Here is a 138,412-nt window from a genome sequence, read left to right as displayed (position 1 = left end):
TTAGAGTCTAGATGACAGAACTACCTGCCTTCACCTGAACATACCACAGACTTGTTTCTGTGCCTTCGCCCATGCCAACCCCCTGTCCAGGATGCCCCCCGTCCCATTTCTTCCACTGCAAATGTTTTTTGATCATTTTGGACCCGTTTGCTCACTTCTCTGTGCCATGTGGCTCGAGGCAACTCCTGATGCTGGAACTATTGTACATGTGCCCCAGGGGTACCTTGGCACTCCACTGCTGGGCTATGAGCTCTAGGCTCGTCTTCAGAACTTCAACACCCAGCACCATGCCTGGCTTTTAGAAACATGTGGAGTGATTGAGATTGGAAAAACAGGGCCAGAGCATGGAGAGCCTTAACATCTACAGTAAGGAGTTGAGTGATGGGGAAACCACTGGAGATTTGGAGCCCAAGAAATGGCACCCTGAGGTGTGTTAGGAAGATGATCAAGGGCGAGGAGAGGGAAGATGGGGTGCACCCAGGATGGTGCAGCATCACCTGCAGAGAAGCAGAAGGCAGGAGGACAGTGACATCGGCTTCAAGAGTCAGGCAGCAGTGACGAGAGAGAAGGTGGGTGCTCAGCCACCCATTAGCAATGGCCTCCCCAGGGGATCTGCTCCTGTGTGCAAACCCAGAGCCACACCCTGAGCAGGGAGGGATGGGATAGACAAGAGTCTTCCTGTCACACCGAGGAGGACTGTGTCCAGTGTGCTCACCCAGGCTGCCTGAGGAGGACTGTGTGAGCTGTCTCCAGGTCCCACGGCTGCCCTGAAACAGAGCCCAGTGCCCAGCACCCTTAGGATGGGAAATGGAACGACAAGGGGCTTCACTGCTGGGTGTGGGGTAGGACAGAGTCCCTGTGTCCCCTGGGAGAGGTGCAGGAGGGGTGGTACAGCCTGCTGTCTCCTCCTCTAGTACCACATCCTTCACCCTGGGCCACTATTAGGATTTGAGGTCCTTACCTTTCAACTCCCTGCTTCCCTTCCAAAATGTCCCCTTCCTTTCCCCAGGCTTGCCAGTGGCAGGAAGCACACTCTGCTTGGGTTCACGCATTGTATCTGTTAAGAGTGATTTCAGCTACTGGTTACAAAGCTGAAGCCACACTGACTCAAACAACGGACAGAATTTAGAGGCATGTACAACCAAAAAGTCTATGGCAGAGGGGATGTCTGCAGGACTTAGATCCACAGGATCCTACTCTGTTTACCAGCATTTTTCTTGACAACATGTGGCAGCCCCTGCTACTCACATTTTGAATAGGAAAATTGAAAGGAAAAGACCCGGTCCCTATATTCCAGCACTGTATACATCTGTCTAATAGCATTAGCTAGAACCAGATCCATACATCCCTTTTGTATATACATCTATCCTTCTCCCTTTCCTGACTTTTGCCTGATTCTCAAACAAATCCATGACCCAAAAGAGGTGACAAACCATTGCCTACAAGAAAAGAAAATTAGTTCATAATAATTGTCCTTAATTCTAAATGTTGCGCAAATGCTCAAGTTTTGTTTGTAATCTTAAGAACACAGATAAGGCATGTGGTTCATTCTGACTCCCACAGAACCTAGAGAAAGTTTCAGAGCATAGAAGAGATAAAACAGAGGGGCCTGGGGCAGAAAGACAGAAAAGCTAGAGGCAAATGCATGAGCAGGTAGATTTATTTCTTTTTGGCCTCATCTGGTTTCACATGTGACTAAATGTTTTAAAAGGAAAGAGTGAAAGCAGTTATCAGAGCTCATTTATGACTTGTGCTACTCAGTTTACATAATTATTTTGAATTGTTTATTCTTAGGGCAATTGTATGGGCAGAATAATTCTCAACTCATCTTACTTGCTATGTTTATGAAACTCTAAATTAGAAGAACTCCACCTAAAATGCAAGTTAAAGTCACAATGAGATACTTATCTACACCTATTAAAATACCTAAAATTAAAGAGATAGACTATACCAAGTGCTGGTGAGGACCTGGAGCAACTGGAATTCTGGCATTGTTGGTAGAGATGTAAAATGAAATAGACACTTTGGAAACCAGCTTGGCAATTTCTTGGAAGTTAAACATACACCCACTATATGGCCCAGCCACTCCACTACAGGTAGCTATACCCAAGAGAAAGGAAAGCACATGTCCATACAAAGACTTGTACACAACTATTCATAGCAGCTTTATTTGTGATAGCTAAACACTGGAAATAACCCAAATGTTCATCACCAGATGAAGATACTATTCTGCAATGAAGAGGAATGAGCAACTGACACAGCCACATGAATGAATCACAGAATAAGTATGTTGAGCGAAGTAAGTCAGATGGAAAAAGAGCATATACTGTAGGATTCCATTTACATACAATTTTAGAAAATTCAAGCTTCTCTGTAGAGACAGAAAGCAGGTCCCTGATTGTCTAGGCATCAGGGGGAGGGAAAGGGAGAATTATGAAGGGACACAAGGAGTAATGGACATAATTAGTATTTTGGTAGTGGTGATAGTATCTTAAGTGCATCCGTATGTCAAAACACATCAAATTGTACACTTAAAATATGAAGTTTATGGAATACCAGTTACACCACAATAAAGTTGCTTAGAAAAGAGAACCCCCAAGGGTGGGCAAAATGGGTGAAGGAAGTCAAAAACTACAATCTTCCAGTAATAAAATAAAGAAGTCATGGGATGTAATGTACAGCATGGTGATTACAGTTAATAATACTGTATTGTATACTTGCAATCAGCTAAACAGAGTAGATCTTCAAAGTTCTCATCACAAAAAAAAATTTTTTTGTAACAATGAATGGTGAGGTTATTAACTAGATTTATTGTGGTGATCATTTTTATTAAGGTATCATTGATATATACAACTATATGAGTGACATTGTGTTTACTAGATTCCCCCCATTATCAAGTCCCACCACATACCCCATTACTGTCACTGTCCATCCGCATAGTAAGATGCTATAGAGTCACTACTTGTCTTCTCTGTGCTATCCTTCCTTCCCCGTGCCACCCCCCTACATTATGTGTGCTAATCATAATGCTTCATAAACCCCTTATCCCTCCTCAGTCCCTTTCCCTTTGGTAACTGTTAGTCCATTCTTGGGTTCTGTGAGACTTCTGCTGTTTTGTTCCTTCAGTTTTTGCTTTGTTGTTATACTCCACAGAAGAGTGAAATCATTTGGTACTTGTCTTTCTCCACCTGGCTTATATCACTGAGCATAATACCCTCTAGCTCCATCTATGTTGTTGCAAATGGTAGGATCTGTTTTCTTCTTATGGCTGAATAATATCCCATTGTGTATATGTACCATATCTTCTTTATCCATTCATCTACTGATGGACACTTAGGTTGCTTCCATTTCTTGGCTATTGTAAATAGTGCTGCGATAAACATAGGGGTGCATATGTCTTTTTCAAACTGGGCTGCTGCATTCTTTGGGTAAATTCCTGGAAGTGGAATTCCCAGGTCAAATGGTACTTCTATTTTGAGTTTTTTGAGGAACCTCCATACTGCTTTCCTGTTGTGGTGATCATTTTACAATACATACAAATATCAAATTATTATGTTGTACACCTGAAACTAACATAATATTTTGTCAGTTATATCTAAATTTTTAAAAAATTTTAAAAATTTAAAAAATTTAAAAAATAACCCCAAACATCCACTACACCTCTCCCTCTTTTACTCTTGGGAACTTCTGTTCTGGGCCTTGTTCTAAGTTTCTCCTTTTTCCGACCTGTCTCTCCCATCTCATAATCTGCTGAAATTAGGAAGGACTGGCCTCTCTGGGCTGGGCAGTAATGTCATTCTTTCACAGCAGTGTGATGAAAATGTCAGCACTCAACTAATCAGAGTCCACTCACAAGATTAATACACCCTGTGTCTCCTCTTATGGTGCCAGGCAGTACCCAGATAGTAACCTCCGTGGTCTGGCCCTGTGCCGAAGGTCCGATCTCTCTGCTGGTCTAGGCAGTTGAGGATCTCAGAGTTGCGTGGCTCTCCTGGGGACAGAGTAAACAGAGGAGCCTTTTCTGAAGAGCAGGGCCAGGCCCTGAGCAGCAGCCACATACCTGTTCCAAGGACACAAACTGTTACTTTGCCTTTTACTACTCTCCCTAGGGCAAAACCTGTGACACCTAACTGGGCCTTTCTTGCATCACTCACTGACAAAATGGGAAAATTTCCCTTATTCATGAAAAGAAAACTAAAAAGCAAACAAAGATGGTTTCCAAACAAGGATGGATTTAAAACAGGGAATTACAAGAATTTCCAATATAACTTTTACCGTATATACTACAAACAGAAACAATAATCCAGTCTGTTAATTCCACCAGCTTCTTATAAAGAGGAAAAGTTGCTTACATGGAGGAATCAGGGGACTGCAAGACAATGAGGGATTTTCCCAAGGTCTCCCAGATCCCCCTGCTGGCTGGTCTTTCGCGTCTACCCCCTCCGCTCTGCTTCCCGCCTTCCACTGCGCTGACAGGCTGGCACTTGCCGCCTTCCTCTGCTTTAGTCTCCTTCCCGGGCCCTTAATTCTCTCCGTCTGGCTGGGTCCCGCCCCTGCAGTGAGGCAGCTCTCTGAGGCCGCCAGCAGCCTCAGCGCTGCACTCGGGACCTCTTCTCGGGGCTGGCCCACCCACCTCTGCAGTCTTCGCTGTTCCTCTCTCCTCTGCCCTCTCCAAACCCCGCGCCACCTCTCAGATCACTCCTTCCCACTGGTTCCTTGTTTTACCCCATCGTCTTCAGTACCAGTAATTTCCTAAATTCTGTCCTTGGCTGGCTTTTCTTCTCCCTGTGTACAGGCTCTCTCTGAACATCTTCTACCTTCTCATGTTTAAGTTTTATTTTATTCAAATGACTCCCAAATCTACATGGCTAACCCTAAACTCTCTCTCCAAGCTTGAGATTCACAGATGGTGGACTATAAATAAGATACATGCCTAATAAATGAAAGAAAATACTTTTTTTAAATTTGCAACTCACAATTGTGAAGTGGCCCCTTGGTGGATCAGATGCTGGAGCATTCCTAAAGATGAAATGCTGATGAAATAATGATGGGATTGGATTGAAGAAACAAGAAGCACAGTTCAAAACATGGATGGGAGAGCACCATGCTGGAGGAAGAGTGACTGAGAGCTGGACACAACCCAGGTAATTCAAAGGGAGAGCTTCCCAGATGAGTCGGGCTTGGTCTCTGTAAACCAGCACCTGCCAACATAAACCCAAACAGCCAATCTGAAGTGCCTGGGTACGTCCCTCCAGGCAGTGTGGCATAGGTGGGCTTGGGCCAGAGAGATAAGACAGTGTCTGTGGAGACCAGAAACAGGAGCACCACCACCACCACCACCACTCTGCCAGAGCCGGTTCCCAGCCGCCCCTCCCCGCTCTCACTCGCACCCGTCTCCTTCCCTAAGCAAGTAGCACAAACAGATGTCTCTCAACTACAATGATGAGCACTGTCAGCAATCAGCAAACAGTTGAGTAAGGCCAACACCACGAAAGAAGTAGAACAGAAAATAAAGGAGAACTTACAGAGGCAAAGTTTAATCACAGTAAAACTTAAATACAATCCAAATCCACAGAGGACTAAGTGAGGGGCTGGCCTCCTAGAAACGAGAATAGGCAGGCTGTGATGAAAAAGAACCAATGAGAACTCCTGAAAATAAAAAATATAATAATGGAAATAAAAAATTGAGCAGATAAACTGATAAAATAATTACCACTTTTAAGAATTACTTACCTAGAAAATTGAGCTGAGGGATTCTTCTGGAATGCAGCACAAGAGAAGAAAATATGAATTAATATACCCAAGAGACACGAAAAATAAATTCTGAAGTTCCAGTATCTCTCTAATAGGTGTTTCAGAGGAAGAAAATAGTCTAGAAGGGGGAATTCTTAAAGAAATGTTAAAACTACAAAATGGAACAGAAAATAATAAAATACTATGTTCCCACCCATCAGTACAGAGAAGTTATAATATTTTACCAGATATGCTTCAAGTAATTTTTTCACAGAAATAAAACTACAGATAAAGCTGATGACCTTCCTGACCCAGTCCCCCTTCCCCTTTACTGTAGGGCAGCAGCCACCATCATGAATTTGTGTGTATCTTTCCCCACAATAATAACTAATATATGTATTAGTTATATGTGTGTATATATGTATATGTGTTATATACATATTGTATATATGATGTGTATTATACAATATATAGGATGCTTTTGTATGTGGCTTTAAATTTTACTTAATAAGAGTATATGTACATTGGGTTATGCAACTTAACTATTTTCACTCAGCAGTATGTTTAGTTCTCTCCACATTTACAGAGAACCAGTTAATTTCTCCAGACCACTGTAGAATATTTCCTTGTATTACTGACTGTGCCACATTTTTACTAGAGTACCTCCTTTAAAGATGGACTAACACAGTATTTAAACATTTTTACCATCAGGAAACAATGAAACAGTGTAACAACAGGTGCCTTATGCACAGGGCAAACATTTTTCTAAGTATATATCTAGAAGTAGAATTGCAGGCTATAAGATGTACACATTTCCAATGTACTAGATTCTGTCAAGTTGCTCTTTAGACTCCAACAGCAGTATATGGCTGTCCCCATTTTCCCTCAATGTCACCAAAATTTAATATTTTCAGACTTTTTAATTTTTCTAGTCTGATGGGTGTATTTTTTGTTTGCATGGCCCTGACTTCTAGTAATTTTGACCATCCTTTCATAGCCAAATGGCCATTTGAGATTCCTTTTCTGTGATTTGTCTCCTTGAATCTTTTTTATTGTTATTATTGAGGTATAATTGACATAAAATGTTATATTAGTTTCAGGTGTACAACATAATGATTTGGTATGTGTATACACTGTGAAGGGTTCGCCACAATAAGTAAAGTTAATATCCATCACCACCCATAGTATAATTTGCTTTTCTTGTGTTGAGAACTTTTAAGATCTAGCCATTTAGTATTTAGCCATTTCAAATATACAATAAAGTATTACTAACTATAGTCACCATGCTGTACATTTCATCCCCAGGAACTTATTTATCATATAACTGATGCCTGTACTTTTCAGTCACCTTCACCCATTTTGCCTTCCCCTCTCCAGCCTACTGAATCCTCTTTTCAATTGTGCTTATAATGTCTTTTTTCATACAGAAGTTTTTCACTTTTATATAGTCAAATTTATCAATCTGATGGAAGAGATATTTTTTAAAGAATGGATGAGTATTTCTCAAACCTAAAAACTCAAAACTGAGAGGATACACCAAATGCTAAGCAGGTTGAATATAATAAATGCCCATTTAGACACATTGTAGTAGAAAATCAGAATATGATTGTTGGAGGGTTTTAGGTGTTGGTGGGGTTGGAGGGCGCTTGTTGTTTGTGCTAGTGTTTGCAGTGAGGCCAGAAGAGACAGAGGGAGGGCCCTGGGTTCTGGGAGAAACTGGCAAGAACCTGAGAAGGTCTGCACCTTCACTGGTCTCCAGCCGTCAGTTGTAGCTCCTTTGCCAATCACCAGGGTCCTTGAGAAGTTTCCTCCAAACACAATTCGGGAGCTAATTAGGGAGCATGGATAGAAGGATTTTGTTTTGTTTAACACAATAATTCATGATTTAGAGTTCACAGAGCATTGTTTACATATTACGATGAACCATCTGAAATTGTCATTGATGTACGGTAAAGAAAGATTAAAGGTTGGCAGTTTATTAGGGTTCAACCTAAGACGTGACTTCATTTCATACTATTTACTCTGTGGGATACACATCATTCCCTTTTTTTAAATAAGAGCAACCAGTGGGGTAGGGAGCTTAAGTCAGATTAGCTGATGGGGGTCTTGTGATGGCCAAATGGCAGCAGTTAGCCTGCTCCACCCCATCTGAGAAATGGGAAAATCCCTTCACGTTCTTCTCCGCCCCAGAAGATTGTGCCTCGCATGGAGGTCATCTGTCTCTTAGGGAGATTAGGCTTGAGATCAAGATATTCAGTGGTAGGAAATGGCTTTTGCCAAAAGAACTTGGCCTTGACATTCAGACAACGTGCTTCAAGCTTAACATATGAGCTGGAGAAAGCGTGTCAGGGCAAGAGAGGACTGTGAACCAGAGACCTCAGGTGGGGCGGGCAGAGAAGGGTGATGGTTGGTTGTAGCCCAGCTGCTGACTGACCACCAAGCTCAGAGCCCTGAGGAGCTGTTTCCTTGCACCAGTGAGATTCTGGAGGGAGGAGACCCTCCCTGGCCTCAATAATAACTCTAGCAGGCCTGAGATTTTTCTGCTCATTCACCAAATAGGGCCCATGTTCATTCTGGGTGGCAAGCACAGCCTCCACTCAGAAATTGGAAAGCTCCTGCAAGGGCTCCATCCGAACTCTGAGCTTGTTTTTACCTTCCATCTTCTCTCTCCCCCAAGCCCCGGCCTGCCAGCTGGGAGCCCCCAGTGGGGACAGTGAGGAGGGCTTGGCTTCTCTCTCTGCCCACTCAGCCTCCCCAGCCAGTAGCCGTGGCTATGACTACTGCAGCTCTGTGGGTGCGGCGGGCGAGGGGCAGCCGCAGCTGTAAGCTGACCAGGCTTTCTCCGGGAAGACGTTCAGTCCTGCTTCTTCTCACAGTGCTTTTATGCCCTCTCCACAGCCTCCCCACTCAGCCTCTTTCTCCTGAAGTTCTCTCTAAGCTGTGGGTGCATCTCAAGTCCAATCTCATTTGGGGGGTGCCTGAGACCATTTGCTCAGCCCCTGGGCATTCAGCTCCAGCCTTTAGCTAGTGGAGCTTCTCCTCACAGAACCCAAGACATGGAGCTCTTGCAGGCTCTCTACTGTGAAGCCCACATCTGTCCAGCAGAAACTTGCATGGTCCCCATACCCCAGAAATCTCTGGGTAGTAAGCTGGTCCCAACATGGTAACAGGACCCCAGCCAAAGCAGCTAGTGAGGCTTCCAGATGTCACTGAAGCTTCCAGGGAAGGCTTCCAGATTCTCGCTTTCCAGATTTCCCAGGTGGGACCAGAGCCAGGCCGCCACCCCCAGCTATAGGGTCACAGTTTGGCTCTTTGAGGAGCCCCACCCCAGAGACGCTCGCCCTCACTATGTTTGAGGTATGGGAGCAGGAAATCGCCCTGTCCCCAAGATGGGACTCAGTACAGCTTCCTCCTCACAAAATCCTTCTGTCACCTCTATTTTTTTTTCAGTCTCAAAATGGGCAAGGGGTTTCAAAAGTCTTGGAACAGATTTTTTGCACTTTCTTAGAAAATCTCCAAAAGGTGACCTGGCATCTCACTTTGAATTTTCACATCTATGATACATATTGGTGCCTGGTGGAAAATTTAGTTTTAAGGCCCAGTTACATTTATATGCATTGACTATTTTTATGTTCATAAGTACAGATAACATTTTCCATTTTAAAGATGAGGAAAACTCATCCCTGAAGACTCAAAGAGATGATGAATGCCAAGGTCACCCAACCAGTCAGTGATGGAACTTGGGTTCCAACTAGGTCCGTCCAGCAGCCTCTGCAAGGTATGTGTTCACTGGCCCTGGGCCCAAGGGAAGAATCTGGAGACACAGAAAGATGTGCTTCCTTCATTTAGGGCCCTGGCCCCAGATCATGACAAGAGGCTCTGGGCCACTACAGAGCTGACATGGGTCAGCTCCTGTGGCTTGGCCCTGCCCACACCCTCACAGGACACATTCTCTAGTTTCAGAGGAAAGGCTGGGATGATTTAGGCTGTGGGAGAGACAATAATTCTACTGATCTGGCAACCACTGGTTTCAGTGCAACTTCTGACTTGAAGGAGAGATCCAGGAAGGCTGACTCACCTGGTCTAGCATCCAAGCCAAACACTGTGAGGAAAGGGCTCCGCTCAGCCGAGACTGTAACTGCAGGGGAGACAGGAGTCTGTGCGGGATCCCAGCCATGGCTGTTGCTCAGCGCTGCTCAGTGTGCTGGAGTCTCCTTTCCTCAATGCTTCTGTGAGCTTTGGAGCCAGGCATGCTGGGGCTTCAACAGGTGGTCCAGAACCACACTGAAAGGTGTTGAGAGGTAAGCAATGGAGGAACTGACCTTGTCAGTCCTCATAGGAGTGGGAGGATGTGGTGCTGGCCAGCTCTCAAGATGGGCTTAGTTTGGCCTCCAGTGAGGTCCAGCCAGGTGGGCGTTTCCAACCTAGGGGCTTAGTTAATGAGCCATGATCCATTCCCGGTGGAGTGGCCACTGAACACTATGATGTAGAACACTTAATGACATGGAAATGCATTTACAATATATTGTCAGGTGCAGGCTGCATAGAGCAGGATCCCAGATTTATAAAAGCAGTGCTCCTGTTTGAAGAAGCACTTCTGGAGGACAGGCTGAGAAGATGCAGTCTGGGGGCTTGGCTCTGTCCATCTCTGTGGCTCCTGGGGGCAGACCCCTTCAGAAAAGTCCCCTGGTTATCCTCAGCTGAAGCATAGGCTTCAGGAAGGGACAGAACCCAGCCCCTTCCACGTCCTAGGGGTGGAGGGTCTCGCCTCTATCTCTCCACACCCTCTGCATCCCCTCTACACCCTCTCTCAGGGATCTGTTGGCCAGTCCTCCCCTCCAAATACAAAGGGAGCCATCACACCCCACACCATCACCCCAGACATCCAGACCACTCACTGGGCACCCACCCGCTGAATGCTCCCTTCCGTGATTCCAGGAAGCCCTGCTCCATCCCACCCTGTTTCTGACAGGGCCCACATCCCTGAAGCCAGAGTGTGTTTTCACACTTCCTCAATGAAGAAGAGAGACACACATATACACACACCCACACACTCATTTTATCTAGGACAATCTACCTTGAAACAAAAACACAAACAAACATATAAATACTGTTTTGTTTTTGTTTTTACACGCAACTGGCTCATAATAGGTGTTTTACTCTGCCACAGGACTGAGCTAAATTCATACTTAGGTTTGAAACATTTCTCCAAGGGACGAGTCTGCAGAGATGCTCCTCTGCTGCCCCACTGCAAAGATGATCTTTCAATACATGCGCAAGCCAGCCTGGCTTATTCCAGTCACAAGGCCTCAGAGCCAGGCACTCCAGAAGAGGGTCTTTGCAGGACTCACATTACTAAAGACCTGTAGAAAGATTTCTCAGGACAAGGGAGAGAGGTCAAACAGCTATCTCCTATACACTGAGAACTGTTCTGCTTGTCGCTCCAAAATTACAGGGTTTGAATTCCTTTTGGTTGTTTGTCTCATTCTCACCATCAGAAGGAAGGACTGACTTCCCCTGATATGTATTTATGCCTGTATATGTGTGCTTAGAGAAAATCCGGGAAGGGAACACAAGATATTAAAAGTAGCTATGGCAAGGGCTTAGAATTCTTACTGTCTTTGTTACCTGTGTTTTCCACAATAAATGTGTACCTTCTCTACTTTGCCAAAGAAATCAAAACCATTGGCCTGAACTGCCTCAAAGTCCTGTTCTCCACTCCTCCCCTAAGTTCATACTCTGTGCCCACATTCGTCTCTCCCTCCCTCCAAAGTCAGAAACAAATGCTCCTTCTGTGTCCTTACTGCCTTTGGGTTCTTACTACAGTTAATATGTAAAACTGATTTATTATTACATTACAGACTTGTCAGCAGAAAAACTGATAAATAAAAATAGCTCAATAAATGGTAATGATGGTCATTGTTTTCCCTCTCAGTACTTCAGTTTCCTCATCTGCAGAATGGGGTAATTATAGTACCTAGCTCTTAGGACTACTGGGAGAATTAAATGAGTTAATTTACATTAAGCACTCAGAAGAGCACCCGGTGCAGAGCCGATGCTCTGTAACTGTTTGCCGGTGTTAGTATTACTAGTACTGATTAGTATGGCTGGTGTGAGTGCTTTCCTCCATTTCTGCCAAAACCTTGATTCATCAATTATCTCCCCCTTGCCCACATTTAAATCTCGCTCTTCAGCTTCTTTCCCTTAGCTTATTCAGAGCCATCTATGTCCCCTTAAATCCACCCTGTGATTTTACTGCCTTGTCTCTCCCCAACCTTCAAGCCTAGGCATCTGAATAAAAGTAGGTTCTGAGACTCACTCCTCTGCACGTGCTCACATTCAGCTACCATCGCTCACGACACAAAGCAGTCAGCTTCCACCTCATCCTCCAGTGAAACTCCTCCAGCAAGCACCACCAATGGCCTTCTTTGGCCAAATTCAAAGGACACTTCAGATTTTTATCTTTCTGGGTGTTTTTTCCTGATCTGACCCCACTCTCTTTCTTGAAATGTCTTTCCTCGCTTCTCCCGTTCTCCTTCTCCGGACTCTCATCTCAGTCTCCTTGCCCGGGTCCTGTCTCTCCACTCAGTCCTTAAATGATCAATGCTCCCACAGATCTGTTTGCAGCCACCTGCCCTCCTCATTCTGCTCGCTGTCCCTGGGGAAGCTTATGCTCCACCATGCTACTTGTCCTCTTTCTCCTGCACAACCAAATCGACCCTTCTAGCCCTGGCCTCAGTCCTAAGCTGTAGACACTTACATCCTAGCACAAGCTGGATATTTACATCCGGGGGTTTCACAACACTGTCTAAAACTCATCATCTTAAACCTATGTGTCCTTTGGGGTTCCCTACCTAAACAGGTGAAATGTCAGATGGTGGCTCCGCCATTACCATCCCCAAGTAAGAAGCTTAGGAAACATTCTAGACTTCTCACTCTAACCACAAGTCCAGCTGAGCTCATTGCCTTAGCTTCTCTGAAACCCATCTACTTCTTTCCATAGGAGCCCATGTCAGATGTAGGCAGTCAAAGCATTGTCTCAGTCTCTCTATCCATTCTCCTAACTTTCCTTTTGTATTCCCCTCTTTCTCCATTGACTCAGTCAGTCAGTCAATCAACAAACATTGGTTGAACATCTAAACTATCCTATGCCTAAGGAATATAGAAAGTAAAAAGACAATGTCCCTGAGGGAGCTCAGGATTTAGTGAGAGAGGGCCACCAAGAACCTCAGTGTCATGAAATATGCAAGAGGAACAGGGCAGTTGTTCTGTCTGAATTGACAGTTATGCAAATCATGATTATTATGATGTTACTGTAATATTTCAAACAGAGAAATAAAGACAGTAACACATCTTAAATCTATGCTCCCAACACCCAGCTTATGGAATTCTGATATTTATCTTTCCACTGTATGTTCATACTATATTATATATATGTATATGTATATATATGTGTAACTGTAATAACCCATGTTTTCAAATTTCATGTAATATGTACCACACTCTATGTCATTTACAAACTGATTTTCTCTCAACATTATGTTTTTGAGATTTTTCCATGTTTATACATGTAGCATTTTCACTGCTCTGTACTATTTCATTTATGTATTCATTATCCTGATGATGGATATATAGATGATTCCAGTTCTTCCCTAATATGAGCAGTGTTGTCATGAATTTTTTAATTTTAAATGGTAAAACTTATATTTAATGCTTTTAAAGAAAGAGTGCTTCCAAGACTCAAGGTAAACATTAAGACCAATGAAAACATATTCCCTGGCACATGCTCGCCATGCCGAGAGCAATCCCAAATACAGCGGCGGCCCCGCTACAGAGGCATTGGGCTCCCAGTCCCACCAGCAAAACCACCTCTGAGCTTCTGGCTTCTGTACCTGGTCCTTGTCCAGCTTCATCTTGGCTTCAAGACCTTGCCTAAGGGATCCTATGCTTTCATAGATGGCTGTAAATCCTTGAACAAGAGGTAAATTTCACACAGGTTAATATTTTTTTTAAATGCTGTGTCAAAGTCTACATAATATAGTAATAGTTGATTTGGACAGAAATTACCAGCAGATGCTGAAAGTACTGGAGTAAAAGTTTGATGGAAAACAGGATAGCTGCACAGTTTCGTAGTATCTCCCTATAGACTACTCTTTTGTAATGAATTCTAATCATGTCTTATACATGTCTCCTTGTACACATGTGAAGATTTCTCTGGAAGTCAACCACAGAGCTGAAGGACATGCACATCTGAAGTTTATTAGCCATTGCCAAATTGCTCTTCAAAGTGTACCAATTTATTCTCCAACCAGCAGCCTGTGAGAATTTCTGTCTATCTACATCTTTGTAAATATTTGGTAGAACTCCTATTTCACTGATGCCAATCTGATGGGTATGTAATGGTATCTCATGTAGCTTAAATTTTTATTTCCTTGATTATTTGTCAAGTCATCCATTCGATTTCTTTTCCTCTTAATTGCCCTTTCAGACACAATGATGACTTTCCTAGTGTATTATTGATCTCTTTCTTGTTTGATTTGTAGGATTTCTTTTTAAACTATAGATACTAATCTTATGTCAGTTCTCTGAGTGGCAAATACCTTCCCCTAGTCTGTGTCTTATATTTAATTTTCTCTTAGATGTCTTTTTCGAACAGAAGTTGTTCATTTAAAACAGGTAAAATGTCACTCATTCCTTTTATAATTTATTTTTGTGTCCTATTTAAGAAATCATTCACTGGCCAAAGGTCATAAAGATTTCTCCATGCTTCTTCTAAAAGTTTTAAAAGTTAGCTTTTAAAGATTAGCTTTCCAGTTATTTGTTTTGGAGTATGGAACAAGGAACCTAATTTGATGTTTTTCCATATGGAAAACCAATCTTTCAAGCATCACTTATTTTTAAAAGTAATTTCTTTCTTCTACTGATTTGAAATGCTAGCTAGTATTCCCATATGTGCGTGGGCCTCTTCCTGGGCTCTGTGCTCTGCATCACACCACCCCACTCTGTAATTATGATTCCTTTATAATACCACTAAGGCTTGTTACCTCGTAGGCTAAGTCTTCCTTCCATCCCACCTCCTTGTGTTCTTTTCCAAAATTACCAAGAACTGGCTCTTCCATATAAATTTTAAGATCAGTTTGTTAAGTTATACCAAAAAAAAACCCAAACAAATAAAATTTCAGTGGGATTTTTATTGAAATTTAGTTGAAATCATAGATTGAGAGAAATTGGAATATTTAGGATATTGAGTCGTCTGATCCATGAACATATGTCTCTTCATTTATTTTCAGGTCTTCTTTTGTATTCTTCCCACAATGCTTTATAATTTTCCCCAAAGAAGTTCTCCTATCTTCTATTATATTAATCAGTGGTTATCTCACACTTCATTGTGCTATTATGACTGAGATCTTTGTTTTTCCTATTACATTTTCAAACTGGTCATGACTGATAAGTAGGAAGACTAGCAGTTTTTTTATTTTGACATTGTACTCAGCAATACTGCTGAATTCATTTAATACTTCTAATAGTTTATCTGTAAATTCTTCTGAATTACCTATGTAGACAATGATAGCCTGCAAAAGAGAACACTTGCATTTCTTCCTTTCCAATTCTTATACCTCTCCTTTTTTTTTTTTTTTGATTGTTGCCTAAGTTAGGTTTTCCAATGTGAAAGAGAAGTGATGAGAGCAGGCATCCTGTCTTATTCCTGAATTTAAAAGAAATGCTTCTAAAACTGTGCCATATGAGTATGCTTGCCATTGGTTATTGGTGGAAAACCTTTACCATGTTCAAAGTTTCCTTCTATTTCCAGTTAGTAAGTTTTATCAAGAAAGGATGTAAAATTGTATCAGATTTTGAATTTTTCTGAATTTCTTTCTCTGAATCTGTTAAGATGATCATGTATTTTCCCCTTTAATTTTTAACATGTTGAATTACATTAATAAATGTTCCTAAGTTAAACATTCTTGAGCAAGTGTATCAGTTCTCTACTGCTGCATAACAATTATCCCAAACTAGCTAATAAAACAATAATTGTTATCTCTCGGTTTCTGTGGGTCAGGAATATGGGAGCAACTTAGCTGGTCAGTGCTGTCTTGGTGTCTCTCATGAGGATGAGCCAAGACCGTTGGCTGGTGCTGCAGTCATCTGAAGGCCTGAGTGTGGCTGGAGGATCCATGCCTGAGATGACTTACTCACAGGACTGGCAAATCAGTGTTGGCTGCTGGCAAAAGGCTCAGTTCCTCACCATGGTCCTCTCTAGAGGGAAGGTGGAGTGTGTTCATGACATGACACTTAGCTGTCTTCCTCCACAGTGAGCTACCCAGAAAAGGTGAGGCAGAGAAGCTGTAGTGACTTTTATAAACTAAACTCCAAAGTCTGACACTGTCAATGCTGCCATATCCTACTGGGCACACAGATTCAATGGGGAAGAGTACTACACAAGGATGTGAATATCAGGAGGTGAGGGCCATTGGGGGCCATCCTGGGGGCTGGATACCAGTGAGATTGCTGTATAATTTTCTTTTCTTGAACTGACCTTGTTTGATTAGTATTGAGAATATGCTGGCCTCAAAAATCAACTTCCCTGTTAGTTGATTTTTGGGTTTTGTGATTCTGCTGCTGTTTTGTTCCTTCAGTTTTTTCTTTGTTCTTATACTCCACATATGAGTGAAATCATTTGGTACTTGTCTTTCTCCACCTGGCTTATTTCACTGAGCATAATACCCTCTAGCTCCATCCATGTTGTTGCAAATGGTAGGATTTGTTTTCTTCTTATGGCTGGATAATATTCCATTGTGTATATGTACCACATCTTCTTTATCCATTCATCTACTGATAGACACTTAGGTTGCTTCCATTTCTTGGATATTGTAAATAGTGCTGCAATAAACATAGGGGTGCATCTGTCTTTTTCAAACTGGGCTTCCGCATTCTTGGGGTAAATTCCTAGGAGTGGAATTCCCAGGTCAAATGGTACTTCTATTTTGAGTTTTTTGAGGAACCTCCATACTGCATTCCACATGGTTGAACCAATTTACACTCCCACAGCAGTGTAGGAGGTTTCTTTCTCCACAACCTGCCAACATTTGTTGTTGTTTGTCTTTTGGATGTTGGCCATCCTAACTTGTGTGAGGTGATATCTCATTGCAGTTTTAATTTGCATTTCTCTGATGATTAGCGATGTAGAGCATCTTTTCATGTGCCTTTTGGCCATCTGAATTTCTTCTTTGGAGAAGTGTCTGTTCAGATCTTCTGCCCATTTTTTAATTGGCTTATTTGCTTTTTGTTTGTTGAAGTGCATGAGCTCTTTGTATATTTTGGATGTCAACCCCTTATCGGATATGTCATTTATGAATATATTCTCCCATACTGTAGGATGTCTTTTTGTTCTACTGATGGTGTCCTTTGCTGTACAGAAGCTTTTTAGTTTGATATAGTCCCACTTGCTCATTTTTGCTTTTGTTTCCCTTGCCTGTAGAGATATGTTCATGAATAAGTTGCTCATGTTTATATTCAAGAGAGTTTTGCCTCTATTTTCTTCTAAGAGTTTTATGGTTTCATGACTTTCATTCAGGTCTGTGATCCATTTTGAGTTTACTTTTGTGTATGGAGTTAGACAATAATCCAGTTTCATTCTCTTGCATGTAGCTGTCCAGTTTTGCCAACACCAGCTGTTGAAGAAGCTGTCATTTCCCCATTGTATATCCATGGCTCCTTTATCATATATTAATTCACCATATATGCTTGGGTCAATACCTGGACTCTCTATTCTGTTCCACTGGTCTATGGGTCTGTTCTTGTGCCAGTACCAAATTGTCTTGATTATTGTGGCTTTGTAGTAGAGCTTGAAGTTGGGAAGCGAGATCCCCCTGGCTTTATTCTTCCTTCTCGGGATTGCTTTGGCTATTTGGGGTGTTCTGTGGTTCCATATGAATTTTAGAACTATTTGTTCCAGTTCATTGAAGAATGTTTTTGGTATTTTTTCTTAAGAGTGTCTTATAGTTTTCAGGGTATAGGTCTTTCACTTCCTTGGTTAGGTTTGTTCCTAGGTATTTTATTCTTTTTGATGCAATTGTGAATGGAATTGTTTTCCTGATTTCTCTTTGTTAGTTCATTGTTAGTGTATAGGAAAGCCACAGATTTCTGTGTGTTAATTTTGTATCCTGCAACTTTGCTTAATTCCGATATCAGTTCTAGTAGTTTTGGAGTGGAGTCTTTAGGGTTTTTTGTGTACAATATCATGTCATCTGCAAATAGTGACAGCTTAACTTCTTCTTTACCAATTTGGATTGGTTGTATTTCTTTGTTTTGTCTAATTGCCATGGCTAGGACCTCCAGTACTATGTTGAATAACAGTGCGGAGAGTGGGCATCCCTGTCTTGTTCCAATCTCAGAGGAAAAGCTTTCAGCTTCTCGCTGTTCAGTATGATGTTGGCTGTGGGCTTGTCATATATGGCCTTTATTATGTTGAGGTACTTTCCCTGTATACCCATTTTGCTAAGAGTTTTTATCATGAATGGATGTTGAATTTTGTCAAATGCTTTTTCAGCATCTATGGAGATGATCATGTGGTTTTTGTCTTTCTTTTTGTTTGTGTGGTGGATGATGTTGATGGATTTTCAAATGTTGTACCATCCTTGCATCCCTGGGATGAATCCCATTTGATCATGGTGTATGGTCCTCGATGTATTTTTGAATTTGGTTTGCTAATATCTTGTTGAGTATTTTTGCATCTATGTTCATCAGGGATATTGGTCTGTAGTTTTCTTTTTTTTCTGGTGTCTTTGCCTGGTTTTGGTATTAGAGTGATGCTGGCTTCATAGAATGAGTTTGGAAGTATTCCCTCCTCTTCTATTTTTTGGAAAACTTTAAGGAGAATGGGTTTTATGTCTTCTCTAAATGTCTGATAAAATTCAGCAGTGAATCCATTTGGTCTGGGGATTTTGTTCTTCAGTAGTTTTTTTATTACTGATTCAATTTCATTGCTGGTAATTGATCTGTTTAGATTTTCTGTTTCTTACTGAATCAGTCTTGGAAGGTTGTATTTTTCTAGAAAGTTGTCCATTTCTTCTAGTATATCCAGTTTGTTAGCATATAGATTTTCATAGCATTCTCTAATAATTCTTTATATTTCTGTGGTGTCCGTCATGATTTTTCTTTTCTCATTTCTGATTCCATTTATGTGTGTAGATTCTCTTTTTTTCTTAATAAGTCTGGCTAGGGGTTTATCTATTTCATTTATTTCCTCAAAGAACCAGCTCTTGGTTTCATTAATTTTTCCTATTGTTTTATTCTTCCCAGTTTTATTTATTCTCTGATCTTTATTATGTCCCTCCTTCTGCTGACTTTTGGCTTCATTTGTTCTTCTTTTTCTAATTTCAATAATTGTGAATTTAGACTATTCATTTGGGATTGTTCTTCCTTCCTTAAGTAGGCCTGGATTGCTATATATACTTCCCCCTTAGAACTGCCTTTGCTGTGTCCCACAGAAGTTGGGGGCGTTGTGCTGTTGTTTTCATTTATCTCCGTATATTGCTTGATCTCTGTTTTAATTTGGTCATTGATCCATTGATTATTTAGGAGCATGTTGTTAAGCCTCCATGTATTTGTGGGCCTTTTTGTTTCTTTGTACAATTTATTTCTAGTTTTATACCCTTGTGATCTGAGAACATGGTTGGTACAATTTCAATCTTTTTTAATTTACTGAGGCTCTTTTTGTGGTCTAGTATGTGGTCTATTCTGGAAAATGTTCCATGTGCACTTGAAAAGAATGTGTATCCTGCTGCATTTGGGTGAAGAGTTCTGTAGATGTCTGTTAGGTCCACCTGTTCTAATGTGTTGTTCAATGCCTCTGTGTCCTTACTTATTTTCTGTCTGGTTGATCTCTCCTTTGGAGTAAGTGGAGTGTTGAAGTCTCCTAGAATGAATGCATTACATTCTATTTTCCCTTTCAATTCTGGTAGTATTTGTTTCACATATGTAGGTGCTCCTGGGTTGGGTACATAGATGGTTGTATCCTCTTGTGGGATTTTATCATTATGTAATGTCCTTCTTTGTCTGTTGTGATTTTCTTTGTTTTGAAGTCTATTTTGTCTGATACAAGTACTGCAACACCTGCTTTTTTCTCCATATTAGTTGCATGAAATATCTTTTTCCATCCCTTCACTTTTAGTCTGTGTATGTCTTTGGGTTTGAAGTGAGTCTCTTGTAGGCAGCATATAGTTGGGTCTTGCTTTTTTATCCATTCAGTGGTTCTATGTCTTTTTGATTGGTGCATTCAGACCATTTACATTTAGGGTGATTATTGATAGGTATGTACTTATTGCCATTGCATGTTTTAGATTCATGGTTACCAAAGGTTCAAGGGTAACTTCCTTACTATCTAAGAGTCTAACTTAACTCACTTAGTATGCTATTACAAACACAATCTGAAGGTTCTTTTTTTCCCCTCCTTTTCTTCCTCCTCCATTCTTTATATATTAGGTATCATATTCTGTACTCTTTGTCTATCCCTTTTTATTACCTCTGGTGACAGCTATTTAACCTTAGGAACACTTCCATCTATAGCAGTCCCTCCAAAATACACTGTAGAGATGGGTTGTGGGAAGTAAATTCTCTCAGCTTTTGCTTATCTGGAAATGGTTTAATCCCTCTTTCAAATTTAAATGATAATCTTGCCAGATAAAGTATTCTTGTTTCGAGGCCCTTCTGCTTTATTGCATTAAATACATCATGCCACTCCCTTCTGGCCTGTAAGGTTTCTATTGAGAAGTCTGATGATAGCCTGATGGGTTTTCCTTTATATATAATCTTATTTCTCTCTCTGGCTGCTTTTAATAGTCTGTCCTTATCCTTGATCTTTGCCATTTTAATTATTATACATCTTGGTGTTGAACTCCTTGGGTCCCTTGTGTTGGGAGATCTGTGTACCTCCATGGCCTGAAAGACTATCTCCTTCCCCAAATTGGGGAAGTTTTCAGCAATTACTTCCTCAAAGACACTTTCTATCTCTTTTTCTCTCTTCTTATTCTTCTTCTGGTACTCCTATAATATGAATATTGTCCCATTTGGATTGGTCACACAGTTCTCTCAGTATTCTTTCATTCTTAGAGATCCTTTTTTCTCTCTGTGCCTCAGCTTCTTTGTATTCCTCTTCCCTGATTTCTATTTTATTTATCCTCTCATCCACCATATCGAATCTGCTTTTAGTACCCTCCATTGTGTTCTTCAACTATTGGATCTCCATCCTAAATTTGTTCCTGAGTTCTTGAATATTTTTCTGTACCTCCATGAGCATGTTAATGATTTTTATTTTGAAATCTCTTTCAGAAAGATTCATGAGGTCAATTTCATTTGAGTCTCAGGTGTATTCATAATTTTGCTTTGAACCAGGTTCCTTTGACATTTCATAATTTGTCTGTGGTGCTCTCTAGTGCCCAGAAGCTTTACTCTCTGGAGCTGCTCAGCCCCTGGAGCCATGTTGGGGGTCACAGGGGAGCGGTATTGGTGCTTGGGGGGATGAAAGAACTGTTTCCTGCTTCCCAGCTGCTGTGCCTGTCTCCACTGCCAGAACCAATAGGCCAAACACACAGGTGTAAGCCTCTATGCTTTGTGTTTGTATCTCCGTAAGCGGGGCTTCCCTCTGGTTCACCTGACACTAGGGCAGGGGTTGCCAGTTTGCGAGCCTGAGCCAGGTGCAGACTAGCTGGGAGGAAGACACAGCAGGCTTTGTATCATGGTGGGGGCACTTGGAGCAGTGTAGCCAGCCAGGGGGATGGAGCGCCTGAAGATCATTTAAGCTCCCAACCTGCTGGCAGAGTGCACCCAGACAATTTTGTCTACCTGTCCTTTCTCCTGAGCAATAAGCTCTGTGCAATCCTTGCCCCTTTAGCAGTCCTCTCAAACTGCCCACCCAGATTGGCTGAATATGAATCCCTGTTTTCTGCAAGCAGCTGGAATCTCCATCTGTCCAGGTATTCCACCTGTCTTAGTTTTCCAACCACCCTAAATTACCAGAGTACCATGCAGTGTAGGTTTATGCTCCCAGAGCAAATCTCCAGGGCTAGGTGCTCAGCAGTCCCAGGCCTCCACTCCCTCCTCGCTCTGTTTCTCTTCCTTCCACCAGTGAGCTGGGGTGGGGGAAGGGCTTGGGCCCCACTGGGTCATGGCTTTGGTACGTTACCCTGTTCCATGAGGTCTGCTCTTTTCTCCAGGTGTGTGCAGTTTGGTGCAGCCTTCTTTCCTGTTTCTCTTTCAGGATTAGTTGTATTAAATTATATTTTCGTATTCTATGTGGTTTTAGGAGGAGGGCTCTGTCTCACCTCTCCTGTAATCAATATTTTTAAATACTATGAGGTATTTTACATTCTTTTGTTCATACTATATCTCAGAAATCCAATAAGTATTGCACTATAAGTGTAATACATCTCAGTTTTGACTAGCCACATTCCAATTGCTCAAATGCAGCTAATAACTGCCATACTGAACAGTGAAGATCTAAGGTTTTCATTTTACCTATTATTTAGCAAAAAAGCAAAACAGAGTTGCAGGTTTCCAGTTACCCCCAACTCCCCTTCCCAAATCTCTATTCTAGAACTGTCTAAAATGATTTTCTTTTACAGCATAGAACAAAACAAGAAGGGAGACAAAAGGACACCAACAAAATTTGGAATCTGAAAAGCAGATGGACAAGGACTAGCAGACCCTAAAGCAGACATCAATGCCAACCATATAGGAAATGTGGGAGCCAACCTTTACAAGGTCCACAGTCCTGAAAAGTCATGTCAACTGGGGACACCAGGTACCTATCAGAGCAGGGATGTGGATGGGACTATACACACAGGATAACTGATTTCAAATCTGTATGAGGATTGTGACAAGGGGCTCCCAGACCATGGCAGGCAGGCTGACACCTCACAGCCAGCAGATTCAAAGATTCCTTTCTGGGGTGGCGGACCAACCCTAGAAAAAAGACATATATATTGACCTTTGTGGGCCCATGGAGAAAAGGTTCAGTCAGACTACCCCACAGTGAAACCCACCCAGGACAAACACCACCTATGGACACAGAGCTTCTCAGTCAGCTTTTTAGTGCTTTATCATAAATATTAGCAAGGAGTACCACACATTTGAGCTTCTAGTGTGAAGAGACAAAAATAAACAAATAAATGAATAAATACATGTTTAAAAAGGAATTTTGAGGAAATAAAGACAATTGGAAACAGGACGAAAAAACTGCTTAAAATATCAATAATTAATATCTTCAGATAGATAAGCATAGATATGTGGGTAATAAAAATAAGAGAGAAGAACTGAAAAGTTTAGAAGGACATTTGGAAATAGAGCCAAGGTATCTTGCCTGAGGCCTTCAGCCCCAGGCAAGTTCACTATGGATATGGTGAGACCAAGAAATGACAAAGGAACATTCTTGGGGTAAAAGGGTTTATACCTGGCTTTATTCTCATGGCAAGAGATCGAGCACTAGAATCACATCTGCATCTAGCAGTCTGAAGGTCCATGCCTCCACCCAGAGCACTGGGTGGAGTTCTTTATATAGTGACTCAGTCAATAATAGCTCATTGCTAACAGATGTGGAAGCATTAGCCTAGCAGCAGACCAGTTACATCATCAATTAGTTTACGGTCAGGTGAGGATCCTGGCCATAGGAACTTCCACTTTCCCCACACAAGGAATCTCCCTGAAAGTAAAACAGAGAGATTCTTAAATAGAAGAGAACAAGTAAGTTCTTTAAGTGATCAATCCAATAGGTCCAACATCAAAATAATCAGAAATCTACAAAGAGAAAATGGAGAGAGAAAAGTATCAGAAATAATCCAAGAAAAACTTCTAAAAAGAAAGGATGTGGATGGAAAAAAGACAGCAGAGTAGGAAGTCAAGGCAGAAACCTCCTCCCATATACACACTAAGGAAGCAAATACAGCAGACACAACTAAACCTGAAAATGACCTGAAGGCTGCAGAACAGATCACCTACACCTGGGGAAGAAGAGAAGACCACACAGAAAAGGGTAAAGTAGCAGAGCCATGATTGATCATGACCCAATCTCTTCCCCTATCCCAGTCCACAGGCAGAAAGAAGAGGAACAGACTGGGGGGTGATTGGCACCCAGGAAGTCTGCACACCTGGCCCTGGAGATCTGCATTGAGTTCTGGTGATTATCAGGGCTGGAAACCAGGGGCACTTGGAGCACTCTGGGAAGCTGATACTCCAGCCGCCAAGACAGGCATGCTCTGCTGATCTCACTGAGACCCAACACAGAGGCAGCAGTTTGAAAGACTTTCTAGCAGTGGGAGGGGTGTCAGAGGGACAAGGCTTAGACAGAGCTCTCTCTGCAGTATAAAGGGCCAGTGGACAATACCTTCCCAGACCTCCCTTGGCCCAACAGGTGGGGCATCTTTGGGAGCCCCAGACACTCTATCCCCATTGCTGCTGGCTCTGCCTCCAAGCATTTCCCAGCATACTGCGGGCACACTGGCCCACTTGACCCAGCAGCATCAGACTTTGCTGCCTGGCAGGCAGAGGAAGATGTCCCCATCCTTCTTGGCCCTGTCTCAGCCCAACTGTGGAGGCACCTGCAGGACAGCTCCCTGAGCCCCTTCCTCCCTATGGGCAGCCAAGCTCAGTGCTGTGAAGCATTGTGAGGGGGCAGCCGCAACTCACTGCCACATGCCCTGCCTTGCCCCAGAGCCCTGCAACCTCCCTACCCTCACTACAGGATGGGTAGAGGGCAGTCCCACCCACATGATTCCAGCAGAAGCCACTACTCTGATCACAAAGGGCTGGCTGAGGCAAACTGCCAGTGCAATGGACTGAGACCACTGCTGGCAGACAGAAAGGCAGCCCCACCCATTGCCCACCAACAGCAACTGGGGCTCCACCACAAAGAAGACCCCGACACTGGACAGTAGAGAGTCTTGTGCCCCTGGGCATCACAGGATGACTTCTTCATAAAGTCATTACTCTCTAGACTAGGAAGCATAGCATATCCATCTAATATAAAGGAAGAAACACAGAAACCTTAACAAAATGAAGAGGCAGAGGAATTTGATCCAAACAAAACTACAGGGTAAGACACCAGAAAGAGAGCTAAATAAAATGGAGATTTACCCATCTTCTTGATAAAGATTACAAAGTAAAAGTCTATATATGCTCACTAATCTGCAGAAAAGTATTGAAGACTCAGGGAAGACTTCAACAAAGAGATACAAGGCTGAAAAAGAGCTACTCAGAGATACAAAATTCAGTAACTGAAATGAAGTATACAATGGAGGGAATAAATAATAGATTGCTGCAACAATCAATGAGATGGAAATTAGAGAACAAGAACAGAACAAAGGTGAGGAACAGAGAGAAAAAAAGTATTTCTAGGACTGAAAGAATGATAAGAGAGCTCTGTGACCAATCCAAATGAAACAATATTCACATAATAGAGGTACCAGAAGGAGAAGAGAGAGACAAAGTGATAGAAAGTCTCTCTGAGGAAATAACTGTTGAAAACTTCCCCAACCTGGGGAAGGAAATAGACCCTCACACAGGTCATGGAAACACAGAGAGCCCCTAACAAAAGGAACCCCAGGAAGAAAACACCAAGTCATATAGCAATTAAAATGACAGAGATTAAAGATATGGATAGTGTATTGAAAGCAGCCAGAGAAAGAAAAAAAGATTACTTATAAGAGAAACCCCATCAGGCTATCAGCAGACTTCTCAGCAGAAACTTCAGAGGCCACAAGGGAGTGGCATTAAATATTTAATGTATTGAAACAGAAGGACCTTCAACCAAGAATCCTCCACCCAGCAGGATTATCATTCAAATTTGAAGTAGAGATTAAACAATTCCAAGATAAACAAAGGCATAGGGAATTTATAACTGCTAAATCAGCGTTACAGTATACTAATTAAGGGACTGCTGTAGATGGAAATGTTCCTAAGGCTAAATAGTTTTCACTAGTGAAAGTAAGTCCACAGTAAATGTAAAAGAAAAATTAATTGCCAATAAAGTACAAAATTAAAAGAAAACAAAAGTAGTAAAACCAACTACACACAAAACAAGTCAAGGCATACCCAAAAAGTGCAGGTTATGACACCTAATATATAAAGTGTGGAGGAGGAAGAAGAAGAAAAATGAAATATTTTAGATTATGTTTGAAATAGAACAATCAGCAACTTAGTATAGACTGCTACATAGTCAGGAAGCTATCCTTGAACCTTCTGGTAACCACAAACCTAAAACCTATAATAGACACATGAAAAAATTATAAAAGAGGAATCTAACCACAACACTTAAGAAAACCATCAAATAAGAAGAGTATAAGAGAGGAAGAAAACAACAGAAAGGAACTATAAAAACAACCAGAAAACAATAAAATGGCAATAACTATATACCTACCAATAATTAAATGTAAATGGACTGAATGTATCAATCAAAAGACATAGAGGGGCAGAATGGATAAGGAAACAAGACCCATCTTTATGATGCCTACAAGAGACTCATTTTAAACCCATAGACATACACAGACTAAAAGTGAAGGGATGGAAGAAACAGAGTCATTGAACAATACATTAAATAAGATGGACTTAACAGATATCTGCAGAACATTCCATCCAAAGCAGCAGGATGCACATTTTTATCAACTGTTCATGGAATGTTCTCCAGAATAGGTCACATACTAGGCCAGAAAAAGAGCCTAAATAGATTCAGAAAGATAGAAATTTTGTCTAACAACTTCTCAGACCACCATGGTAGAAATAAATTACACAAGGAAAACAAAAAAAGCCTACAAACACATGGAGGCTAAGCAACATGCTTCTAAATAATCAATGTATCAATGAACAAATTAAAATAAATCAAGCAATACATCGGGACAAATGGAAACAAAAAATCAACAGTCCAAAATTTGAGGGACAGTGCAAAAGTAGTTCTATGAGGAAAGTACATAGCAAAATGAACCTACCTCAAGAAACAAGAACAATCCCAAATAAACAGTCTAAACTCACAATTAAAAGAACTAGAAAAAGAAGAATAAAGGAAACCCAAAGTTAGTAGAAGGAGGAACATAATAAAGATAAGAACAAAAATAAATAAAATAGAGAAGAATAAAACAATAGGAAAAAACACAATGAAACCAAGAGCTGGTTCTTTGAGAAAATAAACAAAATAGATAACCCCGAGCCAGACTTATCAAGAAAAAAAGAGAGTACACAAACAAACAAAATCAGAAACAAAGATGGAATAGTCACAATAGATGCCATAGAAATACAAAGAATTATTAGAAAATACAATGAGAAATTACATGCCAATAAATTTGACAACCTAGAAGAAATTGACAACTTCCTAGGAAAATACAACCTTCCAAGACTGCCTCAGAAAGAAACAGAAAATCTGAACAGACCAATTACCAGCAATGAAATTTAATTGATAAATAAAAACTCCCAGCAAATAAAATTCCGGGAACAGATGGCTTCACAGCTGAATTCTACCAAACATTTAAAGAAGAGCTAATACCCATTCTTCTTAAAGTATTCCAAAAAATAGAAGGGAATACTTCCAAACTCATTCTATGAAGCCAAAATCTCTCTAATACCAAAACCAGGCAAAGAACTACAAAAAAAGAGAAAATTATACTCTAATACCTCCAATGAACTTAGATGCAAAGTTCCTCAACAAAATATTAGCAAACAAAATCCAAAAATACATCACAAAGATCATCCATCATGACCAAGTGGAATTTATTCCAGGAATGCAAATATGGTATAATATTCATCAATCAATCAATATCATACACCATGTTAACAAAAAGAAGGATAAATAGATGCTGGAAAAGCATATGACAAAATTCAACAATTATTCATGATAAAAACTCTCAACAAAATGGGGATAGAGGGTACATACCTCAACATAATAAAGGCCATATATGACAAAACCACAACTAACATCATACACAGTGGTGAAAACTGAAAGCTTTTCCTCTAAGGACAGGAACAAGACAAGGATGTCCACTCTCACCACTCTTATTCAGCATAGTACTGGAGGTCCCAGTCATAACAATCAGACAAGACAAAGAGATAAAAGACATCCAAATTGGTGAGGTGGAAGTTAAACTGTTACAATTTGCAGATGATATGGTATTATACATAGACAACCCTAAAGACACTATCAAAAAAACTATTATAACTAATAACTGGATTCAGCAAAGTTGCAGGATACAAAATAAATATACAGAAATTTGTTAAGTTCCTGTATACTAACAATGAACTAGCAGAAAGAGAAATCAAGAAACCAATTCCATTTTCAATTGCATCAGAAATACCTCAGAATAAACCTAACCAGAAGGTGAAAGACCTGTACCTTAAAAACTATGAGACACTAATGAGAGAAATTAAAGAACACACCATATATGGAAATACATCCCGTGCTCATGGGTAGGAAGAATTAATCTTGTAAAAATGGCCATCCTGCCCAAAGCAGTTTACAGATTCAATGCAATCTCTATCAAAATACCAACAGCATTTTTCAATGAACTAGAACAAACAGTTCTAAAATTCATATTGAACCACAAAAGACTCCAAATAACCCAATCCTGAGAAAGAAGAACAAAGCTGGGGAGATTACACTTCCTGACTTCAAGCTATGCTACAAAGCTATAGTAATCAAAACAGTATGGTACAGGCACAAGAACAGACCCATAGATCAATGGAACAGAATAGAGAGCCCAGATATAAACCCACACATATGTGGTCAGTTAATATACAATAAAGAAGCCATAAATATACAATGGGGAAAAGACAGCCTGTTCAATAACTGGTGTTGGGAAAGTTGGACAGCTACATGTAAGAGAATGAAACTGGATTATTGTCTAACTCCATACACAAAAGTAAGCTCAAAATGGATTAAAGACCTGAATGTAAGACATGAAACCATAAAACTCTTAGAAGAAAACAAATGAAAATCTCTTGAACATACACATGAGCAATTTTTTTGTTGGACACATACCCTTGGACAAGGGAAACAAAATCCAAAATGAACAAGTGTAACTACATCAAAATAAAAAGCTTCTGTACAGCAAACGACACCATCATCAGAACAAAAAGACAACCTACAGTATAGGAGAATATATTTGTAAATGATTTATTCAGTAAGGGGTTAACATCCAAAATATATAAAGAACTCATATGACTCAACATCAAAAAAACAAATAACCTGATTTTAAAAATGGGCAGAGGACCTGAACAGACGTTTCTCCAAAGAAATACAGATGGCCAAGAGGCACATGAAAAGATGCTCACATCACTAATCATCAGGGAAGTGCAAATCAAACCACAATGAGATATCACCTCACACCAGTTAGGATGGCTACTATCCAAAAGACAAGAAATAATGAGTGTTGGTAAGTATGTGGAGAAACAGGAAGCCTCCTACACTGTTGATGGGAATGTAACTTGGTGCAGCTACTGTGGAAAGCAGTATGGATTTTCCTAAAGAAAAACTAAAAATAGAAATACTTTTCAAACCAGTCATTTCACTTCTAGGAATTTACCCAAAGAAAACAAAATCTCTGATTCAAAAAGATATATGCATCCCTATGTTTATTGCCACATTATACACAATAGCCAAGATATGGAAGCAACCTAAGTGTCCATCAATAGATAAATGGATAAAGAAGTGGTACACATACACAATGGAATATTATTCTGCCATAAAAAAGAAAGAAATCCTGCCATTTGCAATGACATGGATGGATCTAGAGGGTATTATGTAAGTGAAATAAGCCAGGCAGAGTAAGACAAATACCATATGATTTCACTTATTTGTGGAATATAAACACAAAGCAAAACAGAAGGAACAAAATAGTGGTAGACTTGTAGACACTGAGAAGTGACTAGTGATTACCATGGGTAGGGGTTCGGATGGGTGAGTGGGAAGGGTGAGGGGGATTAAAGGAGCACAAAATTCTCAGTCATAATATAAGTTGGTCACAGAGATAGTAATACAACATGGAGAATATAGCCAATGATTCCATAACATCTTCCTATGTTGACAGATAGTAGCCACACTAGTGGGGGTGAGGATTTAATAACATGGATAACTGCTGAACCACTGTGTTGTATATTTGAAGCCAATATAAGATTGTATATCAATGATACTTCAATAAAAGGAAAAAAAACCCTAAAAAATATTTCAAAAAAAATCATGCTCACAGGCGGTGGTAAGGATTAAAGATAATACATAAATACCAATACTCTCTGGGAAATAAATGGGTATCACTAAATGACAGTAAAAAAAATGGTAATCTGTAATCAGATGCCCCACATTTTCTGATAACTTCCACATGTTCTTTGTCTGTTCTAGCACCATAATCAGCCCTTTTATTATAGAGAGATTTTCCTTAGTCTAATCTCCTTTACCTTAACTTATGGAAAATTTCCAGGAGGACTGTCTCTTTTCTAGGCCTTTTTAGTTCCTTCTCACAATACGCATGTGACTAGACCCTTGTCCTGTGCTTATTCATGTGGATCAAATGTACTAGGAGTCCAGTAGATTACTCATTCCAGTACCATGTAATTTTGTCATGTGAAGTGAAGGAGATAAATTACCATTATGTCAGATAACCTCAAAAAAAAAAGAAAGAAAGAAAGGACATGAGTTTCTGGAGTAGGAGTCTCCACATTCTCAAGACAATTAATTGTAAAAAGACTCCACCAAAGCATATAATCATTAAATATCAGAACAATAGAGATAAAAGAGCCTAAAATTTTTCCAAGAGAAAAAAGTCCTATTGTAGGATCTGGAATCAAAATAGCAAAGGACTTTTAAACAGTAATACCTGAAGCTAAGAGATAATAGAGAAATGCCTTCAAATTCTGAGAGAAAATTACTTCCAACACAGAATTACATGGACAGCCTAACCATTACTTAAGTGCAATGGTGGAATAGACATTTTCAGAGATGAAAGCTGTTAAAAATGTGCCTACGTCTCATGCACCCTTGCTTAGGAAGCCACTGGAGAATATACTCCATCAAAATTAGGGATAAACCAACCAAGAAAAAGGAATTCATGAGACATTGGATATAGGCAAAGGGAAACCCTGAGTGAGAGAGGAAGGGTGTCCCAGGAAGACAGTGGTATAGTGTCCCTAGAGCACACAGCCAAGGGACACAGAAACAGGACGACTGAGGGTTCTAGGAAGAGATATCCCCAAGAAAAAGGTGGAATTAATAGATTACCTGACATGTTCAAACATATTGAGCGAATATGAGTCACTCATTAGAAATGTAAACAAAGACCATTATTATCACCAGAGAAAATAGAAAGTTATACAAGAAAGGAAATGCAATCGTATCACATACAAGGTTATCTCTGAATAGTATTGATGTGGTAATCCTCATATGAGCACTGAATAACTAGAAAATATGATGTAATTACCTTGAAAGGGAAGGGGTGAAGAATTTCAGAGGGAGAAAAATGATATCATCTTCCATAATAGGAAATCAATATATAACAATCTAAAATGGAAAAATAGGAAAAAATATAAACAAGGTATATAGAAACATAGAGGCAAATAACAATAACAACAAAATGCCAGCTGGAAGGAGTTGAAAGTGTTTGCCTTTGGGGTTGGGACCTGAGGAGGGGTAAAATGGTACAGGGAGCTGCATTTTTCGTTATAAGCTATATTAATTATCTTTTGTTGCACAAGAAGTCACCCAGAACTAATCAGCTTAAAATAACAATAAACACTTGTTATCTCACTTAGTTTCTGTGACTCAGAAATTCAGGAGTTTAGCTAGGTGGTTCTGCCTCAGAACCTTTCCTAAGATCACTGTCAAGAGTCAGATAAAGGCAGCAATACTCTGAAAACTTAACTGAGGATGGAGGACCCCCTTCCAAAATGGCTCACTAAAATACCTGGAAGTTAGTGCTGGTTGTTAGCATGAGGCTTCAGTTCCTCCCCACACAGATCTCTCCTTGAGATGACTTGAGTGTCCTTACCAAAGGACAGTTGCCTTCTCCCAGAGCAAGTAAGCCTAGAGAACACCAAGTGGAAGCTGCAATATCTTTCCTCACTTAGCCTCAGATATCACCCACCAATGTGTTCTGTAATACCTTATTGGTTACACAGGTTAGCCCTATTGAGTGTGGGAGGGTATGACACAAGACTGTCAGGAGGCAAGGTCACTGGTGGCCAACCTTAGTGTCTTGCAGAATTGACTTCTTAAAACATGTATATCTTTAACAAAAATGAGAAATTTGTAAAGGTTTGTTTATAGTCAATGCTCATTTAGGTTTATCAACAAACTTTTATCGATTTCTTCACTTAATATTGTTCATTATATCCTTCCCTTTCTCTCTGGGTTCATTTCTCATCTTGAAGTAAATCCTATAATAATTCTTTCAGTGGCAGTCTGTACTTCATATGTATGAAAATACCCACTTACACTTTTAATTTTAACTATAAGTTAGCTGGGTATAAAAGTCCAATTGGCACTTGGAAGTTACTACTACAATATCCCTGGCCTTGATTTTTGCTGAGGCCAGAAGTTCCTTTGTAAGTAGTCTGTCTTTTTCTCACATCTATTGTAAGGCCTTTTTCTCTTTTCCTTTGATGTTCTGCAATTTCCCCAAGGAGATTTCTCAGCTACTATTTCCTCATATATTTCTTCACTGTGGTCCCATTTGCTTTCTTCTTCCAAAACTCCCATTGGACATATATTGTCTTTCATACAAGCTTCATGTCTCATAACTGCTCTTACCTTTTCTAATCTTTGTCTCTTTGCACTGTGTATCAGTGTTTATTCCTAAGTAATGACTTCAAACTCACAAATTCTCTCTTTGTGTCTAGTCTACAACTTATTCTGTCTACTGTGTTTTTTTAATGATCAAAATTTTCATTTCCTAGATTTCTATTTGATTCCTTTTATATCTGCTTGTTCTGATTTCATTTCTGTTTGTTTCCATTCATTTCTAGTTCATTTACAATGTATGCTAAACTTTCCTTTGCCTTCTAAGGCATCCTAAACTTTATTTTTAATTCTTTGTAAGACTTTCACAAAATTAATTTAATCTGGAATGAATTCAAGTTCCTAATGTTGATTCTATTGACTACTTTTCTTACCATTAAGTATTTTTCATATATTTTGGTTTACAATCTCAGTGATTTGGGGGACTTTTAAATTTTGTTTTACATTGAATTTTCATGTTGTCTCTGTCCTGAGCTGGGACTCCAGTTGAAAACCACAGGTCTTATAATAGCATTTCAGGGCTCCCGCTCTATTGCAGTATGAGGACATTGCACATCCAGGCACATAGCCAGAGGGTGGCTTGGCTCAGCTCCTAGTCAAGAGTCTGTCTTCATCTTCCCACATTTCAAGCCCCAGTCTATACATGGACAGCTGGCTTTTTTTTTAACTTGCCTCTTTTCACAAGCAGAGGGAGCCTCACCCCACCTCTGGCTTCAAGGAGCCTAGCTGTTATTCCCTGCCTTGCAAAGGGCATTTTAGCTCGTTACCAGGAGCTGTATCTCTGGCAGCTATTGCTGCTTCCAGACCCCAAGGCCACCAGACCCTCTGCCCCACTCACCACTTTGCATTTCTAATCTGTTTCTTGTACACAGAGATATCCATTTTGGTTTGGGGCTCAACTATGTCCTTTGTTTATCATTTTTTTCTATTTTATTTTTTATTGCTGTGTGTTTGGAACAGATGGTGTAGGCCACAGCATGAACTCAATATGCCATCCTGGCTGAAAGTTGAGAAATAAATTGTGTGGTTGCCATACCTATAGAGAAGTCCCATGTTTCTTTTTATTAAATGTAAAAGAGGAGAAATCATTTTATAAAAATTCAATAGGCTTGTATACATGGACTTTGCTATGAATATTATCTGAGGGCCAGTGGTTCTGACAAAACATGTTTCTTCCTCAGGATAAAGGAGATGGAGTCCGTGTGTTCCCAAGTCACTCACACACACACACACACACACCCCACACACACTGCAAATTGTTCTTTGAAAGGGGAGGCAATGGGATAAATACAAGACCTTATGAGTATTCACTCCTCTCTCAGAGCAGAACTGGGGATAACAGCAGGGAGTGGCCCTGGGACCCAGGGTCACTGAAGGAAGATAGAGGTGCACCTACCCCGAGTGGCCACAAGAGGATGACACAGTGCCCAAAGCCAATGAAATGCCCACAGGAGTTAAGGTTTTCTACACACATCAATCCCAGCAGACCTGAGACCTGTGGAGACATCACAGGAAGCCCGAAGTTCTCACTTAACATAGCCGCAGGGTGGAATTTTCTTTCTTGTGTCCCCTGCTTGCCAGAATATAGCCCACCCAACTTGGGCCTGTTCCATGAAAACAGCTGCTTCCTACCTTCTGTAATAGAACTTTCTGAGCACCAACATGTTGACTCTAGGGGCCACTTGGTTCAGAGAGCTCTGGATTCAAATGTTCAGTCCCTCCCCTGACCACCATTGAGGTCACAGAGAGGACTGTGCAGTCTGTTCGAGGTTCCAAACATGAGTTTGGTGATTAGGTACACCTGGGCCTGAATCCCACCTCTGTCCATTCACCAGGTGTGTGTCTTTGGGCAAATTATTTAAGCATTCTGTGCCTCCGTTTCTTCATCTGTAGGTACAGTATATACTTATAATGAGTTGCTGTGCGAATAGAACCAGATAATCAGATAATGTCCTGACTCCCCTAAATGTGGCCCCTGTTTTAGAGGTTCCTAGACTCTTAAAGCCCCTTCCTATCCCATTACTGGGAACTGCAGGCTTTGATGAAACTCCCCTGAGCCTTGGGTGGCAGGGATGGGAGTACTTTTTGAGGCAAAGTCAGGCTCAGATGAAATCCACACTGTAGAGGCCCCATGTGAGGGCCAGAGTCCTTCAGGCTAAAGCTGTCCCTAAGAAACGCAAACTCACAAACATACCCTCTGGCTGCTGGTGTCTGGGTGTCTCCTGTTTAACTATTTCCCGCCCAGGGGCCTGCAGACCATAATCTCACAGAACACATTCAGAATTCTGGAGTTTCTGTCAGAGTCACAATTCAAGCACAGCCAAGCTGGTGTTCAGCTGGTCAGTCAGTAAAGTATTAGGCACCTCCTCTGTGCATGGTACTGGGGTTCTAAGAGAAAGGAAGTGATCTTTTCCCTCAGACAGAATAGGAAGACTGACAAGGAGACCCTCACAGCATGACTCTTTGATAGCTGCTTCAAAGAGGTCTGCAGTATACAGCAGGGGCCTAGACCAGGTCAGCCTGGGATAGTCCAGGATGGTTGCTAGGAGAGGCTCTTCTGGCTGGGCACTTAAATATGGAGTAAGAATTTGCTGAGGACACACTTCATTGATTTGTTCAACAGGTTTTTATCCAATACCTGCCGCCATTTCCTCCAGTTTCTTTTCTACGCACCAGAAAGTCAATGATGGTAAAGAGAAAAGCAGTCCCTGACATCCAGGTCTTGGCCTGGCACTCACAGCTAGGCTGTGGAGTTCTCCTGTTGAATATAAACAGTTTCACAGAACATCAGCATCAGACAAGGCCACTCTGTGACCATGATGGATCTAGACAAAAAGAAGCCAAACGCTGTAAGTCCTTCCTGACACCCCCACACCGAGAAGCTCTCATTCCCCATGGTGTGTGTTCTCCTTTGCTGCAAGAAGCAATAAACTCTAACTTGCTCCACTGCACGTGGATTCCCAGTAGGCTTTGGGTGGAGCTCGCTGACAATTGTGACCAGAGGTAAGATTTGAATGCAGACGATGAAATGAGGGGCAGGCCACAGGGAGATGTAGGAAAGAACATTCCAGGCTGATAGAGTAGCCAGAGTAAAGTCTCTGAGGTGACACTGCGACTGGCATGTTTAAAAAATACCTGGCTGGAGTAGAAAAGCCAGAGTAGGTATTTCACACAGAGAGAGCAGACTGTGTAAAATTCATATAAAAGCAAGTAGGCCATTGCCAGGCAAGTACGAGAAGTTCTATGTGGTGGAACTAGAAAGCCAATGTATTTGTTTTGGGGAAGAGAGACAAATAAAAAGGAAACACAAAATGAAAAACCTGCACTACCTTTTCTAAGAGATTCTTAGCAAAGTCACCATGGGTCCTAATGCTCCGCTGGATGGCATCATGATGGCATTTTTCTTTGATATGGTAAAAGAGTAAATAGATTGGTACAGTCTACCAAAGAGAACTCCACTTGTTCATGACAATTCCTTCATGCACCACAAAGGGAGAAGAGAAAATAGATGCAATCCCCCACATTTTGGGTGGTCCTGCCAACTCACCCTATGGGTGCATATCTACCTAATCCACCTGTCCCTTTGGTGTAAATCTAACAGAATTATCTAGACCAAGCATTTGTGTGGTCCAATGTGACTTGGTAGTGAGGGAGATAGAAGAAATGTTATCACCAGCTGCAGTTTATGCCCTGGAAAGAATACAAAAAAGTCTGCCTTCTCATTGCTGGCAACATACACTGGAAATTCCCTGCAGCAGCTCAGGGATGTGAGCCGCAGGTGTGAACACACACACACACACACCCCACACTACACCATCACTGAGCCCCAACCCCAGCCACCTCAGGGCTCAGGACCCGTCAGCAGTTAAAATTTCCCAGAGAAAAAGAGCTCAAAGCGATGCAGGTGACAGCCAGTACTGTTTCAGCACTGACATTTAATAGAAAACAAAAGTGAACTTCTCTTTCTGTCTCTAGGTGTCCTGAAATTTCTGTTTCATTAAAATTAATAGGATCAAATACAGTCTGGCACATGAGAGGTATCAAAGCTGATCTGGGGCAGAATCTAAAAAAAAATGTCATGCACAAGATTTCTTTTTATCCTGCTTTCAAAGCAGAACCATAGAAGAATTTTGAACAGAAGGGACATGTAATCAGATTTAAATGTTAGAAAGATTGCTGTGGTAGATTGGGCCTGTATTAATCTCAACTGCTTCCTAAAATCCCTTTTTTTTTTTAAGACTAAAACTCCATAAGAGAAAAGAGAACAGGAAAGGTGTCAATAGCAACATTCTGGAAGCTGTAAAGCAATTAGACAAGTGGTAATGAATGTAGCAGAACCAAGAAAGCTCAATCCTGAGCTGTGGGGCAAGTGAAGAAAAAAAATCTTATTTATACTCCAGCACTAACAAATGGTTCCAGAACTGGCAGCACCAGGTACCCCTGAAAGTGGAGACAGGGAAGGATGCTGGTGAAGATGGAGCGCAAAACAGGAGGACTGAGGATTGATTCCTGCCCCACCCTCATTCCTTCTCTCATTCCAACAGACACTGGAGGTGTTTTTCTTCTGAAAGGGTAAAATTGAGGGTCTCTGAACTGGCCTGCCAGGCAGAGTGAGCCACACTGGAAACTGGATCCAGTGCAAGGCTGCATGCTGCCTGCTCAGCCATGGCCATCCACAGCCTCTCACCCCTCTGCTCCCCAACACTGGCAGCTGGGGTCCTAACCCCTGGCCAGGATGCTGGAAGAGCCATTTGCAGGAATCTGACCAATCCAGGAAGAGAGCCCTGAAGATTCTGACACCACACTCCGGGTGACGCAGCCCCACCCAGTCCATCCTGCAGCACACTGGCTAGACCTGGGGGCCCCCGAGGACAGAAAGAGCCCAGACAGTGCCCTGGCTTCTGTTCACCTGTCCCAAAAGAGACTGACCCACATGCTTTTTCTCACCAATCTCTTCCTCCTGACCTGTGACCTTTTCCTCCCCCACTCCAGGTCCCTTATGCCAGTGCGCGTCTCTTGTGCTTCATGTTTACCCGGTACATGGGGCTGGGCAGGCACAAGGGCACAGAATACAGGCCTTGGGTCCCAGGAGAGGGCAGTGACCATGCCCTCAAGGCCTGGATGGATGGACTTGCCCACAGGGGTGAGAGGCAGGGTCTCACAAGTACTCCCAAGGCAGGACCCCTCCCACCCCCAAAGTACACAGGCCCCGGCAAATACTTTTTGTGGAATCCCCATCAAATAAACAGTTTGATTTTATAATGTATTATTACCAAAACTCATGGGCCCACATAATGGGTTGGAGAGATACTTATTACAGATTTGGGGATTGACCCATCAGAGCACATGAAGACTCTCCAAAAGGTACAGGCCCCCTCTCTTCCTGCCCAGTCCAGGAACCATCTCTTCACCTTGTTTAAGGTCAACATCATTGTTCCGGGCTCACTTCACAAATCTGATGGAGAGGAAAAGGCAGCAAGGCTGTCATCGCTCCAGATGCCGTGGCTCTCCCGAACCTGTGCGTCACCACACGATACAGACCTTCCCACCTCTGCTGTTCCCTGTGCCACTTATTAATGCCGGCTCCGCCACTACTCATGACCCCGCATCATCTGTAGTGCAGCCATGAGCACAGGCTTCCCACGACTCTCTTAAAGCTGTAATGGTGCTTCCTGCAGAATGATCACAAACGCATGTCTTACCCAGGGTATACAGAAAACATGGGTAATTATTTATTTTCAGACTCTATTAAATTTACCATTGAGGATTTTATTCACTTAGAACAGCATACCTTCCAACCATGACTCTTCTAGGACTCTCTAGGCCGTAATCCCTGAACTCCTAGAATGTGAGCTCTTTCCCTGTTGACCGCACCCCTGCCTGCCACACACCACAGGCAGGAAAGGCGAAGGGGCCCACAGCCAGAGGGGGAAGAACAGTCTCATTCACACCCGTCATGGCAAGCAAAGGCATCTCTCAGTGTGGAGCTAAGGCTGAAAGCCGTTGGAGGAGGTGGGTGACAGCCACAACACTGCCCGACGTGTGGTGTAGAAGCCACAGAGGCCTGGGGCAACCACCCTGGTGCCACTGGCAGGGTGGGGAGGCCAGACAGGGAGTGCTGGCTGCCACCCGCACCCCCGTGGGTGCGCAGACCCGAGGCAGCCCTGTGGAGCAGCTCTGGGCAGGGGCCAAAGCACACAGTCAAAGTCGCTCTTGACACACACAGTCAAGCCCAAGAGCTGACCATCAGTTACCCAGAGCCTCAAACTTGTCCTGTGCCCTGGGTGACTTGAACTCATCTGATCCCACAAAAAAACACTGCGCTGACAGCAGGAGCAATCCGGTCAGCAGGCTGCCCTCCCATGTGGGGCCCACGTGTCAGTATGAGTTCTAGAGCTCCTCGGGGCAACTGGTTCACCCACCCTCAGAGCAGAGGCCAGAGACACCCCAGAGGAGAGTAACAGGAGCCAGGGCTATGGGGGTCCTGGTCCTGGTCCCGGCATGGCAGCTCTGCCAGGAGGGAAGTCTGGATGGTCCTAGTCATTACAGGGGAAATGAGAAATTTTTGAGGAACAAGCTACTGGAAACCATGACCCCAGCAGGCCCAGTCCAGGCTCGGGGCACCCAGCCCAATCGGCGCTGCCAGTGCAGCCCAGCCCAGACATCCAAGACAGGGTGGGACATTCTGAGCAAGACACTTCAAAGCACTGGGCCCTCTGAGGCCCGGCCCGAGGCAGGACGTGCTCTCCCACATCTAAGGGCAGAGCTGACCCAAGGACATAGTTTGTTTACCTGCAAGCTGCCCTCTTAGCCCTGAGCCTTGGGGACCCTCAGTCCTTCTGGTGCAGATGTGGATGACATTCAAGGCCCTCTCCAGGCTGTCTAAGCTCATCCCACCACCTTGTCTTCCTTCTCCAACCCCATGGAACCCACACTTGTCCCTTTCAATTTCCCACCCCAGGGTCCTAAAGCCTCCTCGCCACTTGCCCTTCTAAAGCTTAGGGATCCTCCAAGGCTCAGCTCAAATATTCCGTCCTCTGTGAGTTCTCTGCAGCCCTGGCAGGGGGTCTGTCCCGGATCTTACTGGCCTCCTGTGTTGTCCTCATCACACCTGCTCAGTGCCATGAGGACTTTATGCGCCTGGCAGGTCCCCCTTCCTAGACAATAAGAATCCAGAAGTCTCCACTAGAAAGGGCCTTGGTTAAAGTGGAGGAGGGGGAGGGAAAGCCCAGGAAAGAAGCAAAAGGGTCTGGAGGAAGGAACAGGAAAAGGGGCTCAAAGTGAAGGACAGGTCCTGGAATCTGCAGGACAAGAGAAACTAAGCTACTGGGGACACCAATAACCCTGCTGTCTGCCCACAAACATGCCCACGTCCCAAGGAGATACCTCGAGGGTGCCTTCCTGGCTCACAGTGGTCCTCCTGTCTCTGAATTTCTCTGCCCATTTAACTTACCCACGCTCCCACAGAGATGGGCCTTGGGCAGCCACAATTTTCCTGTATGATTCCATTCTCTGGCCAAATTCCCTCTCCAGGGATTTGGGGCTCAAACACAGCCAGGGAGTCTCTGCGCATGGCTGGAACTGAGTAACTATAAATTCCTGGGCTGTTGGGTACACCCTCTGTGCTTGGAGAGGCAGCAAAGATCTGTGTCCAAAAGAGGGAACTATGCAGATGGGCCAAGATCATGGGTACTGGTCAGGCCTCGTTCAGAAACATGTGACAGAAACCCTGATCAAACCAGCGTGAGCAGAAAGGGACAGCTCTGGCTGGCCAGCTGCTGAGCCAAAGAGGGCTTTGCTTCAGGCCCAGCTGTGTCCATGTGGCAGAGCTTTGTCCCTCTCTCCACCTCTTGACTCTACTTGGCTCTAGTTCTTCCCCATCATAAGTGTAAAAGCCTTTGGAAGTGCCAGGGAAATGAGACCTCCTCCCCTTGTGTTCATGGATCTGTCCAGGAGACTAGCTGACACTGCTTGGACCACACCAGCCCTGAGAGAAAGGGTCCAAAGAAGACTAATGGACCCCCCACTCCAGCATGTCTGTGTGTCTAGGGGTGAAGGTGGGCTGGGAGAGGAGTCCCAAAAGCACTAGAAGAAGGGGTGAGGTCTAGGCCGGCATGGGGAGCAATCCAAAAGCCCACTGACCCTGTCCTGTTCAGGACAGAGAGAGAAACACCTGTCCTCACAGTCTCAGAGGCCAAGTAGCTGGTGTCCTGCAAATCCCCTCCATTCCCCAAATACATTTTTTCCCTTTTTGGTTAGCCAGCACCAAGGGTGAGGTGCAGGAGGAGCCAGGGAGAGGTGGTCAGAGGTGACTGGCAACAGCAGGGATGGGGGCCCAGAGCAGGGAGGTGGGAGACAGTGGATAGTAGAGCAGAGAGATGGTGAGAAAAGGGAGCCCAGGTTTCAGGGGGCTGCCCTAACTTAAATGAGACACCTCCTGCCTGTTCCCTGTCTCCATTTTCATCCTTGACCCTGGGTCACCTCGAGAAACACCATGAGGAGAAAGGCTTTGGCCCTGCCTTTTGACCTGGGATGGCCACAGACCCAGCACACTGGAGGGACAAGCCAGTAAGCTTACCCAGAGCTCACACGTGTAGGGGACTCAGGAGGCTTCTATGGGAGATCCCTGAGCCCTCTGGTACCACCTGGAGCACCCTTCTCATGGGCACAGATAATAGATTAGGACCATCACCATGACACAGGCTGTTGCACCCCTGCCTGGCACCACTCTGAGGGAGAGCCCTGCCCTGGGGCAGAGCCAGTCACGTCCCTGGCCATGCCTCTTACAGCTTACAGTTTTGTGAGCTGTAAACAACAGAAACCAGCTCTAGCACCAAAAGTGAAATATGAAGCTGTGTGGTAAGGAGGAGGCAGGGCGGCTCTCAAGAGCAGTAAGAGCGCGCGTCTCAGCACAGGACCGTCTGTCCACGTGCTCCTGCTGGTGACACAATGAAACTGACCTGCCGCCATCCTCAAACCTTGGGTCACATATTCTCAAGATTCAAAAGCCATGGGAGGGTGTCCAATTGGTTGAGCCCAACTCACCTGCCCACTCACAACTGCCCCAGAAAGAGGGACAAGTGCCTTTGGTTCACACAATGGACCATGGGCATGCCTCTTACCCAGTCCTCTCTGAGCAGAGAACTGAGAGATGGCAGGTAAGCCCTGATCTAGATGATCACCCAGGTGGTCTGGGAGGTAGTGGGGAGATTTTTTTGGCAGTCTAAAATTGACAAGTTTTCCCCCCACTTTCTTCTAAGATATAATTTTACATACAATAAAATTGACCCTTTTTACTATTCAGTTCAGAGTTTTTGACAAATGTGTACAGTCGTATAAATACCACCGCAATCAAGATATAGAATTGCTCCATCACGCAGTGATTCCCTTGTGCTCCTGTGTAGTCAACCTCTCTCCCAGCCCCTGTCCCTGAGAACCACTGATGTCTTTTTTGTCCAAACTTTTGCCTTTTCTAGAAAATCATATGAACAGACTCATGCAGTATGAACCTTTGGAGCTGGAGATGATGAAGCTAAGACTCATCCATGTGGTGGTGCATTAGCAGTTTGTTGCTTTTTATTGCTGAGCAGTGTTCTGTTCAGTGACGTGTAAGTTTGTTCACCTATTCTGCTGTCAAACACAGCTGGGTTGTTCCCAGTTGTTGACAGTTATTAGTAAAACCTCCATAAACATTCACATACAGGGCTTTGTGTGTGAACACAGTTTTCATTTCACTAGGTAAATACATAGGGATGATGTTATTCAATGGTGCAGTAAATATGTGTTTAATTTTATAAGAAACTACCAAACTGATTTCCAAAGTGGGGGTACAATTTCTCATTCCCACTAGCAATGTATGAGAGTTCCATTTGTCTCACACCCTCACCAGCATTTTGTCTAAAATATATTTTCTGTTCTTTCCTCACTTCATCCTTAGACCATCATCACTATAGACAAACATTCCCTGGGCATCAGCTCTGTACAAAGCTCAGAGACAGGTACGGGGCCCTCTTCTCCCACCCTCTACTTACCCATGCTGTTCAGAGTGCTGATCCCCCATGGCCCCACCTACTGAGCTACAGAAGCTCGGAGGGGCCAGAACTTCATCTCAAAGCCCTGAGCCAGGCCAGGTCCTCAGGGAAGCTTGGGTCAGGGAGGAGACACTGTCCCCAGGGAACCTAACATGGAGCACTGTAGCCACTGACAGTTACTCCCTGACCCTACTCCTTTCCAATGAATGCAGCTCCAAAAACTCTAGTGCTAATAAGCCCAGACACCTGGGTGGGTCATTATCAGAGTAGATTAATATTTAACAAGTGTAATTTTATGCCTCCTGATATGATCCAATGGTAAATACAGAGCATCCTTAAGAAATATTCCTGTGGAAAACTTGAACCAGAATCCCATCAAGACTCTAACTTTCAGATTACAGAAAATAGAGGGGATGGAGAAACAAATTAAGTGGCACTACAAGGAGGCAAGAAATGAATGTGGATCAGTCTGCAGAGACAAGCAATCCAGTTTCTCCAACAAATCAGTGGCATGAAATAAAGAGGGAGGGACTACAACGGAATGAAAGGATTTGAGAAACAAAATAAGAACAAAAGATGCATAACCGAAGGCACTTAAAGAGGAATTCCAAAGTTAAACATACAATTACCATATGACCCAGCAATTCCAGTTCTACGTATACATCCAAAGAATTGAAAGGGTTGCAGATACTTGTACCCCAATGTTCATAGCAGCATTATTCATAATAGCCAAACAACCCTAATATACACCAACAGATGAATGAACAAAATGTGGAATAGGCACACAGTGAAATATTATTCAGTCTTTAAAAGCAATGGAATTCTGACACATGCTGCTACATGGATGAACCTTAAAAACATTACACTAAGTGAAATAAGCCTGATGTAGAAAGCAAATATTATTAATGGTTCCCTTCTATAAGGTACCCAGAATAGGCAAATTCATAGAGACAAACAAAATAATTGTTTAATGGGTAAAAAATTTATTTGGGACAATGAAAAAGTTCTGGAAATGGTTAGTGGTGATGTTGTACAACATTATGAATGTACTTAATGTCAACTAAGTACCACAGGACACCTAAAAACAGTTAAAATGATAAATTTCATGTTATTTTTATATATATATTTACCCAAAAAAAGAATTCTTCTTTTTTTATTCCAATCATGAAAAGCATTAAGGGAAACCCATAAACAACAGCACACAGCAACATGTGAGAATCTCTGTGCTCTCATTTCCCCTTCCCTCTCACCCCACATATGCTGCTACCCACTTCTCCTGGCCATCCACCACCTCTAGTCCTACAGCCTTCACCCCTGCCCCTCTTCCCCACCTGGTTAGGTAGACTGGCTTAGCCTCACTTCCAGCAAGAATGAATGCCTCCTCTGCGGCTGCTCACCTCTGGAGCACTCCTTCACTCCCTCTCGAGTGTGTACTTTTGCCTTATCAGGTTACTGTCTGCTTGTACCTGCTCAGCCTGCGCATGAATTCTTTCTTGAGCAGAGTCAAGAACCCTGTCCCAGGTTGAGGTGTCAACCTAGCATGCAGGGAGATCTCCCCAGACTGGATTGCCCAACAACATGAGGGACCCAGGAAACATGGTGCCCCAATATCAACCTGCTGAGATGTTGAAGATGCTGAAGAGCTTTCTGAAGAACACCTCTTTTCTGTGATCTTCCTCAGCTGTGTTTCTCTTGTCTGTTGCCTGCATCAGGAGACCAGGATTGCATTTTCTATATGATCAACAATGTATTAAAAAGAAATGATTCCCTGGGGGAAAAAGAGGATGTTTCTGCTCTGGGCTGGAAGAGGGGAGTGAGCATTAGGCTGGCTATAGATTCTCTTTGACAGCAGAAAGGCTGTGGTCATGCCCATGCTTGTAATTTGTGTCTGTCACATAACAGAGACCTCAGTTCTGTTTCTACCCTAAATAACCTTACCCTTTGGTGTGCAAGCAGAGCACTTTGTATGTCCCTAATGATACTCAACTGTCAGATCCAATTACAGTGATGTCACTGAGTGCCAACTATATGTCAAGCACATCACATACCTTTTCTATAATCCTTATTAACAATCATGCATATAACCATTATTATCACCACTCTGCAGGAAACTGAGGCTCAGGTATGTCAAATGACTTGCCCAAGGTCACACAGCCAACATGCATCAGGCCTTGGATTCAAACCACTGTACTAAGCTGCTGCTAGTTCAAGACTTGTGATATTTCTGGGAAGTTTCCACAAGCAAGTAAACTGAGGTGATAGAGGCCAGGTGACCAAAAGGGTCATCAGCAAAGAAGGCCCTCCCCTGTCTCACTGCCTCCCTTCTCCTCACAAAATGTCATCTACTGAGTCCAGATCCACTCAGCTGAGTCTTCTTGGCAACCAAAATGAATACACACGTTGCAAACTATTAAGGTGACCACAGCTATGCGGAGAGAGCTGGTCCAGCTTTGGAGCAGCTTTTGACTGATCTCAAGGAGCAGCCCTCCTCCCCAGGCACTGCATCTCTGCCTGCCTCTGCCCGCCACTTCCCACCTCCCTCATGGCTCCCGGGGCTCCTGCTTGGGGCTCACCTTCCATTACCAAACTCCTTCCTTTCTCATCTGAGGTGCTGTCGCCAAATATCTGTGCTGCACATCCCACTGCACTGAGGGCGAGTTTATTCCATGAAGATGGCCCTCAGGCTGTGGGATTTCAGCTGGGCCCCCTGTGTCTGGCTTCACCCAGATGTGGAAAACCAGCATTGTCTGTCTTAAGACGCCGACAATCCATGAAAAAAGCTCACCAGTTTTGTGATAATGGAGCCAAGCAAAGAAAAGAAGGATGTAAAACTATAAACACAGGGTAAACTCAACAAAATACACATGAAGGAAGAAAATACTTCAAAAAACTTTGTTTTCTCGACAAAGAATTTTTCCCTGGTTTTTTCTTCAACCAAATGATGCTCTACTTCAAGCAAACAGCATTTTTATAATTAAAAAAGATGGTTCACTAGCAATGCCATCTGAAATGTTCAAATACATCATGGCATATTTAATGTTCAGAAAAAAGATTGGGGAAAAAACTCAAAGATAAATGAGGATTATTTCTGAATTGGTGTTAATTTTGACAAGCAATTAGCATTACATTTCCTTCATTTGTACTGTTCTGTTTGCCAAGTCTTTTTGAATGAAGGATCATTACATTTATGATCAGACAAAAATAAAACACTGCTTCTTTTATCCCTGTCAGGAAGTCCCCTCACTCATCTATCTCTGGAGGAGAAGAGAGAAAATTTTAAAAGCAATTTCTGAAGGTCTTCCCTGGTGCCATTTCCAGGGGTACCTCGGTTGAACCTGTGAGGGGAAAATTCCTTAATAATGACGTCAGGTTTGCTTAAAAAAAAAGCCTCTAAAACTCGTGAAAAACACAGTTGATGTGAATCATATGTCTGAGTGGCTGCATTCCCGCTCAGCTGGGAGAGGGCTCAGATGTACAGGAAAGAAATTCCTCCGCACACAACAACTCCTCCTCCGCGGAGCTCTTGAAGGTAAATAGCCCCTGCCCTTGTCAGGGGCCCTTCCTGGGAGATGGGCCGGAAGCCCCCATTTCCCACGTCCTCACCCTTCACTCTCCCATCCTCTCCCTTTTTTCTACCCCTCCCGTTGTCAAAAAGGAACAGTATCATTTTACATTTGTTGACTGGTAGATTATACTTTAGCCGATGACTTAATACCTTAACCAGTCGTTTGCATTTTTAAACTCCCATCTTTCAGTCCTGGGGAGAAAAAAGCTTCTCCTCAGGAATTTCAGGCAGCAGGGAGCAGGTGCAGTAATGTTTGTGTCAAGAGGAGAGGCAGATGAGTTCATGTCAATCTTAGACCTCTTGGGACCTGGTGGGGGGGGTGGGAAGGAGAGATGCTGGGCCTCTCCCCAGGTGGGCTCCCTGTTTCCCTGGGAGGACAAGTTGGGGCTGGGCTTGTTCCAGCTGCTGGAGCTGCTGGGGAAAAATGAGGCATCTTTTGTCCTCCAACATCTGGAGTTCACCTTTCCAGAATAAGTCCACCAGAATAAGTCCTCCCCCACCTCTTTCCTTTGCTCCCCCACTTCCATGTTAACCCCTTTTCTCAAGAGTGTCCAGGAGCCTATTTCTGTGGGCTGGCATGGTGCTTTTTTAGGTGGCATGCAGTGAGCCTTTCAAACTCCAGTCTGCCTTGTCTGCCAACCAGGAAATCTCTCTGTTTCGTGTGGCATTTGGCCCCTAACATTTCCAACCACAAAATATGACATTTTAACCTCTTGCTTGGTAGAGATTCTACTGCAAGTTTCCATCTCTATCATGAATAGAACCTCCTCCCCTCCTCCTTTTCCAGACTCACCAATGCCTGTGGGTTGTATCTGGTGAGCAAACTCATGCAGGCATAACAGACACCTTAATGTATGTGACCTAGTTGTGCCAGGTAGTAGTTATTTAACTCTGACTCTAGTCATATTTTGTCTCCTATTATAGTATAGAAGTCAAGTGTTAGAAGAAGAGATTTTATACAATTGAATCAAGACCCCATCCTCTATTCTGGTGGAGGTCCAGTCTCTCCGTGATATTCCAAGGGGCTCTTTTTCTCAGGATTGCCTCTCACTCTGAATTTAGATATCTACTGACATATTGATTTGACATGTATATCACATTTATAGCACATCTCATTCCTTCTCTCCTGATAAGAATCTTAACCCCACTCATAATTTTTTTTTAATTATTACATATTCTCATGGCTCATTCCCTCCCCTCCTTCAAGTATTCATTCAAATGTCACCTCATCAGGGCATTCTGTGACCATCCTTAATAAAACTGAACTCAGACCCTCCTCCCCCAGAGCTCCCAGTTCCCTTCTCCTGCTCTATTTTTTCCATAGCACCTTCTCCTAGCACACCTTACAATTGACATGTTTATTGTATTTATTGACTGTCTTCCCCCAGTAGATGATGAACTCCACACAGATGGTATTTTTTGTCAGGTTAACTCATATCTGAGTCCCCAGCTCCTAGAACAGTGCCTCACACACACACACACACACACACACACACACACACACACACACAATGCTCAATAAATATTAGTTGAGTGAAAAAACTTACACAAGACATTGGTGGCATGGCAGATTTGGTAAAAATGTGGAGTGATGAACTGTCTACATCCTTGGAGTGTGTTCCTGGCCCAGCAGCATCGGCATCTCCTGGGAGCATGACAGCAATGCAGAGTCTCAGGCCCCACCCCAGGCCCTCTGAATCAGAATTTGCATTTAAACAAGATCTCCCAGGTGATTCATAAGCACATTAAAGTTTGGAAAGCACTGGTCTGTATCGCAACAATGCAAATAACTTCAACTTGGATCTTACACACATCTGATCTTAAAAGACTTTCTTATCTGCAAGAAATAGGTAACAGTGGGTCTCTGGGGAGGGGACCTGGATGCCTGAGGGGTGGGAGTAGGAGGAGAAAACTATTCTCTAAGAATCATTTTGTGCTTTTTGCATACAATTTTAAAGTGATTAAATTGTTTTCTGGTAAGAGAAATAGTACATAATAATAGGCTCCTGTTACTTCCCCATGGGACCTCTCTCCCTGGCCTCCTTACCCTGCAGGCTCTTGTCTTGCTGTTTTCTAGCCCCCATCCCAGCTCTCCCTTCAGACTGATAGAAAGAATCCATCTCTACCACTACCCACTTAAAAGGCAGTAAGGACTACAGAAGGTTTGGGTTTTAAAGAGCAAGTTCATTGCTTTTTTAGTTTAATGGAAGGGAGAATGAAACAGAAATAAAGGAAATGGAGAGCTTCACATTCAAACAAATATGATGTAAATGACAAACGCAGTGTGGATGCTCCCCTCTCTCACAACACACTCCGGACATGCTTGTGAGTGTTCATGCACACATTCACATGTCAAAGCACCCAAAAAAGACACAAGCTTGCCCCTGCTTCCCTCTTATCTTCCTCCCCTCAGAGTGGTGGCATCAGGACCCCAGGCCTCCAGGGGAAGTCACGGTTCTCCGCAGTATTCTTGTCATGAGTGTAGAAAGTCATAGCTGTGCAACCTGCTCCAGTCTCATGAGTTGCTTCACCAGCTCTCCTGGCTCATGAGGTCCACCAGCTATTGGGCTGAGAGAGCCTGGCCTTAGCAGAGGTGTCTTCCTACTACCAGTGCCCAGACAGCAGCCTCCTTCCCCAGCACGGAGAGGGACTCGGCGGGACTCTTGTTGGCAGCCCCCTTCCACTAGCACCTGCTACCTTCACCTGTCTCCCCTCTTGTCCCACCACATAAATGGAGAGTGAGGAGTCTGTCCCCACAGAAGGACCGGGGACTCAGCTAGGCACGGGGGACTCCAAAAGAGAAGGAAGAAGCCTGGTGTCTCACAAGGAGGCTGTGTCTGAGCCAAGGAGCCAGCCTGGCCAAGTCAGGTGGCCAAGAAAAGACCATGAATGACTCCTCCCAAGGGATAGCTGGGGCCCTGGCCCACCAGAGGCAGCCCCACTGGCCAGCCTCTGCTGCCCACAGGAGGATGAGACAAGCTTCCGGCCTGCCAAGCACTCATTGGTGAGTTGCTGAGGCCCCACTGGGGGACTCCAGTCAATTTGCTGAAAATCAAATCACTGAATGCCAATTCGTCAAGTTCTCTGAATTGTTGAAGCATTTTTCAAAATTCCTGGGTTTTTTCCCTCCCCTGCCATTTTCATCATAAAGAGTCACATTCCCCTTAAATGTAATCACCTGCTTTCGCTATTGGTGCAGATTTACATGTGCTCCATCTCCAGAGGTTATCATACATCACAACCCCTTCACAAGCAGCCGCAGAGGTGCTGAGGGGCAGGAGTGGAGACAGAGATAGGGCTGCGGCTGGGCAACTTAGAAAACTAGCCAGTGATGTTTTAATAGCAGTTATCCAGGCATTGGAATTCTCTCTTTCTAACAAGTGTGTTTTTCTTTCTTTCTCACACATTTGTGCATTAACATAATTGTTCACAATGATATACTTCTATGATGAGCAAAAATAATTCTGGCAGCTCCCTTTGTTCATGTAAACATAAATAAAAGCCAAACAATGCTGTAAGGGATGGTGCCATTCTCAGAGAACTATAATCATTACACAGCCCCTAAGAATTCCTCCCCCTTTGTCATTTGCTTCTATTAAATTATAATTGACCTACAATGCTATCTTAGTTTCAGGTGCACAACCCTTTATCATCTTTAACAGTGTATGTCTGGTATTCCTACGTGTGCTCTGCTCTTTTCCCTTCACACACTGTGTCTGACTACCTAAAGGCTGGTGAGCTAAAATGTATCCCTTCCAGCATGCCTGGTGAACTCCCTCCTTGTCCCAGTTTTATTCCTTTATGACACCTCCTCCTTCTGTCACTTTTGTTGTGCCAGAAGTGTCACACTTTTGTTTGTCTCTTTTCCATTATTTTCTTGAAAGACTAAGGGTGTAATGCAATAAAACAGTTGTTTTGAAACGTTTCTGAAAGCAACCAACTCTTCTTTGGAATGCAGGCTTTCCAAGACGTGAAGCAGCCCACATGGCAGCGGAACGGGGGTACCCACTCCCAGCCAACGCCTGGGCTGCTCCACTCTCCCCAGCCCACGTCTTCCTCTGCCTGAAGGCACCTTCACACGCCTGGGCAGGGACTGGGTTTGAAAAACATGTTCTTAAGTCCTTGTTGTAAATTATTCAAACACTTGCACAAACACTGCTCTGGTAACTTGGCCCAAAAGGTGGCTGCTAGCAGTGTCACTATGCGGTGACTCCCTGTGGCTCTCATCACCTGACATGCCAAAATCTGGATGTGGCATGTACAAGATGGCAAAGGGGTGTCACCACAGAATGCCTAAAGTGGTTCACAAGTAGAGATCGACGAGGTGGAAGACAGTGTATGAAGCGTTTTCTCTCCAAAAGACAAATGTATCAGAACCACCCCCACTTCCCCTCCAGCCAAATAGAGTCCCACTGTCTTACTTTCCAACTTTCTGCTGGAGAAGCTCGGAGGCCCAATCAAACTATCCACAAAGTAAGAAGGCCTGCCTGACCCAGGACTAGAGATCAGATTTTAAATTCTCCTAGCCACTGTTCTGAGACACTAAAATACACTACCCAGGGAATGGGTTTCTCCTTGGGTTTTGTGACAGCAGTGGTGGCGGTTTTAGGGGTTTTCTTGTTTTGTTTTGTTTTGAAGAGAAAGGGCTCTCTGAGGTTGTGCGGTTGCCTGAAGGGTGATGGATGGGGTGCCCCCTTGAGGTCTCTGCTGGTCAGAGCTCCCAATTTGTCTGACCTGGATCTCTCACACACAGGGCAGGGCTGGACTTCCTTGGTCCTCATACCACCTCCAGGCGGCTGGGCAGGGGCTGGGGGCTGGCGTGCCTTGGTTGGAATGCAGGCTGTAATGGAAAAGGTGTGTCAAGGACTTTTGTCTAAGGAGAGCAACTCTGTGCATGGACCCAATAGCCATTCATTCGCTGGCTTAGCTGACATTCAGCCACGCTGCTCCGAAGCCCTGCTGGATGACTGGTCAGGATCCGTGGGTAATGCCCTGCTTCCCAGAGCCCACCGAGTCACACTGCGGACACTAACTGCCTCCATCCCTCCTCTTGTCTTATGAACATCAGTAGCAAACTCATGTTAAATCTAAGGATCCAAGCCCTTCCTCCCACTGAACTGCCTCACCAGGAGGGACAGTACTGTCAGCACATCCATTTCTGGACCAAATCCTCCATCACATGGCATCTGGCACTGTACCTGGTTCCCTGCATTTAGCCCCATGCCAATCCTGCAGCTTTTTCTTCCCTATCAGACCCTCACAATCCCTCTACTGACAACCAAGGCTCTGGGCCAAGTCTAGTTATCCCCATCCTTAGCATTCCAACCTGACCTCCCCACTCTCCCTTGCGTTTAGCAGAATATCCCATATTGAAACCCATTGCCACCCTCCTCTGCAGATCTCTCCCTGATTTTCATATCAAACCAACTCTGGGAACCCTACTTCAGCTACAGCGCCTTTCCAACTAATATGTGCCAGGCACCCTGCTGCATGATTCACATGTTCTCATCAAGTCCTCTGAGGGAGGAATCTGTTTTACAGAAAAGAAACCAGGACTTAGAGAGGTTAAATAACTCGGCTAGTTAACAGCAGAACTTGAACTCAGTGCTTCAGCTAATCATAATAATAACAGTAACATCTTACTGCACAGCAAACCTAACCCTAAGTCGGAAGGGAGTGATTTCCCTTTCTCACTACCCTCCTAGCTCATAAAATTCCATCCATTTTATTATTAACAATGCTTATACAGAGGTAGGTCTGCAGGTACAGGTATGTGACAGCCCTCCGTGCTTACACTCTCGCTTCTCTGGAGCCTGTGAAGTCTGTGGCACGCCCAATTGCTGATGACTGGAATGGAGAGAAAGGGATGAGGAGCTTATCTTTTACTGTACATCACTTGGTCCCAAGATAAGCTCAGCCAAGAACTGGACCAGGGCTGACTCCAATCCGCTCTGATCCAGATTTTCCCCAGAACTGGTCCAGAACACAATTAGCTTCCAGAAAAGAAAAATAACAGTATAGTGTTTGCCTCACTTTACACAAAGCAGGTAGAGGTTGGTGACACTTTGCTTTCCCTCTTTGGAGCAACTTCAAACACAGCATCCGCAAAATGCCAGCCATGGGGAGGCCAGTGGAAACTAAACTTGTGTCTAAATCCTATTTCAGGCTGCCCAAGTTCTTGAGGATCCAGTCATCTCAAAGTCAGTCCCAAGTCCCTCTGCCAATCCAGGGCACCGGCCACCACTACACCAACCTGCTCCCACTCCATGGCTCCTCCAGTTCATTCCTCCAGGCTCAAAGGAAAGTCCCTGTAGCCAGAGTGGCTCTCCCTCCCTTCCTCCTCTCAGACCCTCTCCACTGGGGCCCACACAGGTCCCTGGCCACAAAGAAACCACCTTTAGCCCAAAGACTGAAAAAAATGTTTTAATAAATACAAAAATCTCCAATAATGACTCTGCTCAGCTCAGGGGCAGCAGGAGAGAAGTGGGGGGGGACCCTTGGTGCTGAGTGAGGATAAATTAAAAATCCCAACGCGCTGGTGACATTATGTACAGAAAGAAAGGGGCTGGGCTTCCAAAGCAGAGGCCAGAGGGAACAGGTCAGGAGTTGTAGTGTTCATGGCCTTGGTCTGCCCTGACTGCCCCTTCCCCTTGTGGAGCTGTGGTTCCCAGAGGTAGTGGGGGGAGGGAGAAGAGGCAGCAGAGAGGAGCCAAAGGCACTGAGTTTCCCGTAGGCGAATGCAGGGTTCCTGGGCACCCACTTCTTCCCTCAGCCTGGCCCCCTCCTCTCAGCCATGCAGGCTTTGGGCAGCTCCCTAGGAGCCTCCAGCTTCTTTCTCCAGCTCTGGAGCTGTCCTGGTCTCTGGGGCTGCTGGAAACAGAAGGGAGCGGACTTTGGAGGGGAGAGAGGGACTCAGGTGGTACAGACAGCACAGCAGAGCGTCTCTGTTCTGGTCCCAGAAAGGTCAGAATTTTCTAAGCAAGTCAGCACACACCAGCTGTGTGGCCTTAGTCTAGTTGTCTGATTCCTCGACCTTCAGAAATCTCATTTGTGAAGAAAAGTGATCAGTAACAAGTCCACAAGGCTGCTGTCAGGGGGGCTGGAATGACACTCGTGCTGACGGTGCCATCCCTGGCACCCCGGGGTCCCTTTGTTCCTCAGGCACCCCACAGTGAGCCTAGGGCTGCTTCCCTGGGATGCCCTCACTTACGCCGCCGGGGTGTGCAGTGGGAGCAGCAGCGATTCTCCTTCCCTGGGCCGCATGACAGCAGCAATGAGCAGTCATCCCGCTCACAGTGGGGCACCCCTGCCTGGTGCAGGATAGAGCAGATCCTGAGGGTCTGCAGAGGCACTGGGGCACAGCAGCCTGAAGCCTCTTTGGGGAAGCCTCCCTCAGGAGCCTGCCCTCCCTGGAAGGTCTCCCTGTTCCAGGTTGGACCCCCAATGCCCACATCACACAGGCACCCACCCCAACTCACCCCACATCTGCAGGTGATACAGCTCATCTCTCCAAACGGGGGCACCGAGGGGTGCCAGCTCTGGCTTTCTGGGAACCACTGCCCTGCAAAACGGCAGCCCCGGGGCCCATCGGCCTGCATGGGGTCCCCCATTTGGGAGTCAGCCCCTGAACCCACTATTGGAGGGGAGAAAGGGTTGGAAGGGGGAAAGACATCAGCATATGTGAGCTCTGTGAGAGCCACCCAGGTTCTGTCTTTGAATCTCCAGCCCCTAGCTGTTCCTGGCACTTAGTAGATGATAAAATTGGATGGATGGATGGATAGACAGATGGATGGACAGACAGACGGATGGGGCAGGAACTGGAATTCATAGCCCACTAACACATGCACATCCTTTCCACTGCATTTAGAGCCCTGGCTCTAGGCTAGGCACAGAGCAGTGCTCAGTAAATGCTGAGCCAACTGAGGAGTCCCTCCCATCCACCCTCACCATGCATCCCCTCACCCAGGACCAGGCAGGGAAGGGCCTTATCTGCCCCAAGAGGCCTCAGCCCTACCCCTCACCTGGACACTGTTTGCAGCAATCAGTGGGGCTGGCGCGGACAGGCTGGGCGCAGGCCAGCCGGGGACACTGCACCTTCTCACAGTGCACCTCTCCAGTGCCCCCCTGCAGGATCCATTGAGTGAGGGGTGTCAGGAGGGAGGGAGGGAGGCACATAGCCTCCTGCTTCCTCTTTCTCCTTTCCCACACCTCAAATATCATATAACCATGGCCTTTTTCTCAGAGACCCTGGGCTGGTGCTTTATATGTCTGAACTCAGATTCTCATTGTAGCCCTGCAATGTAGGTGCTATAATATCTGCTTATAGGAAAGGAAAATAAGGCCCAGGGAGGTACGGAAAGTGCCCAGGATTACAGGGAGCCAGAATTCACACCCAGGTCAGCCCTTGCCCTTTTCCTGTAGAAAACCAGCTCTCAAAGCCCAAATGACTTTTCTCATATTATTTTGATCCATGAGCCTCCTCACCAAGGCGGGGCTTTCCTCTCCCAGCAGCCCACCTCTCCATCTCTGCAGGCTTGGCTGGGTTATAGCACTAGAGAATATTGGGCAGCCCCCCTCCATACCTTGCAGGTGCAGACAGCACACTTAATTAAGCCAAATGGGGGAACGACAGGGTGCCACTGGGTACCCGCTGCCCGCCAGCTCCGGTCACCATCAAAATAGCAGCCTGGTGGGGGACAGTGCCCAGTTGCCATTAGTACTGAGCTCATTAGCTGGGCCCACAACCAAGGCTGGAGCCTCAAGCCAGTACCACACTGGTCTAACCCCAGGGCCCATTCATGGGCGCCATAAATCTAATGAAGCCTATCAGGTGTCCCTTAGAGCCTGTGCCCCCCAGCCTCCCCCGACCCCTCATGTACACTCTCACCCTCCTGCCCCCTCCTGGTCCCAGGCAGCAGCTCTTCTGGATTCCCCACCCCTGAAACATACTTCCAGCTCACCCTCTCCAGGGTCCCTGCTCCTTGGCATCCCGGGCAGGCCTCTGACATCTTGTTTCTCTGTGAAGCCAAAGAAATAGTGAAGGCAGTGGGTGACCACCAACCCCCTCCTTCCTCCCCTAGAGGCCTCATCTCCCCTCTGTGGACCCTCCATTACCCTCTCCATTCCTGCAGGGCACTCACCTGGGCACAGAGGGCAACACTGGTCTGGTGCCTGCACCGGGCTCGAGCAGCTGGGTGGCGGGCACACCACAGGGTCACAAATCACAGTGCGTCTCTGCAGGGAGAGGTTGGGGACTGACTGGGACCCTTGTCCCAGAACCCAGGCCCCAGTGCGCCCTTCCAGGATGCCTACCTGGCAGGTGCAGAGCGAGCAGAGTGGGTCATAGTTGGGCGCCCAGCGAGCCCCATGGGGGCGCTGCTGCCCCTCGAAGAAGCAGGTGTTGGGGTCTAGGGGCCGCCCAGAGCTGGGTTTGGCTGGCGCAGGGGAGTCTGGGCCAAGCACAGCGGGCAGCCTGGGCAGCACGGCCACTGCATCTGGAGCCCCGGGTGCCCGCATCCCTTCTGCCCCTGTCCCAGCCAGGCGCAGGCCGCCCACCTCGCATTGGTTGGCGATGTGCACCTGGGATGAGAGTCAGGTTGAGGCAGTGACCCAGCTCCCCCTCCTGTCTTTACCAACAGCAGCCAGCCAGAAGAGACAGCCAGTTCCCTGAGCACTCCTGCACCCCAGAAGGAAAGCTATTAGCCACAGTGATCACCCCAGCTGTCAAGGACAAGGTGGGCTGCTACCACCTACTTATGTACCTTGCCTGGCTTCATCTTCCAACCAGCCAGAAAGTGCGATACCACCATCCCCAAGGCTCAGAGAGAGCAAGTGAGTAAGGCAAGGGCACACAGTGCCAGCCCAACCCTGAGCCCCCACTGGAGGCACACAATGCCTGCCTACCTGCCCTCGCAGCTCCCCTCGGGGGCTGCCCTTGGTGGTTATCAGCAGAGAGGCAGTGCCCTGTGCCAGGTGCCGCAGGAGCTCAGGCTCCAGGTCCTTCACCACACCCTGGGCCTGTGAGTAGACATGATGTGGAACAGGAGCAAGGCACTCTAGACTGAGCCTTCCATTCCCAATTTGCAGATGAAGAAACTGAGACCCAGGGAGGTTTAATAAGGTCCCCAGGATATTGAAGTCCATTAGTGATGGTGTGGAGGTAGAAACCAGGTCTCTCTGACTCCAAATCCATGGGAACCCACCCCACTTTGGGGTGCTTGGTCCATCTCAACTACCACTCTGGAGGTCCAGGATATTACATACTATCCATGGAATCCCCCCAGAGAAGGACACAGGAAAGAGACTGAATAATAAAAGGCTGAGTCAGATTCATACTCAGGTCTAACTTCTGTGCCCATGCTAGCTCTGCCACAGCAGGCTGCCTGCTCTTTGCTTCCCCCACCACAGGTCCACATAGCCCTTCATGCTAAAACACAGGTCTTTTCCAAGCCTCCCCCACCATCACATCCTCACCTCTGGGCCATAGAATCCCTTCAGCAACCGCCGGGGACCTGGCAACCCAGGGGGCCCAAGGAGGTAAGCAGTGACGGTGCCCTGTTCTGAGCCACCTAGCCCAGCCAGCAGCACTTCATAATGCAGGTGACAGTGGGTATCCAGAGAGAGCCAGGCATGCCCTGCTGCCTGGCTCTGCACAGGGGGCAACACCAGGGCTCCTGCCAGGGGCACAGGCAGTGCTGGATCTAGGCAGAGAGGAGACATGAGAAAGCAGCCTAGAGCAGCCACTAAATCCTGGCATTCCCATCTCCCCCAGCACCGACTCTGGGAGCTGGCAGACACTGTCCACAGGCCCAGGGCTGAGGGAGCAGCAAGTTTGAATCCCCTGCACCATGGCAACAGGGAGCGTCCCTCGACAGGGCCACCCTATATATGAGGCAGGGTGGGGCCCTGGCACCCTGAGCAATCACTACTGAGAGGCATGGAGAAGTGCCAGGGAGGGGCCAGGGTGGGCAGGGGAGGGGTCCTAGGGGATGGGGTTATTAATGGCCATGAAGGAAGCCTGCTTCTTCCTTCTCCAGAAGCCAACCTAGAGCTCAGGAACAGAGAAAGACACCCCAGGCTCTGGCCCTCTGGCACACAGTCCCTCACATGCCCAAGTCACAGCTTAGAGGACACCAAAGGGCAGGCAGACCCCTGGGGCACTCACAATCATGGCGGGCACTGTGCCCGCTGTAGGGCAGGGCGGCCACGTGCCCCCGCAGCTCTCCATCAGGGAAGTCCTTCGTGCCCACATTCAGGAACAGCTCATTCTGCAGCAGCATATGAGCCCCTCGGGCACCCAGTCCAGGGCAGACACCCACGGCCTGGGGGGCAGGGAATGGTGAGCCCTAGCTGCCACCTGCCAGGTCCCAGATAAACTCCTCCTCAGCTTTCACACAAGCCAAGATTCTGAAGCCTTTCTCTGTTTTGTGCCCCATTACACCCATACACACTCCCACACACCAGTCACACTGGATAACAACCCTGCAGGCCCAGGTTCAAGTCCCTTCTCTGCCACTGCCTACCTATGTAACAATCTTAAGGAGTTATTTAACCTCTTTTATCCCTTCACTTTGTCATCTATAAAATGGGTAGTATGAAGGCAAAAAAATATATAAGTAAGGCACCCAGTGCAGTATGTGGCACATAGAAAGGCTAAGTGGCAGCCATTGCTATCACATCAATTATTATATGATCTACTGCGCTGCTCTCCCTAACTCCTCCCATTTGACATGAGCTTGCTGAGGACAGAGACCACATCTGATTTTCTTTATTCTCCAGTCCCTAGCCTGAGTCTCACTAAAAATGTGTCAGCGAATCAATGTGTCAATGAGAGCTGAGCATCCCCGCTCATCCAACCTGGCTTCTTGCAGTACCCACCCTGTCAGCTCTGCAGCCAGGGCCCGGCTTTGCTGGAAGCACTTACCATGTGTCCTCCCAGCTGGAGTCCAGCCATATGGCACAGGACTGTACGCTGGTTCTTCCGCTGAGGCTTGGTCTCTAGCGTCATGGCTATCACCTCACTGCCTGTACCTACCACTTGCACCTGGTGGGCAGGGTGGAGAGGGCAAAACTGGAGTGGCGAAGAAGGTCTAGGGCCTGAAGCATTGCAGGCCAAAGCCACACCCTGCCCTGCTGTTTTCCCACCTCCTGCAGCTCCTGACCTTACCTGGTAGATCAGGGAGCCATTTCCTAGCAGTGTAAGGATGGCTGAGCCTGCCGCACCTGTCTGAACTGGCATCAGAGCATCAGCCCCACAAAGGACACTTTGCAGGACTGCAGAGAAGCAAGACAGGTGAAAGCAGGCTTCCTCCATGGCCATTAATAACCCCAGCCCCCAGGACCCCTCCCCTACCCACTCTGGCCCCTCCCTGGCACTTGTCCATGCCTCTCAGTAGTGGGTGCTCAGGGTGCCAGGGCCCACCCTGCCTTACCATCGCAGCTCTGCCTGGCAGCAATGTATCCACTGATGCGCAGCCCTGGCCCACTTGCCCTCTCCAGGGCCATCTGCAGCTCCCCCAGCACAAGCCAGTCCATTTCCTGGGCTGTCAGGTTAGGCAACACCTCAGCAAAGCCTGGTTCCTGAGGACAGAGCAGGGTGTGGTGAGCTCAGCATGAGGCCAGAGCAGGTGGCAGCAAAGGCCAGACCCTCAACTACCTGGGCTGAGGCGTTGGCCTGGAGCTCTCGCAATAGCTGCCCCTGGTGTAGAATCTGTAGCCGCAAGGGAACCTGAACTGGTCCTGCAAAAGACAAGGATAGATACCTCTGAGAGATAGATGCTATCCCCACCTTCCTCACACACTCTTTCCTTATCCCACTTACCCCCACTCCTAGATTCTAGCAGCCCACGGAAGAGCAGCAAAAAGTGCAAGGAATCCTCTGTGTCACTGAGAGTGAGCAGGGTGATGCCCCCTGCACCCTGCTGTGGGTGGCCTTCCAGGGTCAGGATGGCACTGAAGGTCTCTAGTGGAGGAAGGACCATGAGAGCCCATCAGGATGTTCCTTGCTCAGAGCACTCTATTCCTGAGCAGGCTCAGAGCTTCACATCCAGGGGCCATCTGCTCCCCTCACCTGCAGCCAGGGCCCGGTGCCGGAGGAGAGGCCCCCAGACTTCCCCAGAAGGGTGAGTGGGTGTCATCAGTGCCACATGCAGCTGTTCTGCCCTAAGGAGCCTCAAAGACAACCGAGGGACTGCCCGCCACACCCCACAGACCTGGAGCAGAGAGACAAGAAGGCCTGTTCAAACAGTATTCAAGACAGTCCAGCTGAAGCCAACTCACAGACTCCAAGAAGGGACTAGCTGGCAGTTACCAAAGGGAAGGGGTTTGGGAGAGAGGGTGGAGAGGGAGGGAGAAGGGGATTAAGGGGCATTAGAATTAGCACACACAATATAGGTAGGTCACAGGGAAGGCAGTACAGCACAGAGAAGACAAGTAATGACTCTATAGCATCTTACTATACTGATGGACAGTGACTGCAATGGGGTGGGAGAGACAATAATATGGGTGAATGTTGAAATCACAATGTTGCTCATGTGACACCTTCATAAGATTGTATATCAATGATACCTTAATTTAAACAAACAAAGACAGGCCAGCTGAGGCCCAGCATTGGTGAGGAAGAAATAGAGGAAAGGCCCTTCTAAAAAGTTTGAAAAGGGGCCTGGAGCCAGATGCTAGGGTTCAAATCCTGGCTCACTCACTTATAAGCTGTGTGACCTTGAGCAAATCACATTCTGCTACTGAGCCTCATCTGTAAAATGGGCACCATAATGTGGTGCCTTCTTCTCCCTGGGCTGCTGAGAGGACCAAAGGAGGCAATGAAGAGCATGCTTTCAGCACCCAGTGCCCAGACTGGATAAACACTCATAAATGGCATCAGCTCACCAGGCCATCTTGGGTGAGGGCTGCAGGGTGTTCAAACAGGACGCTGCCAGTGGAGTCTGAGAAGCGGATTCGGGTAGGGCGGTCCAGCCTGGAAATGAGGTTTCCATGAGAACCACTCTGAGCCTGGGACAGAAGCAGCCCCTCCAGCCTCTCCTAATTCTTCCTCCCCACTGCCAGCGGAGTCCTTCTCCCTCCTTCCCCTTTCTCACCGCTGGTAGGAGATGGAGAAACGCAGGCTAGAACGTAGCAGCGACACTCGCGCCCGAGCTACGGCCTGCGACCTCGGCCCTGTCAGCAGTGCCACGAAGTCTGCGAGGGGAGGAAGATGCCCCCGAGTGCCATCACCCACTGCGGTGGCCCGGACCCAAAGACGACCCCAGTCTCCGACCGGCTCCTGCCTACCCGTGTGGCCGTCCCCACGTGCCCGATCCTCAGCGCCTGGCTCCCCACGGTCGCTGTAGCTGCGGTGCTCCGGGTCCCGCGGGTACTCGAAAGCCGGGCCAGTCAGCCGCCTCTCAGGACCGCTGCGCTCTATGCGGGAGATAGGGGACACGGGCGTCAGCTGGGTACAGGGAGGGCCAGTTGGCTGCTCCATCGGCCCCATCCGGCTCAGGACTAAATATCGCCGCCTGCCGCCCTCCCGTCACTACGGAGCGGGCCTTACCCTGAGGGCAGGTCTGGCAGCAGTGCCCTGGCAGCTGGCGCGGCTGCCCACAGGCCAGGGTTGGGCAGTTGGGTTTGATGTTCTTGCAGCTGACCCTGCCAGGGCCCCTAGCGCGGCGACCCCACTGAGGCTGCTCGCAGAGAAGACGGGAAAACCAAGTGAATACAAGACGTCAATCAGTAAGACCCAAGGGCCAGCAGGGCAGAGTCACCGGACCTGGGCCAAGTTGTTCCACGCACGGAGTCAGACCGCTCTGCTACTTACAAGCTGCATGACCCTAGGCAAGTTACTAAACTTCTCTGGGTCCTAGGGTCCCTATCTGGAAAATTGGGATAATAATAGTATCTAGCTAGGAGGGTTGTTTAAGTGAGAGACGACAAAGAGCCTGACACATAGTTGGAGATCAATAATAGTCAACACCTGAGATTTAAAGGGGGTCCTTCCTCAGCCCTTCCTCTGCCAAAAAATACTCCCAGTATCTGCAGACTCGCGTCTTTTTCTTCAGCAGCTCCGAGTCCACTCCGACGTCCGCCCCAGGACCCCAGCGCTCCGCCACCCGCGAGGGCCAGGGCCACGGCGGTTGGGCCCACTCACTGCCTCGCAGGCGCACAGCACGCAGCGCATCACCCCAAAGGGCTCCCCCAGGTCCGGGTGCCACGTCTCGTCCAAGGCATAGACCTTCCCGCCGAAGGAGCAGCCTGCAGGGATGGGCTTGGCTAGCGGCCGCTGTCCGGCTCCTGCAGTGTGCCCGCCCCGGGTCCCTGGGCAAGACGCTCTTTGCGGCCCCCTCCCACTCCTCCAGGCCGCCCGCCACGCTGAGCCACCTGCGCCCGGCGTCCCCTCCGGGCCGGTGCGGACTTCTCCCCTGGTCGGGCTGCCCGCTGGCGCCTCCCCCCGGGGCGCCCACCTACCTGTCGCCCCCCGAATGGGCAGCGGCTCCTTCTCCGGCCGGATGGGCAACGCAAGGGGCTCGGGGCCGGCGCCGAGAGCCGGCCGGGAGCCGAGCAACAGCAGCCCAAGGAGCAACAGCGGGGCCGGCGGGGCCGGGAGGCTCGGCATGACGCGAACGGGACAGCTGGGGAGGCGGGAGGGAGGAGGGAGCAAGAGAGGGAGGAGGGAGGTGGGAGGAGGGCCGGGCCGGGGGCGGTACGGCGGGAGGGGGCCGGGGCCAGGGCCCGGGCAGTGTTGCGAGGGGCTCGTCGGGCAGCCTGAGTCGCTGCCGAGCCGGGCGGGGCGGGAGGAGCGGCCGGGAGGAGCGCTGGCAGACGGGCGCTGACCCGGGCCGTACGCGGCTCTAGTGCCCCGGCGCCGGCTCTGGCCCGTTTTATGCCCGGCGCCCGGCGCCCCGGCCGGGGGCCTCCTCCTCAGCAAACGGGGAGGCGGTGGCGGCTCGGCGAGGGGCCGGGCTGAGCCCGGGGGTTCCGGCCCAGCAGCCGCGGCCCGGATCACGAGTGGGGGAGGGGAGGGAGGGGCTGGGACCGGGTAGGGGAGGAGGGAGGGGCTGCAGGGGAAAGAGGAGCGGAGGAGGTAGGGGGAGGGGAGGGACCAGGGGGCGCGAGGAGGGGAGGAGTGACGGGTCTGGAGCCCCCCGCTGCCGGCGGCCACAGGGCCGCGGGACCAGGAGGTGCATGTCCAGCCCAGGACGAGAGCCCCAGGCCAGGGAGGGGCAGAGGCTGGGCCTGAGGCCTGAGCGGGCCACTGGGCTAGGACTCGGTTCCTACCGGAAGGATGAAGACTTGTCTCAAGGATGACAACGGGCAGGAAAGGCCCATCAACTGATCTCCCCTGACTCTGGACTCACAGCACCTCTCAAACCCCTTCCCACCCACACTCACTGCCTAGCCTGTGTCCCTAGTTCTTCTCTGAGATCTCTACTTATGCTCCTGTTCTCAACAAGGACTTAGCCAGAAACGGGCAGTGTCTCCTTTGGAGCTGGTAACAGTTTCCCTCCCTACTGTAACCTGTTCTCAGGCCCATCCAACCATCAGCATTCCCAACCTGACATGCATTCTCACCCTCTTCCTTCACCCAGGGGACCCGCTGCCTCCCACCCCACCCCAGCCTCCTTTGTCTTGGTTTCCTTGTCATGACTGCCTCCCTGTCCCCTCCCACCCCCACACACCCACCATCTTCCCAACATCCCAGCACCCTCCTTCCTAATCTTGGGAGGCATCTCCTCTGGCTGAACTGGAGAATTCCGGGATCTAGGCCATACTCCTTAGCCGACAGCCCCATCCTTGGGAGGAGGAGCAGGAGAGAGCCTGAGGAAGAACTGGGGTGGAGGGGAGTGATGGGAACAGTGTCAGGCCAGAAGGCCCCTGAGGAAAGAGACTGTGGGGAGACTGGGATTGAGGGGAAAGTAAAGGAACCAGAGCCGGGGCCAAAGGAAGAGGGGGGCCAGCGAGAGGTATTTGCGGGGGAGGTTCAGCAGCTGTCTTTCCCAAGATAGGGACACATGGGCCTGGTTATTCCTCTTGTCATATGTGGAGTGGTAGGAGATGGAAGAGGGAGCAAGACAGGGCAAGCCAAGGCGGGTATGGGTACAGAAATTAGCAGGCTTAGCTGTCTGAGCCACTGGGCCCCAGCAGTGAGGCATCTGAGCACAGTGGAACCCAGCACACACCTCCTCACCTCACAGTCCTCCCAAACTGTCCAACCCTTTACCACTGACCCAATGACAGGATCATTCTCTAGTAGAGCAACACCCACATTACCATTAGGAAAGGGAGAATCAAACACAACCCCCAGGGAGTTATAGGAGAGCAAAAGTCCTACTGAATTTTAGCAGGTGCAGTGTCCAGGGAAAAGAAATATAGCAAGCCAGGAACTGAAAAACCCACTAATCTAAAACCAGACCTCTGTGCCTCTCCCCCAGGGACAAAAATGTCCTGCCAAATTCCTCCTGGAAAAACCTATCCCCCCAACTGCTGTCCTCCCCCAGCCAGGTCCCAGGTTTCCCATCTCCTAGGAACAGATGGATCTCCCTATTCAGATCCTCCCTGTGGTGTATGTGGGTGGAGGAGCTGGGCTCCACTAATGGACCATGGTCCAGGCAGGGGCTCCAGGTCCAATGTGGGGGGGAGGAGAAGGCGTCATTTCCGGGGGCCCTCGCCAGTGTCTGATGGTTCCCTGCTCTCTGATTGGATAGAAGTGGCCGGGGCAGGCGTGTGACCCCAGTGCTGTGGAGGAGCTATGCCCCAACGCCACATGTCTTCCTACCCATCTGCTCCCCAGAGTGCTTCCCGCTCTGCACCTGGGTCCAGGAGCCCTTCTCTACCCGGTAAGTGGCAAGCAGGGTTTGGAGCTCAGTGAGGGTAGGAAGGACGGGAAAGAGGAATTGAGCTCTCAGCTGGGGGAGGGGCAGGCAAACTGGAACCTACAGGCACTGACCTTTGTCGAGAAGACTGTAGCCTTCCCAGAATGGGAGGAGCAGGACAGAGCAGGGATAGGGGGTGGGGTGCTGGGTTCTAAGGGACTGATCACAGACTTGGTAGAATATAGCACAGTCCTGGCTGGCCCTAAGGAAAGGGTACACGGGTCTAGAAAGGAAATAAGAGAGGAGGTGCATTTAGGGCTTCAGGAGCATAACACCAAGCTGAACATAGCCCAATCCCCATTCTAACCAGTCATTTCTAGTTAGCTTAAGATTCTGAATCTTGGGGCTGGGGAAGCTGGGTCAGGCAAGCCAGGGCCCAAAGGAGAGGGTAATGGGAGGAGGCTCATGCATGTTGACAGACCTACAGGAAATCCCAATATTGAATCAGGTGCAGGCCTCTTTGCACAACTTGTGAAAGAAGGAGGAAGCCATGTGGGGGGTCCTGTGAAGGAACTGGAATGGGTCTACAGAGGGGGCAGGGAGGAAGGTGCGGGCTATGAGACAAACATGGTGAGTGTCTAGGTGAGGTAAGCCATGTAAGACGGGCACCTCTCTCAAAAGTGCCCATTCTTGGGAAACTTGCCTTCAGCCCATCTCTTCACCTTGGACAAATAACCCAGTATTTCAGAACTTGGAGTGCAAAGAAAAACTCTTAAGAGCTTTGTATGTGGGGGCAAATGAAAGAACAAGAGGTTAATTTCTCCCACACCACCCTCTCTTAATCTCTCCATCACTGGCCTCTAGTAGTTCAGTTTTCCTTTTGCCCAGTTCTCCCCCTCACCCCACTCCCCAATCTACTCCTTAACACATTGCACATGTTTGCTAGTTCCTCATCCTGACTCCATATGCCGTTTTCCAATCTCTTCTCCAGGCTTGTGGCATAATACTTCCATTCTCTATCCCCACCCCAGCTTCTCTCCAAACAGCTGAAGTTGCTCAAAAATTGGGGCCAATTAAGATGTGTGTGTGTGTACATATCCTATCCTGCTGCTCTCAGCAGGAGGCAGGAACGCGAGACCCATTTCAGATTCACTGAGGAACCCTGACAAAGAGGAGACACCATGTGCTACAATCACAAGAAAACATGACAACAGTCAGAGCTTTAGCAGTTCCAGGCTGGTCAGCATTGCAAGCCCTCCCAGCATCTGTTCCCCCCGCCAGGCAGTCTTTTCGTCGAAACTTGATTAAATGTTCATTATTCCTGTCATTTGCAGGATAGAACCCAGACCTTCTTCCTTGGCCCACCTGTGCCCCACCCAACTCTGCCCAGAAGTGCAAGAGCCTAAGCCGCCTCCATGGCCCCCGGAAGGATTCAGGGGAGAGGCCCCATACAGGGAGCCACTCCAACCAGACAGCCTGGCCAGAATGGAGCGGACTGGTAAGAATGCACCTGAGGGACCTGGGGCCAAACCAGACCATGGTAGAAGGCAAGAGAAAGGAAATGTGCTGCAGGCAGGGAGGGCTAAGGAATCTCCCAGGAAGAAGGCATCTGGGCCACAGAGTACCTGATTTCAGGGATGGGGCCTAAAAGGGAATTCTTGGACCTCCACCCGACAATGATTTCTTCCTTATCCACCCCTTTCACCCTCACCTCTCCTCATCTAAGAACTGCTCCTCGTGGTCATACTTCTCCTAACTTCAAGACTAACTCCGTCTAGCCCGGCTCCTCCTGCCTGTGACCCCCGACTCCTAAATAAACTGCTTCGCGACTCACATGTCCTTCACAGCAGACTGGTGAGAATCCCCAAGCACTCTCCCTTCTGTCTAACTGGTAAGATACCCTCCCTCCCATCACTTTCTCTATCTGTGATCCAATCACTATTCTTCCAATATTGTCTTTGGTAAGACCACCACCTCCCCACCACCACTCCTTGACAAGGGTTATGATTTGCAATCAAATCCCCTTTTAAAAGCTCTAGTCTGCATATAGTACTCACAGAAACCTCTCCTGGTCATTGGGACACCATACCCCTCTGTGTTTCAGCTCCTTTCTCCCCCACTCCCCTACCACCCAATCTTTTTCAACAGAGCCAGTGCCCAGACATTAACCCTTTGTCTACACCTGTCCTGCTGCCTGCTGTGGACTTCAGCTTAGGAGAATGGAAATCCCAGACGGTAAGAAAGCCATCCCTTCCATTCCCTTGCTTTCCCTAAGTCCTGTTTCCTACTGCTTTGTGTGGATTCTTAAAACTTCCAGACCTCTCTAAAAATATCTCACCTTGACCTTGGCCACCCTAACCTAATCCACATTCTAGTATAATGATAGCCTCTGGATAAGATGATGGCTTACAGTCCCAGTATGCAAATAGATTCGAAGCTGAATACCATGAAAAGCTGGATAGAAGTCTATCATGGCCATGCCTTTGACCTATGCCATTCAACCTTAAGTTGGCATGAAGGGGTAAGATTGATGATCTATCATCCTCACATGACACAAAACTGGAGACACAGCTAAAACAACAAAAAACAGAATCAAGATTAAAATTGATGAAACACTAAGTCAAAAACAAGGTGAAATTTATATATATAATTCTAAGTGTGTAAAATAACTGGTTGAAGTACTATTCCAGCTTTCAGGTCACATCGCCCCTGCTTCCCTCATATAAACTTCTAGCCCTAGAGCCTATGAAAAAGATCTGGGAGGACTGAGTTGGCTCCAAACTTAGGATGTAACATTATTGAAGCAGCTATTTAAAAGCTAGTGCTTCTAGGCAGCTTAGGTATGTAGCATCCATATTGTGGAAATATTCCTATGAAACTCCATTCTGAGTGGACTGCACTTAACAGTATTGGACTAAGTACTGGACATACTCCTCTAGACATGTGCTAATTTATTCAGGGGGACCATATTAAACTAGCATATGTTCAGAAGGAGGAAGCAACCTGAACAGTGAGAGGTTAGAAAACATGTTATGTGAGGAATGGTTAAAAAAAAAAAAAAGCCCATGTGATTAGCTTGGAGAAAAGAGGTAGTCTTGTGGTATAGCAACAAGGGCTTTAGTCTGAAACTCAGGAAACCTACTGGGTGGGAGCATTCCTTGCAAGTCAGCTCTTCTACCCTCCAAATCCCTAGCATCCCCTTTCTTCCCTTGGGTCTTCTGGGGCGACTGGGCCAGGATAGAGGGCAGTTCCTAGGGATCCCTCATAGCTCCTCATAGTTCTACTATTTATCAGTAAACCCCTTCACTTCATCTTTACAAACTTTATCATGGTCTCATCTCTACATTAAGTTTTTTAAAAATCATATGATCCTAGGATTTTGTGGCAGAAAGAGTAAATTTGCTGCACTAGAACAAAGGGATAAGAGCTGTCAGAGGGCATATTTCAGCATAATATAAGAGAAAAAGAGAACTTTCCTCACTGAAATTAAGTGTTAAGGCCAGGCTGGGTTACTGGACACTGGAGTTATTCCAGCAGAGGATGATGACCAATTGTCGGGAGACTGTGAAGGAATTCCTATGCTGGGTGGGGCTTTGGTCCTGTCCAATTCTCAGCTCCTATGATTCATTCTGCTGGCTACTCCTACAGGCTCCCCACCCGCTATTAGCATGCCCTTTGAAGCAGTCAGCTTCTCTCCTCCATCTCTTTCCCAGGAGCAGTCCAAGGCCCAGGACGTTCTAGGAGCAGCGACCCTTCTGCTGGAGGGTGTAATGGCAGCACGGGGACAAGTAGGACCCACTTGCCTCACATCCCTACTGGGACAGCTTTCTGGACAGATCCGCCTCCTCCTTGGAGCCCTGCAGGGCCTCCTTGGAACCCAGGTAGGTCCTCAGTCAAGAGAACTATAGAAACTGTCCTTTTCTGACTCAGTCCCCTTAGAAGACCTGAGGGGAGAAAGAATTCTAGGAATCTTGAGGGTAGAAGAGGTGACCTACCAAGGAGTACTCCCTCCCAACCATAAAGCCTGGGTGCTGATACCTTATCTTTCCCAAGTAGACAAGGGAGGCAGGATATCTGGCCCGGGTCTCTGGCCTCAGGCCCATCCTCTGCCCTCAGCTTCCTCCACAGGGCAGGACCACAGCTCACAAGGATCCCAATGCCATCTTCCTGAGCTTCCAACAGCTGCTCCGAGGAAAGGTGCGTTTCCTGCTGCTTGTGGTAGGGCCCACTCTCTGTGCCAAGCGGGCCCTCCCCACCACAGCTGGCCCAAGCAGTGCCTCTCTATTCCTCACACTGAACAAGCTCCCAAACAGGATTTCTGGATTGTTGGAGACAGACACCAGTGTCCCAGCCAGAACTACTGGCTCTGGGCTTCTGAAGAGGCTGCAGAGATTCAGAGCCAAAATTCCTGGTCTGCTGAGCCAAACTGCTGGGTCCCTAGACCAAATCCCTGGACACCTGAACAGGACACATGGACCCTTGAATGGAACTCATGGACTCTTTCCTGGACCCTCACCCAGGGCCCTAGAAGCCCTGGACATTCCTCCAGGAACTTCAGACATGGGCTCCCTGCCACCCTACCTCGAGCCTGGATATTCTCCTTCCCCAAGCCATCCTCCTACTGGACAATACTCACTCTTCTCTTCTTTACCCACCTTGCCCACCCCCATGGTCCAGCTCCAACCCCAAGTTCCTGACCCCTCTGCTATCACACCCAACTCCACCAGTCCTCTTCTAATTGCAGCCCACCCTCACTTCCAGAAACTTTCTCAGGAAGAGTAAGGCACTGCCAACATCAGGACTGTCTCCTATGTAAAATTCCCTTGCCCAAAGGAGAGGCCCTGGAAGACAACTGCAGCTATACCAGATTTCCTGGTTTCACCTGAAACCCAGAGCCCTGGTAAAGAGGGACACCCAGGAAGAGAAAGGGATTGTTTTTCACTGTATATTATAAAACTTCAGAAGCTATTTTTTTAAGCTATCAATAACATTCACCAGAGCAGCTAATTATCTTTGGTCTATTTTCTGCACAAATTTACAACTTACTGATTTTCTATATGCTCTTATTAGTATTCGTATGATAATTCCGCAAAGACCTAGACTGGCCTGGCCTCTAAACAGAGGCAAAGACTAACTTATGTCAGAAAACAGAAAAAAGAGCTTTGGTTTTCTGCCTAAAACCTAGGTTAGTGTCTTTACCCCCTTTGCTGTCATTCTCAATGGCACTCTGATCTTGTTTTCTTAGGAGACGCTCACTCTTGAGAAATGAGTGAAAAGTTGTCTCTCAGAAAGGATATCACTACAGAACAGATAACACTGAGCCCATATAAATAAAGAATAAATGAGAGCACCCAAAAGCTACTGAAATGCAAGGTAAAGATGTTCTTCTCAGGGGGCAATAGATCTCCCCCTCCCCTATCCCCACCTCCCAAAAAAAGCTAACAGGAAGCCTTGGAAAGCCTCACACCCCAGGTAAGTTTGTGCAGACAGTTCAGTCAAGACAAAACCTGGATGTGGCAGCTGAGCAAACAGCCAGAGCTTCAGCCCCTCAGCAGGAAGCTTCACCAGGCACGGTTCCTGCCTCCCTCCTGTGGAGGTCTGGAGGAAGTGCAGGAAGTGGCATGAGTCAGTCTCCTAGGGTACACACAGCAGGAGGGACAAGTACAAGTCAAGAACAAGTTGAAACTCATTTTTCCAAATCCCAGAAGCGCATAGTATCTAAAAAGCAGCCCTATGTGTCCACCATAAACCGTGCTCAGGGTTCCCTAAAAAAATAGCCAGGCTTATGGGGCTTTGCAAACAAACGCCACTTTGGTGCTTAGGATGAGGTTATATTACCCAAAGGTCAACATTACCTTCAGAGGTTCCTGTAGGAAAACTAATTGAAGCTTTTTCCTCTTCCCACCCCAGCCCCAACTCCCCAAAGGAGGAAAAGCTACCACGTAGATAGAGGAGCCAGGAACCCTAAGTTCTAAACACTGCACACATATCCCACAATTCCCAGTCATTCTAAAACAGTAGAATGAAAGCTAGTGTGCCAGGAACCTTCTGCATATTGCCTTTTTTAATGCTCACACAACTCTATATGGTAGGTATTATCATCTCCAGTTTACATATGAAGAAACTAAGGCTCAGAGAAACCAGGCACATTCCCAGTAGTCACACAGCCTGTGAGAGGGAAAAGAAACACCCTAAGCTGACTTATTTAGATGCATACTCTTCCCAGGGTGGCGCACTGTCCAATATATCAGTCAGTGATCCTGTTTATTGGGAAAGACTTCCAAGTCCTTAGGGAGTAAATCTATCAACAGAAGTCTGAGCAGAAATGAGCAGAAAACCAATGCTCTTGGTGGGTTGACCGATTTAAACATCTTCAGGTGTCCCTCTCTCCTGTCATGGATGAGGAATCAACAAATACACAAAGCTCCAAAATGTTGTCCAAATCTTAGATGGTGTCAGTTTCTGATAGGAGCAAGTCAGTTCAGCCACCCTACAAATTCCAGCATGAAGTCAAGGGGGATACTAAGTGAAAACTGTAATTCATTACAATACTAAAGTAGGTTAAATCTAAGGATCAAATGAAACACTTCATGGCACATGAAAGCCAGCACCTAGGACAAGATATGCCAAAGAGACCAGAGACAAAGACTTAAGGCTTCTTAGCACAGTCAGATGAGAGACAAGCATGGCAAAATTGCAAGTATGTAGCCCGAACAGGCTACTTGTATTGGCATTTGACTTACTTGAGGGCAAATGCAAATACCTCACAGGATTCTCCAGTGTGAATTAATCAGCCCCTATTAAGGATCTAACCCATTCCCAAAACACTGGCTGATTCTACCCCTTCTTTCTTTTACATAAATTACAAAAAACCGTTACAACCAGATACTCTTCTCTCTCTTCAACCGCATGCCAGTTTTCTTCTGCCACCCCAGAGCAGCCAGGATACTCTGCTACACTACCCCACATACTTACTGGTAATTAGATTATCTTATTCTCATCTAAATCATCCGCCCTCTGCAAAAACTCTGACTCCATGTAAAGGTTCTAGGATTCCATAAAAATTCACCCAACCCCCACTTCATTGCCTAGCCCCCTCCCACACCCCTACAGTAAACCAAAGAAACACCTTTTCCTCCCCCCTGCAGAAGCCATTCATTCTCAACCCATTTCCCTAAATACTATTTCTAACACCTCAGGTAAAGACCTGAAAATGATGGGGAAGGAAATACCCCAGGCATCCCAGCAGGGTGACCAGCTCCCGTGGCAAAACCGGGAGTTCAAAAGAGGCAATTGCTTATATACACTGACAATCTCTCTGCGTTGTTACCCTGAATTTCCCAGAGGAAAGAGTTCAACATATTTTCTCTGAAACCTCAAATGCCAGGCTGAAGAACCAGCTTCTATGCTGGATTCCTTGTAGGCATCATCATTACCTCAACTTTGCTCTCCCCCAACTTTTAAGTTAGTGACTGCAAGTCAGGCTGCAGCAATTATCCTGGCCCTGGCACTGGACTGCCAACCTCATTGGTATTGCTGTCCTGTCCACTTCACTGGACTGGGCGACAGCTCCCTGTTCAGTGTACTGTGAGCACCACCATCACTTACCCTCCCTCCAGGCCACCAATAGAATACAGAGCAGACAGCTGGCTTCTCCACCTGCCCTGGTAACCACCAAATCTGCTCTTCCTATTCTCTTCCTAGTGTGTCCCATGCCTGTGTCTAAAAGCCTCTACCCAACAGTTCCTCAAAAATGATGAACATATCCAGGATATGCAAGTGACTCGTTCACGTCAACGTGATCTGACTAAGAGACTGAAAGTGTTAGAAAGACACAAGCAGGGCTCCCTGCCAATTCAAAATTCTATGCCAAAAGGGTAGTATCTTCCGGGCCTGGGGTGCCCTCAAGAGCCAAAAGCACAATACTCTCTCTACCAAATAGAAAATCACATTGGGGGATAAATGTTGGGGACAGTCAGCCAGGAGACTGAGATAACCCTGAATCTAGATACCAAAGATCGGGCTAGATCCTATGACATGTGATCATCTTGCTGTGGGCCAGAAACATACCATTTGCAAATTGGAAAAAATGATTTTAAAGTAAATATTTTTTTTAAGGAAAAAAGTTTTAAAAGTTTAAGTCTGAAAAGTAACGTTTAATGAAAAAGATAATATACACAAAATAACTTCTAATTCATTTTAAGCTCTGCCACTAGGTCTTTCACAGGCAAGTCAGTTTCCCATTGAGTCCAGACCACCTAAGATGTACCCACAATGGACAGACAACAACCCCCTCTTGAACAGGTGATCAACAGGAGCTGCTCCTCAGGCCTGATGAATAAATGTCCAAAACCTGAGTGACTAAGCAGGAAGGTTGGCTTCCCAGGTGGTTCAGAAGGCCAGTTTCTTCATCAGGAGATAAACTCTGGAATCCACTTCAAACCCATGCAGGTTGTTGGCATCACCCTGCAGCCTCATGAGCAGGCCCCCATAGGAGACGTAGGCAGAGCTGAAACAGAAGGCCCCAGTCCCATGAGTATGAGCTCTGGAGGAGCAGCTACTCAGCAGCTCTCCAACCTAGTCTAAGAAAAAGAGGCACCTTTCTAGTGTTTTGTCATTAGGAGCCAAAATTCAAAGATGAATGCACAGATGTGTGCAAGGCAGTGTTCTTTACATCAGTAAAGGTGGGAACTACTACATGACCAGAAAAAGGGAAATGGTAAAATGAATTAAGATATATTCACTTACTGGAATGTTATGCAGTTATTAAAATGTTTAGGAAAAGCCTTAAACTGACATGAGGAATCCCATTTTACATAGAGAAGAAAACTGTAAACAACGTGATATCAAAGAAAAAAGTACACAGGAAAAAAACCTAAAATATTCAAAAATGTTTACATAAAAGATTCCCTCTGAGTATGGAATTATAGGTGACTGTTTCCTTCTTCACATTACTTCTCTACTTTTCAAATGTCTTACAAAGGGCACAATTGTTTTAATAAGATTTTAAAGAAAAGAAAAAATAGTTAGGCAGGGAAACCAAAGAACTTGGGATTGGATTGCAGAGTAGCAAAACACACACACAAATAAAGAAAAATAAAAAGCCTAGCAGCTTAATCACTTAATGCTGCATTTAGTTCCGGGGGAAACAACTTTCCTTTGTACTTCACATAGCAAGGTTACCAGTTTCTCATGTGGACCACTAGGCCTGAGGTCCTGATAAAGGGCAAAGTGAGCAGACTGTATTTCAAAGTGGACACTTCCCAGAACAGCTGATCTCTGGGTCCCCCCACTCTAGGTTTGAGATGCTTAGGGAAACAGACCCAACACAGGAAGCATGAGATGGCCCAAATTACCCAAACAGGCTGGCAAGGGTTTTCACAAGACCGTGGAACTTACAGACGTGTTGCTGCTTCAGTAGAAGTTTCATCTCCCTCAATTCTGTACACTTTCCCATACATTACATACTCAAATTGGTCAGCCCTGTGGAACACCAAAGGCAGTTATTCTTAAAAATAGTTAAGAATGATAGGAAACCTTTTAAAAATAACTGGTAACTAAGTGCCAGCATTATAACAACAGGCACTTTCTAAACACAATGTCATTTAGTCCTCACAGCAACTCTGAGCTAGGTATGGCCATCTGCACTTTACTGATGAGGAAACTGAGGCTGGAAGAGGTTAAGGTTAGTCAATGAGTAAGTGGTTGGGCTGAGATTTGAGTTCAGTGAGGCTCCAAAACCTTTGCAACACACAAAACTCCCTCCCAAGACACAAGGCCCATCCAGCCTAGGTCACTCAGTGGTCATTTCCTCAGACAGCAAATAGCTACAGCTCACAAGTATGTAACCACTGCTCTGGGTAAACACCTGGTTGTATGACTTAAGTGTAGCAGTTTCCTTAAAGTCACTCAGATTCTGCTGATAATCATTTATTCCATAAATAAGGTCTTTCTATATCACTTAGTCCTCAGGTATATTTCAAGTACTCCCTCCTTTACTCCCTCACCTGGAAGGCCTATCATCTGTGGGGTTGTATTCACCATCATCCAGGGTACCATCTTCATACAGGGTACTGGCTATGACCAACCGGAACTTGTCACCTGAAAATAATGTCAAATATCTGAGAATGAAAAACAGCTGAAATGGTAAAAAGCCACCTGGTGTTGTCTATGTTCAATACTTACCCAAGTCTACAGGGTAAATCTGAATGTTTACATCTAAGATTAGGTCCATCTTGAAAGATTCACTCTCACAATGCAGTCGAGACACTGGAGGGAAGTAGAGAGTGGCAGAGGTAATTGCCAGGCCAGGGCAGGCCCTACAGACCCCACCTTGGGGGGTTATATACAATAGAACACTCAATCTAACCCAGCCTGCATCCAAGGCCTCTTATCTGCTCTCACAGAAATGCAAGTTCAATCAAAACCAGATACATAAGAATGAAAAGAGAGAAAAACTATGGCAAGTGGACAGAATTCCCAGAAAAAAAAAATGAAAGCTTCTCTGGCAACAAGTAATACCCCAGGTTGTTTGGTCTGCCTAGGTGATTAAGAAACAACCTGACTTTGGTCAAGTTATTCATCCAAAGGGTTCACCTTTCTGTGCCAGGTCTGTGCTGAAGGGATTATCAGGACTGTAAAAACAGGTGTTTGTTTTAACATCTCAGTCTCCAGCCAAAAGAAAAGACACCAAGGAAAAACAGTTATTGTTCAATGACAGAATAAAGAGAATTATACCAAGCAGTCAAGTCTAATTCAGAGAGGACTTCACAAAGAGCTAAACATCCTGAGGGCAATACAATATAAGCTCCAAGTCAGATTACTCGCTGTACAGACTTGGGTGCGTTCTTAACCTCTCTGGGAAAAATGAGTAAGACACCACATACCTCATGGAGACAACTGAAAGGAATAAGTATGACAGTGTGTATATGATGCACAGTACATCCCCTCGCACAGAATGGGTACTGATCAGAAAGATGCCCAAGAGTTTACTAGCACCATGAGAAAAGACCACCCAGGCACCTGGCACATATGGAAGCCAGGGAGGACTCGAAGTCTTCCTTTTCTCATCTATAAAATGTTTCCTGAAGGAGGTCCCTACGTTAGGACCACGTGAGTTGGGTACACAAGGGAAATAGGGGCGTGTGCCCGAGGATATTAACCCCTTCCCACCAACCGCCCCTACATACCTTACTTACCTCGGTCAAACTTCTTGCCCTCCGGGTCAATATCTTTCACATCAAAAATATCCTCAAACAGGATGCCCGCCATAGTGAGGGGGCCAGGAGAGCAGCAGAAGGTCCGAGAGCGCGACGAGGGGTACGCGAACCCCCTCACGTGGAGAAAAGGAGAGGAGTGGGTGATAAGCTAGCGACTGAAAAGCGGCTGCAAAGGAATAGAATAACGCATGCGCCCGGACGCGCAATAACGCAACCACTTCCGCCGCCTCCCTCTCGGGGCGTCTTAACTTCCGCCCCGAATGATTGCTGTCGAAAGTCTTCAGTATTTAGGGCGGGTGTCAGAGCAAGATAACTCCCCCGGGGCGGGGACAAGATAGGTCCCACCCCCGGCCAAGGTGGCGGGGTTTCTCGCTTTCAACTGAGGTTCTACTACGCCCTCTTCAGAGTACCAGTCCGGAAGACTGGAATGCATGGGAGCCTATCCCAGCCAGGGACCTTGATCCTTGACCCAGAGAAGCCAGGCCCTATTCCTGCCCTGACGGTCTGCGTGTCCGCAGAGGGCACAGTCCCTGCCGAAAGCTGGCGGGGCAGAACCCTGCCCCCCAGCATTCAGACAGGGCAAGGCACAGTGCCCAGCCCCTCTAGCTGGCACCGAGGTCCCCAGGCCGGCCCGGGCCGGATCGGCCTTAGTGCCTGTCACCCGAGCCAGGTCTGTCCTGTTTGGGAATTTGCCATGATATCACTATGGGTAAAAGGAAAGCTGCACTGTCCCCTCCCCTGGTTCTGCAGCCTCCCCACCACTGGCCTCTTCCCCTGGACTCCACTCTCTTCCCCCACACTGCCCCTTCAGCCTGGCATTAAGCCTATTACACTGTCCTCCTGAGCATTGTTCCTTCTGCTTGGTCCTGCCGGTTCCCCACCACCACCACCACCAACCACCACAACTACCCTCTTCCTCTGGACATTGATCTCCTATATGCCTCTTTATGCTGGCACTGTCCTCTCCCACAGATACAGCTCTTGTCTTACATTGCCCCTTCCTTTTGGGTGCTGGCTCCTCCTCACACTGACCCCTCCTCCTAGGCACCCCGCTCTGCCTCCCACATGCCCCTTCATCCTGGCACTCTTCCTCCGCACACTGCCTGTTTCCTGGGCACTGGCCTCCCCTGACACCATCTTTAACATTGCCCATTCTCCCTGTGCCCACCTCACCCTCTGCTCTATCCTTCGCCGGACCCTGACAGAGAACGCATAGCCCCAGCAGGCAGTTCCCCTATGGCGGCAAGACGTCAGCAGCTACTCGGATTTCTCCTTGGGCCCTGCCAGGGAGAAGCGACCTCTGTCCCCCAACGCCCGCTCCCAGAAGCGGCCTCCCCAGCACCTAGAACTCCCTTCCCTTGGGCCTCACCCTATCCTGTTCCCTCCCCTCCCCCACCCCCGCACATCCGCAGGCCAGGTTGCTCCAGGTGCACCTCCCTGGGGGAGCCGCGAGGAAAGGGAGGAAGAGAGGGGATGCGTGAGACGACGCTCTCAGTTCCCAGCAACACACCTCCTGCGCCTGTTTCTGGGGCCTGTTGTCCCCGTCCGAGTCCCCCTAACTTTGCTTCTCCAGACGGAGGAGAGGGGTCCAACCAGGGCTTACTCTGAGCCGCTGGCCCCTCCAGCGAAGCAAGAGAGGGTGCCACTCCTGAGAGAGAGACTGGACCCGAAGACTCTGCTTTAGACTGCTGAGTAGTCCCGGCCCGAGGCCCGACCGAATCCCGGCATCTCAACCCCTCCGGCCCAGGCGCTGGGCGCCACAGACCCGGCCGGGCCCGGCCCCTACACGTGCCAGCGGACCCGCCCCCTGCTCTGGCCCCGGGCGCCCCTGTCAGCGCCCGGCCTCCGCGGAGAAGGGGTGCGGGCTCGCGCGTTCCAAGCGCCCCCTGCCGCTCCCCACTGCCGGAAAGGCGGCCCCGGCGCAGACCCCAGCTCTGCCCGCCCGGCCCCGGTGGAAGGGCGGGCGGGCGGAGCCTCATGGAGGGCACCGCCCTCGGCCCGCCCGCCAAGGAGGGGACGCGAGCGGGAGGCTGCGCCGGCGGCGCCCGCTCGGGCCCGCCGCACTCCGCACTCGGCCGCCTGGGCTGCGGGGACGGGCGGGTGCTGGCGCGGGCTCTGCGGGCCGGGAGCCGAGTCCGGGCCAGAGCCCGAGCCGCAGCGGCAGGCCAGAGACCTGTGCGTGGAGATGGCGGCCGCGGCGGCCGTTTCGGCGGCGGAAGGGATGGAGCCGCGGGCGCTGCAGTATGAGCAGACCCTGGTAAGTGAAGCTGAGTCGAGCCCTAAGGAGTGCGCTCCGGGACCGCTGCTCCTGGTTACCCTTGGGAAGCGCGAGAAGTGGGGGTCTATCCTATCCCCGCTCCAGCCTTCTGAGCTGGGGAAACTGAGGCCCGAGGGCCTCAGAGGGTGGAGGACTAAAGGATGGAAAGCTGCGTGCAGGTTTCTGTTAGAGACTGGGAGCCTGCAGAGGACAAGGACATCAGATGCTTGTCCCAGATGTCCTTCCCTTTACCCCCAGCTCGTTTTCTTTGCTCTTCCCATTCACCATCTGGGCCCAAGTCTCAGTACCCCACTACGTCTCCCCAGCACCACTCACACCCTTGAACTTTCTCTGGACTCCTATCTCCACCACCCAAGATGGTCCCTCTGTCCCCACTGTGTGCACGGCACTGTGCTAGCCATAGAAGCAAGAGTGTGTGGGATGATCAGACCCAAACCCAGCCCGTCCCCAGCATTGGCAGGAACTCTTCTGTCCCTTCTCTGAGAAAAAAAGGTGGCCTGACACCCCGGGGAACGGCGCTTTACGGAAGATGAGTCAAGCAGGAAAGGATGTGGGAATTGGTACCTTGTCCATACTGACTCTGGATATCCAGCCCTCATCCCCAGGGGTGTCCATTGACCTCATTAGAAGGAGGGGTCCCAGGGCTCTGAGTTGACGCATGGCCACCACTGTAAAGTAATGTTTGAGAAGTCTTTTGGCCCTTCTTGTGTCAGTGGGGTGTGGGCCCTATAGTTCCTTTTTACCAGGTTGGGCTGGAATTTGCCCAGGAAGGAAGGAGGGAGGGAGGGAACTGTCCAGACGGTGGGGGCCTGAGCTTAGTAACTGAGGCTGGGAGGTGCCCAGTTACTAGAGCAAGTGGCTGGATGAAACAGGATAACAGGGAGGGGGTGGGGGTGGGGGTGGAGCAAGGGTGGAGGGGCAAGCCTTCACATAGTGTGGGAGGCGTCTGTCAGTCTGCAAGGCTGAGAAGGGGGCATTGGTCAAGGAAGTCAGTCACCTGGCCTCTAAAATGGTGTCTATCTGTTGACCAGCCACATCTCCATCTCCTTCACCTTGTCTATCTCTGGAATAAGTTCTCAGGGTCAAACTCTCTCTGGGGCATTCTCTGCTCTAGCCTCTCCCCATTCTCCTTCTGATCCCTTTGTCTCTCTCTGTCTCACACACTCAACCTCCCCCCTCCTATGCTGTGTCTGTCTCTTTATATTCTACTTTCTCTCGTTCCCTCTTTCCTTCTCTGCCCCTTTCTCTGGCTTTTTTCCCTTCTCTCTCCTCTCTCTCTGGTTCCCTACCCTCCCTTTCCTCACTCTCTATCACTCTCTCTCTCTGTCTCTATCTTTCCCTCCCTCCACCCTCCACCCTCCACCCCACCACACCAGCCCCAACAGGAGCCCTTTGTGTCCCGAAGCTCTGCGGGTGGCAGCCGGAATCTACTCCTCCCCACCCCCCAACACACACCCGGCTTGGCAGGTCTAGCTAGGCTGGGGGACTCTCCAGTCCCAGCACCCCAGCGTCCAGTCACAGCCCAGCCACCAGCTTCTGTTGGCCCCCAACCCACCATTGGACTCAGGGCATCTCCAGAATGAGGCCACCAAGGGAGAACTGAGGGCACTCTCCACCCACCCTGAGACTTTCCAATCCTGGCTGGGCTGGCAAGCTGGTAGGGGGTGGGGGACCGGAGAATGGGGACAAGGGGATTAGGGTGGGTGGCAGGGGTGCAGCTGAGTTGGTCACAGGCCATGGGCCCAGCAGGAACGTGGTAAGGATTGGGGCCCCGCCTGCTCCTGGGCCCCACTCAGCTGCCCCCAGCTCCCTGAGGCCCTCATTGTTACCCGTATGCCCTTGAACATCCCTTATTCTCTGACCTTCCCTCCTCCCACTTTCAGACTGCCTTAGGTTTTTCCATCTTTTCCTCCTCTGGGGCATTCCCTCCCACACCTCCTCAGTGCTTCCCTCCTGGCCTGTGAGCAGAGAACTGATTATTCTGCCTCCCCCAGAGCAGCGTCTCTGTACCTTGGCTGTCCCCAGCACTCTGGCCAGGACAGCCCCCACAGTCTGCAGTGTGCATTGTTCCCATACCCCAAGCCAAAGTGGGAGCTGTGGGTTCAAGAAGGGGTATGTAATGTGGGGGCTGGAGGAAGGGGAGTTAAGGCCCTAGGAGAACTCCCCTCTCCCTGCTCAGCCTAATACCCCACCTTCCCTATTGCTCAGATGTATGGACGATATACTCAAGACCTTGGGGCCTTTGCCAAAGAGGAAGCTGCTCGGATCCGCCTGGCAGGGACTGAGTCTTGGAGGGGTCCACCTTCCCCTCGGGCTCCCCCAGAGCTCCTGGAATATGGACAGAGCCGTTGTGCCCGATGCCGCAGTGAGACTGGGTTGCGGCAGGGGACCTAGCTATGCTGTGCTGAGAGGGACAGAGGCTATTAGAGTTGCCCATTGGGGGGCTAGGGGGGAAAGGGTGGGAGCACTTTGATGCCAGCCTCTCCCTTCTTCCCCTCCCTGCTCCCAGTCTGCTCCGTGCACTGCCATAAGTTCCTAGTGTCCAGGGTTGGTGAAGATTGGATCTTCCTGGTCCTGCTGGGGCTACTCATGGCGCTGGTCAGCTGGGTCATGGACTATGCCATCGCCGCCTGTCTGCAGGGTGAGGACAAGGGCTGGCGGGAGAGGACGGGAAAAGGCAACTTGCTTCCTCCATGCCACACTTGTCCAAGTGTCTTGGCCACTTGGCCACTGATCACTTTCCCCAGCCAGCCTGACTATCCAATGTCAGGCATAATCACTGCCGTTCTATAGGCCACAGCTTCTTGCCTCCCCTCTGCAACTGACCCTCTTACCTGGAGTAGGATCTGTGTCCCAGTGAATGCCCTCCCTCTCAGACCCCTCCCTACCCCTTGTGCCAGGCTCTGTGCAATGTTCCTGGGGACAGCTTATCCTATCAGTAAGTCCCAGTGGCCAGGCCAGGCCTGGGTATGCACTTCAGTGGTTCGGTGGTGTGTCTTCTCCCCACAGCTCAGCAGTGGATGTCTCGGGGCTTGAACACCAGCATCTTGCTCCAGTACCTGGCCTGGGTCACCTACCCCATTGTCCTCATCACTTTCTCTGCTGGTTTCACACAGATCCTGGCCCCACAGGCTGTCGGTACAGTAGGAGAGAAGGGGAGGGCAGAGATGGGAACTTCTGAAACAGGCACATCAAATGACTCCCCTGGAACTCTCCTGCTCTTCGCAGGGTCTGGCATCCCTGAGATGAAGACCATCTTGCGGGGGGTGGTGCTGAAAGAATACCTCACCCTCAAGACCTTTGTAGCCAAGGTCATCGGGTTGACCTGTGCCCTGGGCAGCGGGATGCCCCTTGGCAAAGAGGTAACTGCAAGTTAGGTATTGAAGCAGTCCCTCCCAGGGGAGGAAGCCAGGCCAAGGTCAGGGTGTGCCCCATCCCCACTCACCGCCTGTCCCCACCTCCCAGGGCCCTTTTGTGCATATCGCAAGTATGTGTGCTGCCCTGCTCAGCAAATTCCTCTCCCTCTTTGGGGGCATCTATGAGGTAAGGGGGACCCTGGAGGTATGCAGAGGGAAGGGATGGGCTGCTAAGCCTAAGCTGACTCCCCTTTCCACTCATCTTGCCAGAATGAATCCCGGAACACAGAGATGCTGGCCGCTGCCTGTGCAGTGGGAGTGGGCTGTTGTTTCGCAGCACCTATCGGAGGTCAGCAGGCAGTCCAGCCCTCAGCCCTGCCCTCAGCCTCGCCTGCTTTGCCCCCCTCACCTGAGTCCTTCAGCCAGGCCCAGGCCTCAAGTGGTGCTGTCCCCTGCACCCTCACAGGCGTCCTGTTCAGCATTGAGGTTACCTCCACCTTCTTCGCTGTGCGGAACTACTGGCGGGGCTTCTTTGCTGCCACCTTCAGTGCCTTCATCTTCCGGGTCTTAGCGGTGTGGAACCGTGATGAAGGTGGGGTCCCCAGGGGATGAGGGAAGCCCCTGAGATGGCTCAGCTGGGGGCTCTTGAAGCTATACCTGCCTCACTCTGCTACTCTGCCTTCCTTTCAGAGACCATTACAGCTCTCTTCAAAACCCGATTCCGGCTTGATTTCCCCTTTGACCTCCAGGAGCTGCCAGCCTTTGCTGTCATCGGGTGAGTTGCTGAGGGAGCTGGGGTGTGTTGGAGAGAGGAGGTAAAGGAGGGCAAATCTCCTTTACCCTGGTGCTTCCTCCTTCTCTAGTATTGCTAGTGGCTTTGGGGGAGCACTCTTTGTGTACCTGAACCGGAAGATTGTCCAGGTGATGCGGAAGCAGAAAACCATCAACCGCTTCCTCATGAAGAAGTGAGTTGGCTCTGGGCTCCTCTCTGACCTCTTTGGGTTGTGTAAGGGTCACGGTGGGGTCAGAGGGCCAGTGACAGGTGAGATGGCAAATAGCAGCCCAGTCAAAAACAGGTGCTTCATTGAGAAAATCAGCCAATGGTGCCTTCCAGCTAATTGAACATTTTGACTTTTATATGAATTACTTGAAAACTGGCACTTTTGAGTTTTCAGTCAGTGGCAGAGAGCATTTTGGATCAAGACTAAAGCTTCCTTAGGCCCTCAGCCTGGCCCAGATAGCAGTGCTCGCTGGAGAAGTTTTGGGCCTTGTCCCCTTGGAAATCATGGGGTTGGTTGAATTTTTTTTTTAACTCCAGAGCACAGCTCTCAGTAGTGACCCTGAGAATTGGGAGTGAGGATCCTGAGATGTGACTTCTGTTGGGACTGACATCTTTCAGGGAAAGGACAGGCCACTGAACCTGTTCCCTGTGGCACATTTGGTCAACTTCATGAGTGATCCCAGCTTCCCCAGACAGTGATCTTCACTCTAAGTCACCAGAGAGAAACAGACTGAACCTTCTCCACACTCTCCCACAAGGGGCTTCTGAGAGCAGGGGGAGGAGTCACAGCTCAGAGGCATCCAAGAGAGGGCTAGGGGGATGGACCTCCTGCTGCCCACACAGGGAGGCCAGAGCCAACACAAAGGCATTTGGACTCATGGTACCCCAGATGGCCACCCCCCTTTGGGCCATGATACCATGAACCGCAAAGGGGACCTTCTCTCACAGCTGTGTATTTTTCTGTAAGGGCCAAGGCTCTACTGGGACCTTAGCCCTGAGGTATGTGAGGGCACCCAGCCTATCACCAGCCAGTAATAGGTGCACCACCCATGTTTGATGCTGTGAAACCTGTATCTCTAGACGCCTGCTCTTCCCAGCTCTGGTGACCCTGCTCATCTCCACTTTGACCTTTCCCCCTGGCTTTGGACAGTTCATGGCTGGACAGGTAACTCCAGGCAGAACAGGAACTTGGGTTTTCCCTTGAGATACCTCTCTTCTGAAGGCAAGAGCCCCCTCCTCTCCTATTGGCCCCTTCTCTTTATCCTGCCTGTTCCTTAGCCTGAGGCTTCCTGTTCCCCGACAGCTCTCACAGAAAGAGACACTGGTCACTCTGTTTGACAACCGGACATGGGTCCGCCAGGGCTTGGTGGAAGAGCTAGAGCCACCTGGAACCTCACAGGCCTGGAGCCCACCACGTGCCAACGTCTTCCTCACCCTGGTCATCTTCATTCTCATGAAGGTAGGGCTCCTTACATATGGACATCTAACAATGACATAGTCTTACAGGGTGCCAGGCACTGTTCTAAGCACTTTGCGTATATTAACTCCTCCAAGCCTCACGACAATGCTATGAGAAAGGTACCTTTAGCACCCCTGTTTTAAAGATGGGCAGTCGAGGCACAAAAGGTTAAGAAATTGGCCCAAGACACAGAGCTGGATGGCAGAAGAGGACTTGAACCTGAGCCATCTGGTTCTGGAGCCCTTCCCCTTCCCTTTACCTCTAGGAGATTCTGAGATAGGTGGGACATTCGTGCCTGACTGTAAGAAATGTAGGTCCCTCGGGGTGGAGCTGGGACCAGGGGTTGCCTCTACTTGTCTGAACTGCCTCCTACCTGCAGTTCTGGATGTCTGCACTGGCCACCACCATCCCAGTGCCCTGCGGGGCCTTCATGCCTGTCTTTGTCATTGGTGAGTTCTTAGCTGCCTGTTCTCCCAGCCTGTACCCTTCCCACCCTATAGCCACCTCCTTGCTGTCTCCTCTCTGCCTGGAAGCAGGTTTTGGTCCATCCCCAGCCCCACCCCCACCCCCACAGGGCTGTCCCCTGTATTGAATGACCCACTGGCCCCTCCCCTCCCCTCTCACCTTCTTTCTTCCTAGTACCCCAGCCCTCCCCCTCTACCTGTTTCTCTTCCCATCCTCCTCCCTGAAGGAGCAGCATTTGGGCGTCTGGTGGGCGAAAGCATGGCTGCCTGGTTCCCAGATGGGATTCACACAGACAGCAGCACCTACAGGATTGTGCCTGGGGGCTACGCGGTGGTGGGTAAGTGCTCCAGGTCCTTCCCCATCTGTCTTGGAAGACCCCTGGGCCAAGCCACAGGGTTTGAGGGTTTGGTGCCCCCTGCTGGCACAAAGTAGGCTTCCCTCAGATGCCGAAACCCAGTCCCCAAGACCTGCTGGGCAGTCCTGAGGGCCCCACTGGACTGTCCCTGGGTGGAGAGGGTTATCTGGGGCCTGGGCATCATGAAGAGTCAGGGTGGCTGTCTCCAGGGGCAGCTGCACTGGCAGGAGCAGTTACACACACAGTGTCCACGGCCGTGATTGTGTTCGAGCTCACAGGCCAGATCGCCCACATCCTGCCCGTCATGATCGCCGTCATCCTGGCCAACGCCGTTGCTCAGAGCCTACAGCCCTCACTCTATGACAGCATCATCCGAATCAAGAAACTGCCCTATCTGCCTGAGTTGGGCTGGGGCCGCCACCAGTATGGAGGGCCGGGTGATAAGGGGGGAATGGGTGAGGGACAGAAGGCATCCTAGGACCCACTCCCACGGAAGCTGGGAGACCAGCCACCATGCTCCCTCATGGCCAGAGCTGCCCTTGTCCCCAGAGGCTCTGGGGCCTTCCTTATGACCCCAGGCTGGCAGTGCTCTGGGCTACCCTCCCTAAGCTGACCATAGACCAAGTGCCTCTCTCTGCTTCCAGGCAGTACCGCGTACGAGTGGAGGACATCATGGTGCGAGATGTTCCCCATGTGGCCCTCAGCTGCACCTTCCGTGACCTGCAATTGGCACTGCACAGAACCAAGGGCCGTGTGTTGGCCCTGGTAGAGTCCCCTGGTGAGACCAGGAGGGGGCCCAGGTGCTAAGGGCATCTCCTAGGGCCACTGGTCAGGGAGGGAGGAACAGGAGCTCAGGACCAGCTTGTTGGTTCCAAAAGGAATGGTCCGACATTTGCCAGCCAGGGGTTTCCCTCTGGTGTGTAGCCTGTGTCCAAGGCCTCCCTCGGGGTGTGAGAGAAAGCCAGGAGGATATGAGGGCCTTACCCCTGGCCCCTGAGTCCTCCCACCTGCTCTCTCCAGAGTCCATGATCCTCCTGGGCTCCATCGAGCGCTCACAGGTGGTGGCATTGCTAGCAGCTCAGCTAAGCCCAGCCCACCGGCGGCAGTACGTGCAGGAGCGTCGAGCTGCCCAGACCTCTCCGCATTCAGATCAGGAGAGTCCCACCAGTCCTGAGACTTCTGTCTGCTTCCAGGTGAGGGGAAAAGCCCCACAGCCACATAGACTTCCTAAATGTCGCATAGACTGACTGGGAAGGCAAAACAGAAGTAGTCTGGAGCCGTAGTATCACCAGCCCCTTCCTGCCCATGCAGGTGAACACAGAGGACTCGGGCTTCCCTGCAGCCCAGGCAGAGACTCAGAAGCCCCTGAAGCCTGCTCTCAAGAGGGGGCCCAGCAACACCATGAATCTTGGGGAGAGTCCCACAGGTGAGCCCACTAACACCTCCCCTCCATCCTCAGGCAGAGCTGGAGCCTGGCCCCTGAGGCCACTAGGGTCCCTACCCAACCTTTTTGCTGAAGCACTTCCCAGCTAAAAGGCTGCCCAGATGGGCCATGGGTATTACCAGGACACCTCTACCCTAAGCCTCCTCACGTCTCCTAGTCCCCTTCCTCAAAAATGACACTGTTTGGGAACACAGGGAATGTGGAGCAGGCAGGCATCGCCCTCAGGAGCCTCTTTTGTGGCAGTCCACCCTCCGAGGCTGCTTCAGAGGTGAGTGATTGGAGCCTCTCTGACTCTTTCCTTCCAGTTCTCTCTCTGACGCTGAGACCACCTCTCCATTAACCCTGCAGTGCCTGCCTCTATTTTCCCCACCCTTCGGGCCTCTCAGATATCACCTCTGTCCCTGCAGTGTGCCCTTCCTCAGGGGTTCCACCACTTCCCCTCACTTACCCCTCCCTGTAACATCAACTCCTCTTCTCTCTGGTTTGGCCCTAACAAAGTTGGAGAAGTTGGAATCGTGTGACAAGCGCAAGCTGAAGCGGGTCCGAATCTCCCTGGCAGTAAGTGCTCCCTTTCTTCCTGCAGCTCAGGAGCACTAGGGAGGGCCAGGGTCTAGGCGATTAGACCTCCCCCGGGCTGGGGGTGGGGAACACTCACCTGCGCCCTGCCCCTGGCTGCCAACCTCCCTCCCTCTCTCCTAGAGCAACTCAGACCTAGAAGGCGAGATGACCCCTGAAGAGGTAAGGTGTGACTGGACTCTGAACCCTGTTTCTCCCTGGGTGTGTTCAGTCATCATCTGGGCTGCTGTCCCCATGGGAGGGACCGTGGGGTAGGAAAAAGGGCAGGCCAGCTTTCAGGGAGGTGAGAGCAGCTATTGGCACCTTTTCCCTAAGCCTCTTAGTCTTGTCCCTCAGATTCTGGAGTGGGAGGAGAAGCAACTAGATGAACCTGTCAACTTCAGTGACTGCAAAATTGACCCTGCCCCCTTCCAGCTGGTGGAGCGGACCTCTCTGCACAAGGTAGGGCCGGTGGCCCTGTAGCTGGGCTCTGGGGAGCCAAGGTAGGAATCAGGTCTTCCTACAAGTTTGGACTCAGGCTAGTGGAGAAAAACGGGACAGCAGGATGCAGGCTCTGTGCTGAGATGTTTTTCAAACATAATACCTAAAGTGATGGGAGGTGGGGAGCCAGGGCCTCTTAGCCTCTTCCTGCCTACCCTGGAGTCAGGCATCATTTTTCCTCTGCTCAGCTTTGCCCCAGGGAACTCTGGACCAAAGTAGCAACAGAGACAGAGTTTGAGCTGGGTGTAAGCCAGAAGGCCAGGCAAGGGTCAGAGCTAGTGGGAGGCTGCCAGGGCCCAACAAGGAGAAACACCCACGCTGAAAAAAATGGGTGAGAAACAGGCAGGATAAGAAAATCGAATAAACAAGCTAACAAACATCCAAGTAGGGGTGGGGACACTACAGAGAAGAGATAAACACAGATGAGAAACACCCAGTGGGGGGCTTGGAATGTCAGACCCCAGAAAGTCTGACTTAATGTAGGCCAAAGGAAAACTGGTAGGGACACAGGAAGACAGCTCAGCAGAAGGGCAAAATAGCCCGCAGAAACAGAAATAAAACAAGTTGGGCTGAGGGGGGGAGGCTGACACTAAGGGAAGGCAGGGCCTCTATGAAAGTCTGCCTCCTGAGGAGCTTCCCAGGATGGGGCAGCTTCATTGGGCACCTTCAGGCTTCTAAGGGAAGGCAGGGAGGGCAGGCATACCCAGCAGGCTGCTAGGGCAGAAACCAAGTGTTTTTTAACTAAATTGTTGACAATTTTAAGGCACAAGCCTCTGAGGCATGGCAGGGGGAACACAGGGGGACTAATCCCAAGGTCTGCAGCTTGGGCAACTAGTTTAGGTACAAGCTGTGCCTAAGAGCAGGCCTAGCTCAGAAAAACAAGGCTGGGGCAGGAAAGACAGGGGACAAAGAAACAAAAAAGCAAAAGCTCATAAAGGAACTTACAAGCCTCAGGGTAAAGACCTCAAAGTCAGTGGGGAACTAGTTGCAAGAAAAGAAAGAGACAGACCTGAGAGTACATGGACTTTCATTTAAAACCTTTCTTAGTAAGACCTCTAAAGCTTTTCCGTAATGTTTAGTCCTCATATTTCCCATGATGATGATGATGATAATGCTGACATTTTTTGTGTGACTTCTATGTGCCAGGCACTTGCCAAACTCTTCATATGTTTAATCCTCAACCAGACTATAAGATCAATAACGTGATATTCCAGTTTTTATAGATGAGGTTTGAGAATCATTGAGATGCAGAGAGGTTAAGCAAGTTGCTCAATCACACAGCTAGTACCCAGGCCAGGAATCCAAGATGGTCTGACCCAAAGCCTATGGATTTAACCATTTTAATACACAGGAAACTGAGACAGTGAAGAGGTCACTTGCCTGAGTCAGTGTAGCAGAATCAGGCCCAGGGCCCAGATTTCTTGGCCCCAATCCCAGGATTCTTTCAGAAGGTCATATTGGCCCTCTCCCTATCAATTTACTATTCCCAAGTCCAAGATGTTCAAGCCTTCCAATGGGCTCCCTGATGTCTAATTAAATTGAAATGGAAAAGAACAAAGTAGGTGTTTGTTACAAACTTAAAAAATCAGAGGAGAAGCCTTTGAGGAGTGAATTAACAAAAGTACAAAGACCTGAAGTGATGAAAACATATAAGAAAAGAAGTTAAAATGTCCTTGCAGGCCTGAGGAATCACAAAGTAGTAGTCCAGTTAAGTTCAGGAGGGGAACATTCATAGAGAGAAAATACACTGGAGATTGTGTAGGAACCTGTGCAACTGAAGATCACTATACCAGCTGGGTACCTCACTCATTTAGAGGCCACCTCCACAGAAGCAATGAGTGGAGGGGTAAGGCTGGCATGCTGACAGTAGGCCAGACTGGCAGAGCCCAAATCCTCAGTCAGCCAGGTGTTGGCTAGCTGTGCAACCTTGGCAAATATCTTAGCCTCTGTGCTCACTTTCCTTACCATAGATAGGGTTTTCTTTGGATTAAAGGAGTTGATGCATGATACTTAGAACAGTGCCTTGTACATCGTTCAATAGTATGAATTACTACTACTTATACTGAGAGGTGAACAATAGGGGACTTTAGAGATGGTGTGAGGAGAGAAGAGCTGAAGTGTGGAAGAAATGGATGTTTCAGAAAAGGATGAGTGATTATGTGTGGCTGGATTTAACCATTCTGGGAAGTCTGGGCTCTAACTCAAGTCTCAGAAAGCTCTTATGATGGCAGAACAAAGTTGGAGGGAAGGGAAGCAGAAAGCAGAATGTTGCATCCCTGTCCTGTGAGGATGGCAAGGAAGTCAGGGAGAATGGTAAGTACATTCAAAGAGAAGACTGGTAAGGCTTAGTGTCTGCCCTGGACAAGTGGTTTGCAAACCTAAAAGGCATATAGCCTGCCAGAAGCTCACCCTAATTAGGATTGTGGAGAAAGGAAAATCCAGGGGAACTGTTTAATAGGATCCTTGGGAGAAGATGAGAGAGATTGTTAAACCATGAGAAGACAAGGCTAAGGGATTATTAAGACAGGAAGTCTTACAAAGATGTGTTTCCCTCTGAAGTCAGATGAGGAAATTAAAGGTAACTTGTAGTATGTAAGATCCAAGGAGGAACTTGCTAAACTCATGACTATTATGGTAAAGTATTAAAGGAGTACAGAAAAGCTTATTCTAAAATTGAACATCTAGCTCTTCTTGAAGTACCGTCATGCGTTAGATGGAGAAAGTCAGAAAAGTTCTGAAGTCCTTCTCTAAAGAATTTAGCAAGTGTATTAGAAAATATTTTTAAAGTGTTAAGACAATTACAATGAGTCATAAGTAACTGGTACTCTAGAAGCTAAGTTATTAGTGCCCATTTTAATTCAAACATTAAGCCAAAAGGTTTACAAGTAAACTCCACACACCACAATAAATGATAGGCCAAAAATTCCAGGAACTGCTGAGTCAGTGGAGAGTTTTTCAAGACATCTGGCCCAAGAAAATCTACTTAGAGCCTCACAGAGGGAACTGGCTGACAGTTTCTGAGCTCTTAATGATTACATTTAAAAGTTGGGGGATGGGCCTAAACAAGAAAAATATGGGAGTGTGTGGGTATCTGTTGTGCCCCTGGACTGCAAGGTACATCTTAACCGAACCTAGGATCCTACTTGGACCCCAGAAAAGGCAAATTGAGCTGTAGACTGCTTCAGGCCAAGATCAGATTGGGGTGTTGGGGTGAGGGTGGAGGGATACGGGCCAACCAGCTAAGGGCAAATGAAAGCATGTATCAGCCACTTAGGTAAGATGAGAGGCACAAGATTCAGGGCCAATACCCCTGAGGTGGGTGTGGAAGCTCCCTCCTGGATACCCCTGACTGATTGGATACCTGTATAAGACAATGGGGGCTATGCTTAGTCCTCCTGTAGTGTGATGTTAAATGGTCTAGGGCTGCAAGGTCGCTTCTTACTGATGACCCTGAGCAAGTTGCTTCACTGAGCTTCATGCCTCCTCTCCTGTAGAATGGGTATACTTACTTCTCAGACAGTACTGAAATTAAATGCTAATATACAAAAGACGTAGCCCTGTGCCTGGCCAATCACTGGATGTCACCATTTGAACAGCTATTCTCCCTTCCATCCTCCTTTCTAACATGGGATGAAGGCTCCCTCCCCAGTTCATTTCGCCATCAGCATAACAACTTAAAGGTTTCCACTATCAAACTACTGAGGCCTGGCTGCAGCAACATTCTTTTATTTTTCCCTCCAAGGGTCCTGCCCCTTTCTTCCACTACCTGTGGCACTCCTTTTATTTCCCCCTAGTCCCACCTTGTCCTGGGCTCCTCCAGCCCATAATGAAGAGCTGTCCCCTCCAGTATTAGGTCTAATGTGTTTTCTCCCCACCCCACAGACTCACACCATCTTCTCACTGCTGGGAGTGGACCATGCTTATGTCACCAGTATTGGCAGACTCATTGGAATTGTCACCCTAAAGGAGGTGAGATGATAATGGTAGTCAAAGTTGCTTCCACTCCCAGAAAAGGCATGCAGGCTTATGTCCAGCTCCCCTCAGGGAACTGCTGAGGAGGAGTCTGAGCACAGAGCTCTGAATCCAAAATTCTCTGTCTAGCTCCGGAAGGCTATCGAGGGCTCTGTCACAGCACAAGGTGTGAAAGTCCGGCCACCCCTTGCCAGCTTCCGGGACAGTGCCACCAGCAGCAGTGACACAGAGACGACTGAGGTGCATGTACTCTGGGGGCCCCGCTCCCACCACGGCCTCCCCCGGGAAGGCAGCCCTTCTGACAGCGACGACAAGTGCCAGTGAAGCTCTCACTGGGCAGCCTGGATGGCAGTGGCTATAGCTGTGAGCCCAGATCGTGCAGCTCTCCTGTTCCTCTGCCTTCCGGGAAGGGGAGGCAGCTGCAGCCTATGGAGGTTGAAGCCCCAACCCCCTTTGCAGGCCTGGAGTGCCAAGATTCCCCTGGTTCATCCTACGTGGAATCTGACCCGGCACCAACCTGCAGCCAGTATTCCATGGGCAGGAAGATCAGCACCGCCCTGGCATCATGGGGTGGGGTCACCTGACTTTGTTCCCCTTTGTGGGGAAAAAGTATAGAACTAAAATGGGTTTATACTGGAACCTCCAATGACCAGATGTATATAGATTTACAAAGATTTTTATATTAATTTAATAAAACAAATTCTTACATAGAACAAAATAAATACCTAGTGAGCCACTTATATATAGAATGCCTGTGCCCATCGGCTCTTGTCCTTACCTGGGTCCTCTTACCAGCCAAAGCCTACAAGGCTCTGAATTCTGCAGGCACCCATACCCCCCACCCCCAAGTTGTAAAACTCGAGAGCCTGCTGTTGGTAGAGTACAGGATCTACAGAGACCCCCACTGCCTGGTCATCAACACCCTGGCTGGAGCAGAGGCCCCCAGTACTGTAGCTTTGGCCTTTTGTTCAGCCAAGAAAGGCACTACCCTCATTCCTCCCCAAGGAGGGACACTCCTCCCTCATGACTTTCACTAATTGGCACAATTCCTGCCCTACTCAGGCAATCAGCAGACAAATGCCCAGCCACCATGTGGCCCCCTTGTGGCTCTCTCTTAAGAACATCAGAGTCACAGCTCTGTGGCAACCAGAGCCATCCCTTCTCAACTCCACCCTAAAGAGAACTCAGTGAATGGGGTAGCCCAGCGTGTTGCCAGGACCCTGACCGCACATCCTACCGAAGGCTGGTAAAGGGCTGAGGTGGGGGCAGGCAAAGGGTGACGGGCACATGCTTTCATTATTCCAGTGCTTCCCAGAGAAGATCCAACTGAAAGAACAGACCAAAACCCCTCTTTCTTTAGGAAAAAGAAGATTTAGAGATGATGGAGAGGTGAAGCACAGCACGAGCCCAGTTAGGCAAGGGGACCTTGGGGGATGGCTCAATCCATAGGCTCCAGGAGGGTAAGAGCCAGCCCCTGCCCCCTGCCCCAGATAGGGGTGATTCTATCAAGCACTGCACGTGGACTCAGAGGTGGAAAGTAGCAGAAGAGAGGAATGGGAACATGGGAGGAGGCCAGGCGCCCTCCCACTCTACCCCACACAGACCAGTCACAACCACCCTCCCTTGGGGTTCACATCTGAGGAGGAAATGTGTATGTGGCGTTTTTAAGAACATGAACATCACTCTCTGCCACAGCTGTAGCCATGCCCGAGGGGCCCCGGGCAACCCCCGGCAAACCCCAAGAGTGGGGGCAGGACATGCACCCCCCAGCCTGGCCCCTGCCTCCTCTCCAAACACTTTCATGCAAAACACACAACAGAGGAGTGAGCGAGCGCTCCCAGGAGCCCTCTAGGCTTTGGAGCTCCGCTGGAAGCCTTCCACCCGCACTTGGGCGTGGAGGCTGTGCCCCCAGCAGCAGCCAGGGGGCGCATGCCATCACCAGGCATGATTTGGGTCACTGTTCCTCCGGCTCTGCCTCATCCTCATCTAATGACACCACCCCAGAAGCAGCTACATCAGAGGCTTTCCGCTGCGGTTCCCAGCTGCCCACTGGTGGTGAGCAAAGCGGCTGGCAGTCCTTGTAGGGGGCTCGCTCCTCCTCGGCGGAGGGAAGGCAGGACTCCATGAGAGGCGCGTTGTAGAGTGAGTCCTGGGCCTCCAATGGGCCCAGGCTACGGAAGGCACTTTCCCGGCTGGAGGGCAGTTTGGCAAGGAGCAGCTCATCACCCAGCAGCTGGGAGGTCAGGCGGGCTGGAGAGCCCAGCAAGCCATCCTCCAGGCTGCACAAACTAGAGCACAGGGTCTCTGGGGACACGGTCTGTGAGCAGTCGCTCTCAGGCTCCACGGAGCCCTGGCGGATAGGCCGGGAGAATCTGTGGCCAGTGAAGAGGTCCTGAAGGTGGGGCCCCAGGGGCAGCTGCCCAGCCAAGTCTGTTGGGGGAGAGAAAAAAAAGACAGCCCTACTAGCCCCATCTCATTTGGTCAACCCAGAAGGCACATTCTCCCCACTCCATGCTCGGCACAGCTCTGGGGATAATGGGGAGGAACTGGGTAACTTTGGGCAAGTCAGTTAACTTCTCAGTGCCTCAATTTCCTTAATGGTGACCTGGGAGTTCTAATACACAAACCTTATGGGTCATTGAAAGAACAGAGGGTAGCACACAGTAAGAAAGCAATAAAGCAGAGATGCCACACATCATCCTGCAGCTTTCCAAGGCTGTGAGGACTGAAAGTCAGCCCACACTGCTCACCAAGCAGCCCACCCTGGCACGGGGCTGTGCCTGCCAGAGAAATGGGTGCCTTTTTCTAATTTTCACAAAGACCCTGCACAGGTTAAGTAGTAGCCTTGGATAAATGTTAGTTATTATCATTATACGAGGGGTCAAAGAGGCTTAGAACTCAAACAAAAATGCTTGTGGTCCAGGGCTCTGTCTTGGCCTTGAGCATCCAAATCAGTCCCATCTGGACCACAGGCAGCAGTCTCCAGTCTATTCTAATGTATTGCCCACCTTGGAGAATTTGTTAATTAGCTGGAGGGGTAGAGGTGGGTGGAGGCAATCTTCAAAGACAAAGAGATGACTGGTTGGGGGCTTGTGAGGCTTTAGCCCAGAAGCTACACAGACATTAGCCACGTGGTACAGGGAATGCAAGATGAAAGGAGGGCCATGCACAGCTGCACAACCCTGCAGGGTCCCTTCTGCAAGAACTGGCCCAGAGAAAAGCCCACAGACAGGTCTAATGGAATTTGAGGATTCTGAGCTAGAGCCAGCTCGGCCCTCTGGGCAGTCCAGGACCAGCATGCTTTTCTGTTTGCCTGGGGCCACAACGCTATGAGGTGCTCACTGCTGCACTGTGGGCTCCCACAGCCAGTCAAAGGGGAGGGAAAGGCACAGCAGACTCTCCCAGAGACATGGCTGCACAGAAGCTCTCAGTGAGGTCTCAGGGGTTTTTTTTCTTTTTCAGGACTAGAAGGCTGACTGTACTGACAGGCAGAGAAGGTTCAGCATCTACTCCCATGTCCAATTGCTGACTGCCCACCAGGAACACAGACAGCCCTCCTCCCCGTGGCATGTCAAGGGCTGCCTGGACAGAGTCTACCCTTCTCCTCTCTCTTTCTGAAGGCCAAACTCTGCATTACAAGGCCTATTGAGCAGTTACACCCCAGCTGGCAGCCCTGGCATGAGATGTCCCCTCACCTGAATCAGCTCCCCCAGCAAAGTCCTCATCATAGGATTCATCAGTGGAGTCCTCACCATCCACCGAAGACCATGCCCGGAGCTTGGCCTCTGCAATGGCAAACTGCTCAGCCACTCCTGTTGGGAGGACACGGTGTTCATTAGCAGAGAAAGTGAGCTAAGACTCGGGCTCAGCTTGGAGACAGGACAAGACTCCAACCCCCACACTGGGCACAAGATGAGAGAACATCCCTATGACAAATGTGTGATCCCCTTTCAGTTGCTCACCTGCTGCAAAACGAGCTTCTTGTTCACCCTCACTGAGGTCTGAATAGGAAGAAAAGGCTGATTCCAGGGCAGCAGGTGAGTCACTCGGCTTGCTCCAGCCCTTCCACTCAATGAGGTGAGCCACTCGGCCCTGAGCCATCGCGGTGGGTTTGGTCACGTGGTCCTTCACCACCTGGGAAATACCTGGAGGTGGGACAGAATGGGGAGGGCTGGTGGAGTCCTCACCATCTACCATCACAGGGCAGGGAGCATCTGAGAGATGGTAGTTCCCACATGTGCCTTTCAGTGGGAAGAAGGGGCTAGGATTTATCTGAGAAAGGGAGGAAAGGGAGATCCCAGCAAGATCTCACAGGATGTAATTCCCAAGAGAATTTGCAAAGGGAGAAGAAAGGACAGAGTGGCCAGGGGTAATCAGAAGGGGGCGGATACCATACCATGCAGAGAGGATCTGGCCAAAGCAGCGATCTCCTGGATAGTTAGAGCTCTCCGGGACTTGGGCAGCATCGCGACTGTGTCTCCAACATTCACCTTAGGTAATGGCACCAGAGGGTCAGTGCTCCTCTGACAGCAGCATCCCCACACATGCCTACCTCCACCCAAGACATCAAGGAGAAATGGGAGCTGGGAAGAGATGCCAGGGCAGCATATATATAGCTGCTAGGATATATAAGAAGCCAGGATCTGCAAACTATGTCCTCCCAAGGAGTAATGGAGACTCAGGAAGCCCATAAGGGCAGAACTGCAGCTAACCCTTCCAACCTTCCCAGGTCTCAGAGTGGAAGGAGGCAGGTTGGAAATAACCATGGAGTGGGGCCTTTGAAAAGAAAAAGGAAGTAGGGGGGTATGGCATCAGGGACTTCCTTCAGGTCCTCTCCTTGTCCCTCTTCTCCCACATTCCAGCTGTTTCTAGAGCCTACTAGGGCCACAAACAGCATGACCAAAGCCAAACCCAACACCTCCCCACATCTGGCCCTGCTTCCTAACTTCCTTACTTTGCATTACCCAACCAACCATTTGCCCATGCAGCGTGGCTCCAAACCTCAGCATCACCATCAACTCTCCCCTAAACTTTACTCAACCTTTCTACTCCCATTGCTTCTGCCCTCCCTTCCTCAAGCCCTCAATGCGCCTAGCCAAGATTAGCACAAGTGGTGGTCCCCCAAGCTCCTCCAATCCTATACTACTTTCTTAGCCAAAAATGCTGTGTATGTAAGTGTTCCTCTCCCCACTTCCCTTGGCTGGCTGGCTTTTTCTCATCTTTCGGTTTTTGGCTGAAATCACTTCTCCAGAGGCACCTTCCTGGCCACCCTACCAGCTGTCCCTTCTCCCTCTGTAAAAGTCACCATCCTTTATCAACAGACCCCATGTGTGTAATTATGGCCTATTTCATGTGTTTCCTTGGTCCTTTCCTGTTGGTCTCCCTCACTGGTCTTTAGCTCTCTAAGGAATTCGGTCTCTTTTGGTCACTGCTGTGACCTCAACACCCAGTGTTTAGCACAGCGCCTGGCACACAGTACTCTCTCAAAATACATAGGCTGAATGAATAAGGCAAGGTAAATAATTTTCCTGGAGTGCAACTGGTCACAACATGTCCCTATAGGAAACCTTTTCTAGGCTCCTCCACTGTCCAATGAAGTCAAAGCTTCACAGATAGGCACTGAAAAAACCTACTCTGTGAAGGAGGCCCCTGCTTCCTTCCAGGACTGCTTACAATCCACCACTGATCTCTGCCCAGTAAAATCCCACTTCACCATGTCAGCAAGCAGCCCTCCTGCCTCCAGGCAAAGGAACCCAGCTTTCCCCTGGGCTAAGAATGCTATCCTAGCCTGACAAAATGCTCCCTATCATTTAAGGCCTGACTCAAGTGCCCCCTCCAATTATGCTTTCAAATCACAGTTCTCTCTTCTTCAGTCCCCATTCCCCACCCCCAACATTGCCTTTGCATCTCTCCTGAGGGCTCTCAGGACAGGCAGAGCCCGAGGCTGAGTGACCTGGGTTCCCACCTCCATCCATCACCTGGTTCAGTGCTCCCGGGTAAGCCCCAGCAAATGTTTCCCTTAATGACTGAATGACGTCGGAGGCACACGCCCCCTCCCCGGTATTGCCTAGCTCTCCTGATCCCGTTCCCACCCCTCACAAGAGAGGCTCCACCTGTCTCTAGACCTTAGGCCAACGCCTCTATCCCTCCCCGTCAGTACCTGGCTGACAGTGCCCCCCCTAGGGTGGTGCCAGTAGCTTCCGGCCAGGCCTGAGGGAGGAGCACCTGCAGGGTGTTTCCTGGCTTGCTCACCGTCCCTCTCCCTCCTGTCCCTAGGCGTCGCCATCCGAGCGGGCGCTCCGCGCAGCTGCGGCCGAGGCCCAGAGAAAAGGTGTATGTCTCCCTGGCAACCCATCACCATGCAACAGGGTCTCCTGGGATACGGCCCGGGATGCGCTGACGTCAGCGCCGAAAGCGCGAGCGAAACCAGCCCGCTGGCACCGCGCCGGGCAGAGCAGACCGGCGCGGGGGCGGCTTTGGGCCCCGCCAGCCGGATAGCGCCTCCGCTCACAGGAAAAGGGAGCCAGAAAGAAGCTGGCTGCTGAGGCGGGGGTGGGAACTACAGATACCCTTCATATAAATGCGGTCCCCCTTCCCCCTACCAACACCAGGGGCCCAGCACCTCTGGCAAGTCCTGGCTGTCCACGGAGGAAGGGCGGGAGGACCGGCTCCAACCTCGGAGGGTCCGAGCAGATCCCAAGGAAGACAGAGAGAGGCCCCGAGGAAGTTCGATCCACTCCACAGCCCACGCAGGGTCCGAGGCCACTAAAGGGTGGGGGAAAGGCTGTTCACCTGGGCTCTCACTTCTCCCAAGATCCCCATTTTCATTCGGTGTTGTCGTATCATTTATCCACACCCCTCCCCCACCTCGCAGATTATCAGCAACTACCTGGTGCTCTTCACCATTCTGAAAGCCCCAATCCCACAGTCCTGACCTTCAGGCCCTTGGGGTCATTTTGTGGCAGCCCCCTGGCCACCTTCCTCTTATGGATACATCTTGCCATCAAAACCTTAAGAATGAAACCTAAACTTCAACAAATTCTGGATCTTCTCTGGTTTCTAAGCCAACCCATTCCTCTTGGGAGGCACAAGGCATCCTTCCACCACCACCATCACTGTCCTCTCCCCACCACCACCTTGGACCCTGCAGGCTTACTGCCTGCCTTCTCTTGGTTCTTCCCTCTCTCCAGCCTTGGCTGGTGTGCAGCTCTTTACACTTCTTTTCTGACAAACGCATGATTTTTTCTGACTTTTGCCCCAGTCTTCTAAAGGCTTTTGCCTGATGCCTTGTCTGGCCCCATCCTGGTTGTTTCTGTTTCAGCCTGGTTCCCAGTAACTAAGCCAGAGTAATTTTCCTCTTGCCACCTGAGCACCTTACCCCTCAGCTTCCCATCACCTTCCAGATCACATCTACAAACCCTGGTCTCACCTCTGCGACTTGTCTGACAAGTCCATCGTCCTCCAGGCCCTTCACGCTGCCACAGAAACATTTTGCCCAGCACAGAAATCATAGGCATGCTGGCTGTGTTGATGCGGAGAACCAAAGCCCAGAACCGCTCCAGGCTCAGCTCCCAGTTCTATTCCTATTTTGGTTCCGGATGCTGAGCCAGTCCCCTCCCCACTTGGAACCTGTGCCTAGTCACATAAGGAGAACACTCTTGCCTCATGGCTTTGAGGAGGTGGGAGTGCCAGGGGCCCAGCCGTGCTCTCTGGAGCTCAGGATGCTGAGGCCCATCCCCTAGACAGTGCCAACAGGCAGTATACACACAACTGACCTTTAGCTGGAGCAGCCGTCTCTGTCCCTGAGCCTCAGCCAGCTGGTGGTCCCCAGAAATGCTACCGACCAGAAGGAAGACACAAGGTTACAGGCCATCCCTGGCCCCCAGCTGGTACCTAACCAGGGCTCTCAAGGCCAGTCCTGAGGTCAGCCAAACTCTCCCCTGACTACGAGAGATAATGACTTCCTGAACTCCAAGCCTTAGCAGGGCCACAGGGATCAGAGCAGCCTGCTGCTTCTCAGCTGCAAAAGCCATGAGGTTAATTTAGTACTACAAATCCCAGAATTCCTCCTGGGAACCAAGGAAAGAACAAATCTCAGCTAGCGTCTTAGCTCCAAAGAACCTCAAGTACCAAAACACACTGAAGGCCTGTATGACTGACCACCTGCCCTGAAAGCCCAGGACCCATTCTAAACCCAGAACCTCAGTGTCACAAGATTCTGCCTGGCTGACCTTAGGCTTGGAAAAATCCATGGCGCTGGAGTAAAGTAGGCGGGCCAACCTCAGATGCACAGAACTACTGCCAGGCCCCAGCGTGCACCACCGTCCCTGGTAACCAAGCAAGGATCAGTAGTTGTGGAAAGGAAGCCCTGATGGCCTCTCTCTGGGCAACTCTTTCCTTCCACAGGGTAGGTGACTTTTGTTTTTGTTCGGACTGGGGGAAGGGAACTAAAACAAGTAAGAGATGAGAGGAGATTTTAGGTGCTCACAGGTGCCTCAAGTTGGACCTCAGTCCCCTTCATCAACCAGCTAACTCTGAAGGGGGTTGTTAAATTTTAGCCAAAACTCCCTGGTAGGGTGCGTGGCCAGCGTTTGCAGGCTACCTCCTGAAGGGGATGGGGACACGGCTAAGAGAGGCAGATTCCCAGCACAGGGCCACTCCCAGGACCGTGAGAGGAGGGGTGTAGGCAAAGGACGGTGAGTGTGAGTGGGCAAGCAAGGCCTGTAGCCGTGGGCTGGAGAACACTGACCAGCCCTCCCTGGGCTGTGCGCCTCCTGCCACCCGCGGCGGTGGGAATCCAGGCGGAAATACCACAAGTCTAACCCTGCAAAGCCAGGGCAGGCAGACCATGGAGACGAACCCAAGTCAGCTTAGCCCCCTCCTCGCTCCGGCCGGCTCCCTCCTCTTGCCTGGCCCGCCTCCCTGGTGCAAGCTCCTCCCTCTCCCGACACTGGCCCCCTCCTCAAGGCCCCCGCCCGCCCGCGGCCCGCGCACCGGGTAGCCGCAGCCCGACTCCCCAGACCGTGCCCGTCCTCTGCTTCTTACCCTGACCCGCCGGGCTCCGAGAGCCGATACAGCCCATGGCCGGGCACCCAGGCACACTAGCCCGCGCTCGGGGCCTGGGCCATCGCCTTGGGAGGGTCGGGCCGCGGCCGCCACTGGGGAGGGGAGCCTGTGAGAGGGGAGGGGGTGGTAGCCGCGCGTCCGTCGCCGCTCCCCGGAGAGGGAAGCGGGCCGATGACGTTAGCGCGGGGGCGTGCCTGCCCGCGTCACCATCCAAAGAGGGCGGGGCGAAACCGCCGTAGGCACGTAGGGGCGGCCACTAAGCACAGAAACCTCGACCTCTCTCTACCTAGGCCAGACTGCAGAGCGATCCCGAAGGCAGGTTAGGCAGGTACTCACTGGGCGCAGGCAGCCAGTCACCAGGTATGGGCTCAGTAAACCTCACCGCATCCAGTCCCCTCATTTGCAGATGGACTCTGATGCCATCTTTTAAGGGTTTCTCCACCCATAAAAAGCCTGGAACCCAGGGCTTTTACTAACGGGTATGGATCACGTTCTGGTAGAAGTGCAAGATGAGCAAGTGTTCTGTTAGGTACCCTACAGCTTCTTGACTCCTTTCTCCCCTAACGAAGAAGGCACCCCACCATGTTCACTTCATGGGTACAATCCTCCAGGAAAAGACATTTCCCAAACCCTTAATCATGGACAGGGGCAGAGGCAAGAGGGGTGCCAGATTACAGGGAGCATGCTGTAAAGTGCCAGCTCTGGAAAGAAGGCTGCCCACCTATCCATACCCCTTCTCCAGAAGGAGCAGGCCATAAAACAGGGAGGCAGTGAGCTTAATTGAATTCATGTTTAATAATTACAGGCACCGTGCCCCCCCCTTCCCCCTGCCCAGGCAGCAGCAGGGGTGGTACAGGGGCTGGGGCATATGCCCCCAGCAGCGAGGACGGCAGTCCCAAGAGTGATTTTCAGAAAATAAAAAAGGACCCCTGGGGCAGGCAGTGGTGCCCCCCCCCAAGACACACCAAATTTCAAGACTTTATATATAATATATCTCTGTGCCCCAGGGGGAGGAGAGGGACACCTGGCAGCATCCTGGAGGGGGGCCCCAGGCAGCCCCAAGCCATCCTGCCTCGTCAGCCACTTTATTAGCTCAGACACATCGCACTACAGGCACCCACTGCCACCGCCACTGCTGCCAACCCCCGACCCCCACCCCCACCGCAGTCCAGGCGGCTGGCTGGGCCATCCAAGTGTCCATGGGGCTCCAAGTGCCTCAGTTGTGATCAGACTCCTCCTCCTCTGCTTCACGAAGCCACTTGAAGAAGGCTGTGACAGATTTAAGGGCCACACCCTTGCCCTGCTGCTCAGCTGGGTCCTTGCTACTCTCCCAACTGTAGAAGGCATCCTCCTTTACCACGTCCTCATCGTACAGAGTATCAAAGAACATCCGAAGCAGGTCTGCAAACCAACAGTACAGCAGTTAGAGGTGTACTGCCTATAGCCACCCAATCCCACCCCAAAGGATCCCTCCCAAACTTCACTGTTAAAACAAGGCCCTGACCCACCATCTTGACATTGTGTGTCTGATTGTGATTCCAGATTAACTACGTGTGGCTGATAAAACGTTAATCCCATGATCCAAGAGAATGGTGCACAAGAATGAGTCACTGGGCCAAACCTTACAAACCCAACCAGCCTCAGCGGCTTCAAATTTCTCCACTTGTGATATATATAACGAAGAAAACTAGATGCATAATTGGTACTCCTGCATTTGGGAATCACAAGTGTCCCAGATATATCACTCACAAAAGCATATAACCTGGAACATTCACTGGCCCCCACTATGGATCCCAGCAAACTGTTCCCAATTTCCTGTTACTTTCCACACACCTCGTGAATATCACACACCCTTTCTGGCCTTGACACTTTTATGTATGCCGTGTCCTTTGCCAGGAACATCCTTTCTCTTGTCACCTTCCTGGTGAATTCCTTTAGGCTCAACTCAAGTCCCCACCTCTTCCCACCCCCAGGGTACTGGTCTGCCTTCCCAAGCACTTGTTCTAAAATCCCTGAACAGTTATTACCTTCCCTACTCTGCACTGCCTGTCTTTCCAAAGCCCACTTTACATTCCTAAAAGCAGAGAGACGCTGAGTAGTGAATATATTTATTCCAAATAAAGAAGTGAATAAAAAGCAAGAACTGAGAGTCCAGGGCTGGGTAAACGTTGACCATGCCACCTATAAGAGGGCTGTTCCTGACAGTGTAGCACAGAGAAGGGACATAGTGGATCTCTGGCATCTTGCTGCACTGATGGGCAGTGACTGCATTGTGGTATGGGTGGGGACTTGATAATATGGGTAAATGTAGTAACCACATTGTTTTTTCATGTGAAACCTTCATAAGAGTATATATCAATCATACCTTAATAAAAAAATTTTTAAAAAAGAAGGCTGTTCCTCAGGGCATATACACTCTCAAATTCACAACCACTGCCTGTGGACAGTCTCCCACCTCCATCCAAGAGCAATGGCCACAGATCCTTTACCTAGAACTTGCGTTCCAAACCCCAGGTGCACACACTCTGGGGACCCTATGCCATCGATTATCCACTCTGCCCTGTATTTTCCAGCCCAAGTTTCTCCCACCTGAAGACAAAGGCCTCCTTTACAACCACTATCTCTTACAGCCAAACAAAAAGGTTGTCTTTTGACAGGTTAACTCAATTCAGAGATTTTTGTCTACAATTGCTCTTCTTTCTTCCTGTCTCTATTGACTATTAGTTCTTTCCAATCCAGGTGTGCCCCCTGCTCGATCACATACTGTTTCTGCCAGAATGGACTCCATGTTTTTACATTCAGAGGTCCTGAATCTTCATGTCTGCTCCTTTGAAACTCTCAAGCAGCATCTAGCATCGCTGACACTTCCCTCTCCTAAAATTACTCCATCCTTTGTTCATAGGCCCGTCCTCCTTCGGTCCCTACCTGTTTACAGGTCCCTCCCCCTTAAGGATTCTATCCTAGGCCTTCACTCCCCACCTTGGGCAACCCCAAAGCCTCTTTTGACTTGCACATGTATTGCCCTGTGCCAACAACTCACCTGTCAGCCTCCAGCTCTGACTTAATCCTCCTCATGAATTCAGATACCCAGCTGTCTACCTGACATCTCTGATCACCCCCACCAAGGGACCACAACTCAGTATGACCAACCTCAACTTGATCCAGTGTTCCCTACCCCCAAGTAAATGCCACCACACTATTACCTATTAAAACCATCCTGGGAATCAATGCCTTCTATGGCACCCTCCCCAGGCCATTCTATGTCTTAAGCCCATCTATGCTTGCCTCTCCCATCTCCACTGCCACCAGTGAGGTGAGCTACTGCCAATGTGCACATCATCTCCTGCATGTCTTAAGCCCACCTATGCCTCTCCCATCTCCATTGCCACCAGTGAGGCTGAGCTACTACCAACATGCACATCATCTCCTGTGTCTGCCCCATTCACACTCACCCACTCCAACCCACTCTTCTCACTAATGGCCATGATGATCTAAAATATAAAATAGGATTCCTTGCTTAAAATCCCATAGAGGCCTTTTTCTATCCTTAGTCTACAGCCTAAAACTTGTCCCATACTTACACAGCTGGGTTGACATGGCCCATGTCCATCTCTCCAGCCCTACCTTGCCTCACATACAACTGGTGCTGTGCTCCCCCACACTGGTCTTCCTTCCATAGTTTTACACCTTGTATCAAGTTCTCTCTACCCCAGAGCCTTCCTTTACATACAGAGTTCCTTCGCCTTCCTTTACATACAGAGTTCCTTCATGTCAAGTCACCCCGTCCCATTTGTCAACTCCCACTCATCATCCCTCAGATTAGGTGTACTCCCCCAGAGAGCACCTGTAGGACCCATTTTCCAACACTCATCACTCTGCTATTGACTCCATCCAACACAGGACTATGCTTGACTTAATCACTGCTGGTATCCCAGTGCCCTGGCACACACCTCTGCAGAGAGCGTAACTCAGTCATGTTCATGTAAGCCTCAGTCTCCCAATATGGCAAAAGGAATAACACCATTTACTCTAAACAACAGCAGTGAGAATTCAGACAGACAGGGAAGAAAAGCCCCTAAGCCCTATGCCAGGCAGGAGGAGTACTCGATACTTGGAAAACATCACCATTTATCACCATTTATCACCTCTGTACTCCTGGCTTCTATCAGCTGGCTAGGACCAAAATAGGTAGTCACTTAACCTTTAAGGCTGACTCTAACTTCTTCCATTTGTAAGCAAGGAAAAAAATGTTAGGGGGGAAGGAATCAACCAACAGGGCATTTTTCTGTCCAATGACCAACCACCTTTCTTGGGTTGAGCCCCTTTCCATGACTGCCCCCTGCTACCTGGCAATTTCTCCTCCCCACTCCCATCCCCGTGGCCTGGCTCTTACTGGCGGGCTGTTCTAAAGTCACTACAAGGGCCTGGAGGGCATAGAGCGCCTGCAGCTCCTTCTGCTCATCACATAGGTATTTCTGAAGCAGTTTCGCTCGTGCTTTCAGCACTGCAACATCCACTCGGCGGGGAGTCTCAACTACAGGAGGAAGACAGAGGTAAGTGAGTAATGGGCCCTCAGCCTGGTTCAGAGCGAGAGGCAAAGACCAAACCTCCCTCCCTCCCTCCATTTGTCTGCTGGGCCCACCCTTGCCCTGCCATCTCCCTGGGTCCTCTTACAAATAATCGCAGAATAGCAGACAGTTGTCATGAGGGCTCGAACTAATGTGTTGGATGCTATCTGCTGCTCACTCAGGTTGGCCTATGCAGGAGAAAAGATAAACAAATGGCCCTAAGTTCTGAATTGTACACCAAGCACTACCTCTCCTTTATCCCTCTCTTCCAACATCTAGGAGAAACACACCTCTATCCAGTCAAACAACCGCTGGTTACTGCTGCCCTCTTTCAGCAGCTTCTCCAGCTGCTTGCTCAGCTCCTCAGAGGAGAGCAGCCTCTGGCCAGGGGCTTCTAACTCCTCTCCCAAGGTATACTCCACCTTCTGCAAACGACAAGACCCATATCCAGGTGGTAAGTGCACCCTGTGAGTGAGATGAGGAAAGAGAAAGAAGACTGGCTAGTCCCAAATGCTAGAATTAACCTAACTCCAGCTGCAAACCTGCTCAGCGACGAATGCACTGATGTCCTGGCCTTCAGGTAGAAATTCCTTCCAGCTGAGTCCAGCCTCTCGCCACAGTGTCCCCACTTTTTTGGGACCCTGGAAAACACAAAACCAACTCAGCCACACTCTCTCCAAAAATCTAACAGCTCCATAAATGTTGTCCAACAAATATTTGCTGGACCACCACTAACTAGATGCCTGCTAAGGGCTCAGGATGCTACAGAGTCACCAAAAGGCAGTCTCTCTATGCCTACAGAATTGTTCTTGGTGTAGACATCAGTCACATGACCACCCAAAGACAAAAACTCATCTACCACAATTGATGAGACAGGGTCAGGGGACAGAGGGAGCTAAGAGCTTCTGGGAAAGATGTCATGTAGCTTTCACAGGATTCTCAAAGAATTACTAGACCAAAAAAGGAAAATAACCTAATCCAAAGAGCTTACCCTAGCCTTCCACACTCATCTTCCTTTTTTTTCCTAAAAGAGCTTAGTTTTTCATTATTCCAAATAACAAATGCTTATGCAAGGACAACTTCTAACAAGTATACCTTTTTGGTTCCCAAGTCCAAAACATTTTAGAAGTAGATATATTTCCCACTCCTAATGCAAACAGAAATCCTAACATAAACAATCTATAAGACCATTCTCTGAAATAGGCCAAGAGATTGTAAAAGCATCACTTTCATAACAGATTTTCAGAATGATGACATTAACCCTCAACAAGATTACAGCTCATGGATTTTAAAGATGCCCAATTTTTAACATCACTAAAATTGAGTTGTCTCACAGTTGATATGCTGCACTTAACAAATATGATCATTTAGATCTTTTCTTTCCTAGCCATGCATAAATATGTCCTACAATCTATGGTACATTAGATTCAATGAAATACATAAGTAGTTCAATATGCTATTTCTTGTCTTTTTTTTTTAAGCAGAAATTACCCTGGTACATATTTCTACCTCAAAGGCTTAATATGACAGAGTACAATTATTTTCAATTTAAAGTCTTATTCCTCCAGGTTCCAGATAGCTCTTTTGAAATCACATTTTCCAACTTCTCACTACCACTAAGTACCACCCCCAACTTGCCTTTCCCATCTTTCCCCCTTTACACTTACTGGTCCCCAATTAACTTCTACAAAGCAGCTTCGGCATCCTCCAGAAAGCTTTCTGTCGTGAACATCACTAAACACACCCTGCAACCTCAAAATACTTAAGACACTCCATTTCAACTATTTTGTTTCACACTTTACTTCACACTGTTTATACTAAGCTGTCATTTCTTACTTTTTCCTCTTCCAATCTGCTTGTGTTTTATTCACTATTGTATTCCCAGTGCCTAGTATGTGGTGAAATGTTTTTAAAACATGCTAGTTGAATCAATCAAGGGCCTATTCTCTCTCCTTAGATTCCCATTCTCCTCCAGCGGTGGTCAGAACTCATGGCAAGAACTGGTGTGAGGGAAAGTGTCAGCCTTGACTTTTTCTCTCCCAGATACTACCATCAGCATTGACTCCATCCTACCCAAAGATCACAAGGCTTCAGGGTCACCACAGCAGCCAAAACCACATGGTGCCAAGTCCTGAACACATTACCCCAAAAGGCTCTCACTCACCATGCTTTTGCATAGGAGCCCCAGGATCTCTAGCAATAGAGAAGCAGCTTTGCCCAGGGGTCTCAGAGGTTTTGTAATCTCTCTGTAAGAAAAGTCCAGTGTTGATAGCCAGCCTCCAAAGCCCTCTCAACACACTATTCTATCCCTCCTTAGATCTAGGTGTTGATCCAGCCACACATACATCTCCACCACCACCATCACTTTCTTCCTGCCTTCGCCTCCCTTGAATTCCACCAAAGGAAACTTACCTGAACAGCTCTCCCATGGGCACCCCACCGTCCTGCAGAATGGGCATTACCAGTTCTGCTAGGTAAAGCCACACGTGGGGGATGTCTATTTCCATGTCTTCAGCCAACTCTAGAATTTCATACAGACTACAAAGAGAATTCAAAGTCAGCACTCTAGAAAGAGAAGCCAGGCTCCCACCTTCCTTCTGGGGCAACAAGACATGGCTGAAAATTCAACCATGGAGCACCTCAGGAACACTGCCTAAACATGGGGCAAATATCTCAAGCTAAAATCACCCCCTTTGTCATTAAACAGTTCACCCCCATCCCTGCCAAAAGTAGAGTTGACCAGAAGGGTTAAAGAGCCTATACTCTTATCCAAGGCTCCACAGGTCCTACAAAGGAGGGAAATTTGTGGGTATACAAAAGTGGGACACCCACAAAAAGTGGTCATACCCTTGGTAGTACTGAGCAGTGGAGAGATGCCCAGCACAGAGCAGTTGGTGCAGCAGCCGCCCCATATGCTCACGAGCAATGGTGCTGCGCTCCAGCGTGGACTCAATGCCATGCCGCACAAAGATGAAGAGCAGGGAGGGTGAGGCCAGCTCCTGCACACACTGCACTGCCTCCTGCAGGGGGCAAAGGGTATGGCAGGGACAGAGCAGTCACCATATGGCCCAGACCTTATACTCCACGCCTGTCAGCATGGGCCTACACTATTGCTCAGACCCCATCCACTGCCTACCTTCATGTCATTGAGATGGAGGTATTCCTCAATGATGGCCTTGGATTTCTTCTCCAGCCCCTCCTCAGAGAGCACAGCCTTTGGGGGACTTGCTGGGGGCAGGGCAGCTTCTCGCTTCACTGAGGTAGGGATCACAGGAGGGGGTACACATCAGATATTCTTTAGTTCCAATCTTCCCAGCTTACCAGGTTCTAGAGCTCTGAAGACTCTTGACTGGGAAATGGCTAGTCCCACATCCACCCACCCCCTATCCTTCCCTTCCCCTCAGCCCCTTACCAGCATCCCGCCCACGATCCCTATCTTCTGAGAGGCTGGCTGCCTTGCGCAGTCCCTCAGCCTGCGAAGGTCGCTCTCTACTCCGCTCCTCCACTTCCTTGCTGAAGCTCCGCTTTGTGGCAGGTGTCCTTGCACGATCAAGCCGGTCCCCTCGGTCACCTCCCCGTTCACTCCGCTCTAGACGGTCTCCCCGGTCCCCAGCTTTCTCACCTCGTTCCCGGCTCAAACTACTCCTGGAAAAAAGACAGGCATGTTACCCCTCACCCATACTGCTCAGGTGCTGTCTCACGTAACTCCAACACAGTGCACAACTGCTGCCTTGTTGCTGGCGTCAGGAACATGCCCTAATCTCAGCCTGGGGCTCTGAGCATTATAGGTGTTAAGAATTCCTATAGCAACTACCAAAACCCAATCACAGTATTCTCAATGCGAAGAACAAAGACACTGAGGAAACCTCACCTCTGTACCACACGTCTGTTATCTGTGCTTTCTGTAGGTACTGCTTGTTGAAGGGCAGAGAAGCGATTCAATGTACTAGTAGCTGGACGGGCAGCTTCTGATGCTGGGGAGGCAGAAAACCCAGATTAAAATCTCTTTCTTACACCCTATCTTCCTACTTGCCTGTTTCAAACCCTTGGTCCTACTCCCAACACTAAAGCAGTTCATTTCAGTCTGTAGTCCCAAATACACACTCCTGTTTTACCTAACGACCCCAAACTGAAAGCCCCCTGTATAGAAGTGAGGCTCTGCCCTCAGAAGAGCTGATTAACAAAGAGCCATCCAGCTCTTCACAGTGGCTTCCATACCTGAGTCGGAGGGCTTAGCTCCTGAGCCTCCACTGCTGCCCTTGCCCCAGCTCAATCGCCCTCCAGGTGCAAAGAGCTGGTTGTTAGAATCAATGGAGCCAGGCTGAGGAAGGAAAGGGAGTGGAGAGTCATGGGTCTCATCTGTCCAAAGCCCCCAACCAGGCACCACACACAGCCACATAGTATAGCAAATGGCCTAGACCAGGTGCCTAGCAAACTTTTCCTGTGAAGGGCCAGATAGTAACTATTTTAGGCTTTGCAGACCACACAGTTTCTGTTTCTGTATCAACTACTCAATTCTGGGCTATAGCATGAAAGCAGTCATAGATGATAAAGGGGAATGAGAGTGGCTGTGTTCCAGTAAAACCATGGACACTCAAATTTAAAGTGATTTCACATCACATACTACCATTTGCTTCTCTATTTTACAACTACCAAGATATGTAATAACCCTTCTCAGCTTGTGGATGTACAGAACAGGGAACGGGCTGGATTTGGTATGCATGTTGGTTTGCTGACCATGGCCCAGACCAACGTGAACACACTCCCTAGAGCCAACAATCCCATCTCTAGCAATATAACCAGTTAGTCTAAGAGAAAAACTTCAGCTGTCAACTTCCCAACCTCAGAAGGTGAGAGACTAAGATCCAAACCTGTTCTTAATGTCTGCTTGATCCCTCCTTATCCTCCCATCAGCACCACCAACACCTCCAACACATACACGCCTACCTTTGTGATTTTAGTGAGTCGTGAAGTGTCAATAGGCCGGCTGCCCTTGCTGATGGGAACTGTGTTCCAGCCACCATCATCCACAAGTGGAAGGCCACGACCTGGGATAAAGAGGAGCGCGTACTGCAATAATGAGTTACAGCTTAGTGGCCTTGAACCCTTGGGCCACCCCCAGGTCCCCTTCCTCAGATCCTCAGTTCCATCATGGGGTCTCAGTGGCCCAGACACGTGGCACTAACAAGAAGTCATCAGTGGAAAGCAGAACCCCTCACACTGCTTTCTCCCCAGCCCTAGCCTCAAACTCACTGATAGGGGGGCCTGGAGGGCCACCCCGGCGCTTGTCACTGCCCTTGGCCATTAGCTGCTGCACTTTTACATGCTCCCAATGCTCCTCCATCTCAGCCTCCTTGTGGATCTGGTCAATGGTCTTGGGACCCTGGTCCCCTCGGCGTGGCACCCAATTGCTCTGTGGGGACAGGAGACCCAGCACAAGATTACATTGAGGGCCAGACAAAGCAGTTTTGGGAACTGGGAGCTAGGGGATAGGAGACAGAAGACTAGCAGTGTGGAGAGGACACACACCCGTCGCAGGTCCAGCACATCCTGCAGCATAAAGCGGATTCTGGATGAAGTCTTCTTTTCCTTAATGATTTTTTCCATCTGGTTGAAATACTGATCCATTCGGGGCTAGAGAGGGGAAAAGGGATCAGGTCAGGAGCTTACAACACCTCAGCTCCAGTTGTAGGCCCTGCCCCTCCTCTGGCCCTCAGCGCCATTCTGAGGCTCAATGGACCAGACATGACAGCCCAATCCAACAAGACATGACGTGACGTCTGAGGCTCAATGGACAAGACACTACAGCCTGTCCCATTCCACATACCAGGATCCCTACCTTGGCTTTTTCAAAATCCAGGTCTTTGCCAATGGTGGTAAGCAGACGGCAAAGGCATTCGAGTGACTCCTCATCATGGTTCTTCAGTAGTTTAACCACGCAATCATGCATTATTGCTTCTGTTAACATCTTCAGCTTAAACAGCTCCCCAATAAACTTGATATTCCCTAAAGAGCGCCGCCGAGCTATGTCTCGAGCCTCTTCCAGCTCTTCCTTCAGGCGTCCCCGTTCCTCTGCCTGCCAGTCATGGGACAGGATCACATAAAAAAGATGCCCAGCCACCTGGCTAAAACCCTTCTCTCCACCATCTGGATTTTGAAACCCAGCAGCAAATACTCATGTCCTATTGACAGAGAAACCCCCCAGACCACCACTATCCCTATCCTCTCTTCTCCCAACCAATTCTACAAATGAGTGGACAGTGGAGTTGGGTTTCTCTCACCGTAGCAGCTTCATCCATTTCTTTCTGCTTCTTCTCAAAAACCTCATCATCATCTTTGTCTTTTTCAAACTCCTTCTGACATCGATTCAACAGCAGTTTTCGGAAGTTCACAGTCACCGTTGGCTTTTCTGTAGTGGGCACTTTCAGCTATATGTCAAAGAGAATGCCTCATTCAGATTATTCCAGGGCAGGGAAGGCTCTCCAAGAGTCTAACTACCTAACCCAGGAAGACCTCTGGCCCCAATTCTGCCTCCTTCTGACTGCCATCAACAGCACAGGCTGGAGGAGAACCAAGAAGCTGGACTCTAGGGATCCTGGGACAGAAGCAGGAAGCTAGATGACAATGTTTAGGAAACAGTGGAAACTAACCGCCATGAGGCAGCGACACATGTTGGCATAGGCCACAGAGAAGTTTGGCTCTGAAATGGCCTTCTCGAAAATGAGGTCAATGACCCCTTTGAGGCGTTCCTCGGTGTCGATGGCCAGCTGTGTCACCTGCTTCATCAGCTGCTGGAACATCTGGGGTGTCAGCTTATTCAGGATGGAGCGCACCCTGCGGAACAGGTCCTAGAGGGAGAAAGGACAGAGAAGACACAGCATCAGTGAGTTTCCCAGGAGAGAGGCCACTGGGAGGGATAATTGAAGGTAGTGGGGACAACTTTGGTAGATGCTAGTGAGTAGAATGGACAGAAGCAGAGGGCAGACCTTGCAGAAGTGGGACGGAGAGCCAAAGCTGGACTTGCCAGTACCTGGGTTTTGCTGCCATCAGCATCCTCTTCCCCTCGGTCCTTATCAGCTGCTGTCCGCTTGCTGCTCGGTTTCCAGGCTTTCTCTGCTTTATTCAGCTTTATATCTTCAGTCATTAACACTGTGGCAATGATCTTCCGTGGTTCCTTTCGGGGGCCCTGCTGAGAGCGCCGGGGTCCCAGACCAGCCTGCTAAGCAAGGGATTAGGACAAGTCAAGATCCAGTAGGACCAACACAACCTGCGGCACTGCTACCACACATCTCCAGGGCGGACTTCTCCCAACCCCGCCCCCTTGCTCATCTGCCCCTCTGGCCAGTCCCACTCACCGGCCCTCGGGGAAGCTCCCCACCTGGCCCACCCCTTGGGGGCCCACGGTTGCTCAGGGCTGGTCGACCAAGGTTGGCAAAGGAAGGAGTGAAGTCTGGGCCACAATTTATGCCTTGCAGTCTAGTGGGATCCAGTGGCCGCAGTGGTGTTTTATTGGCCTGCAAAGAGGACAGGGAAGGTATCAGAAACAAGCTAGGGCTCTCAACAACTCCTTCAGAACCTCAGGTTCCTCCTCTGCCTGCCAGCCAGCCAGCCAGCCCAAATTTACCTTCCTCCTCAGGCCTACCTACCTTATCCAAAACTACATCACTGATATGGGGCAATCCCTCCGGCTTCTGCATGCTGGCAAAGATGAACTGAAAGCCAAGTAGGAACTCACGGTCGTAACGCTTCTTCTCCTCAAGGTTTAGAGGCTTCCACTGATCTGTGAGAAAGACAGGATCAACCAATCATACTGTTGTCTCCTGGGGCCCTGACACCACCACCCAGCCATTCTCAACCATTCCTTCAGCATACCTGACTTATATTCGTATTTCTGTTCTCCAGGCTGGATGTTCTCAGCATTGTCAATTTTATCTTCCTTTGAGTCCCAGGTCTCATCTGTTTCCTCAGTCCTTGGGGGCACACTGCTGCCCTCAGGCTCTGGACCAGGACTGTTGCCTACAGGAGGCTGATTTTCCACCTCTGATATTCCCGGGTTCACCTATAAGCACAGGACATTCCCTAGTGGTTGCAGCATGGTCACCGTTCCACACCCAAACTCTGCCCTCTCTTCTCTGCTCCCTTACCTCCTTGAAGGCATCTAGGAGGTCTCCTACAGCCTCCTTCTTATTAAGATCCTTAATTTTCCGTCTCCTCTTTGGCACAGATACTGCCACTATTTAGGAGAAAAGAAGGAAATAACTATTTAGGAAAAATTTAGGAAATAACTTGAGTTCCTAAGCCCTGGGGAAATAAAAAGCAGCCACTGAACACTATTTCTTTCCATCATACCCTCCCTAGACTTAAACTCCCTTAACCTAGCTCAGAGGTTCCATCACAGGGCTTCTATGACCCAGACAGCAGCACAAACAGATCATTAGTGAAAAGAAAACACACCCTCCAGCCCCACCTTACCCTGGGTGGCTGCTGCCGCCTCCAAATTCTGGGAGAGAACGGCTGGGACAGGGGTACTCTCTGGGGGAAGCAGTTCCTCTCCTCCCTTCTCCACCTCAGTTTCTCCTGCCTCTCCTTCTTCTTCCTCTTCTTCCTCTTCCTCCATTTCCTCCTCTGGAGCAGGGCAAGTAGCCAGAGGAACCACAGCTGGAATAGCTATGGGGATGGTCGGGGGAGCCACTAACGCTGTAGCCTCGTCCTGCTCCTTTGGCTCACTGACTGGGCTTAAGTCCACAGCTGGTGGCGAAGGGGCTCCGTTGAGCAGTTCCTCAGGTTGGGCAGTTGGAGCAATAGGCATGGGGGATTCAGAGGGACAAGCAGGGGGAGGGAGAGGGGCAAGCTCTGGGCTCAACACCACCTCTGGTTCCAGATCCTCAGATGGGACCATGCCATTAGGCTCAGGAAGAATTTCCATCTTGTGAGTTGCCAGTGGGGTGGGAGCCTGGAGAAGACTGGAAGAGAACTCAGACTCTGGAATTGGTTTGCTAAGTGTCACTTCTATTTCCAGAATGGGTTCAGCGAGGGGAGTGGGTTCTGGGGAGAGGCAATATGGCTCCCCAGTTTCATGAGGCATGGGGGTTGATTCTTCTACAGACATCTGTATCATTCCTGTGGTCACAGTGTCCCCAGGAATAGAGAGAACTCCAAGATTAGGCTCAGATCCTGGTTCCAAGATTGGGGGTGGTGATGGGGTCGGAGAAGGTGATGAAGGCTGGGATTCTGAAGGGCTGTGCTCTGGGCCAGGCAGCCCTGGCCGGACCCCAATGATTGCTCCCTGCGACCGATCATCTGTACGACAGGAAGGAAGATAAGTAACTGAAGGCAAGTCCTTCACTTCTGCTATTCCTCCTCCCAGCAGGCAGATTCCCTCTGCCCAATCTTCTCCCACCTAAATCTTTCCCTTCTCACCCCAAATACAATCCACCCTCAAAACCCCACTACTTGCAGTGACTGTAATGGGATGTGTGTGGGGGACTTGGTGAAGGAGGGGGTCTAGTAAACATAATGTTCCTCATGTAATTGTAGATTAATGTAAAAAAACAAAACAAAACAAAAAAACCCCACTACTTGAAATCCAAGTCATTCTCTATCACCCAGCTCAAGTCACTCCTCCTCAGCATCTATTCGCCACACTCCTTTTCCCCATAAAAGTCCAGCCCTACCTGCTTACTTACCTGGCCGGACAACAACAGTAACTTGGGGTGTCTCCCCATTAGCCTGAGGCTCCAGACCACTGCCCGTCTGCAGAACACAAAGAGTTACCAAGTTTGCCCTGAAGAATCTCACAGCCTTTCTTTACTAGAGCCATTTCTACTTTAGCTCTGCCTAGAAATCCAGGAAAGCAGGGAAATCCCTTAGTTAAAGGAAAACATCAAGAAACTTGGGAGTCCAGGGCAGAACAGTCATCCCAGCCAGGGCATCACTCAATGAACAGACAAGTACCTGGGGTGGGGTGGGTGTGGAGGCAGTACGGGCCCCAGACATGATCTCCTCTGTGATATCCTTCCCTCCTTGGTTTGGATCTCGAATTCGGATCTGGAGAAAGAAAGCTATGGGATGAGTGGGAAGCAGGAACCCACCTCTCCACCGTGCCCCACCTAAGACTCCAGGCTAGGAAGCAGATGGGTGGGTGCTAGAAACCCCAGGAGTTCTAATGTCAACCCATCTGACTGCTTTTGTAGTCCCTGCCCTCGTCCTTACCCCTAGGAGACCCCTGACCTCACAGATAGCCCCACACATCACAATGCCCCTCCCTCCCTCATCCCTGCCCCACCGGCAGCTCCCCAAGCCAGCAGCTGCACATCCTGGGGTCCAGGACCCCCAATCCAGCACCCGTCCAGCTCACTTGTGGCTAGTCTGCCTGATCTCTGGGGGCAGGGCCCAGATCCAGTGGGTGGAGCCAGGGTGACTCAGCGGCTTCCCCAGCCCTGGCACCCTATTCTGGGCACCACGCCCAGGGCTTGAGGATTGAACAGAGGTGGAGGCCTCAAGAGCTTCCAGGACTGAGGGGTAGGGGGTGGGGCCACAGAAACAAACCATTTCCAAGGCAAGCCACCAGAAATCCAAAACCAAACATAGATCTTATGGACCCCCCGAGCTCAGGTCTCTCAGGAATTTCCCCACTAGTCACTTCACATGAATGACTTCTACACTGAAGTCTTAGTAGCTGACAAAGGAACAGCACTTTACAGATCCCCATTCTCTGCTCACTCAAAACTGAAGATCCTCAACTCCCTTTCCCTGACCCACAACGCACCTGACCTTGATTCTCCCTTTCCCAGATGTCTCAGAGCCCCTTGCTACTTACCGTCTTCCGCTCCCTCTTGGGGGCAATCTGGGGTGGCTGGTTCATCAAAACTGGGGTAGGGGCCACACCTGTAGGAAACTGCTGTACACTCTGGGCTGGGTAGTAGGCACCAGCTTTGGGGTGGCGGGGGGCACAGAAAGGAAAAATGATGGCAGCGTCAGGGCCCAACCATGTACAAATGCCTTCCTGAACACCTCTCACTCCCAGAACCTCTCATCACCCACAGCCAGCCCCTTGTCCTGCCCCACCCTCCTCCCCAAGGGAATTAGGTGCCTGTCAAAGCTGGGGAACCAGTCTGAACTGCATTTACAAGAATTCCTGACACTGACAGACACCTTGTAGGCAGGCACTCTCTCCAACACACACCAGCTACCAGGATTTACATCTGTTTCTCTTCTACCCCATAAGGTACTTAATATGTATGATGCCCACCCCCAGCAGCTCGGACATATATGCTCTGAGGAAACAGCAACCACTTAACCTGAAACAGAACCAGGTCTTTGGCTGGGAATGAGAAAAACAGATTGCCAACCCTGTTCCATTCAACCTGGGTCCAGTTCCATTCTCCAGCCCTTTGCTAAGAGGCAGAGAAATAAAAAGCAGTAATATGAACTAGGCCCAGGATGAGGGAAAATTAATTCCTTAAAGCAGTGGTCTCCAAAATGGGATACATTCTTTAACCTCATCCATAATCTCCACCTATTTGTTTTTGACAAGTAACATCACTATTATTTGTTTAAACAGTGCATATGTGTAATAAAAATGTACATGTATCAGAGGTACATATTCAAAACTTTTCCTGATGATCAAAAAATTTTGGAAACCACTGCCATAAAGAACAGACTAAGCCTCTCCTGGAACAGAAATGAAACACAGCTACAAAACTTCCCAATTCTATGTTACATGGGCTCCCCCCAACCATGGAGTAAGTGAAGGGATGTTTATTAAACAGGTCTCAGACTGGTGCCTGATCCTACATACCTTAACGTGAGAAGTACTCCAACTCTCAGCAATAAGGTAAAACCTTCTTCCCTGCCCAACACCAGTGACAGATTAAGCACCAATCCCTACTACCTAACTCACCCTATCATTTCTACACCAAGAAAGGAGCCTGGAAAAGGTCTCAGGAAATAGTAGATAAGTTCAGAGTGAGTCCCTGGGACTCACTCTCACCTGACTCCCTCCCCTGCTTACCGTAGGTCCCAAACTCTGTAGGGCTTGCACCTGGATAGAAGCTTGGGGCTCCAGGCTGCACAGGATACTGCTGTGTTGGGACAACATATGTGGAACGCCCCTGGTGAGGAAGGAGAGAAGCAGAAGGAAGAGATGAAAAAAGGAGTTGAGGGAGCTATGAGTACCACATCAGACTACACAGAGAAATAAATGTAGGGCTGGGCCTGGCTAGGGTAGAAGTGCTGTCAGGAGGGACAAGCCAACTCTCAGTGATGACAGAAGGAAGTCCCACCTCTGGAGAAGAGATGGCACAGAAGGTCAGGGTGGGGGATGTAGTGAGGTTTGAGGTACAAGGTTCTGTAGCTTCCAGCCCCAAGCCCCCAACCTCACCTGTCCTGGGATGTAGTAGGCCCCCTGGGAGGGTTGGTAGGAGATCTGGGAAGGGATCATCATTACTTGGGATCCAGCAGGGTAGACATGGGCAGCTGGGCCAGGGCGGGCGGGGGCTGCACTCTGCACTCGGGAGGTTGCACTGCTCGGGGGCTGGGCCCGGCTAGGGTAGAAGTGCTGTCAGGAGGGAGGAAGACAGTTGGCATAGGAAAGGGGAGGAAATAGACAGCAAAATGGCCAGTCCACATGTCTCTAGTCTGGAGAGAAGTACTGGGGGCTTTGGAGCTGGAGATCAATCCACCCAAGACCAACTTCACCAGCTGATGGTTGGTTAAGTGGCCTCTTATACTCACATGTGCCCTCCACATTCAGGTATATAGTTTGTGCACTGTTATTATTTATTCCCTCACTGCCATGCATACTCATGTCACCTTCACCAGGCTAAACCTCTGCAAAGAGTTCCTAACGCCCAGATGCATCACGCCTAAGTGAAGCCCTTTTGGGTAACATACTCCCCATCATGCACTGCTCCACCATAAGGCACCAAGGAGCTAACTGTTAACATGCAACAGTCTCTCAATTCTCAGACAGGCACTCTTCAAGATTTACCCCATGACATGCATCGATCAGCCTCAGGCTGAAAGCCTGGACAGCAAATAAGTCCCCACCCTGAAGAGCCCAGTCCCTGTCTAGCCCCTGACTAGGTGGAGGGTAAAGATGAGACCAAGAGAGGGTCCAGGGTTAGCAAAGGGGTATTACCTGCAGAGACCTGAATCCTCCCTGAGAGCACATGGGGACAGGAAAGAAGAGAATTATCCCCAAGGTGATAAGGGGGGAAAATGAAGGAAGTAGGACAAGAATCCCCCACTTAGGAAGAATTCAGGTAACAAAGAAAGGCAAGAACCAGATGAAGTGTTTATCTCATCACAGTCCAAAGAGAAAGCAGGGAAGGGGAATGCAGCGATGGCAACCTCCCAGTAAAAGGAGGAAATAGGAGAGCAGAGGCTGGCAGCAGGGCCTAAAGCACTGCCCCCAATTCTCAAGGCACCAGGACCCCTGGTAATGCCACCCTCACGGATGACATACTCCCCAAGGGGCCAGCCACAGTAAGTAATCAACAGCACAACGTGCAGAGCCGCATGAAAGAACACAAAGCAACTGTCAGGAAATTAGGGCAAGTACAGACCCTCCATAGTTTCCACCTTAGGCCCAAACGGCCTAGGCTTTCCATGGCTCCCACCCAGGCCCCCTACTCCCCTCCCCACAGCCCCTCACCTGGCGGGGCTGAGAAGGCGTGTTCATTTGTGTCGCTTGTGGCGTACTGAACACCACCGGTGCTGTCTGCCCCGGGGGAAACGCTGGCTGAAGGGGGGAGACCAGAGTTCAGCAAGAGGGGAAGCCCAGGTGGGGCAGAAACCCAAGCTGGTGAAGTAAGGGGAGCAGATCTGTGGCAAAGCCTCAGCAGTCCACATACCCCCTCCTCCCCATGACAGCCCCTGAGAACAGCCCAGGGGCCCTGGTCTTAATTTGGCAGCAGGAAGCTGCACTTTGCCCTGACACAGATGGGGGTGGGAAAATCCAGAGGTTGGAACCTGTTCCTGACCGGCTGCCTGATCTTCCCCCACCCCCCACCCCAGTGTCTGCTAATTTTTCCCTAATTACCTGTGGGAGTCCAGGGGATGGGGCAGGTGGGGGGCCTGTGGGCTGTGGAGCTTTGTTCATTTCATTTGGTGCCACATCAGGGTCCCCCCAGCACCTGTTGGGAAAGAGTGGAGCTTGGAAAGGGGAAGGGACCCAAGCTTAAAGCAAATGGAGCAGGGGAGGATTTGAAGCAAGGGCTGAGTCCCACACAGAGCCCCAGAGGCGCCCAGGCAGTGAAAGAGCAGCAAAGATCCAGCTTATGTCCCCACCAACACATCGTCAAACCCACATCACCTCCAACCACCCCCCTGATCTGCTAAAACATCCCTTCACTCACCCCCTCGGTTAAGAATAAGTCCACGGTGCGGCCTACAGGTTCTGGGCATCCGAGGGCCTGGGGTTGGGAGGTGAGGGGTATCAACCTGGCTCCGCGGGGCCCAAGACCAACCAGACCGGAAATTCCAGGTCTCGCTGGCACCAGGCTCCCGGATCACAAACGGAGCTAGCAGCTTCGGCCGTAGTGTCCCCACCCCCCACCCGGGGACACCGGGTTCCGGGGCCTGGCCCAGGGGCACACAAGATACGCCTGCCACGGGTGGCCGCAGAGGCACCCGTGCGGGGCCAGAGGCGAGGTCTGCCGCCGCCCAAGGGTGGAAGCCAGGAAGGGCGGGAGTCGGGCCGTAAAAGGAGAGTCGGGCGGCGGCCGAAGAGAAGCCGGTTTCAAGCAAGTGAGGGTCGGCCTGGAGGGCGGGCGGGGCCGGGGGCTCCTCCCTGCCCGCCGCCTCCCTCCCCTGCGCCCTCCCTGCGCAGCGCCGGCCAGTGCCAAAGAACAACGTGTCACTTCCCGGCGGCCGGGCCGCAAAGGGGGGAGGGGGCGGCGAGCTAGGAGCCGCGGTGCCTGCACCCGCGGGGCCTCCTCGGGTCGGGGCGACTTGGCACTTCGCAACCGGCGAACCCGGCGCCCTCCCAGTTCCCGGAGACCGCACATTCCCGGCTCCGCACTCCCCCACCCCCACCCGGCGGCCAGACCGGGCCAGGCCGGGCACACGTGGGCCGGGGATCGGGCCCAAGCGGGCCGAGGCCCGGGCTCGGACCGCCGGGCCAGGGCGCTGGGGCGGCGGCGCAGGGTGGCCGGTCCCGGCGCGGATGGCGGCGGATGCGGGGGGAGGGGATGGGGGGGCCGGGTCGGGCGCGGACATGGCGGCTTTACCTTCAGTCTCCTTCAGTCCGCGCGGCCGAGCCCCACGCAGCCGCACAGACGTAGTCCACAACCATTTCCGGCTCCCCGCACAGATCCCGCTCGGCGGCCACCGCTTCTCCGCAGGCGCAGCCGGGGCCCCCACGTGACCGGCGCAGAGGGCGGAGCCGCGCTCTGCACCGCGGAGCCCAGGAGATTTTGCCCCGCCTTGTCATGTGACAGCCACTGTCGGCCCGTGTCCCCTCCCGAACTTTGGAACTACCAGAGCTACTATCCCCTCGGCCTCTCTGTTCCGCGGTTCTTTAGTTCATTCATACTTTGAGCAGGCACTTATTGAGTGCATATTAAGTGCTAGGTGAAGTGCTGACTGGGGGTTGAGAGCACTGAAAGATTCAGTCCCAAGTAAATGGTACATCGTATTAAAGAACTACAGATTATGCAGCCTTTGAAAATTAGATCATTGAAAAACCTATTAAAGTGAATGTTAGGCTAAAAGTATTGAATCATTCTAACTAGGGCATTAGTCCGAGTAGATTTGACTTTGACAAAGATCAGCCACTCCCATGGAGGGACAAAAGTCAGTCATGGGAAGTTCAGAATAATGGTGGAAGAAGTAATCCTAAAACCCCTGCCTGGCGGTCAAGAGTTTGGACACTAGAGGGACCATCCTAGAGCAAATCCACAGTCAAACAGCCTGGATTTTAACCCAAACTCTGCTACTTACTCCCTGGTGATGTACTTGCTGTCTATCCACTTAATACGTGTTAAAAATGGGAAGATTTGAAACCAGACAGTCTGGCTCAGAGTCTGAGCTTTTAAACCACCGTGCTTTTTCTCTGTCGATGATAACATCCACTCTCTTAGTGAATATTAAAGCAGTTAATTAATGTGAAAGGGTTTGAAACAGAACCTATATACCTAGCAAAGGTGTTCTGTCTCCCTCTTCCTCCCTCTCCCTCTTATCTCAGAAGGTAAGAAAACATTTTCTCTGAACCAGTGATGAGGTAGTTATTTAATATATATAACCTATGTGATCTCATTAATCCTCATAATTTCCTACAAAATAGATCGTATTATTACTACTGTATATGAGGAACTGAAGCTCCAAAGAAAGGAAAGCAAAACAAGACACATGGAGAAGGAACTATACATAGCCAGAATGAAAATGCAGATCTAGTGTTCTCTGTGGCACCCATTTGCATTATGTGACTTTTATCATGTCTGGCTCCCTTCTCTACTCATTTTCTCTCCCTAACCAAACTAGTAAATAAAAATCAATTACTGCCTACATGCCAATTAATTCCTAACTCAGAAACCTCTCTCTCAAACTCCAGTCAGAGCAAGTAACTACCTAAAAGACATCTTCACCCAGTCACTCACAGGCATCTCAAATTATGTATGCCTAGACAGGAATTTGTCGCTTCTCCCTACTTAGTGGAGTCCTCCACCTTGATTCAAACATACTGTTACACATGTACTCTTTTTCGATAAATAGTATTGTGGGTAAAATAGTAGTATTTCCAGAATATCTCACCTGACCTTGGTGTATCTGCATCCTCAGGGGTGGAGAGAAGTATGGCTTTAGTACATTTGCATACCTATAGGCGTTCCTCAGGGGTGAAGAAGTTTCATCTCCCTATCAATGGGTAATTACCTGGGCAACTGGAGGGCTTATCTGAACCTGAGAGTGGAAAGAGAGTGCTGGTTTTGCTTCTGCTGGAGCAGGAGAGAGAAACGGCCCCAGACTGCAGTTTGTAAGCAGTAAATTAGTTTTAAACTTTATTTTTCCCTTTGACTGATTTCGGTTTTAGAGGTATTTTGCCCCAGGATTTCCTCTCCCTGTGGTCACAAGTATTCAACCTGAGAATCTGGGATTCTTTACATTCCCTTCCATCCACATACTACACCTAATCAGACACAAAGTCCTACGGGTATTTGGATCAAAATTAAGTCTTACTGATTTTATCCTTTTATCTTTCTTCTGCCATCCCCCATGTCCCCATTTCTGCTGCCCTAGATCAGGCATTAATTTCTCTTGCCTGCCCTCCCGGCCTCCATAGTAAGCTTTCTCACCCAGGAAGCTAACCATGTTATTTTCCTGCTCTCATTCAGGGGTCCCCATTAAGAGATACTGTCAATTTCTTAGCACAACAGCTCTTCCAAACCTGGTCTGAGCTTGTCTGTTTCTCCTACCACACTTCTCCCTGGCCCTAATAGCTTAGCCAAACCAAGCTATCTGTGGTTTCTATAAACATAATAGTTTTCCTGTCTTTCTGCTTTTCTACTCCGAGCTATATCCTACCCTCTCCCTCCTAGCAAACTCATCTTCCTCCAAGTCTCAGTTCCCTCAGGCATCTCCCCTGACCTATCCAGGCGCTTCAATACTATTTCAATGATTCCAAGGTACCTTGTTCACATCACAGTGCAGTATTAATAAGTCTATCGCCATTGTTTTTTCTGTTACATAGGCTTTTTGAGGATAGAATTATTTCTCCTTGCATCCCCACAAACTAGAATAATGTCAAATGCAGTGTAAGGGTCCATTGATATTTGTTGCTAAATGAATGACTGAACATGAAAGGTTAAGACACTCAGGCACAATCATGATTTGGGAATTAGCCATCTATTTGCTCTGCAGTTTACAACTCACTTTCTAATCTATCTTATCACCACCATTGGAAATCAGAGAAGGCAATTACTATATCCCAATCATACAGGTAACAGGTTCATCAGACATACTGATTTGCTCAAGACTACAGCAGTTCCCATTAAAAGGGCTTGACAGGTCTACTGACTCCCAAGTCCAGTGCTTCAACCTTTTATACAGGTTTTATACATGCTGCCAAGTGAGAACAGAGAGAAGACAATGGACACTCAATCCAAAGTTACCACTTCTCCAGCTAGCCAAGACCTTGGATTAATGGAGTCCACAGAGTCTCCAAAGCTACGAAACAGAGTAATATAGTGAATATGGAGTCAGATGGACTTAAGATTCCAATCCTGGCTCCACCACTTACTATATGACCTTGAGTAAGTAACTGAACCTCTCCAAACTTTATATTCCTCCCCAAAACACAGGGATAATACCTATCTCTCAAAGTTGTTGTGAGGTCTCAGAAGCATGTAAAACAATTATTCTTTCAATATGTACAGAGGACCTATAAGTACCCAGTGTTCAGCAAACACATAATAAGCGTTGGTTGACTAGCTATGATTATCTGGCAGGACCATTTTCTTCTCTGCTGCATCCACAGGGGTCCAGGCCCCAATTGGAGGTATAGGCGCACTCTACCAACCCCACCAGAAAGGAGCACTGCAGGTCAAGAGTGATTACATTCCAGGAAAGCCACTCCTCTTTCCCATTGTTACACTAAATGGTCAGGGTCAAGCTTTCCTGCACCAATTCTACAAGGAAAGCCCAAAAGTAGATGCTAACATGATCAAATCTCTCAAACAGCAGCTTCCCAAAAGGGACAGAGGGTCACGGGAGGTAAAGAAGTCCCTTTTACCCAGCAGCACATAAGTCAAGTTAGAAAGAATGGGGCTGCCTCTGCTGCCTCTTAGAGCAGGGATCCTTTGCCTAAAGTCAGGGAATGATGGGCTTGAGGTCAGCGTGCACTAGTGGGGTGGGGTGAGGGGTATACGGCATTCACAGCCCTTGGAAAGTTATTTGTAAGAGTTTGTATATAAAATGTATGCATATGCATCTCCTAGAAAGATGATCCCTTACATTAGATTCTCAAGGGTTCCTGCTCCTAGAGGTGAACCAGTTTTAAGACAAGCAGGAAGGAGGGGAGAAGTGCAAGGGGCTTTCCATTCAGGGCTGCCTCCCTGCTAGCCTAGGCTCAGAGTTGCTACAAACAATGCCCTCTCACACCCACTCCCCACCCATCTGGCCTCCAGCCACAATATCCCAGAAAACAGACACAGAGGGACCTCAGGAATAAAGGTCTTTATTCAACAACCTTACCACACTAAGTAACAAAAAAACAGGTGGTAACAAGTCCCCCAAAGGCCTGGAGCAGGGTCCACCCCTGGCAGCAGGAAGCATGGCCTACTGACCAATCAGTCACAGCTCAGAGCCCTTGGTAGCCACTTAGAGGTCATAGTTGGGGTTCTTCCGAAGGATAACAAAACCTTCCAGAATGGGGGTGACAGGAAGAAACTCCTCAGTGGCCAATTCTGCCCGTTCCCCATGGGCCAATAACACTGGGGTTGTGTGCGTCTGGAACCCTGTGATGGTCTTAGGCTTGCCAGCCTGGCCCACCACATCCACCGCCTGTAGGGTGAGAAAACTGAAATGAGGGTGTAGTAGGAACCCAGTGCCCATAACCGTTTCAGAGAAGCAGGCATATGTGCATTCTCCAAGTTCTAGAGTACAGCCTGAGCCCTCCCTTCTGCTCAACCCCTCACCTGGCCCACACGGACAGACACTGGCAATGGCCGCAGCTCCTCATCAAATGTAACCAGCATTCGGGGCTGCATGGCAGCCACCAGCCCATATAATACATAGTGCGATTTGCCTAGAATGACTGAGGGAAGAACACAGCACAAACACAGAGTAGCATCAGGGCAGGCGTGGCCTGAACCTTGGGACCCCACTCCAGCCCTGACTCTAACTCCTCTGTCAAATTGCTGAACCCACACTCCTCCCTTCATATACCCTACCACAAATCAGAGATGCCCCCACCTTACTCTGCCCAGAGTCCTCAGACTTGATAATCACTTTTCACCAGTTACTCAGGAGCAAACACTGGGCTTAGTCCTTCATCCTCATTTTTGGCCAGATAAAAAAATGTGGGAGATCAAAGTCCCAAGAGGCCCAAAGAACTTCAGGACAGAGCTTGGAGCCTTGCCCCTAAATCACCAGGATGGCCCTGATAAGGGTGGCAACAGGGCACGATGTGCCACCATGTAAGATTCCTGACAGGAACTCACTGTTGCGGACATCCAAGAAGGAGACGAGCACAGTGAGCAACCCAGCCACGGCCACTTGGCTCATCAGCTGCCGGTCACTGTGGTAGGGACAGAGGGTGAGTGTGCCCTTCCCTAAATGTGTCAGGCCCTGCAAAAAAAAAAACAGAAATGGAGTCTGAGAAGGCATCACCTAACTAGCCACACTGAAGTCACACAACTCACTCACATCCACCCTCCAGGCCAAACTCAAGGTCTCCTTCATGTCACAGCATGTCTCCCTTCCTCCACCCCGGTACTCCCCTTGGCACACTCTTAGAAGAGTTCTACTCTACCTGTGCCAAGCGCACCATGAAGAGGTTGTTGGGGTCCTTGGCATGATACTGGGCTAACTGGCGCAGCATTGCAGCCAGGCGGGCATTATTGGTACCTGGAAATGTTGAACATCACAGAGGCTTGGAAAAAGGGCCTCAAACCTTGCCTAAGCTGCTTATGATCCTTTTCTGATGATACTTACCACTGCCCACCATGCCCATGGCAAAGATGGAGTTATAGGACACTTCTGGATCAGCATCATGAGAGAATTTGCTTAGGGTATCCAGGATGTTGAGTCGTGGATTGGAAACAGAGATTAGAGCCAGTGCTAAAGGCACAGCCCGTCGGAGTGTAGGCTCCCCATATCTCAGCTTATTGTAAGAGAAAATGACAAGGGCATTACACAGTAAAATCAAGTTTGGTAACAGCAACAGATTGGTGGGTACAAGGGGCCTTAATCAAATTTTGTAGAAAGGGGACAGCAAAAAGACCATTTCTCCTTTGAGAAAACCCATCAGAAAAGTCTCCTCTGCAGAACCTCAGGCATCAAAACCAGTATATTCCAATCTTCTCCATGCAGTACTCACCAAGTGGCCAAAGGTTCGTAGTGCCATCTCTGCACCAATCTCCTCCCCCATAGCAATAAGGGCAATCCCCAGCACGGCTACTCCCTGCAATTGAAGAGGCAATGGAATCCAGTACACTCAGAGAACAAAAAACCCAACCTTGACACAAGTCCTGTTTAAGAAGAAAAGGCCGTCCTGTGGAGCACACCCTTACCCCTCATTACAGCACCTAGTCTCACGTAATCTCAATACACAGCAATTCCCAGGGGGGTTCTAAAACAAACCCAAACCCAGCTCCCCAGCTCCCCTACATGCTTTCCTCAGAGCCTCACTCAGTGCCCAGCTGCCCACAGAACCTGGTGTGCTCCCATGTCAGCAGGGGCTTCCTTCTTGTCCTTGTCCTTCTTTTCTTTCTTATCTTTGTCTTCCTCCTTTTCCTTGGAGTCAAAGTGTTCGCTACAAATGTGGAGCAGTTGCTGCACCTTCAATACATTCCCAGAACCTGTGGCAGGGTGATAAGGGAGAGTAAGGGTATAAGGGAGAAGGCACCAAGGAAAAACCTATTGTGGGAATAGGAAAAGTTAAATAATCTAAAGCAACTGAGAAAAGAGAAACAATTTTCAAAAAAGGTCCAAGACAGAAGTGAAGAGTGGGAAAGCAGAAAGACACAGACCTGCATAGGCACACACATCCACCAGTGTGTTAGCAAAACTGCGGAATGGCTCTGATACAACCTCCAGTGCAGCCAGGATTGCCTCAATGGCCTCACCCTTCCCTGCAGGACAGATCCAAGGGGTCAGAGGACACTTGCTTCCATCCAGCACAGCCTGACACAAGCCCTCCCCGTTGTATCCAGTTATTGTCAGCCTTTTGCCCAAATAGAGAGACATCCCCTCACCCAGATGATTGAGGCCCAGTCCAAGAGGGAGCCAACGGGCATAAGTGTCCTTAAGCTCAGTTTCTGACTTCTCCATGATGGTCTGAAGGATAGTGGAAGTGACATCTCCATTGCAGGATCCGACTGCTATCATTCCACAGGCTAGTGCTGTCACACCTGCCACCTAGATACAAGAGAATCAGTATTACACTGAGTATTAAAATAGTTGTTTACCTATTTCAATTCAAGATAGTCAATTACTACAGTCCACTGTAACCACCTAGGTAATGATAGGTCAAAACAATAGCAGCAACCATTCACTGAATATTTACTATATGTCAGCCACTATGCAAACTGCTTTGTGTATTATTAACATTTAATCCTCACAACCCCATGAAGTCAGTCCTGTTGTTTGGCTGAGAAGAAAAATGAGTCCTCAACAGATTGAATTACATGGCTAAGATCACATTGCTTGTGAACAGATATGGAAGGATTTGAACTGAGGTTTTTCTGACTAAATCCTACACTTTAAGCCACCATACTGTATTTATTCATCAGTAAAACAACTCTGCACAAGTAAGAAAATGACTAAAACAGTGAGAATCACTCACCCCAAGCTGAATTAAGTTACTTCCCATACTATTCTGGATACTTCCTCATGGATTCCAAGGGCTGGAACTCAATACCCAAATGTTAGCTCTTTAGCTTCAACACCACCTGAGGCTTAGAATCCCAGTTCCAAGAAATTTCACTGCAGTGATTCACCTCCCCCTCACACAGATACACACTTTTTTGGCTACTCAGCACAGCAAGTGGTAGGAGTGAGAACTTCTTCCTCACATCCCCTAAATGACCAATAGGCTGTACTCACCTCCATGCTGGACTTGGAATCTCCCATCACAGGGAGCAGCAGTGTTAGAACATCTTCACGATTGGAGCCAGCATAGGCCAGGCCTAACCTGCAAAAGCCAGTGAGAGGCAGGCCCCAATACACACCCAAGGATATGACAAGGAAGGAACAAAAAAAGAAGACTGGTCATTCATTCATCATTTCAACAGTCATCAAGAGTCTAATACTCAGCATGCATGGCAGTAGTCCTTGGCACAAAGGTGAAAAGAGACCAGTGCCCATTCTCACAAAGCTTACAGGCTGAGCCCTACCAGGAAAAGCAAGAAGACTTACCCAAAGATGGAACCGAGTCTCATAGTGTTGCTGTTGTGGAGAACATAGTCTGAGAGCAGTGCCAGAGCAGGGTCACACTCATTCCGGACCCCAGAGTTCACAATGCCACAGGCCAGAAGGGCTCCTGACTGCAAAATGCAAACAGGTTCTTCACTCAGGCTACTCTACCTTCCTACTCATAGATCATGCAACATGGGCCTCATTGTAGCACCTGCCTTAACTGGATGTAAAAACCAGGTAGGCTGCCAGTGAAAGGGAGGCCCTAAAGGCCCTAGAACATGGTAGGGGAATGTCTCATTAGTGAGCTATGCCCAGACCAACCTTGATGTAGTCCTCAGAGGAGTACAGGTATTTGTCGATCTGGGTAAGACCACCATCCACATCCCACAGCAGAATCATGCCAAGGGATGCAGCTGCACTCAACATTCCTACACCAAGGAAATAATCTATCAGTCTTAAAATGGTCCTACCCTGAGAAAACTGTTGTAGGATCTCCAAGGAACTACCCTGTGGGTCTGTCAAGCAATATATGAACCTAGAGGACAACAAGAATAACCAAAGAAACACAAAGATAAAGTAAGAACAGAATTATACCATGGTCCTTGTTCTTGTAAAGCCATTTGTTGCCATCATCAGTCAGCAGCTTGTCCTGGCCAAAGGCTGCATTCACAAAGCCATTCACAAAAGAAGAGGCCAGGTTCATGCGGGCAGAGTCCACTTGAGAGCCACTGCCCCCAAACCCTGCACAGGAAGGAAAGAAAAGCAAAGGAAGAACTTTAAGCTCTATAGCTAGATAAGCATTTTAGGGCAAGCTATCATGCCCAATACCAGGGACATAATTAATAATCCTTCAATCCTCACACACCCAGAGATGGCTACTCACTATTGTTCTCTAGGTGGGTTTTATAGATGTCATCAGGCACCTTCGGCTCCATGATGTCCAGCTGAAGAGAAGTCAGAGGGTCACAACAGCTCCCCTAAGTGCTCCCCTAGCTGTGCCTTTTGCTATCCCACTGATTAGTAGTTCTAACCAAGGGAAGTCTAGTCAGAGTTACAGTCAGAGAAGTCAAATGCCACATAGAATCACAACCAAAAAGCCTTGGTGGAATAGGACAGAGTCTCACCTCCCGAGCTAATGCCAAGAAGTTGCTGTTGAGTTGCACATTAGACATAATCTCGGTCAGGTCCTCATACTCCTCCACATCTTCACTCAGCTCCAGGAACACCCCATGCCGGCCGAGCATGAATGCCATTTGCTTCTGTACCACCCTATGGGAGAAAGCCATCACATCTGCTTAGCCCCCATTCAAGGGACAGAAAAGCTTCTCAAGCCTTAACCAGAAACTGTAAGTCCTAGGTGTTCATGCAAATGTTTCATCCATGAGCTTATCTCTTCCTTTGCCAGCTTCTTCCCTACATACACATCTTTGCAGGAGGTGAAGATGTCTTCTACCAGCTCCATGTCATTGAGCATCAACGCCAATCTCAGAGCTTCAGGGAAGCGATTAAACTTTCGGAAGACACCCAAGGCACAGCGCAGTAGGGCAGAGTTCTCAGGTTCAGGAACATAATTCACACAACTACAAAGGTTGAAATAGTAAAGGACTCAGAAAGTCCCATTCATTAACACCATTTAATTCGCTCACCCAAAATTCATTTACCCAAAATAAATACTGAATGCTTACTACAAACCAGACACTATGCTAGATGCTGGGACTACTAAGGAGACATTAAGTCTCTATTCTCAAGCAGCTCACAGATATCAACAAATTAACTACAAACTGATGCTACCTGTGAAACAGATGCTCTGGGAGAACAGAAAGGTGTGGGAGAGGGTAGGTCTGCCACCCATCCCTACCATCTTGCTCACCTGGTGAGATATAGGCAGACCTTTGCATATGCATTCTCATCAATGTCCTTCTCCAGCATATCCACTTGTTCAATTTCCATAAGCAGGTCACAGGCCTCATGCTCCGCATTGTGGGCCATGTTGTAGGGGACAATCTCCTTCACCAGGGTCAGCAGTGGCTCTCGCTGTGTCTTTTCCCCATCATCCAGCTCCTGCCACTCCTTAGCCACTTCTCCTGCCAGATGCCTATGGATAGTGCAGACCATTAGGGGAACACAGCTTCATAGGAGGTACTTCTCTGTGGGTCAAGGGATTCAGTGTCTGGGAAACTCAATGCACTGGTTCTCCAAGACAGAATCAATTATGCCTTGGAACACCCTTCAGATTCCCAACAAGGAAAGGTCTCACCTCACATACTCATGACCCCATGATGCCAATTCCTCCTGGGAGCCTACAAGCCGATATTTGAGGCACTCCCGCTCCCCACTCATGGTCATGGCCAAAACAGAGATGATATCAGCAGCGAAACGCTATAAAAAAAACCAGTCCTTTTGTAGTCAAATCCAAGATAAGGAGAATGTGACATTAGAGAATCAAAATCACTGTCACCATACCCCAAATTAAGTGTTACCTATACACCAGTCTTTGTACTAGAAATTTATATTATGTAAGCTAGGCCTCATGATAGGTTAGTGTTGTTATCTCCTTTTTAATCCAACTTGAACGAAAAATGATACAAGGGGAGAGAACAGAAAAAGGTTTTAAGCAGAAAAGACTTTCACAATCTAGAAATGTCACTGTGGTTGCTGCATGAAAGACAAACTATGTGGGTCAAGTATAAAAGGAAGAGGGCCATTTTAAGAGATTGCTGCAGTAGTCTCAGTGGAAACTGAAGATTTCCTGGATTAGAGTTGTACCAACAGGCAGAGAAGTGGGTCAAGGGATTCAGTGTCTGGGAAACTCAGACACTTAGAGAGAAATGAAGTAAGTGTACCTGGGCTTTCAAGGAAAGAGAAAAATTAAGGTCAAAAGTAAGTTAAAAATTATCATAATAATGAAATCCCAAGGTCCACCATGAATAACAGAAAGTGTCACTGAGAAGGCACTTCTCCTTTCACCTCATATGTGGGTTTTTGACTGTGATCAGTTCTGTTCAAGTAGCTCAGATCTCAGGTTAGGCTTTCTGAAACTCACCAGGGGCCCCAAAGCCTACATGGAAAGAAATTCTTAAACTAGGCTTCCACCAGCCTCTGAAACAGTTTTACCTTATTCTCCCCAGGAGCCATGTTCTCATAGATTTCCTTCAGTTTGCCATAGTGTGGACGCAGAAACTTGAGAGGTTTGGGCACTGAAGTCATAGAAGTTGTGGAAGAACGAATCTGCCTCCGCAGTTCCTCCAGGGCGGGTCGGTACAGGGATGTGTCCTTCTCCTGATCAGGAGATGTTAGGGTTCAGACAAAAAGAATTCACATCCCTCAAATCGTAATATAGAGGTGTTTAACTACCATAGGAAAGCAACTGGGTCTTATTCATCTGTGATTCCCCATCTCCCTGCACACTGCCTGGCAAGAAAACAAATTATCCCAGTTAAGAGTTCAAGAACCACTTCTCTTACAAGAGAAATCTACAAAATCTTCCAAATACCTTTTGTAACTCTCCTCTTTCACATCATAACACTGACCCTCAAATACAGTCCACCTTTCCCTATACCTCATAGAGGAGCTGTTGCCCCAAATGGAGTAAAGCAATCAAGCGAGAAAGATCCAAATATGCACCTGCTCATGTTAACATCATAACTCACCCCCAGTCGTTCCACAAGCATCTCCAGTTCATCCTGAAGTTGTTTGTCCTCTTCAGACTTAAGAGTTGGGAGAAGTTCATCAAGAGAAGGAATCCTAAACACATCCTCCTCCCATTCATCCTGGGGCAGGTGAAGAGCTGAGCCTGCCTCCTTAGGAGGGACCCGGTGGACATTAAGAGAGCCGGAATGCAAGCCTAGCGGAAAAGCTGGTGGTTGCTAGGCCAGGCTCTGCTTGAATGCCATTCTAAGAAATAGGGGTGACAATGACCCGCCCGGGCCCATCTCACCAAGCGGTGGTGTAGGGTGGTGGGAGCATTAGAGCTGAAAGCGCGGAGTGGAGGATGAGGGGCAGAAAGGCAGAGTGACGGGAGCCCCGAGGGTAGCCCCATCCGCCCTCTCCCTGGCGCGGTGGGGCCGTTGGGAGTCGGGTCGGAGGCCTGCGGAGCCGCAGTGACTCAGCCCGCGCGGCCTCCTTCGCCGGCTCCGGAGACCGAGCCTCACCAGTTCCTGCTCTTTGTCTTTGTCCCCGGCATCCCGCCGCTCCTTGCCGCTCGGCTTCTCATCTCCGCCTCCGGGAATCGCTGGGGGTTGCTGAGGCTGCAGCGGTCCCTTGTCCCGACCGCCCTCCTCCATCTCCGCCGCCACTGCCGGCCAGCTGCGCGCGCACCACTCTCACCACCCTTTTCCCAAGAGGCCTTGCGCGCGTCGCCCACGAAGCCCCTCCTTCTTCTGAACCAGACCGGAAACGCCGGGGCGACCCACTCAGCCCAGCAACCGGGGAGTCCCAGCCCTCCGACCCCGCCCTCGGAAGCCGCGAGAAAACTACAATTTCCAGCCTCCAGCGCACCGTTGGCACCGCTCCGGGCTGGGAGGACCTGGAGTTTCTTGAAAGCTGAGAGACTGGCAGGCGGGAATTCGGATACGCTGGCTATTGTAGAGGAGCAGCTGGGAGTTGAGAGGCCGCGCATAGGCTTCCTCACAGCAGTGTGATTAGGGCCCACAGTAACGCCCCAGTGGTGGGACAAACCGACCAGTTTGTTGAAAGCCAGGACTCTTGATTGTGGTCTGTGTGAAGTCTGTAATTTATGTCGAGCCCCACACCACTGGAACATTAACCTCATATAATATTTTTCCCAGTTGAAGAAGAATGCTCTAACATTACCGTGAAGGTGTGGCTATCATCTTAAATTCACCTGCAGAAACAGGTGGAGTAGAAATCAATAAATAATGTTCTGTGCTCCAGATGACATGATATTGTACATAAAAAACCCTAAAGATGTGGAGAACAGTATGGAGGTTCCTCAAAAAACTCAAAATACAAATACCATTTGACCCAGGAATTCCACTACTAGGAATTTACCCTAAGAATGCAGGCGCCCAGTTTGAAAAAGACACATGCATCCCTATGTCTATCGCAGCACTGTTTACAACAGCCAAGAAATGGAAGCAACCTAAGTGTCCATCAGTAGATGAATGGATAAAGAAGATGTGGTACATACACAGATTGGAATATTATTCAGCCATAAGAACAAATTCTACAATTTGCAACAACATGGATGGAGCAAGAGGGTATCATGCTCAGTGAAATTAGCCAGGTGGAGAAAGACAAGTATCAAATGATTTCACTCATCTGTTGAGTATAAGAACAAAGAAAAAACTGAAGGAACAAAACAGCAGACTCACAGAACCTAAGAATGGACTAAGAGTTACCAAAGGGAAAGACATTAGGGAGGATGGGTGGGAAGGCAGGGATAGGGGGAAAAAGGGGCCTTATGATTAGCACGTATAACGTTGAGGGGGACACGGGGAAGGCAGTATAACACAGAGAAGACAAGTAGTGATTCTATAGCATCTTACTACACTGATGGACCCCATTACTACAGTGACTGTAATGGGGTGTGTGGTGGGGACTTGATAATGGGGGGACTCTAGTATTCATAATGTTGTTCATGTAATTATACATTAATAATAGCAAAAAACAAACAAACAAAAAAACCCTTTTTGTCCTGAAAAAAAATAACAAACCCTAAAGAATCCACCCCAAAATTACTAGAATAACTGAATTCAGCAAAGTTTCAGGATACAAAATTAATACACAAGAATTGTTGCATTCCTGTATACTAATGATGAACTAAAAGAAAGAGAAATGAGGAAAACAATTCCATTTACAATTGCATCTGAAAGAATAAAACCTAAGAATAAACCTAACCAAGGAAGTGAAAGACCTGTACCTTGAAAACTACAAGACACTCATGAGAGAAATTAAAGAATACCCCAGTAAATGGAAATACATCCCATGCTCATGGAGAGTAAGAATTAATATTGTCAAAATGGCCATCCTGCCTAAAACAATATACAGATTCAATGCAATCCCTATCAAAATACCAACAGCATTCTTCAACAAACTAGAATGAATAGTTCTAAAATTCATATGGAACCACAAAAGATCCCAAATAGCCAAAGCAATCCTGAGAAGGAAAAATAAAGCTGGGGGGATTATGCTCCCTAACTTCAAGCTCTACTACAAAGCCACAGTAATCAAGACAATTTGGTACTGGCACAAGAACAGACCCATAGATCAATGGAATACAATAGAGAGCCAGATATAAACCCACACATATATGGCCAATTAATGTACAATAAAGGAGCCAAGGATATGCAATGGGGAAATGACAGCCACTTCAACAACTGGTGTTGGCAAAACTGGACAGCTACATGTAAAATAATGAAAGTGGATCAGATTACTGTCTAACTCCATACATGAAAGTAAACTCAAAAGGGATAAAAGACCTGAATGTAAGTCATGAAACCATAAAACTCTTAGAAGAAAACAGGCAAAAATCTCTTGAATATAAACATGAGCAACTTTTTCCTGAACACATCCCTTCAGGCAAGGGAAACAAAAGCAAAAATGAACAAATGGGACTACATCAAACTGAAAAGCTTCTGAACAGCAAAGGACACCATCAGTAGAACAAAAAGGCATCCTACGGTATGGGAGAATATATTCATAAATGACATATCCGATAAGGGGTTAACATCCAAAATACATAAAGAACTCACACACCTCAACACCCAAAAATCAAATAACCCATTAAAAAATGGGCAGAGGATCTGAACAGACACTTCTCCAAAGAAGAAATTCAGATGGCCAACAGGCACATGAAAAGATGTTCCACATCGCTAATCATCAGGGAAATGCAAATTAAAACCACAATAAGATATCACCTCACACCAGTTAGGATGGCCAACATCCAAAAGACAAGCAACAACAAATGCTGGTGAGGATCAGAGAAAGGGGAACCCTCCTACACTGCTGGTGGGAATGTAAATCAGTTCAACCATTGTAGAAAGCAATATGGAGGTTCCTCAAAAAACTTGAAGTAGAAACACCATTTGACCCAGGAATTCCACTCCTAGGAATTTGCCCAAAGAAAACAAGATCACAGATTCAAAAAGACATATGCACCCCTATGTTTATTGTAGCATATTTACAATAGCCAAGAAATGGAAGCAACTTAAGTGTCCATCAGTAGATTAATGGATAAAGAAGATGTGGTACATATACACAATGGAATATTATTCAGCCATAAGAAGAAAACAAATCCTACCATTTGCAACAACATGGATGGAGCTGGAGGGTATCATGCTCAGTGAAATAAGCCAGGCAGAGAAAGACAAGTACCAAATGATCAGTCATCTGTGCAGTATAACAACAAAGCAAAACTGAAGGAAGAAAACAGCAGTAGACTCACAAACTCCAAGAAGGGACTAGCAATTACCAAAGGGAAAGAGGGTGGGGAGGATGGGTGGGAAGGAAGGGAGAAGGGGATTAAGGGGCATTATGATTAGCACACATAATGTGAGGGGGGGACACGGGTAAGGCAGTATAGCACAGGGAAGACAAGTAATGACTCTATAGCATCTTACTAAGCTGATGGACAGTGACTGCAATGGTGTGGGGGCGAGGGACTTGACAATATGGGTGAATGTAGTAACCACAATATTGCTCATGTGAAACCTTCACAAGATTGTATATCAATGATACCATAATTAAAAAAATAAGAAAATAAAAATTTTAAAAACTAAAAAAATGTCCTATGCTCCAATACTAAATTCTGGAGTGAAAAAAGAACAAAACAAGTTTTTGCCCTCAGTCCCTTTTTTGGTCTTCCTCTTCTTGTTATGACTTTCAAGAGGTGTTACCAGATAATTTTTATGTCAGGAGTGATTTTATGTGATACATGTTCTCACAGTCTTTTGAGTTTGGTAGCATTGTATCCATTTTACAGAAGAAATCATACCGTAACTAGTAGAATCAGGATTTGAACCTTGATGTTTCAGTCTTCCAAGCTCTTGACTGTTTCAAGCAAACCTTTTGGGCTATGTGTACATATAGAGAAGGTGAGAAAGGGGAAGTAATTCTTTTCCTCTTCTTGTTGTTGGAACATACACCATTTGGCCTCGAATCTTATTTTATGGATTCTGAGGCATTAATGCAGAAGTGTTTAAAAAAAAACTAGCACAGCATAGTTAGCATTTGATATTGGACAAATATTTGTATAGATAATAGATGTACAGCCCATTTTAACACCTGTTGCTCTTCTGCATTAAATGCGTGGCTTCTGGGGATTACCTGCGATTTTCATTGACAATGACTCCCTTAGCCCTGTTCTACTGCCAGAAATTGAGCAATCCATAGCTGTTCCGCCTATTCTATCTTTGGCTTCAAGATGTTCAAACATTGTCATGCTTTCTTCAGTTCTGCAAAGGTATTTTGCCTAAATTTCTCCTTTCTCTGTGGCTTCTCTCAGATCTCTCAGAACAAATATTTTGTTTTTTATGCCAGTCATATCCCAACCAGTATGTTAGAGAAAGATGGGGTGATCTTGTATAAAGCACAAGCTATTTACTAGCTGGTGACTCCAGATGAAGAGTACATGAATGTTGTACTACGTTTCACCTTTTTTGTAGGGTTGAAATGTTTCAAAATAAAAGTTCAAGTGGGTGGGAGAAAGTAAGCTTTAGAGAGTGACTGACCTGGTGTTTCAAATCAAATTCGGCCCTTCCCTAGCTGAGATACTTGGGCGAGCTTCCTGACCTCTCTCAGCCTGGTTTCTGCCTCTGTGAAATATGGGTAATAAAGTATCAACTTGTAAGTCGTTATGAGAATGAAATAAGACAATGTATGTGAAGTGCCTAGGTAGGTGCCTGACAACTGGAAAGGAAGCAGAGGTCATTTTCCAACTATCTCAAATCTGCAACTCTGAGGTAAGCTTTCCTGTCCCCTGCTTCCCACTTCCAAGCACTCAAGCCCCCAAGCCTCTCTAGCTAAATGCAAATGTCTGGCCTTTATTTTCAAGGCCCTGTGATAACACTGATGTCCTGCCTCAGCCTTCATGTCAATCAGATTGCCCTCTCAGAAGCACTCCTTACCATTTGGCCAAACTCCCAGCCTTGTGGCCAAATCGCTCTCCAAATAGGAGGCAGCCCATCACCTGCCCCTTCCTATCACCTTCCTTCATATTGCATCCATAGCAAACCGTTCTGCCCCCAAACTCATGGCCTGAGCTGCAGAGCTACATATCTTCTGGATGGCTCTACTTATCTGAGAACCATTCAACCCAAAGTGGTGCTTAACAGAACACCAGAAATGCTCCTGGCAGGTCACAGCATTGCACTGTTTCTGTTGGGTTCCTATTTCCTTTGCGTGGCATTTTTCAGTCAGATTGCACTGTGGCCCTTATTGTTAATTTTCAGAACTGACAGCAGATGTTACAATCTTTTCCAAAAAATACTGTCACAACTTCCCTTCCCTAGACTCTCATCTCTCATTTTGCCCCTTTCACCTACCCCTTCTGATCATCCTAAACATTAAACCATTTCTGAACATGCCCTGCCCCTTTGAGCTGATTGGCCTTTTCACATTGCTGTTCCTTCTGCATGGAGTGCCTTCACTGTTTTCAGCTGGCAAATTCTTTTATCCTCTGTGCTATAGCTCAATGTCACCTGTCAAGGACGCTTTTCCTGTTCTATTCTTCATACTATTCATTTCTTTCCTGTGCTCCCACCATGCTTGATACATCTTTCTCCCTCCCTAGACTCTGAAGATCTTAAAGGACAGGAACTGTGTCTTACTCATCTTTGTGCCCCTAGCACCAGCCTAATGTCTGGCTGGTGGTAGGCCTTCACAAATATTTGTTGAATGAATTAATGGCTTTGCATTCATCTTCAGATCATCTTTATGCTTAATAATGGCCCACCAGTGGCTCTTTGGAGCCCAGAGCTGGGCATTGGGAAACTGTTTGGATTCTCCATTTTTGAGTCACAATAGGCTCTCTGACACCTTGCTTATTTTATTAAGGTCTGTCTTCCAGCCTGACATTTTCAGAGGGTTTCCAAGTGTGAAATCTTATGTTTTGGTATGTGTTACCTTATTGCACATGGAAACTAGTCAGGCTTCCTGATGGGACAGTGCAGGGTATGGCCCAGCACCCTACCAATAATGGCTCTCATATGTCCACCCAGGAGCACCATTCTTTATTCCCCCTTCTTCCTTAACACACCAGAGCATATCACAAACATATACTCATCAGCTTGGCAAAGACTGCATCTGTCACCTGATTTTCACCTTGCCTTGCTTTTGGAACCAAGCACCTGTAGGGTGCTCAACAAACAGGTGCTACCTGCTTAATTTCAGCTCAACATGTGCTTATGTTCCCTGCAGCTGCCTGGTTGCCACAGTCTCCTGGGTGGCATGGAAATGCACCTGCTTATGATGGTCTCACTCAGAAGCACAATGAAATTGCTCAGAAGACAGATGTCTATGGTAGAGTCTAAACTGTAATGACTTAGAAGACAAAATGGTGATGATTTAGAGCACCTGAGTTCCAAATATGACTCAAATGCGATCTGCCTTATCTGGCATTGGAAGTTATATAACCATTTCCCCTAGTTTCTCTAGTTATAAAATGGAGAAACAATAGACCCTCCTTATTAGTTGTGGGACTCTAATGAGATGATGTTTTTAAAGTGCTTAGCAAAAGCTTAAGCAGAATAGGGACTCAGTAAGTTGCTAATTATCCCTCTTCGTCTTATTATTAGGCACTTGACTTTCTTGCAAATTCTAAGTTTCAATGCCACAATGACCAGCTTGTCAGCATCCTAAGCTTGCCCTTAGATGTCAAGGGAGGGCAAGGCTTTATGCTGTCAAGCCTCTCTCCTCACTCATTAAGCTCTCTAACATTATAAATCTCATCCTCTGTAACATCCAAACTTCACAAGTCATTTTTTAATATTTCTTTGGATTCTGGAATTTGCTAAGCCCATGAATTTACTCCTTAAAACATTAAAGCTGAACTGGTCCTCAGAGATCATCTCATCCAACCCACACTTTACAGACTGCTAAGGATACCAAGACCTATGGGAGGGATGAGCCATGCTTAGTCTCATATAGCCAGGTGCTGGTGAGCTGGAGCCAGAACCAGGTTTCCAAATGTAATGGCCCTCCTCTTCCCAACACAGTTTGCTGTACCTCCTAGAGTCGTGTTCTCAGAGGCCCAGGCATGCTTTCCCTTGCTCTTAGAGATCCCCAGGCCACTTTGCTCCTAAGTAGCCAGCTATTTCCTTCTCTTGGTAAACAGCCAGCACTTCCAAGTAACATGACAGGGGTCCACACAGCTCTTTATGGGGACAGCCTGGTGCTGGGGCAGGATACAGACTATAGGACACATGCTTGTGTCATCACCGAGGGACCAGGGACCCCAGCAGCAA

At 48.2% G+C, this 138,412-nt stretch overlaps 7 protein-coding genes and 1 non-coding gene across 34 annotated transcripts; 2 read left to right on the top strand and 6 right to left on the bottom strand.

Moving 5' to 3' along the window:
- Positions 1 to 52,478: 52,478 nt before the first annotated feature.
- On the bottom strand, positions 52,479 to 62,006 carry CHRD (chordin). 11 transcript variants are annotated; one of them, XM_036875225.2, is made up of 23 exons: positions 61,550 to 61,850; positions 61,233 to 61,336; positions 60,639 to 60,768; positions 60,377 to 60,505; positions 60,184 to 60,283; positions 59,975 to 60,062; positions 59,160 to 59,301; positions 58,911 to 59,051; positions 58,746 to 58,828; positions 58,522 to 58,669; positions 58,257 to 58,363; positions 58,014 to 58,133; positions 57,255 to 57,411; positions 56,564 to 56,790; positions 55,994 to 56,107; positions 55,403 to 55,669; positions 55,231 to 55,324; positions 55,051 to 55,107; positions 54,673 to 54,776; positions 54,112 to 54,214; positions 53,569 to 53,723; positions 53,301 to 53,400; positions 52,479 to 52,960 (listed from the first exon to the last, which is right to left on the bottom strand). In XM_036875225.2, the coding sequence occupies exons 1-23, from the start codon at positions 61,695 to 61,697 to the stop codon at positions 52,905 to 52,907; spliced, it is 2,874 nt and encodes a 957-aa protein (XP_036731120.2). In that variant the 5' UTR covers positions 61,698 to 61,850; the 3' UTR covers positions 52,479 to 52,904. The 11 variants fall into 11 exon arrangements, 10 of the variants coding, with proteins under 10 accessions (XP_036731120.2, XP_036731121.2, XP_036731118.2 ...); XM_036875226.2 differs by having other exon boundaries at positions 52,479 to 52,957; XM_036875223.2 differs by having other exon boundaries at positions 53,301 to 53,396.
- Positions 62,007 to 62,219: 213 nt separating this feature from the next.
- Positions 62,220 to 70,553, top strand: THPO (thrombopoietin). 4 transcript variants are annotated; one of them, XM_057500737.1, is made up of 8 exons: positions 62,220 to 63,922; positions 65,018 to 65,133; positions 65,229 to 65,392; positions 65,621 to 65,748; positions 66,043 to 66,129; positions 67,608 to 67,775; positions 68,011 to 68,091; positions 68,656 to 70,553. In XM_057500737.1, the coding sequence occupies exons 2-8, from the start codon at positions 65,099 to 65,101 to the stop codon at positions 68,674 to 68,676; spliced, it is 684 nt and encodes a 227-aa protein (XP_057356720.1). In that variant the 5' UTR covers positions 62,220 to 63,922; positions 65,018 to 65,098; the 3' UTR covers positions 68,677 to 70,553. The 4 variants fall into 4 exon arrangements, with proteins under 4 accessions (XP_057356720.1, XP_057356718.1, XP_057356714.1 ...); XM_057500735.1 differs by having other exon boundaries at positions 68,208 to 70,553; XM_057500731.1 differs by having other exon boundaries at positions 68,023 to 70,553.
- A 1,476-nt stretch (positions 70,554 to 72,029) lies between these two features.
- Positions 72,030 to 75,311, bottom strand: POLR2H (RNA polymerase II, I and III subunit H). 2 transcript variants are annotated; one of them, XM_036875118.2, is made up of 5 exons: positions 75,093 to 75,311; positions 74,080 to 74,163; positions 73,902 to 73,995; positions 73,294 to 73,377; positions 72,030 to 72,403 (listed from the first exon to the last, which is right to left on the bottom strand). In XM_036875118.2, the coding sequence occupies exons 1-5, from the start codon at positions 75,163 to 75,165 to the stop codon at positions 72,286 to 72,288; spliced, it is 453 nt and encodes a 150-aa protein (XP_036731013.1). In that variant the 5' UTR covers positions 75,166 to 75,311; the 3' UTR covers positions 72,030 to 72,285. The 2 variants fall into 2 exon arrangements, with proteins under 2 accessions (XP_036731013.1, XP_036731014.1); XM_036875119.2 differs by having other exon boundaries at positions 75,084 to 75,309.
- Positions 75,312 to 76,509: 1,198 nt separating this feature from the next.
- CLCN2 (chloride voltage-gated channel 2) lies at positions 76,510 to 90,796 on the top strand. Of its 6 annotated transcripts, none has more exons than XM_036875108.2 (24): positions 76,530 to 77,370; positions 79,600 to 79,756; positions 79,901 to 80,032; positions 80,401 to 80,529; positions 80,620 to 80,753; positions 80,857 to 80,934; positions 81,018 to 81,096; positions 81,214 to 81,339; positions 81,438 to 81,522; positions 81,611 to 81,712; positions 82,609 to 82,693; positions 82,832 to 82,987; positions 83,367 to 83,436; positions 83,679 to 83,789; positions 84,017 to 84,230; positions 84,452 to 84,585; positions 84,828 to 85,000; positions 85,119 to 85,233; positions 85,446 to 85,519; positions 85,750 to 85,809; positions 85,951 to 85,989; positions 86,164 to 86,268; positions 90,190 to 90,276; positions 90,409 to 90,796. In XM_036875108.2, the coding sequence occupies exons 1-24, from the start codon at positions 77,299 to 77,301 to the stop codon at positions 90,601 to 90,603; spliced, it is 2,712 nt and encodes a 903-aa protein (XP_036731003.1). In that variant the 5' UTR covers positions 76,530 to 77,298; the 3' UTR covers positions 90,604 to 90,796. The 6 variants fall into 6 exon arrangements, with proteins under 6 accessions (XP_036731007.1, XP_057356644.1, XP_036731006.1 ...); XM_036875109.2 differs by having other exon boundaries at positions 76,821 to 77,370; positions 83,302 to 83,436; positions 83,627 to 83,789; XM_057500661.1 differs by lacking the exon at positions 79,901 to 80,032 and having other exon boundaries at positions 76,524 to 77,370; positions 83,302 to 83,436; positions 83,627 to 83,789.
- A 153-nt stretch (positions 90,797 to 90,949) lies between these two features.
- On the bottom strand, positions 90,950 to 99,522 carry FAM131A (family with sequence similarity 131 member A). Of its 2 annotated transcripts, none has more exons than XM_036875114.2 (6): positions 99,325 to 99,522; positions 96,902 to 97,044; positions 94,676 to 94,769; positions 94,242 to 94,424; positions 93,975 to 94,091; positions 90,950 to 92,709 (listed from the first exon to the last, which is right to left on the bottom strand). In XM_036875114.2, the coding sequence occupies exons 1-6, from the start codon at positions 99,359 to 99,361 to the stop codon at positions 92,234 to 92,236; spliced, it is 1,050 nt and encodes a 349-aa protein (XP_036731009.1). In that variant the 5' UTR covers positions 99,362 to 99,522; the 3' UTR covers positions 90,950 to 92,233. The 2 variants fall into 2 exon arrangements, with proteins under 2 accessions (XP_036731009.1, XP_036731008.1); XM_036875113.2 differs by lacking the exon at positions 99,325 to 99,522 and adding an exon at positions 97,709 to 98,019.
- Positions 99,523 to 100,121: 599 nt separating this feature from the next.
- Positions 100,122 to 119,300, bottom strand: EIF4G1 (eukaryotic translation initiation factor 4 gamma 1). 7 transcript variants are annotated; one of them, XM_036933190.2, is made up of 34 exons: positions 119,147 to 119,300; positions 118,274 to 118,330; positions 117,958 to 118,051; positions 117,571 to 117,657; positions 117,055 to 117,075; positions 116,296 to 116,472; positions 115,927 to 116,026; positions 114,733 to 114,845; positions 113,868 to 113,960; positions 113,600 to 113,666; positions 112,386 to 113,213; positions 112,058 to 112,146; positions 111,786 to 111,972; positions 111,560 to 111,693; positions 111,269 to 111,427; positions 110,944 to 111,132; positions 110,564 to 110,761; positions 110,195 to 110,341; positions 109,753 to 109,989; positions 109,443 to 109,547; positions 109,167 to 109,326; positions 108,861 to 108,961; positions 108,132 to 108,234; positions 107,785 to 107,887; positions 107,326 to 107,558; positions 107,050 to 107,168; positions 106,761 to 106,933; positions 106,326 to 106,451; positions 106,078 to 106,159; positions 104,456 to 104,554; positions 104,204 to 104,338; positions 104,020 to 104,101; positions 103,739 to 103,879; positions 100,122 to 100,746 (listed from the first exon to the last, which is right to left on the bottom strand). In XM_036933190.2, exons 3-34 carry the CDS (start codon positions 118,015 to 118,017, stop codon positions 100,562 to 100,564), a joined length of 4,833 nt encoding a protein of 1,610 aa, XP_036789085.2. In that variant the 5' UTR covers positions 118,018 to 118,051; positions 118,274 to 118,330; positions 119,147 to 119,300; the 3' UTR covers positions 100,122 to 100,561. The 7 variants fall into 7 exon arrangements, with proteins under 7 accessions (XP_036789085.2, XP_036789087.2, XP_036789088.2 ...); XM_036933192.2 differs by having other exon boundaries at positions 110,944 to 111,129; XM_036933193.2 differs by lacking the exon at positions 117,055 to 117,075 and having other exon boundaries at positions 119,147 to 119,299.
- Positions 109,042 to 109,117, bottom strand: LOC118907123 (small nucleolar RNA SNORD66). The gene has a single exon (XR_005022718.1). It is a non-coding gene; the product is annotated as a small nucleolar RNA SNORD66 (small nucleolar RNA).
- A 3,771-nt stretch (positions 119,301 to 123,071) lies between the features above and the next one.
- PSMD2 (proteasome 26S subunit ubiquitin receptor, non-ATPase 2) lies at positions 123,072 to 131,329 on the bottom strand. Its single transcript, XM_036875222.2, has 21 exons — positions 131,141 to 131,329; positions 130,640 to 130,696; positions 130,104 to 130,268; positions 129,247 to 129,368; positions 128,860 to 129,084; positions 128,411 to 128,569; positions 128,114 to 128,258; positions 127,873 to 127,933; positions 127,584 to 127,730; positions 127,311 to 127,417; positions 126,990 to 127,117; positions 126,678 to 126,765; positions 125,828 to 125,990; positions 125,603 to 125,704; positions 125,286 to 125,431; positions 124,951 to 125,034; positions 124,566 to 124,734; positions 124,384 to 124,478; positions 124,073 to 124,199; positions 123,548 to 123,666; positions 123,072 to 123,413 (listed from the first exon to the last, which is right to left on the bottom strand). The coding sequence occupies exons 1-21, from the start codon at positions 131,270 to 131,272 to the stop codon at positions 123,231 to 123,233; spliced, it is 2,724 nt and encodes a 907-aa protein (XP_036731117.1). The 5' UTR covers positions 131,273 to 131,329; the 3' UTR covers positions 123,072 to 123,230.
- Positions 131,330 to 138,412: the final 7,083 nt, after the last annotated feature.

This window comes from Manis pentadactyla, chromosome 1 (genome assembly GCF_030020395.1).
Source record: "Manis pentadactyla isolate mManPen7 chromosome 1, mManPen7.hap1, whole genome shotgun sequence".
In the NCBI taxonomy this organism is placed as follows: domain Eukaryota; kingdom Metazoa; phylum Chordata; class Mammalia; order Pholidota; family Manidae; genus Manis; species Manis pentadactyla.
This window is presented reverse-complemented; position numbering and strand designations above follow the sequence as displayed.

What these genes read in the sequence shown, in the direction of transcription:
- FAM131A (XM_036875113.2), bottom strand. Translation starts at nt 97,796, where the DNA reads ATGCCTATGATTTCTGTGCTGGGCAAAATGTTTCTGTGGCAGCGTGAA. An exon ending in TTGTCAGACAAGTCGCAGAG is followed by an intron (nt 97,045 to 97,708) that starts GTGAGACCAGGG and finishes CCCACCCTTTAG; the next exon opens with TGGCCTCGGACCCTGCGTGG. An exon ending in GGCCAGATCCTCTCTGCATG is followed by an intron (nt 94,425 to 94,675) that starts GTATGGTATCCG and finishes TCCCACCTCCAG; the next exon opens with GTATTTCCCAGGTGGTGAAG.
- EIF4G1 (XM_036933190.2), bottom strand. Translation starts at nt 118,017, where the DNA reads ATGAACAAAGCTCCACAGCCCACAGGCCCCCCACCTGCCCCATCCCCT. An exon ending in GACTCACTAAAATCACAAAG is followed by an intron (nt 108,235 to 108,860) that starts GTAGGCGTGTAT and finishes TTCCTTCCTCAG; the next exon opens with CCTGGCTCCATTGATTCTAA. An exon ending in ACTGCTCAGTACTACCAAGG is followed by an intron (nt 106,452 to 106,760) that starts GTATGACCACTT and finishes TTCTCTTTGTAG; the next exon opens with TCTGTATGAAATTCTAGAGT.
- PSMD2 (XM_036875222.2), bottom strand. Translation starts at nt 131,272, where the DNA reads ATGGAGGAGGGCGGTCGGGACAAGGGACCGCTGCAGCCTCAGCAACCC. An exon ending in TGGGGTCATGAGTATGTGAG is followed by an intron (nt 129,085 to 129,246) that starts GTGAGACCTTTC and finishes CACTATCCATAG; the next exon opens with GCATCTGGCAGGAGAAGTGG. An exon ending in ATTCCAAGTCCAGCATGGAG is followed by an intron (nt 125,991 to 126,677) that starts GTGAGTACAGCC and finishes TCTTGTATCTAG; the next exon opens with GTGGCAGGTGTGACAGCACT.
- POLR2H (XM_036875118.2), bottom strand. Translation starts at nt 75,165, where the DNA reads ATGGCGGGCATCCTGTTTGAGGATATTTTTGATGTGAAAGATATTGAC. An exon ending in ACAGATGATAGGCCTTCCAG is followed by an intron (nt 73,378 to 73,901) that starts GTGAGGGAGTAA and finishes GGTGTTCCACAG; the next exon opens with GGCTGACCAATTTGAGTATG. An exon ending in ACTGAAGCAGCAACACGTCT is followed by an intron (nt 72,404 to 73,293) that starts GTAAGTTCCACG and finishes CTTCTGTTTCAG; the next exon opens with CTCTGCCTACGTCTCCTATG.
- CLCN2 (XM_036875109.2), top strand. Translation starts at nt 77,299, where the DNA reads ATGGCGGCCGCGGCGGCCGTTTCGGCGGCGGAAGGGATGGAGCCGCGG. An exon ending in CATGCCTGTCTTTGTCATTG is followed by an intron (nt 83,437 to 83,626) that starts GTGAGTTCTTAG and finishes CTTTCTTCCTAG; the next exon opens with TACCCCAGCCCTCCCCCTCT. An exon ending in CCTCCGAGGCTGCTTCAGAG is followed by an intron (nt 85,520 to 85,749) that starts GTGAGTGATTGG and finishes GCCCTAACAAAG; the next exon opens with TTGGAGAAGTTGGAATCGTG.
- CHRD (XM_057500702.1), bottom strand. Translation starts at nt 61,697, where the DNA reads ATGCCGAGCCTCCCGGCCCCGCCGGCCCCGCTGTTGCTCCTTGGGCTG. An exon ending in CCCTCACCCAAGATGGCCTG is followed by an intron (nt 59,302 to 59,974) that starts GTGAGCTGATGC and finishes TCTCTGCTCCAG; the next exon opens with GTCTGTGGGGTGTGGCGGGC. An exon ending in GCACCGGGCCCTGGCTGCAG is followed by an intron (nt 59,052 to 59,159) that starts GTGAGGGGAGCA and finishes TTCCTCCACTAG; the next exon opens with AGACCTTCAGTGCCATCCTG.
- THPO (XM_057500727.1), top strand. Translation starts at nt 65,099, where the DNA reads ATGACAACAGTCAGAGCTTTAGCAGTTCCAGGCTG. An exon ending in GCTTTAGCAGTTCCAGGCTG is followed by an intron (nt 65,134 to 65,228) that starts GTCAGCATTGCA and finishes TGTCATTTGCAG; the next exon opens with GATAGAACCCAGACCTTCTT. An exon ending in GGCCAGAATGGAGCGGACTG is followed by an intron (nt 65,393 to 65,620) that starts GTAAGAATGCAC and finishes TCCTCATCTAAG; the next exon opens with AACTGCTCCTCGTGGTCATA.